Here is a 144,179-nt window from a genome sequence, read left to right as displayed (position 1 = left end):
TGATGAGCCACCAAGAGACGCTCCAGTGCGTCCTTGTGAATGGCCTTCTGAGAACTTTATGGATCGAGCGGGAATTAAAGAAGAATTTAACGCATATTTGCGTAACGCTGATCTTGTGAGCTTCGAGGAAGAGAAGTGCAGCCAATATCACAATCTCACTAGTTCCTTTGTGAGGAGGTTTGAATTTTCATCTTCACGTAATTCTCCAACTGTCCTATTTGATCTTTATGATAATTCTTACACTATGGACTTAGAGGACTTTACCACTGCTTGCAAACTTCCACAATGGGGTAGTATAAGGGACCCTCACAAATCTGAATTTAGAGATTTTCTTGCTAGTATAACTGTGGGAGAATCTAGAGATATAACACAAGCTACCATAGGGAGCATTCACTTTTCTGCTATACATTATTTTGCTCTCTTCATAGGTAGATGCATTAATGGTAAAGATGAGGCATGCCACATATGTGTCCCTGACCTCAGTATTCTTAGGAGTGCTGTGTTAGAAGACAAATCTTATAATTTGGGAGCCATTGTTGCACGTAGGTTGCATCTTAATAGATTTAATGGAGATTTCTTTGGTGGAATTTATGCAACCCGCATAGCTAATTTTCTTGGTGTAGCCATACACGAAGATGATATTGAATTACCCCCTGCTTACCTAGACTTTAATGCTATGGTTCACCACCAGTTTGTCGAGAGGAATGAATCACCTCTCTAGTATCGTTTAATCTTTGACAGACGTTGTGTTGTCCATATTACTCTCCCTGCTCCTGCCTTCTTTGATTATCAGGCAAAAGGAAGATATGTTATTACCAGAGAGGAGGCAGATGAGTACGAGAGGAGAGCGGAGGCCGCTCGTCGCCATGCTGCAGCTCAGGAGGCGATAGCCGCTGCATCGCAGTACGACCCCAACCATTATTAAGGATATCCGCCAGCCCAGCCGTGGCCATAGACCAACTTAGGCCAAAAGCCTAAGCTTGGGGGAGTACGTATCCCACCGACATTACATTCATGTTCACACACTCACTGCTAGATGACGGTGCTCATACTTTTTCATTGTATCATCCATGCTAGTTTATTTTCCTTTTTATGCTTTCTTCTTGTGTGTTTAGTAAACCTTAAGAAAAAAACCAAAAAAATTAGTTGTAGCTTTTAATTTGTTTACTTTCCATGCTTGTAGTAATAATTAAAAAGAAAACCCAAAAAGATTCATGTTCTTCTTTTGCTTATTGGGAGCTTTCCCGTGTAAATAGTTTTATTTCTTTTCTTTTCTTCGGGGGTCGATAGGAGAAGACCATAGTTAAATTGTTGATGTGGCTCTTATATGCATTATTGTTGATCTGACAAAAGATATTGCCTTGTCTTCTCCTGTTTACTGAATGCTTGCAGATTCCAGCTTAGTCCAATGCATGTGCACTATTATTATTATTATTATTCACACTATTCAGTCGTGCAAGTGAAAGGCAATTATGAAGATATATGATGGACTTGCTGAGATGAGAAAAGCTGGTATGAACTCGACCTCTTTTGTTTTTGTAAATATGATTAGTTCATCGTTCTTGATTCAGCCTATTATGGATAAACATGTTTGCAATGACAACTAGAGATCATAGCGCTTATGCCATGCTTGATTAGCTATGAGTTATAATGGTTTACCTTGCGTGCCAACAAGCTATTAAAATGGTTATGATGTGGTATGATAGGGTGGTATCCTCCTTTGAATGATCTAAGTGACTCGACTTGGCACATGTTTACGCATGTAGTTGAAACAAAATCAACATAGCCTTCATGATATTTATGTTCATGGTGGATTATATCCTACTCATGCTTGCATTCGGTGTTGATTAATTTTAATGCATGTTAATGATTGTTGTCGCTCTCTAGCTGGTCGCTTCCCAGTCTTTTGCTAGCCTTCACCTGTACTAAGCGGGAATACTGCTTGTGCATCCAACTCCATAAACCCCAAAGTTATTCTAAATGAGTCCACCATACCTACCTATATGCGATATCTATCTGCCCTTCCAAGTAAATTTGTGTGTGCCAAACTCTAAACCTTCAAATAAACATCTTGTTTTTTATGCTCAAATAGCTCATGTATCAACTAGGGCTGTCCGTATCTTCCATGTTAGGCGGGTTATTCTCAAGAGGAGTGGACTCCGTTGCTCACTCACGAGATAAATGGCTGGTCACCGGGATGCCCAGTCCCATGCTTTATGCAAACTAAATCAAAATAATTGCAAACAAAACTCCCCCTGGGACTCTTGTTAGTTGGAGGCACTCGTTGTTTCGAGCAAGCCATGGATTGATGCTTGTTTGTGGAAGGGGGAGTATAAACTTTACCATTATGTTTGGGAACCACCTATAATGTGTGTAGCATGGAAGATATTGCCATCTCTTGGTTGTTATGTTAACAATGAAAGTATACCGCTCAAAATATTATTCACCTCTGTTTCAAAACCGAGCTCTAGCACCTCTACAAATCCCTGCTTCCCTCTGCGAAGGGCCTATCTATTTACTTTCATGTTGAGTCATCATCTTCTTATTAAAAAGCACCAGTTGGAGAGCACCACTATCATTTGCATTCATTACTGTTAGTTTACATTGAGTATGACTTGACTGGATCTCTTTTACCATGAATTACAATGTCTAGTCAGTCCTTGGTCTTTAAAGGTGCTCTACATTTATGTTTTGCGGTCTCAGAAAGGGCTAGCGAGATACCATCTTGTTATATCATATTATGATTGTTTTGAGAAAGTGTTGTCATCCGAGATTTATTATTATGACTCGCTAGTTGATTATGCCATTGATATGAGTAAACTTGAGACCTAAGCATTATTGTGAATGTGGTTAGTTATAATCTTTGCTGAAAACTTGAATGCTGGCTTTACATATTTACAACAACAAGAGCAAATAGAGTTTGTAAAAGTTTTTCTTTATCACTTTCAGTTTATCAACTGAATTGCTTGAGGACAAGCAAAGGTTTAAGCTTGGGGGGAGTTGATACGTCTCCGTCTTATCTACTTTTCCAAACACTTTTGCCCTTGTTTTGGACTCTAACTTGCATGATTTGAATGGAACTAACCCGGACTGACGATGTTTTCAGCAGAATTACCATGGTGTTATTTATGTGCAGAAACAAACGTTCTCGGAATGACCTGAAACTTCACGGAGCAACTTTTTGGAAAATATAAAAAATACCTGCAAAAGATGAAGGCCAGGGGCCCCACCACCTGTCCACGAGGGTGGGGGCGTGCCTGCCCCCCTAGGGCGCGCCCCCTACCTCGTGGGCCCCCTGGTGCCTCTCCGACTCCAAGTCCAACTCTATATATTGTGTTTCGGGGAGAAAAAATCAGAGAGAAGGATTCATCGCGTTTTACGATATGGTGCCGCCGCCAAGCCCTAAAACCTCTCGAGAGGGCTGATCTGGAGTCCGTTCGGGGCTTCGGAGAGGGGAATCCATCGCCATCGTCATCATCAACCATCCTCCATCACCAATTTCATGATTCTCACCGCCGTGCGTGAGTAATTCCATCATATTCTTGCTGGACGGTGATGGGTTGGATGAGATTTATCATGTAATCGAGTTAGTTTTGTTAGGGTTTGATCCCTAGTATCCACTATGTTCTGAGATTGATGTTGCTATGACTTTGATATGCTTAATGCTTGTCACTAGGGCCCGAGTGCCATGATTTCAGATCTGAACCTATTATGTTTTCATCAATATATGAGAGTTCTTGATCCTATCTTGCAAGTCTATAGTCACCTATTATGTGTTATGATCCGTTAACCCCGAAGTGACAATAATCGGGATACTTATCGGTGATGACCGTAGTTTGAGGAGTTCATGTATTCACTATGTGTCAATGCTTTGTTCCGGTACTCTATTAAAAGGAGGCCTTAATATCCCTTAGTTTCCGTAAGGACCCTGCTGCCATGGGAGGGTAGGGCAAAACATGTCATGCAAGTTCTTTTCCATAAGCACGTATGAGTATATTCGGAATACATGCCTACATTACATTGATGAACTGGAGCTAGTTCTGTGTCACCCTAGGTTATGACTGTTACATGATGAACCGCATCCGGCATAATTCTCTATCACCGATCCATTGCCTACGAGCTTTCCATATATTGTTCTTCGCTTATTTACTTTTCCGTTGCTATTGCTATCATCACTACAAAATACCAAAAACATTACTTTTACTACTATTACTTTTTGCTACCGTTACCACTACTATCATATTACCTTGCTACTAAACACTTTGCTGCAGATATTAAGTTTCCAGGTGTGGTTGAATTGAAAATTCACCTGCTAATACTTGAGAATATTCTTTGGCTCCCCTTGTGTCGAATCAATAAATTTGGGTTGAATACTGTACCCTCGAAAACTGTTGCGATCCCCTATACTTGTGGGTTATCACCTCATTACGGGTATATGAAGCTCAAGATGCCGGGGCCCAATGGTATTAGCACTCTTGCTAGTGATCCGGACATAGCCCTTCGCGCCGAAAACAAAACAACATCCCTAGCCCTCGAGGCACTGTCTGAGGCCCTCGCGGCCGAAGAATTAACCGCACTTCGCTCTACGATGGATAGGGACGACGTAATCCTTGATAAGCCTCCCAAATACACCTCCTTCAAACCAGCAGACGAAATAGTCAAATTTCAAGTCCACCCGACGGACCCCACGAAGACAGCTTCCATCGGGGCACAACTGGACCCAACGGTTGACGCCACACTATGAATGTTCCTGCGCGAGAACTGGGATATATTCGCCTGGCACCCTTCTGATATGCCAGGAATCCCATGCAGGCTGGCTGAACACAACCTTAATATATTGAAGGGATATAAGCCGGTCAAGAAAACACTGCGGCGCTTTTCCGAACCTAAACGACAAGCCATGGGGGAGGAGCTAGCCAAGTTAATCGAGTCCGGATTCATCAGAGAAATAAAACACCCGGACTGGCTAGCAAACTTGGTGATGGTACCAAAGAAGGAAAAATCCTAGCGCCTGTGCGTCGATTTCAAAGACCTCAGTAAGGCTTGCCCTAAGGATCCCTTCCCCCTCCCCCGCATCGATCAGATTATCGATGCTACTGCAGGACACAACTCACTGTGTTTCCTCGACGCTTACTCCGAATACCCTGAAATTAAAATGAAGGAATCCGATCAAGCCACAACGATATTCATCACCCCATACGGGCCTTTATGCTTCACCACTATGCCCTTTGGGCTTAAAAATGCCGGTGCCACCTACCAACGCATGATTCAAACATGCCTGGAGAAGCAAATCGGCAAGACAATGGAAGCATATGTGGATGACATCGTCATCAAGACTAAGTGCGTTGAGTCGTTAATAGATGACCTGCATCTCACATTCGACAACCTCCAGACATATGACATTAAGCTTAATCCGGAAAAGTGTGTTTTCGGCGTTCCCACCGGAAAGCTACTGGGCTTCATCGTTTCCAATAGAGGAATTGAGGCAAATCCAACCAAAATCGGAGCTTTGTCACAATTGGCTACACCAACCAACCTTAAACAGGTCCAAAAGCTAGCCGGATGTGTGGTGGCTTTAAGCTACTTTATCTCCAGACTAGGAGAAAAAGCATTGCCACTTTATCGCCTTCTCCGACGTACCGACCACTTTGAGTGGACGGAAGCGGCAACGGCCTGACTGGAGGAAATAATGGCTCTTTTAGAGAGTAACCCAATCCTGGCCGTGCCAAACGTTGGTGAACCAATGTTATTATACATATCTGCAACACACCAGGTGGTGAGCGCAGTGCTCGTCATTGAGCGGGAGGAGGACTGACACAAGTTCCCACTGCAGAAACTGGTATACTACGTATCCACTGTCCTTACACCATGCAAAACCCGGTACCCTCATTACCAAAAGATAGCATATGAGGTATTCATGGCATCCCGGAAGCTACGACACTACTTCCAAGAGTGTTTGATGACAGTGGCTTCTGAAGTACCACTTAATGATATAATAAATAACCGTGACGCTACGGGTCGGATTGCCAAGTGGGCTATTGAGCTCTTACCATTTGACATAACGTGCAAACCATGCCGAGCCATTAAATCCCAAGTATTAGCCGACTTCGTCGCCGAATGGACAGAGGCCGATATCCCTAAAGAGTACGACACATATTCCAACCGGGTCATGTACTTCGATGGCTCTAAAATGTTGGCTGGTTTAGGAGCAGGCGTCATTTTAACGTCCACGGCTGGAGACACAGTCCAGTACGTACTCCAAATATTATACACAGACTCCAACAATGCAGCCGAATAAGAGGCCTTATTGCACGGTCTTCGGATGGCTACCTCCATGGGCATACAACGCCTGGAGGTGCACGGGGATTCAAACCTCGCAATATTCCAAATAAATGGAGACTTCGATGCCAAGGATCCAAAGATGGCGGCCTATCATAACGCCATACTCAAAATATCAGCGCGGTTCGAGGGACTCGAGTTCCATCATGTGGCTCGAGAAAGTAATCAAGCAGCGGACGTCCTCGCTCGCATGGGCGCCAAGCGTGACCCCGTCCCTCCTAGCATCTTTTTGGAAAGGTTCTTCAAGCCATCCATGGTGTGGAAGGATTAGAGCGGCAAGACTAGTCCGGATCCGACTATACCCCCAGATTCCGAACACAATACCGATATCATCGGGGGCTGAGCCAGTGAAATAACACCATCGGCCCATCTAACAATGGCAGTAATTGCCCCATGGACCGAACCGTTCTTGGCCTACCTTAATATGCGAGAGCTCCCTACGGACCAGAATGAGGCTCACTACATTGTTCGGCGCTTGAAAGCCTACAAGGTCCTTGACCGAGAGCTCTATAAGAAAAGTGCTACCGGTGTCCTTCAAAGATGTATCTCCGAAGAAGAAGGATGACAACTCCTAGCTGAAATCCATGCTGGCCTCGGCGGTCACCACGCTGCGGCTCGGGCCCTTGTAAGTAAGGCCTTCCGTACAGGTTTCTTCTGGCCGACGGCCCAAGCAGATGCATAGGACTTGGTCCAACGTTGTGTCAGATGCCAGCTCTTCGCCAATCAAAGCCATATGTCGCCTACTGCGCTACAAACAATCCCCATTACTTGGCCTTTGCGGTCTGGGGGCTTGATATGGTGGGACCCCTTAAAGGAGGGAGCCATAAGAAAAAATATCTGCTAGTCATGGTAGATAAATTCACCAAGTGGATAGAGGCCAAACCAGTGAAAACGGCCGAAGCTGGACCGGTGATAGACTTTATATCTGGTGTCGTGAGCCGTTATGTTGTCCCACACAGCATCATCACCGATAACGGCTCCAATTTCACAGCCGATGAAGTAAAATCTTGGTGTGCTAAATTGGGTATTAAACTCGATTACGCCTCGGTCTATCATCCACAAACAAACGGTTAAGTCAAACGAGCTAATGGTCTTATTATGAGCGGCATTAAGCCTAGACTAGTGCGGTCGTTGAAAGAATCAGACAAGCACTGGGTTGAGGAGCTCGACTCCGTCCTCTGGGGGCTGCGGACCATGCCCAATCGCACTACCGGATACACACCATTCTTCATGGTGTACGGCGCAGAGGCAGTTTTGCCCCGCGACATCATTCATGACTCACCTCGAGTGCGCATGTACGAAGAGAGAGAGAGAGAGGCCGAGCTCTATCGGCAGGACAGTGTGGATGCCCTCGAGGAGGAGCGTGACATTGCAAAAGCCTGCTCTGCATTCTATCAACAACAGGCTCGCAGATACCAAAGCAAAGAAGTGCGGGCCAAGACTTATAATGTTGTTTAACTCGTTCTACGCTTGCCAGAAAAGAAAAAGGACAAACTCAAGCCCAAGTGGGAGGTTCCCTTCATGACATATGAGGTTCTCACTAGAGGAACGTACCGCCTGCTGATGCATCTGACAACCACCTAGAGCCGAACCCGTGGAATGCCGCAAGACTCCGAAGATTCTACGCCTGGAGCCATACTCTGTGTTCGTCTTCTTCTCCCTTTGTTTTCATTTTTTACCCTCTTTGTTTTTTCTCTAGATCTTTAGCTCTTGTGCAGCCAAACCACACACCTATGATGTGCACATCCTTACATGTATACACTCATAATACCTGGGGGCTTCTTTTACAGAAGCTTATTATTATTTTCTGAGCATCAAGCTCAACACACATGTGTCCTCTTCCGCATATGTACCTTTTCTTCACCATTATATGCATCGTTATGACTTAAGTTTTTGGCAAGCTGGGTTGCCTGGCTCCTATGCTTATGCCCTACGTTCCCGTTTGTTCGGCTAGGGCATAAAGGGAGAACCTCTGCGATTGTTACAGCCGGGTCATCCAGACTTGTACCTCAGTCTGGGTGAAGCCGAAAGCTAGCATTCTTAAGGAAATATTCGGTCGGCGAACTAAAGATGTTTTACCTCCCTCACACCATGAACCCCTAGATGTTACGTATACTGTGATTTTTCAATCACAGTTCGGACATGCATACTAACGCATATCCGCCCAGGGAAAGGAACCCTTAACGGAACTATTCTCTGTGGAAGATGTTTCTTACAATCCACATGTAATATAACATAGCTAGCCGGATACAACTTGTCTATTCAAGCAACTATGACCCCTACACCTGGTTTCCAGCATGCCCCGGTTTATATTACTGAGCGGGTATTCAGAAGCACTCCAAGCCTTCGGGTCCAGAGGTGGAAGTGAAAAGGTCTGCCATGACAATCGTTTTACAATCCGGCTAGGGAAAAATTTGTCAATTGAAGTACGTAGTCACTTGGACTCAAAAACTTCTTCCTCTATGCCATCTAACATGTTATATAGCTTACAACCCCGTTGGGAATACTTGGCGGCTATCTTTACCTGGTCATACACTAGGATAACTAGAATTTATTTTCCATCTGACCCCCGAGGTCCGACCCGGGCCATATGATTCAGATCGAGCTTGGTGTACCATGTTTTTACCATGGCCCAGACTTCTCGCGCACCTTCTCGGCAGGCCGATATCTTCCATAATCAGAAGCGCCGCCGAGCTCCCTGGAATAGCTTCACAAGCTCCTCCATACTTCCTAGAGGAGAGGCGGACGGCCACAAAGCTTTGGCAATGCTCCGCATTGCTTGCCGAGCTTGCTCGTGCAATTGGGACAACTCTTGTAGAAGGTCGCCTTGAGAGCCGGACATTTCCTCTTCAGGACGGCTAGTCAGCATACCTGCACACATAAATCTGTCAGTTCATTTCTTTGCTAAAATGCATAAAGGTAAGGTCAAAAACATACTGAATATGCCGCCTTGTAGCCTCCTATTCTCCTTGATGGCGTCAGCTAGCTGGGCTCGCACATCTTTTAGTTCTTCACCCAGTAGGGTATTGGAATCCTGCAGCTTGTTCTTTTCATCCCTGACCCGCGTCAGCACATGTTTGCCTGCCGCATGTTGCCTTTTGGCCTCCTGTTCACCAGCCTGGGCGATTTTCAGTTTTTCCCTCAGTTGATCTACTGATCCTGTCAGCGGAAACACAACAGTATTAATATTACTAGCATATGATTATTTCTGACGAGGGAAATATTACCAGGCGGTGCCCCCTTGGATTTCTCCAATTCGGCGGTAGCCGTAGCTAGCTGGGTCTGACACTTTTCCAGCTCTTGAGACAACATGCTCTTCTTCTCCGTGAGTACCTAATTATACAATGATCCTTAAATCAGTTGTATCAACTGCTTCAAGTCTCGAGGGCTACTGGTATATGATTATGAAATCTACACTTACCCGCATATCTTTTAAATGTTGGTCCGTGGCTCTGGCAAGTCCATCCCGAGCAGCTCCGATGTATGCATCAACCGAGCTAAAGGCATTGAATGCCTCTTTTGAAAAGCTGGGGTCGCAGAGAGCGGCCCTCCGGCGCTGATGATTCATGGTGCTCTCCACTTCAGAGTTTGTGATGGACATATCATCCGAATCCTCTTTGGAAGGACAATCCGGCGTCACTCCCGTGTCAGCCCCCATCCTTAGGGCAGGTTTTGGAATCTGACTAGTGGAGGCGCGACCGGCAGGATCCCTGGACATAGTCCGGCGGATGCTCTTCCTGATAAAATGCAGCGGATAATGTCACAGTTTGATATGACGACCAGGAGGCATATTTAAAAAGAAAGCCATACCTCTTTGATGAAGGTTCAGCCGTGTTATCGTCGGCCTTCCTCTTTGACGACTTGTTTGGTGCGGGCGCCGCGTTCTTACGAAGCGCCTCTGGTGTAGCATGGCGTGCCGAGCACCTCCCCTATGAAGCATGAGACAATGCGGTGGGTGAGGTATAGTGAGGAAGCCCTTTCAGAGGAGATGTCTCCTGATTACTTACATGAGAGGCATGAAGGAGGCTGGGATAGTCGGCCATGATTGGCAGTACTGTGCCATCATAGCTTACCTGGTAGAATACCCCCTCCTCGAGCTTTATGAATATGTCCGGATCCTTTTCGTATCCGGGGTCAAGGTCCCGGTTACGGTTCTCCGGCTGTGGAGCGGGGCTATAGATCCCCGCTATAACCTTCCGCCAATCCTGTTACAAATGTAAGGGTTAATGCCAATTAAGTATGACCCAGGGAGAGGATTGAGTAGAGTGATGGGATTAAAACTCACCCAGTTAGGTGGATTGTACATAGAAAATCCTTCCCGAGGCATAAGATGAGTGAAATCCTCTTTCTCCCCTTTATACAGATCGGCCAGTATTGCGGCCAGGGCGGTAAGGGAATCCGGACCCTTTCATCCATAGCGCGAGGCGTCGTCTTCCCCATTGTAGTGCCACATGGGAAGCCCCCTGAATTGGAGCGGGTGGACACCTCGCACTATGGAAATGGCCATTACATCGGTTATTGATAATCCAGACTGTGCAAGTGTCCTTATCTTGCCCATTAACGGTTGGACTCCCGCACTACCTTCCTCATCGAGGCTCCGAGGGCGCCAGCTGTGGCGTTTCTTCAATGGAGCACTGGTAAATTCGGGAAGGCCCATTCAGACTGGGTCAGGGAGAGCGACATCCTCAATATAGAACCACTCTGAGGGCCACTCTTAGGACGCCTTCTTCGGCGTGCCGGATAAGTATCCGGTCTCGGCTATGCGCCATATTTCGGCGCCGCCCACCTCAAATATAGACCCCTTTTCGGAGCGAGGGACGATGCAGAATAATTTCATCCATAGTTCGAAATGGGCCTCGCAGCCCAGGAATAGCTCGCAAAGAGTGACATAGCCCGCGATGTGCAGAATGGAACCCGGCGTGAGATTGTGCAGTTGGAGGCCATAGTACTCCAGAAGACCTCGGAGGAAGGGGTGGATTGGAAACCCGACACCTCTTATTAAGAAGGATGTAAAGCACACTCGCTCTCCCCTAGCTGGATTGGGGAAATTTTCTACCAGGGCTTTGCCCGTAAAATAGGTCAATCCTGCTCGAACAGGGACTAAACCCGCGGGGGGATGAAATCCCTGTGTTTGAAGCTTAGCCAGCTGATCATGGGATACAGAAAATATCTCCCAATCGCCTTTTTCGGAGCCGTGGGGATGGGAGGAAGAACTGAGAACGCTAGCCATGTTGGAATGGTTTCTCCTAGCAAGCTTTAAGTATTTTTCGCTCGATGTGGAATGGGATCTGAGATCCAGTCCCTTTAAATAGGTGCCCTTCTTACATGGCCAGGGTGGTATGTGCAAAAAGTACTCTGACCTTTCATGTTCGCTTGACACGTGGAAGCCGAAGCGGTGGAGGCGCATAAGCCAATGGGTACGACATTAAATGGAAAGCGAAGTATGACTCTTAAGATCAAACGCCTTGAAGTGTTTAGAGGAAGAACCCGCCTTGCAATGCCGAAGACTATCAGCGCATCGGACACATCATCATTGAAGCCTGGTTCAGGGGCTACTGAGGGAGTCTTGGATTAAGGGGTCCTCAGGCGTCCGGTCTGTGTGACATGGGCCGGACTATTGGGACATGAAGATACATGATAGAAGACTTCCTCCCGTGTCCGGATGGGACTCTCCTTAACGTGGGAGGCAAGCTAGGCGTCCGGATGTATTATTTCCTTTCTCTGTAGCCGACTTTCTATAACCCTAGGCCCCCTCGATGTCTATATAAACTGAATGGTTTAGTCTATAGAGGCAATCACAATCATACAGGCTAGGCTTCTAGGGTTTTAGCCATTACGATCTCGTGGTAGATCAACTCTTGTAATCCTCATACTCATCAATATCAATCAAGCAGGACATAGGGTATTACCTCCATCAAGAGGGCCCAAACCTGGGTAAAACATCGTGTCCCCTGTCTCCTTTTACCATCAACCTTAGACGCACAGTTCGGGACACCCTACCTGAGATCCACCGGTTTTGACACCGACAGGGGGGGAAACCTACTCCTACTAGGAGTAGGACTCCCCCTTGGGCGCGCCATAGAGAGGGCCGGCCCTCCCCTCCTCCCCTCCTTTATATATGAGGGAGGGGGCAGCCCATAGACACACAAGTTGACAGTTGTCTTAGCCTTGTGCGGTGCCCCCTCACAGATTTCCACCTCAGTCATATCGTTGTAGTGCTTAGGCGAAGCCATGCGTCGGTAACTTCATTAACACAGTCATCACGCCGTCGTGCTGACGAAACTCTCCCTCGGCCTCAGCTGGATCAAGAGTATGAGGGACGTCTCCGAGCTGAACATGTGCAGATCACGGAGGTGCTGTGCGTTTGGTACTTTGATCGGTTGGATCGTGAAGACGTTCGACTACATCAACCACGTTACTAAACGCTTCCATTTTCGGTCTACGAGGGTACGTGGACTACGAGGGTCTTCTTCTTGGGGGTGGCATCAAGTGGGTGCTCGCCCTGGCTGTCGGGATCGTCGATTGCTGCAGCTTGGAAGGCACGCTCGAGGGAGCACACCTCGTCTCTTTCCTCGCACGGGACTGTGATGATTCCGCCGCTTCCCGAAATCTTGAGGACATTATAGCCGTGATGGGTCACCGCCATGAACTTGACCAGGGATGGATACCCGAGGATGGTGTTGTATGGCAGGCGGATGTAGGCGACGTCGAAGTCGATGAGTTCGTTGCGGTAGTTGTTGCATTCTCCGAAGGTCACAGGGAGGCAGATCTGCCCCAGGGAGCGGGCGGAGCCTCCGCCAACCCCCGAGAAGGGCTTGCTGTGGCGGAGCCACTCGAACGGTACATGAAGGAGGCTGAAGGCCTCGACGGAGAGCACATTGAGGCCGGCGCCACCGTCGACGAGCATCTTAGTGATGGATACGTGGTAGATGGTGGGTGCGCACAGCATCGGGAGCGCAGCTGAGCCGACGGTGGAAGCGGGATGATCCTTTGAGTCGAAGGTGAGATTGGCCTTAGGGGCGGCCCAGCCCAGCGGAGCCCCCGGGCGCCTGGAAGCGGTGCCGATCTGGCAAAAGTACGGCTTGACATGCCGATCTGAGGGTGGTGCTTGCGAACCGCCGAGAAGAGCTGTGACGATGGGGGCCGCCGGTTCCCCGAAGCGAGCGATGAAGAGGTTGCGCAGCTCCTCCCAGGTGGCGACAGAAGACTCCGGCAAATGGAGGAGCCAGGCATGCGGCACGCCTACAAGGGCCATTGGGAACCAGTTGGCCATGATCTTGCTGCCGCCCCCGGATTCCAGAACGGCCTCCTCGTACGCCAGCAGGAAAGACGACGGGTCCGCCGCGCCGTCGTAGCGCGGCGGCATCTCCATCTTGAACTTGGGTGGCCACTTCACCTGCCGCAAGGCAGGGGCAACGGCTCGGAGCCCCCGAGCGCTGCTGTGGGCACCGGTAGATCCGGCTGGAGGGGCGCCCACCATGGGGGGCGGGCGTGGAGATGGTGGAGCGCGAATCAACGGAAGAAAGACTTCGGCGCACCCCTACCTGGCGCGCCAAATGTCGGATCACGGGTTCCGGCAAAACCCTTAAGGTTCGAACTCTGGGGTCCGCACAAACATTTTCCCCCTACCGATCAATGTCCTAACTCGTCTAAGATATTACGAACTAACTCGACGAACTCACATCACAAGGGACACGAGATGCATACTGGCTCGGGGCACCGTTGTGGTGTAATACCCTACTCCATTGTGGTGGTGGTGGATTGCCTCTTGGGCTGATCATGAACAGTACGAAGGGAAGAACAGCCTCCTGAGGTTGAGGTGTTCTTGTGCTTGGCGAACTTGTGTGTGTGAGGATTCGATTAACACCCCCTCCTCTGCTGTGGTGGCTAGTCCTATTTATAGAGGCCCTGGTCCTCTCCTCAAATATTGAGCGGGAAGGGAGCCAACAACGACCAATTTAAAAGGGGATAGCTAGTACAACTTATCCTGACAAAAGTGGTCTTCGCCTGCAAAAGGCTCTGGTGGTGATGCCGCCTTGGGCTCCATGGTGACCTCCATCTTGCCGTCCTGCTGGTCTTGGTATCATTGCACCAATATGGAAACCTTTGCCTGATGCCTCGGTACTCTGCGCCTGCGCTTGCCCCCTTAGCACCAAAGAGGAAACAAGGATGCTACGCGTGCCGGCGCCCGCCTTTCTTTGGTCGTCATGGCTCACGTCACTAGAACCTCGTGAGGTTTGCTTGGCCTTGAACTCTCCACTCCTCGCGAGCCAGCCTGGTAAGGCCGCTCCTGAGGAGGTCTTGTGTCATCCACCTCGCGAGGGTCTTGAGTCTTTGCTGGTGAAGATGGGCCGTACAGGCCTGCTCGCAGAGCCACGCCGTGGGCCACAGGCAGGCAAGTCTGGGGACCCCCGTTCCCAGAACGCCAACATATGCAACTCATTTTTAATAAATCTATTAAGGAATGTAGTTTTGATATCCATTTGCCAGATTTCATAAAATGCGGGAGCTGCTAACATGATTCGGACAGACTTTTAAGCATCGATACGAGTGAGAAAATCTCATTGTAGTCAATACCTTGAACTTGTCGAAAACCTTTTGCGACAATTCGAGCTTTGTAGATAGTAACACTACTATCAACATCCATCTTCCTCTTGAATATCCATTTATTCTAAATGGCTCACCGATCATCGAGCAAGTCAATCAAAGTCCATACTTTGTTCTCATACATGGATCCCACCTCAGATTTCATGGCCTTAAGCCATTTCGCGGAATCTGGGCTCATCATCGCTTCCTCATAGTTCGTAGGTACGTCATGGTCTAGTAACATGACTTCCAGAACAGGATTACCATACAACTCTGGTGCGGAATGTACTCTGATTGACCTACGAGGTTCGGTAGTAACTTGATCTGAAGTTTCATGATCATCATCATCATTAACTTCCTCACTAATTGGAATAGGCATCACTGGAACTGATTTCAGTGATGAGCTACTTTCCAATTTGAGAGAAGGTACAATTACCTCATCAAGTTCTACTTTCCTCCCACTCACTTCTTTCAAGAGAAACTCCTTCTCTAGAAAGGACCCACTCTTAGCAACAAAGATCTTTCCTTCGGATCTATGATAGAAGGTGTACCCAACAGTTTCTTTTGGGTACCCTATTAAGACACACTTCTCCGATTTTGGTTTGAGCTTATCAGGTTGAAACTTTTTGACATAAGCCCGAGTAGAACACAAAGGAGTTGTGGGCGTGGGTATATACATATTGCTTGCCGTCATTAGTTGTTTCTTGATTCGGCGGTATTGTTGGATGAAGCGGCCCGGACCTACATTACATGACCGTGTTCATGAGACTGGTTCTACCAACGTGCTTCGCACATAGGTGGCTAGTGGGTGTCTGTTTCTCCAACTTTAGTTGAATCAGTTTCAATGAACAGGGTTCTTTTTGAAGATCAAAAAGCTATCACTATACTACATTGTGGTTTTGATGCGTAGGTAAGAACGGTTCCTGCTAGAAGCCCATAGCAGCCACGTAAAACTTGCAACAACAAAGTAGAGGACGTCTAACTTGTTTTTGCAGGGCATGTTGTGATGTGATATGGCCAAGACATGATTATGTTGTATGAGATGATCATGTTTTGTAACACAGTTATCAGCAACTGGCAGGAGCCATATGGTTGTCGCTTTATTGTATGAAATGCAATCACCATGTAATTGCTTTACTTTATCACTAAGCGGTAGCGATAGTCGTGGAAGCAATAGTTGGCGAGACGACAACGATGCTTCGATGGAGATCAAGATATCAAGCCAGTGACAATGGTGATCATGAGGATGCTTTGGATATGGAGATGAAAAGGCAGAAGATGATGATAATGGGGCTGGGATGCTTATGTGAAAAAGCATCAACCTGATAAGCTCGAACCCAAATCGGAAAAATGTGTCTTCATAGGATACCCAAAAGAGACTGTTGGGTACACCTTCTATCACAGATCCAAAGGCAAGATATTCGTTGCTAAGAATGGATCCTTTCTAGAGAAGGAGTTTCCCTCGAAAGAAGTGAGTGGGAGGAAAGTAGAACTTGATGAGGTAACTGTACCTACTCCCTTGTTGGAAAGTAGTTTATCACAAAAATCAGTTCCAGTGATTCCTACACCAGTAAGTGAGGAAGCTAATGATGATGATCATGAAACTTCTGATCAAGTTACTACCGAACCTCGTAGGTCAACAGAGTAAGATCCGCGCCAGTGTGGTACGATAATCCTATTCTGGAAGTCATGTTACTTGACCATGGCAAACCTACAAACTATGAGGAAGCGATGATGAGCCCAGATTCCGCAAAATGGCTTGAGGCCATGAAATCTGAGATGGGATCCATGTATGAGAACAAAGTGTGGACTTTGGTTGACATGCCCTATGATTGGCAAGCCATAGAGAATAAATGGATCTTCAAGAAGAAGACTGACAATGACGGTAATATTACTGTTTACAAAGCTCGACTTGTTGCGAAAGGTTTTCGACAAGTTCAAGGAGTTGACTACGATGAGACCTTCTCACCCGTAGCGATGCTTAAGTCCGTCCGAATCATGTTAGCAATTGCCACATTTTATGATTATGAAATTTGGCAAATGGAGGTCAAAATTGCATTCCTTAATGGATATCTTAAAGAAGAGTTGTATATGATGCAACTAGAAGGTTTTGTCGATCCAAAAGGTGCTAACAAAGTGTGCAAGCTCCAGCGATTCATTTATGGACTGGTGCAAGCCTCTCGGAGTTGGAATATATGCTTTGATAGTGTGATCAAAGCATATGGTTATACAGACTTTTGGAGAAGCCTGTATTTACAAGAAAGTGAGTGGGAGCTCTATAGCATTTCTGATATTATATGTGGATGACATATTGTTGATCAGAAATGATACTGAATTTCTGAATAGCATAAAAGGATACTTGAATAAGAATTTTTCAATGAAATACCTCGATGAAGCTGCTTATATATTAGGCATCAAGATCTATAGAGATAGATCAAGACGCTTAATTGGACTTTAACAAAGCACATACCTTGATAAAGTTTTGAAGAACTTCAAAATGGATCAAGCAAAGAAAGGGTTCTTTCCTGTGTTACAAGGTGTGAAGTTGAGCCAGACTCAATGCCCGACCACTTCAGAGGATAGAGAGAAAATGAAAGTCATTCCCTATGCTTCAGCCATAGGTTCTATCTTGTATGCAATGCTATGTACCAGACCTGATGTGTGCCTTGCTATTAGTTTAGCAGGGAGGTACCAAAGTAATCCAGGAGTGGATCACTCGACATCTGTCAAGAACATCCTAAAATACCTGAAAAGGACTAAGGATATGTTTCTCATTTATGGAGGTGACAAAGAGCTCGTCGTAAACAGCTACGGCGATGAAAGCTTTGACACTGATCCGGATGACTCTAAGTCACAAACCGGATACGTGTTTTTATTGAATGGTGGAGTTGTGACTTGGTGCAATTCCAAGCAGAGCGTCGTGGCGGGATCTACGTGTGAAGCGGAGTATATAGCTGCTTCGGAAGCAGCAAATGAAGGAGTCTGGATGAAGGAGTTCATATCTGATCTAGGTGTCATACCTAGTGCATCGGGTCCAATGAAAATATTTTGTGACAATACTGGTGCAATTGCCTTGGCAAAGGAATCCAGATTTGACAAGAGAACCAAGCACATCAAGAGATGCGTCAATTCCATCTGCGATCAAGTCTAGGAGGGAGATATAGAAATTTGCAAGATACATACGGATCTGAATGTTGCAGACCCGTTGACTAAGCCTCTCTCATGAGCAAAACATGATAAGCACCAAGACTCCATGGGTGTTAGAATCATTACAATGTAATCTAGATTATTGACTCTAGTGCAAGTGGGAGACTGAAGAAAATATGCCCTAGAGGCAATAATAAAGTTGTTATTTATATTTCCTTATATCATGATAAATGTTTATTATTCATGCTAGAATTGTATTAACCAGAAACTTAGTACATGTGTGAATACATAGACAAACAGAGTGTCACTACTATGCCTCTACTTGACTAGCTCGTTAATCAAAGATGGTTAAGTTTCCAACCATGGACAAGAGTCATCATTTGATGAACGGGATCACATCATTAGAGAATGATGTGATTGACTTGACCCATCGGTTAGCTTAGCACTATGATCGTTTAGTTTATTGCTATTGCTTTCTTCATAACTTATACATGTTCCTATGACTATGAGATTATGCAACTCCCGAATACCGGAGGAACACTTAGTGTGCTATCAAACGTCACAGCGTGACTGGGTGTTTATAACAATGATCTACAGGGTATCTCCGATGGTGTTTGTTGAGTTGGCATATATCGAGAATAGGATTTGTCACTCCGAATGTCGGAGAGGTATCTCTGGGCCCTCTCGGTAATGCACATCACTATAAGCCTTGCAAGCAATGTGACTAATGAGTCAGTTGCTGGATGATGCATTACAGAACGAGTAAAGAGACTTGCCGGTAATGAGATTGAACTAGGTATTGAGATACCTATGATCGAATCTCGGGCAAGTAACATACCGATGACAAAGGGAACAATGTATGTTATTATGCGGTTTGACCGATAAAGATCTTCGTAGAATATGTAGGAACCAATATGAGCATCCAGGTTCTGCTATTGGTTATTGATCGAAAGTGAGTCTCGGTCATGTCTACATAGTTCTCGAACACGTAGGGTCTGCATGCTTAACGTTCAATGATGATGGGTATTATGAGTTTATGTGTTTTGATGTACCAAATGTAGTTCGGAGTCCCGGATGTGATCACAGACATGACGAGGAGTCTCAAAATGGTCGAGACATAAAGATCGATATATTGGAAGCCTATGTTTGGACATTGGAATGGTTCCGGATGAGTTCAGGCATTCACCGGAGTACTGGGGGTTTAGCGGAACCCCCTGGGGAGTCAATGGGCCTTATTGGGCCTTAGTGGGAGAGAGGAGGAGGCGGCCAGGTGGAGGGCGCCCCCAAGCCCAATCCGAATTGGGTGGGGGGCCGGCCCCCCTTTCCTTCCCTCTCTCTCCCTCTTCCTTCTTCTCCAACTCCAACTAGGGAAAGGGGGGTGAGGGAGTCATGGATTAAGGGGTCCTCGGGCGTCCGGCCTGTGTGACATGGGCCGGACTATTGGGCCATGAAGATACAAGATAGAAGACTTCCTCCCGTGTCCGTATGGGACTCTCCTTTACATGGGAGGCAAGCTAGGCATCCGGATGTATTATTTCCTTTCTCTGTAACCGACTTTGTATAACCCTAGGCCCCCCGGTGTCTATATAAACCGGAGGGTTTAGTCCATAGAGGCAATCACAATCATACATGATAGACTTCTAGCGTTTTAGACATTACGATCTCGTGGTAGATCAACTCTTGTAATCCTCATACTCATCAATATCAATCAAGCAGGACGTAGGGTATTACCTCCATCAAGAGGGCCCGAACCTGGGTAAAACATCACGTCCCCTGTCTCTTGTTACCATCAACCTTAGATGCACAGTTCGGGACCCCCTACCCGTGATCTGCCGGTTTTGGCACCGACATTGGTGCTTTAATTGAGAGTTCCACTGTGACGTCGAAGACAGGATTGATGGGTCGCCTTGTTATCAAGGACAGTATCACCTCCAGAGGAGCCCTGGCCTCAGGCCAAACCCTACGGCTGGGCGGCTTTACCATGACCGCCCGTCCGGCCGTTAAGCCGACGATGACTTCTCGGGTCATCGAAAATTGCCTCCGTGTTGCCTCCGAATACTCCAAACGGATGGATCCGACGAAGTTGTCGTCTTTAAATGAACTCCTAGACCGCATCGCCTCCTTGGGGGTCGCTATAGACTACGATTGGATTGGGCTTAAACCCAATCAGAGAGAAATCAAATCTCTGCCGATCACCCATCAGATAGCGGTAGTAGAGGAGCAAATCAACAACTCTTCCTCTATATTGAGGATGAACTATGTTCGGATTTCCGAGCTCGAAGAGCCGGATACCTGTCCGCAGAACGACACGCCCTGTCCTCCAAACCTAGAATCGTACGGTGGGCCCGAGAAATCGGTTGACATCCCGGAGCCCGAACTATTAATCTCGGAAGTTTCTCAAACTCCGAAGCCCAAATTGGGTCGGGGTTCGGATTTAAATCCACCCACCCACCCAGATATACGCAGTCTCACGTACATACGACAACAGTCTCAGGAAACAATCCATCACTTCTGGCCCAGATTCCTCCTTGTCAAAGACAAGATTAAAGATTGCCGCGATGAAGACACGATCTCAGTATTCTGCAATAATTGCATGGACGAGGGAATCCTCAACACCATCAACCGCCGTCGTGTAGCACACTTCACTGACTTGGCAACCATAGTACAGAAGTACCGTGCAATCGAAAGCGCCTAGAAGACTCAAGCAGCTCGCTAGGAACCACCGGTTTCCACTCAACCCCTCATCCGGGCAAAAAGGATGCACCCTCAAAGGGCGCCCGACCCAATAGTAAAGAAATCCAAGCCCATTACGGGGCGCGGAACTATTCTGGAGGGATGGCTCAATGGGCCATGCAAAATACACACAACACCGGATACCATACCAACCCACAGCCTTAGAGCATGTTGGATACTCTGGCAAGTGGCCAAGAGCGGCGAGGATATCCTCACCAAAAACACTATGGAGCAACTCCCCCCGGAACACGACGACCATAGAGTATTGACAGTCTTCGAGACTTTCGCTTCAAATAATCGGCGCAAGAGGGCACTCCGCGACCTCGCTGAAGTCTGCCAAGTCGCAACAATAAATCCCTGGAACGACATGGCCATAACTTTCAATGCCAGTGACGAACCAAAAATCCGGTCAGTCCGGGCACCAGCCGCCCTGGTCTCAACCCAATTGTCGATGGCTTTCGTCTCACTAAAGTGCTCATGGATGGTGGCAGCGGACTAAACCTCATCTACGAGGACACACTGAATAAAATGGGAATAGAGAGGAGCAGCATCGAGCATAGTAATACAACCTTCCGAGGGATCATTCCCAGCCGGGAGCATGATGCACGGGGAAAATTACACTCGATGTGGTATTCGGCATGCCGGAGAACTATCAGTCCGAAGAGATAACCTTCCAAGTGGCCCCTTTCAACAGTGGATATCATGCACTGTTGGGGCGAGATGCATTCACACGCTTTCAAGTTGTACCTCATTACGGGTATATGAAGCTCAAGATGCCCGGGCCCAATGGTATTATCACTCTTGCTAGTGATCCGGACATAGCCCTCTGCGCCGAAAAAAAACAACATCCCTAGCCCTCGAGGCACTGTCTGAGGCCCTCGCAGCTGAAGAATAAACCGCACTACGCTCTACGGTGGATAGGGACGACGTAATCCTTGATAAGCCTCCCAAATCCACCTCCTTCAAACTAGCAGACGAAATAGTCAAATTTCAAGTCCACCCGACGGACCCCAAGAAGACGGCTTCCATCGGGGCACAACTGGACCTAATGGTTGATGCCACACTATGAACGTTCCTGCACGAGAACTGGGATATATTCGCCTGGCACCCCTCTGATATGCCAGGAATCCCATGCAGGCTAGCTGAACATAGCCTTAATATATTGAAGGGATATAAGCTGGTCAAGAAAACACTGCGACGCTTTTCCGAACCTAAACGACAAGCCATGGGGGAGGAGCTAGCCAAGTTAATTGAGTCCGGATTCATCAGAGAAATAAAACACCCGGACTAGCTAGCAAACTTGGTGATGGTACCAAAGAAGGACAAATCCTGGCGCCTGTGCGTCGATTTCAAAGACCTCAGTGAGGCTTGCCCTAAGGATCCCTCCCCCTCCCCCGCATCGATCATATTATCGATGCTACTGCAGGACACGACTCACTGTGTTTCCTCGATGCTTACTCCGGATACCATCAAATAAAAATGAAGGAATCCGATCAAGCCGCAACGGTATTCATCACCCCATACGGGCCTTTCTGCTTCAACACTATGCCCTTTGGGCTTAAAAACGCCGGCGCCACCTACCAACGCATGATTCAAACATGCCTGGAGAAGCAAATCGGCAAGACAATGGAAGCATATGTGGATGACATCGTCATCAAGACTAAGCGCGTCGAGTCGTTAATAGATGACTTGCGTCTCACATTCGACAACCTCCAGACATATGACAATTAAGCTTAATCCGGAAGAGTGCATTTTCGGCATTCCTGCCGGAAAGCTGCTGGGCTTCATCGTTTCCAATAGAGGAATTGAGGCAAATCCATCCAAAATCCGAGCTTTGTCACAATTGGCTACACCAACCAACCTTAAAAAGGTCCAAAAGCTAGCCGGATGTGTGGCGGCTTTAAGCTGCTTTATCTCCAGACTAGGAGAAAAAGCATTGCCACTTTATCGCCTTCTCCGACGTACCGACCACTTCGACTGGACGGAAGCGGCAACAGCCAGACTGGAGGAAATAAAGGCTCTTTTAGAGAGTAACCCAATCTTGGCCGCGCCAAACGTCAGCGAACCGATGCTATTATACATCTCTGCAACACACTAGGTGGTGAGCGCCGTGCTCGTCGTTGAGCGAGAGGAGGACGGACACAAGTTCCCACTCCAGAAACCGGTATACTACGTATCCACTGTCCGTACACCATACAAATCACGGTACCCTCATTACCAAAAGATAGCATATGAGGTATTCATGGCATCCCAGAAGCTACGACACTACTTCCAAGAGAGTTCGATGACAGTGGCTTCCGAAGTACCACTTAATGATATAATAAATATCCGCGACGCTACGGGTCAGATTGCCAAGTGGGCTATTGAGCTCCTACCATTTGACATAACATACAAACCACGCCGGGCCATTAAATCCCAAGTATTAGCCGACTTCGTCGCCGAATGGACAGAGGCCGAACTCCCTAATGAGTACGACACATATTCCAACTGGGTCATGTACTTCGATGGCTCTAAATGTTGGCTGGTTTAGGAGCAGGCGTCATTTTAATGTCCCCGGCTGGAGACACGGTCCACTACGTACTCCAAATATTATACACAGACTCCAACAATGCAGCCGAATATGAGGCCTTATTGCACGGTCTTCGGATGGCTACCTCCATGGGCATACAACGCCTGGAGGTGCACGGGGATTCAAACCTCGTAGTATTCCAAATAAATGGAGACTTTGATGCCAAGGATCCGAAGATGGCGGCCTATCGTAACACCGTACTCAAAATATCAGCGCAGTTCGAGGGACTCGAGTTCCATCATGTGGCTCGAGAAAGTAATCAGGCGGCGGACGTCCTCGCTCGCATGGGCGCCAAGCGCGACCCCGTCCCGCCAAACATCTTTTTGGAAAGGTTCTTCAAGCCATCCATGGTGTGGCAGGATGAGAGCGGCAAGACTAGTCCGGATCCGACTATACCCCCAGATTCCGAACACAATGCCGATATCATCGGGGGCTCAGCCACTGAAATAACACCATCGACCCATCTAACAATGGCAGTAATTGCCCCACGGACCGAACCGTTCCTGGCCTACCTTAATAGGCGAGAGCTCCCTGCGGACCAGATGAGGCTCGCTGCACTGTTCGGCGCTCGAAAGCCTACAAGGTCCATGACAGAGAGCTCTACAAGAAAAGTGCTACCGGAGTCCTTCAAAGATGTATCTCCGAAGAAGAAGGATGACAACTCCTGGCTGAAATCCACGCTGGCCTCGGCGGTCACCACGTCGCGGCTCGGGCCCTTGTAAGTAAGGCCTTCCATACAAGTTTCTTCTAGCTGACGGCCCAAGCAGATGCACAGGACTTGGTCCAACATTGTGTCGGATGCCAGCTCTTCGCCAATCAAAGCCATATGCCGCCTACTACGCTACAAACAATCCCCATTACTTGGCCTTTTGCGGTCTGGGGGCTTGATATGGTGGGACCCCTTAAAGGAGGGAGCCATAAGAAAAAAATATCTGGTAGTCATGGTAGATAAATTCACCAAGTGGATAGACGCCAAACCAGTGAAACGGACGAAGCTGGACCGGTGATAGACTTTATATCTGGTGTCGTGCACCGTTATGTTGTCCCACACAGCATCATCACCGATAACGACTCCTATTTCACAGCCGATGAAGTAAAATCTTGGTGTGCTAAATTGGGCATTAAACTCGATTACGCCTCGGTCTATCATCCACAAACAAATGTTTAAGTCGAAGGAGCTAATGGTCTTATTATGAGCGGCATTAAGCCTAGACTAGTGCGGTCGTTGAAAGAATCAGACAAGCACTGGGTTGAGGAGCTCGACTCTGTACTCTGGGGGCTGCGGACCATGCCCAATCGCACTACCGGATACACACCATTCTTCATGGTGTACGGCGCAGAGGCAGTTTTGCCCCGTGACATCATTCATGACTCACCTCGAGTGCGCATGTACGAAGAGAGAGAGAGGCCGAGCTCTATCGGTAGGACAGTGTGGATGCCCTGGAGGAGCGTGACATTGCAAAAGCCTGTTCTGCATTCTATCAACAACAGGCTCACAGATAACAAAGCAGAGAAGTGCGGGCCAAGACTTATAATGTTGCTGAACTCGTTCTACGCTTGCCAGAAAAGAAAAAGGACAAACTCAAGCCCGAGTGGGAGGGTCCCTTCATCACAGATGAGGTTCTCACTGGAGGAGTGTACCGCCTGCGTGATGCATCTAACAACCACCTAGAGCCGAACCCGTGGAATGCCGCAAGACTCCAAAGATTCTACGCCTAGAGCTGTACTTTGTGTTCGTCTTCTTCTCCCTTTGTTTTCATTTTTTACCCTCTTTGTTTTTTCTCTAGATCTTTAGCTCTTGTGCAGCCAAACCGCACACCTATGATGTGCACATCCTTACATGTATACACTCATAATACCTGGGGGCTTCTTTTACAGAAGCTTATTATTATTTTCCGAGCATCAAGCTCAACACATATGTGTCCTCTTCCGCATATGTACCTTTTCTTCACCATTATATGCATCGTTATGACTCAAGTTGGCAAGCTGGGTTGCCTGGCTCCTGTGCTTATGCCCTACGTTCCCGTTTGTTCGGCTAGGGCATAAAGGGTGCACCTCTGCGATTGTTACAGCCGGGTCACTCGGACTTGTACCTCAGTCTGGGTGAAGCCAAAAGCTAGCATTCTTAAGGGAATATTCGGTCGGCGAACTAAAGATGTTTTACCTCCCTCACACCATGAACCCCCAGATGTTACGTATACTATGATTTTTCAATCACAGTTCGGACATGCATACTAACGCATATCCGCCCAGGGAAAGGAACCCTTAACGGAACTATTCTCCATGGAAGATGTTTCTTACAATCAACGTGTAATATAACATAGCTAGCTGGATACAACTTGTCTGTTCAAGCAACTATGACCCCTATGCCTGGTTTCCATGCATGCCCCGGTTTATATTACTAAGCGGGTATTCAGAAGCACTCCAAGCCTTTGGGTCCAGAGGTCGAAGTGAAAAGGTCTGCCATGACAATCGTTTTACAATCCGGCTAGGGACAAATTTTTCAATTGAAGTACGTAGTCACTTGGACTCAAAAACTTCTTCCACTATGCCATCTAACAGGTTATATAGCTTACAATCCCGTTGGGAATACTTGGCGGCTATCTTTACCTGGTCATACACTAGGATAACTCAAATTTCTTTTCCATCTGACCCCCGAGGTCTGACCCGGGCCATATGATTCGGATCGAGCTTGGTGTACCATGTTTTTACCATGGCCCTGACTTCTCGCGCACCTTCTCGGCAGGCCGATATCTTCCATAATCGGAAGCGCCGCCGAGCTCCCTGGAATAGGTTCACAAGCTCCTCCATACTTCCTAGAGGAGAGGCGGACGGCCACAAAGCTTTGGCAATGCTCCGCATTGCTTTCCGATCTTGCTCGTGCAACTGGGATAGCTCTTGCAGAAGGTCGCCTTCAGAGCCAGACATTTCCTCTTCGGGACGGCCAGTCAGCATACCTACAGACATAAATCTGTCAGATCATTTCTTCGCTGAAATGCATAAATGTAAGGTCAAAAACATACTGAATATGCCTCCTTGTAGCCTCCTATTCTCCTTGATGGCATCAGCTAGCTGGCCTCGCACATCTTTTAGTTCTTCGCCTAGCAGGTTATTAGAACCCTGCAGCTTGTTCTTTTCATCCCTGACCCGCGTCAGCACATGTTTGCCTGCCGCATGTTGCCTTCTGGCCTCCTGTTCACCAGCCTGGCAATTTTCGGTTTTCCCTCAGTTGATCTACTGATCCTGTCAGTGGAAACTCAACAGTATTAATATTACTAGTATACGATTATTTCTGATGAGGGGAAATATTACCAGGCGGTGCCCCCTTGGATTTCTCCAATTCGGCGGTAGCCGTAGCTAGCTGGGTCTGACACTTTTCCAGCTCTTGAGACAACAGGCTATTCTTCTCCGTGAGTACCTAATTATACAATGATCCTTAAATCAGTTGTATCAACTACTTCAAGTCTCGAGGGCTACCGGTATATGATTATCAAATCTACACTTACCCGCATATCTTTTAAATGTTGGTTCGTGGCTCTGGCAAGTCCATCCCGAGCAGCTCGGATGTATGCATCAGCCGAGCTAAAGGCATTGAATGCCTCTTTTGAAAAGCTGGGGTCGTAGAGAGCGGCCCTCCAGCGCCGATGATTCATGGCGCTCTCCACTTCAGAGTTTGTGATGGACATATCATCTGAATCCTCTTTGGAAGGACAATTCGGCATCACTCCCGTGTCAGCCCCCGTCCTTAGGGCAGGGTCTGGAATCTGACTAGTGGAGGCGCAGCCGGCAGGATCCTCGGACATAGTCTGGCAGATGCTCTTCCTGATAAAATGCAGTGGATAATGTCACAGTTTGATGTGACGACCAGGAGGCATATTTAAAAAGAAAGCCATACCTCTTTGATGAAGGTTCGGCCGTGTTATCGTCGGCCTTCCTCTTCGACGACTTGTTTGGTGTGGGCGCCGCGTTCTTACGAAGCGCCTCCGGTGTAGCATGGCGCGCCGAGCGCCTCCCCTTTGAAGCACGAGACAGTGCGGTGGGTGAGGTACAGTGAGGAAGCTCCTTCAGAGGAGATGTCTCCTGATTACTTACATGAGAGGCAGGAAGGAGGCTGGGATAGTCGGCCACGATTGGCACTACTGTGTCATCATAGCTTGCCTGGTAGAATACCCCCTCCTCGAGCTCTATGAATATGTCCGGATCCTTTTCGTATCCGGGGTCAAGGTCCCGGTTACGGTTCTCTGGCTGTGGAGCGGGGCTATAGATCCCCGCTATAACCTTCCACCATTCCTGTTACAAATGTAAGGGTTAATGCCAATTAAGCATGACTCAGGGAGAGGATTGAGTAGAGTGATGGGATTAAAACTCACACAGCTAGGTGGATTGTACATAGAAAATCCTTCTCGAGGCGTAAGACAAGTGGAATCCTCTTTCTCCCCTTTATACAGATCGGCCAGTATTGCGGCCAGGGCGGTAAGGGAATCCGGACCCTTTCATCCATAGCGCGAGGCGTCGTCTTCCCCATTGTAGTGCCACATGGGAAGCCCCCTGAATTGGAGCGGGTGGACACCTCGCACTATGGAAATGGCCATTACATCGGTTATTGATAATCCAGACTGTGCAAGTGTCCTTATCTTGCCCATTAACTATTGGACTTCCACACTATCTTCCTCATCGAGGTTTCGAGGGCGCCAGCTGTGGCGTTTCTTCAAGGGAGCACTGGTAAATTCGGGAAGGCCCATTCGGACTGGGTCAGGGAGAGCGATGTCCTCAATATAGAACCACTCTGAGGGCCACTCTTAGGACACCTTCTTGGGTGTGCCGGATAAGTATCCGGTCTCGGCTATGCGCCATATTTTGGCGCCGCCCACCTCAAATATAGATCCCTTTTGGGAGCGAGGGACTAAATGGGCCTCGCAGCCCAGGAATAGCTCACAAAGAGCGACGTAGCCCACGATGTGCAGAATGGAACCCGGCGTGAGATTGTGCAGTTGGAGGCCATAATACTCCAGAAGACCTCGGAGGAAGGGGCTGGATTGGAAACCCGACACCTCTTATTAAGAAGGATGTAAAGCACACTCGCTCTCCCCTAGCTGGATTGGGGAAATTTTTTGCCAGGGCTTCGCCCGTAAAAGAGGTCAATCCTTCTCGAACAGGGACTAAATCCGCGGGGGGAAGAAATCCCTGCATTTGAAGCTTAGCCAGCTGATGATGGGATACAGAACATCTCTCCCAATCGCCTTTTACGGAGCCGTGGGGATGGGAGGAAGAACTGAGAATGCTAGCCATGTTGGAATGGTTTCTCCTAGCAAGCTCTAAGTATTTTCCGCTCGATGTGGAATGGGATCTGAGATCCAGTCCCTTTAAATAGGCGCCCTTCTTACATGGCCAGGGTGGTATGTGCAAAAAGTACTCTGACCTTTCATGTTCCCTTGACACGTGGAAGCCAAAGCGGTGGAGGCGCATAAGCCAATGGGTACGACATTAAATGGAAAGACAAGTATGACTCTTCGGATCAAACGCCTTGAAGTGTTCAGAGGAAGAACCCGCCTTGCAATGCCGAAGACTATCAGCGCACCAGACACATCGTCATTGAAGCTTGGTTCGGGGGCTACTGAGGGAGTCCTGGATTAAGGGGTCCTCTGGCATCCGGCCTGTGTGATATGGGCTGGACTATTGGGCCATGAAGATACAAGATAGAAGACTTCCTCCCGTGTCCGGATGGGACTCTCCTTAACGTGGGAGGCAAGCTAGGCATTCGAATGTATTATTTCCTTTCTCTGTAGCCGACTTTGTATAACCCTAGCCCCCCCGATGTCTATATAAACCGGAGGGTTTAGTCTATAGAGGCAATCACAATCATACAAGCTAGGCTTTTAGGATTTTAGCCATTACGATCTCGTGGTAGATCAACTCTTGTAATCCTCATACTCATTAATATCAATCAAGCAGGACGTAGGGTATTACCTCCATCAAGAGGGCCCGAACCTGGGTAAAACATCGTGTGCCCTGTCTCCTGTTACCATCAACCTTAGACACACAGTTAGGGACACCCTACCTGAGATCCGCCGGTTTTGACAGCGACAGGGGGGAAACCTACTCCTACTAGGAGTAGGACTCCCCCTTGGGCGCGCCATAGAGAGGGCCGGCCCTCCCCTCCTCCCCTCCTTTATATAAGGGGGAGGGGGGAACCCCATAGACACACAAGTTGACAGTTGTCTTAGCCTTGTGCGGTGCCCCCTGCACAGATTTCCACCTCAGTCATATCATTGTAGTGCTTAGGCGAAGCCATGCGTCGGCAACTTCATCATCACCGTCATCACGCCGTCGTGCTGACGAAACTCTCCCTTGGCCTCAGCTAGATCAAGAGTATGAGGGACTTCTCCGAGATGAACATGTGCAGATCACGGAGGTGCCATGCGTTTGGTACTTTGATCGGTTGGATCGTGAAGACGTTCGACTACATCAACCGCGTTACTAAACGCTTCCTCTTTCGGTCTACGAGGGTACGTGGACACACTCTCCCGCTCATTGCTATGCATCACCTAGATGGATCATGCATGTGCGTAGGATTTTTTTTGAAATTACTGCGTTCCCCAACATCATCCCACAACTAACTGATTAGTCACATTGCTTGCAAGGCTTATAGTGAAGATCATTACCGAGAGGGCCCAGAGATACCTCTCTGATACACTGAGTGACAAATCCCAATCTCGATCTATGCCAACTCAACAAACACCATCAGAGACACTTGTAGAGCATCTTTATAATCACCTAGTTACGTTGTGATGTTTGATAGCACACTAAGTGTTCCTCCGGTATACAGGAGTTGCGTAATCTCATAGTCATAGGAACATGTATAAGTAATGAAGAAAGTAATAGAAATAAACTAAACGATCATAGTGCTAAGCTAATGGATGGGTCTTGTCCATCACATTATTCTCTAATGATGTGATCCCGTTCATAAAATGACAACACATGTCCATGGCTAGGAAACTTAACCATCTTTGATTAACGAGCTAGTCAAGTAGAGGCACACTAGGAACTCTCTGTTTGTCTATGTATTCACACATGTACTAAGTTTCCGGTTAATACAATTCTAGCATGAATAATAAGCATTTATCATGATATAAGGAAATATAAATAACAACTTTATTATTGCCTCTTGGGAATATTTCCTTTAATCTCCCACTTGCACTAGAGTCAATAATCTAGTTCACATCGTCATGTGATTTAACACCAATAGTTCATATCGTCATGTGACCAATACCCAAAAGGTTTACTAGATTCAATAATCTAGTTCACATCGCTATGTGATTAACACCCAAAGAGTACTAAGGTGTGATCATGTTTTGCTTGTGAGAGAAGTATAGTTAATGGTTCTGTTACATTCGGAGCCATATGTATTTTGCAAATATTCTATGTCTACAATGCTCATGGAGCTACTCTACCTTATTGCTCCCACTTTCAATATGTATCCAGATCGAGACTTAGAGTCATCTGGACCGGTGTAAAAGCTTGCATCGACGTAACTCTTTGTGACAAACTCTTTATCACCTCCATAACCGAGAAATACTTCCTTAGTCCTCTTAGGTAACTAAGGATAACTTTGACTGTTGTCCAGTGATCCACTCCTGGATCACTATTGTACCCCCTTTCCAAACTCATGTCAAGGTACACAACACAACATGGCATACTTTATAGAACCTATGACTGAGGCATAGGGAACGAATTTCGTTCTCTCTCTATCTTCTGCCGTGGTCGGGTTTTGAGTCTTACTCAACTTCATACCTTAGAACTCAGGCAAGAACTCCTTTTTGACTGTTCCATTTTGAACTACTTCAAAAAACTTGTCAAGGTATGTACTCATTGAAAAAACTTATTAATCGTCTTGATCAATATATATAGATCTTGATGCTTAAATTGTAAGCAGCTTCACCAAGGTCTTTCTTTGAAAAACTCCTTTCAAACACTCCTTTATGCTTTCGACAAAATTCTACATCATTTCCGATCAACAATATGTCATTCACATATACTTATCAGAAAGGCTGTAGTGCTCCCACTCACTTTCTTGTAAATACAGGTTTCACTACAAGTCTGTATAAAACTATATGCTTTGATCACCTTATCAAAGCGTATATTCCAACTCCAGGATGCTTGCACCAGTCCATAGATGGATCACTGGAGTTTGCACACTTTTTTAGCAACTTTAGGATTGAAAAAACCTTCTTGTTGCATCATATACAACTCTTCTTTAGGAAATCCATTAAGGAATGTAGTTTTGACATCCATTTGCCAGATTTCATAAAATGTGGCAATTGCTAACATGATTCGGATAGACTTAAGCATCGCTACGAGCGATAAATTTTTATCGTAGTCAACGCCTTGAACTTGTCAAAAACTTTTTGCGACAATTCGAGCTTTGTAGATAGTAACACTACTATCAGCGTCCGTCTTCCTCTTGAAGATCCATTTATTCTCATTGGCTCGCCGATCAATGGAGCAAGCCCATATCTTATTGGAAATAATACATACCGATGTATGCGGTCCAATGAGTGTTGAGGCTCGCAGCGGGTATCATTATTTTCTGACCTTCATAGATAATTTGAGTAGATATGAGTATATCTACTTAATGAAACACAAGTCTGAAATGTTTGAAAAGTTAAAGAATTTCAGAGTGAAGTGGAGAATCATCGTAACAAAAAAAATAAAGTTTCTACGATCTGATCGCGGAGGTGAATATTTGAGTTACGAGTTTGGCCTTCATCTAAAACAATGTGGAATAATTTTCACAACTCATGCCACCTGGAACACCACAGCGTAATGAAATCACAAAGGAGTATAACACAAAGGAGTTGTGGGCATGGGTATATACATATTGCTTGTCGTCACTAGTTGATTCTTGATTCAGCGGTATTGTTGGATGAAGCGTCTCAGACCAACATTATGCGTACGCTTACTCGAGACTGGTTCTACCGACGTGCTTCACACACAGGTGGCTACTGGGTGTCTGTTTCTCAACTTTAGTTGAATCCGTTTCAATGAACAGGGTTCTTTCTGAAGATCAAAAAGCATTCACTATACTATGTCATGGTTTTGATGCGTAGGTAAGAACGGTTCTTGCTAGAAGCCCGTAGCAGCCACGTAAAACTTGCAACAACAAAGTAGAGGACATCTAACTTGTTTTTGCAGGGCTTGTTGTGATGTGATATGGTCAAGACGTGATGTTAGATAAATTGTCGTATGAGACGATCATGTTTTGTAACCGTTATCGGCAACTGGTAGGAGCCTTATGGTTGTCGCTTTATTGTCTGAAATGCAATCTCCATGTAATTGCTTTACTTTATCACTAAGCGGTAGCGATAGTCGTAGAAGCAATAGTTGGCGAGACGACAACGATGCTACGATGGAGATCAAGGTGTCAAGCCGGTGACGATAGTGATCATGACGGTGCTTTGGAGATGGAGATCAAAGGCACAAGATAATGATGGCCATGTCATATCACTTATATTGATTGCATGTGATGTTTATCCTTTATGCATCTTATTTTTCTTAGTACGGCGGTAGCATTATAAGATGACCCCTCACTAAATTTCAAGGTACAAGTGTTCTTCCTCAGTATATATGCACCGTTACTACAGTTCTTCGTGCCGAGACACCACATGATGATCGGGTGTGATAAGCTCTACATTCACATACAAGGGGTGCAAGCTAGTTTTGCACACGCAGAATACTCAAGATAAACTTGACGAGCCTAACATATGCAGATATGGCCTCGGAACACAGAGACTGAAAGGTCAAGCGTGAATCATATAGTAGATATGATCAACATAGTGATGTTCACCATTGAAAACTACTCCATCTCACGTGATGATCGGACATGGTTTGGTTGATATGGATCACGTGATCATTTAGATGACTAGAGGGATGTCTATCTAAGTGGAGTTCTTAGTAATATGATTAATTGAACTTTAATTTATCATGAATTTAGTCCTGTTAGTATTTGCAAATTATGTTGTAGATCAATAGCTCATGATCTAGCACCCCATTTATTATTGATATGTTCCTAGAGAAAACTAAGTTGAAAGATGATAGTAGCAATGATGCGGGCTGGGTCCGTCATCTGAGGATTATCCTCATTGCTGCACAGAAGAATTATGTCCTTGATGCACCGTTAGTTGACAGACCTATTGCAGGAGCAGATGCAGACGTTATGAACGTTTGGCAAGCTCGGTATGATGACTACTTGATAGTTTAGTGCGCCATGCTTTACGGCTTATAACAGAGACTTCAAAAAAGTTTTGAATGACAGGAAACATATAAGATGTTCCAAGAGCTGAAATTGGTATTTCAGACTCATGCCTGAGTCGAGAGGTATGATACCTCTAACAAGTATTTTTCCTACAAGATGGATGACAATAGCTCAACCAGTGAGCATGTGCTCAGAATGTCTGAGTACTACAATTGCTTGAATCGAGTGGAAGTTAATCTTCCAGATAAGATAGTGATTGATAGAGTTCTCTAGTCACTATCACCAAGTTACTGGAACTTCATGATGAACTACAATATGCAAGGGATGATGAAAACGATTCCTCGGGGTCTTCACGATGCTGAAATTGGCGAAGGTAGAAATCAAGAAAAGCATCAAGTGTTGATGGGTGACAAGACCACTAGTTTCAAGTAAAAGGGCAAGGGAAAGAAAGGGAACTTCAAGAAGAATGGCAGGCAAGTTGCTACTCCCATGAAGAAGCCCAAAGCTAGACCCAAGCCTCAAACTGAGTGCTTCTCCTGCAAAGAAATGGTCACTGGAAACGGAACTGCCCCAAATACTTGGCGGATAAGAAGGATGGCAAAGTGAACAAAAGTATATATGATATACATGTTATTGATGTGTACTTTACTAGTGTTCATAGTAGCCCCTGGGTATTTTATACTGGTTCAGTTGCTATGATTAGTAACTTGAAACAGGAGTTATAAAATGAACAGAGACTAGTTGAGGGCGAGGTGACGATGTGTGTTGGGAGTGATTCCAAGGTTGATAAGATCACCATCACACACTCCCTTTACCTTGGGATTAGTGTTGAACCTAAAATAAATGTTATTTGGTGTTTGCGTTGAGCATAATATGATTGGATCATTTTTATTGCAATACGGTTATTCATTTAAGTCGAAGAATAATTGTTATTATGTTTACATGAATAAAACCTTCTGTGGTCATACAACCAAGGTGAATGGTTTATTGAATCTCGATCGTAGTGATACACATATTCATAATATTGATGCTAAAAGATGCAAAGTTGATAATGATAGTGCAACATACTAGTGGCACTGCCATTTAGGTCATATGGCCGTAAAGCGCATGAAGAAGCTCCATGCGGATGGACTTTTGGAATCACTTGATTATGAATCATTTGATGCTTGCGAACCATTCCTCATGGGCAAGATGACTACGACTATGTTCTCTGGAACAATGGAGCGAGCCACTGACTTATTGGAAATAATACATACTGATGTATGTGGTCCGATGAGTGTTGAGGCTCGCGGCGGGTATCATTATTTTCTGACCTTCACAGATGATTTGATCAGATATGGGTATATCTACTTAATGAAACACAAGTCTGAAACATTTGAAAAGTTCAAAGAATTTCAGAGTGAAGTGGAAATCATCGTAATAAGAAAATAAAAATTTCTATGATCTGGTCGTGGAGGTGAATATTAAAGTTATGAGTTTGGCCTTCGTCTGAAATAATGTGGAATAAATTTCACAACTCATGCACCTGGAACACCACATCATAATGGTGTGTCCGAACGTCCTAATCGTACTTTATTGGATATGGTGCGATCTATGATGTCTCTTACAGATTTACCACTATCATTTTGGGGTTATGCATTAGAGACAGCTGCATTCACGTTAAATAGGGCACCATCTAAATCCATTGAGACAACACCATATGAACTGTGGTTTAGCAAGAAACCTAAGCTGTCGTTTCTTAAAGTTTGGGGTTGTGATGCTTATGTGAAAAAGTTTCAACCTGATAAGCTCGAACCCAATCGGAGAAATGCGTCTTCATAGGATACCCAAAGGAAACTGTTCGGTACACCTTCTATCACGGATCCGAAGACAAGATATTCGTTGCTAAGAATGGATCCTTTCTAGAGAAGAAGTTTCTCTTGAAAGAAGTTAGTGGGGGGAATGTAGAACTTGATGAGGTAATTGTACCTTCTCCAGAATTGGAAAGTAGTTCATCACAGAAATCAGTTGCAGTGATTCCTACACCAATTAGCAAGGACACTAATGATGATGATCATGAAACTTCAGATCAAGTTACTACCGAACCTCGTAGGTCAACCAGAGTACGGTCTGCACTAGAGTGGTACGGTAAACCTGTTCTGGAAGTCATGTTACTAAACCATGACGAACCTACAAACTATGAGGAAGCGATGATGAGCCCAGATTCCGTGAAATGGCTTGAGGCCATGAAATTTGATATGGGATCCATGTATGAGAAAAAGTATGGACTTTGATTGACTTGCCCGATGATCGGTGAGCCAATGATTATAAATGGATCTTCAAGAGGAAGACGGACACTGATAGTAGTGTTACTATCTACAAAGATTGAATTGTCGCAATTTTTTCCGAAAAGTTCAAGGTGTTGACTTCGATAAGATTTTATCACTCATAGCGATGCTTAAGTCTATCCGAATCATGTTAGCAATTGCCACATTTTATGAAATCTGGCAAATGGATGTCAAAACTACATTCCTTAATGGACTTCTTAAAGAAGAGTTGTATGTGATGCAACAAGAAGTTTTTGTCAATCCTAAAGGTGCTTACAAAGTGTGCTAGCTCCAGCGATCCATCTATGGACTAGTGCAAGCATCTCGGAGTTGGAATATACGCTTTGATAAGGTGATCAAAGCATATGGTTTTATACAGACTTTTGGTGAATCCTGTATTTACAAGAAAGTGAGTGGGAGCACTACAACCTTTTTGATAAGTATATGTGAATGACATATCGTTGATAAAAAATGATGTAGAATTTTTTGAAAAGCATAAAGGAGTGTTTGGAAGGAGTTTTTAAAAGAAAGACCTCGGTGAAGCTGCTTACATATTGAGCATCGAGATCTATAGATATAGATCAAGACGCTTGATAAGTTTTTTCAATGAGTACATACCTTGACAAGTTTTTGAAGTAGTTCAAAAATGGAACAGTCAAAGAAGGAGTTCTTGCCCGTGTTGCAAGGTGTAAAATTGAGTAAAGACTCGAAACCCGACCACGGCAGAAAATAGAAAGAGAATGAAAAGTCATTCCCTATGCCTTAGTCATAGATTCTATAAAGTATGCTATGCTGTGTACTAGACCTATTGTGTACTTCACCATGAGTTTGGCAAAAGGGTACAATAGTGATCCAGGAGTGGATCACTTGACAACGGTCAAAATTATCCTTAGTGGAATAAGGACATGTTTCTTGGTTATGGAGGTGACAAAAAGTTCGTCGTAAAGGGTTACGTCGATGCAAGCTTTGACACCGATCCGGATGACTCTAAGTCTCAATCTGGATACATACTGAAAGTGGGAGAATTTAGCTAGAGTAGCTCCATGCAGAGCATTGTAGACATAGAAAATTTGTAAAATACATACGGCTCTGAATATGGCAGACCCGTTGACTAACTTCTCTCACAAGCAAAACAAGATCACACCTTAATACTCTTTGGGTGTTAATCACATAGCGATGTGAACTAGATTATTGACTCTAGTAAACCCTTTGGGTGTTAGTCACATGGAGATGTGAACTAATCACATAAAGATGTGAACTATTGGTGTTGAATCACATCACGACGTGAACTAGATTATTGACTCTAGTGCAAGTGGGAGACTGAAGGAAATATGCCCTAGAGGCAATAATAAAGTTGTTATTTATATTTCCTTATATCATGATAAATGTTTATTATTCATGCTAGCATTGTATAAACTGGAAACTTAGTACATGTGCGGATACATAGACAAACAAAGTGTCCCTAGTATGCCTCTACTTGTGTAGCTCATTAATCAAAGATGGTTAAGTTTCCTAACCATAGACATGTGTTGTCATTTGATAAACGGGATTACAGCATTAGAGAATGATGTGATTTACAAGGCCCATCCGTTAGCTTAGCATAATGATCATATAGTTTTATTACTATTGCTTTATTCATGACTTATTCATATTCCTCTGACTATGAGATTATGCAACTCCCGAATACCGGAGGAACACTTTGTGTGCTAGCAAATGTCACAACATAACTGGGTGATTATAAAGATGCTCTACAGGTGTCTCCGGTGGTGTTAGTTGAGTTGGCATAGATCAAGATTAGGATTTGTCACTCCGTGTATCGGAGAGGTATCTCCGGGCCCTCTTGGTAATGCTCATCACTATAAGCCTTGCAAGCAATGTGACTAATGAGTTAGTTGCGGGGTGATGTATTACGGAACGAGTAAAGAGACTTGTCGGTAACGAGATTGAACTAGGTATGAGGATACCGACGATCGGGCAAGTAACATACCGATGACAAAGGGAATAACATATGTTGTCATCAGGTTTGACCGATAAAGATCTTCATAGAATATGTGGGAACCAATATACGCATCTAGGTTCCGCTATTGGTTATTAACCAGAGAGGTGTCTCAGTCATGTCTACATAGTTCTTGAACCCGTAGGGTCCGCACGCTTAACGTTCATTGACGATATAGTACTATACGAGTTATGTATGTTGGTGACCGAATGTTGTTCGGAGTCCTGGATGAGATCATGGACATGACGAGGAGCTCCGAAATGGTCTGGAGCTAAAGATTGATATATAGGATGATATGGTTCGGCCAAGGGGTGAAGCCCACGAGGCTTTAGGTCAGTGCAAAAGGAGTTTTGCGGAGGCTAGGGGGCCGAACGCCAGGGACCCTGGCGTCTGTCCCTAGGCCACATGCCGAGGCCCATGGCGTCTGGGCCAGACGCCAAGTACTGTGGCGTCTGGTCCTGGAAGTCCGAGTAGGACTCTCCCTTGCGGGCAAACCCGACTTTGAGGAGGCTTTTACTCCAAGTTTCAACCCCAGGGCTTAACATATAAATAGAGGGGCAGGGCTAGCACCTGGAACAGATCAAGAAACACCAAGCCGTGTGCCGGCAACCCCACCCCCTCTAGTTTATTCTCCGTCATAGTTTTCGTAGTGCTTAGGCAAAGCCCTACGGAGATTGTTCTTCACAAACACCGTCACCATGTCGTCGTGTTGCCGGAACTCATCTACTACTTGACCCCTCTTGCTGGATCAAGAAGGCGAGGACGTCATGGAGCTAAACGTGTGCTGAACGCGGAGGTGCCTTACGTTCGGTACTTGATTGGGACGGATCGTGAAGGTGTACGACTACATCAACCGCATTGATAAACGCTTCCACTTTCGGTCTACGAGGGTACATAGACACACTCTCCCCTCTCGTTGCTATGCATCTCCTAGATAGATCTTGCGTGATCGTAGGTTTACTGAATCTTGATCGTAGTGATACACATATTCATAATATTGATGCGAAAATATGCAAAGTTGATAATGATAGTGCAACATATTTGTGGCACTGTCGTTTAGGTCATATTGGCGTAAAGCGCATGAAGAAACTCCATGTTGATGGGCTTTTGAAATCACTTGATTATGAATCACTTGATGCATGCGAACCATGCCTCATGGGCAAGATGACTAAGACTCCGTTCTCCGGAACAATGGAGCGAGCAACTGACATATTGGAAATAATACATACTGATGTATGCGATCCGATGAGTGTTGAGGCTCGCGGCGGGTATCATTATTTTCTGACCTTCATAGATAATTTGAGCAGATATGGGTATATCTTTTTGGTGAAACACAAGTCTGAAACATTTGAAAAGTTCAAAGAATTTCAGAGTGAAGTGGAAAATCATCGTAACAAGAAAATAAAGTTTCTATGATCTGATCGTGGAGGAGAATATTTGAGTTATGAATTTGGTCTTCATTTGAAACAATGCGGAATAGTTTTGCAACTCACACCACCCGGAACACCACATCGTAATGGTGTGTCCGAACATCGTAACCGCACTTTATTAGATATGGTGCGATCTATGATGTCTCTTACTGATTTACCGCTATCGTTTTGGGGTTATGCTTTAGAGACGGCTGCATTGACGTTAAATAGGGAACCGTCGAAATCCATTGAGACGACACCTTATGAACTGTGGTTTGGCAAGAAACCCAAGTTGTCGTTTCTTAAAGTTTGGGGCTGCGATGCTTATGTGAAAAAGCTTCAACCTGATAAGCTCGAACCCAAATCGGAGAAATGTGTCTTCATAGGATACCCAAAAGAGACTGTTGGGTACACCTTCTATCACAGATCCGAAGACAAGATATTCGTTGCTAAGAATGGATCCTTTCTAGAGAAGGAGTTTCTCTCGAAGGAAGTGAGTGGGAGGAAAGTAGAACTTGATGAGGTAACTGTACCTACTCCCTTATTGGAATGTAGTTTATCACATAAATCAGTTCCATCGATTCCTACACCAGTAAGTGAGGAAGCTAATGATGATGATCATGAAACTTCTAATCAAGTGACTACCGAACCTCTAGGTCAACCAGAGTAAGATCCGCACCAGAGTGGTACAGTAATCCTATTCTGGAAGCCATGTTACTTGACCATGACGAATCTATGAACTATGAGGAAGCGATGATGAGCCCTGATTCCGCAAAATGTCTTGAGGCCATGAAATCTGAGATGGGATCCATGTATGAGAACAAAGTGTGGACTTTGGTTGACTTGCCCGATTTTCGGCAAGCCATAGAGAATAAATGGATCTTCAGGAAGAAGACCGACGCTGACGGTAATATTACTGTCTACAATGCTCGACTTGTTGCGAAAGGTTTTCGACAAGTTCAAGGAGTTCACTACGATGAGACCTTCTCACCCGTAGAGATGCTTAAGTCCGTTCGAATCATGTTAGCAATTGCCGCATTTTATGATTATGAAATTTGGCAAATGGATGTGAAAACTGCATTCCTTAATGGATATCTTAAAGAAGAGTTGTATATGATGCAACCGGAAGGTTTTGTCGATCCAAAAGGTGCTAACAAAGTGTGCAAGCTCCAGCGATTCATTTATGGACTGGTGCAAGCCTCTCGGAGTTGGAATATACACTTTGATAGTGTGATCAAAGCATATGGTTTTATACAAACTTTTGGAGAAGCCTGTATTTACAAGAAAGTGAGTGGGAGCTCTGTAGCATTTCTGATATTATATGTGGATGACATATTGTTGATCGAAAATGATACTGAATTTCTGAATAGCATAAAAGGATACTTGAATAAGAATTTTTCAATGAAAGACCTCGGTGAAGTTCTTATATATTAGGCATCAAGATCTATATAGATAGATCAAGACACTTAATTGGACTTTCACAAAGCACATACCTTGATCAAGTTTTGAAGAAGTTCAAAATGGATCAAGCAAAGAAAGGGTTCTTGCCTGTGTTACAAGGTGTGAAGTTGAGCCAAACTCATTGCCCGACCACTTCAAAAGATAAAGAGAAAATGAAAGTCATTAGCTATGCTTCAGCCATAGGTTCTCTCATGTATGCAATGCTGTGTACCAGACCTGATGTGTGCCTTGCTATTAGTTTAGCAGGGAGGTACCAAAGTAATGCAGGAGTGGATCACTGGACAGCGGTCAAGAACATCCTGAAATACCTAAAAAGGACTAAGGATATGTTTCTCGTTTATGGAGGTGCCAAAGAGCTCGACGTAAACGGTTACGTCGATGCAAGCTTTGACACTGATCTGGATGACTCTAAGTCACAAACCGGATACGTGTTTTTATTGAATGGTGGAGCTGTCAGTTGGTGCAGTTCCAAGCAGAGCGTCATGGCAGGATCTACGTGTGAAGCATTGTACATAGCTGCTTCAGAAGCAGCAAATGAAGGAGTTCATATCCAATCTAGGTGTCATACCTAGTGCATCTGGTCCAACGAAAATCTTTTGTGAAAATACTGGTGCAACTGCCTTGGCAAAGGAATCCAGATTTCACAAGAGAACCAAGCACATCAAGAGACGCTTCAATTCCATCCTCGATCAAGTCAAGCAGGGAGACATAGAAATTTGCAAGATACATACGGATCTGAATGTTGCACTGTTGACTAAACCTCTCTCACGAGCAAAACATGATCAGCGCCAAGACTCCATGGGTGTTAGAATCATTACAATGTAATCTAGATTATTGACTCTAGTGCAAGTGGGAGACTGAAGGAAATATGCCCTACAGGCAATAATAAAGTTGTTATTTATATTTCCTTATATCATGATAAATGTTTATTATTCATGCTAGAATTGTATTAACTGAAAACTTAGTACATGTGTGAATACATAGACAAACAGAGTGTCCCTAGTATGCCTCTACTTGACTACCTCGTTAATCAAAGATGGTCAAGTTTCCTAGCCATGGACAAGAGTTGTCATTTTATGAACGGGATCACATCATTAGAGAATGATGTTATTGACTCGACCCATCCGTTAGCTTAGCACTATGATCATTTAGTTTATTGTTATTGCTTCCTTCATAACTTATACATGTTCCTATGACTATGAGATTATGCAACTCCCGAATACCACAGGAACAGTTAGTGTGCTACGAAACGTCACAATGTAACTGGGTGATTATGAAGACGCTCCACAGGTGTCTCCAATGGTGTTTGTTGAGTTGGCATAGATCGAGATTAGGATTTGTCACTCCGATTGTCAAAGAGGTATCGCTGGGCCCTCTCGGTAATGCACATCACTATAAGCCTTGCAAGAAATGTGACTAATGAGTTAGTTGCGGGATGATGCATCATGGAACGAGTGAAGAGACCTGCTGGTAACGAGATTGAACTAGGTATTGAGATACCGATGATCGAATCTCGGGCAAGTAACATACCGATGACAAAGGGAACAACGTATGTTGTTATGCGGTTTGACCGATAAAGATCTTCATAGAATATGTAGGAACCAATATGAGCATCCAGGTTCCGCTATTGGTTATTGATCGGAAGTGAGTCTCGGTCATGTCTACATAGTTCTCGAACCCGCAGGGTCCGCACGCTTAACGTTCGTTGACGATCGGTATTATGAGTTTATGTGTTTTGATGTACCGAATGTAGTTCGTAGTCCCGGATGTGTTCACGAACATGACAAGGAGTATTGAAATGGCCGAGACATAAAGATCAATATTTTGGAAGGCTATGTTTGGACATCGGAATGGTTCCAGATGAGTTCTGGCATTTACCGGAGTACCGGGGGGTTACCGGAACCCCCCGGGGAGTCAATGGGCCTTAGTGGGAGAGAGGAGGAGGCGAGCAGGTGGAGGGTGCGCCCCCAAGCCCAATCCGAATTGGGTGAGGGGCCAGCCCCCCTTTCCTTCCCTCTCTCTCTCCCTCTTCCTTCTTCTCCTATGTGACGCTCGGATATTTAAGCTGCAATAAACCTCTATTAACGATGCCATGTCACCACGATTACTATTGTTAATCTTGCGATGATTCAAATCCCGTTCGAACTCAATTCAAAATCAAGTCAAACGATAAAAGTTTTCAAACATAAAAACTAAAATGTTCCAAAGGTGACAAATAACTCATAAGTAATAATGGTGGAGAAACCAACATTTCTTATAATATTTAAATGCACTAAAATAACCAAAACAGAGAGACAAAAAATTTCGTGATATTGAAAATAACCCTCAAATATTTTTTATGAAGAAATAAAATCAAATTGGAATTTCATGGCCCTAGCAATATTTTGGTGGACTAGCAACATTTAATTTGGTCATTTAAAATTCCAACAAGTAGTCTTTCCTTTCCCAAACCACTTGAAACTTTGGGTGCCTCTCCAAAACAATGATCAGTATTTATGTGACAAGTTTTTTTCTTGAACAAAACTCATTTGGTAATAAAATAACATGTGAATCTGTGATACAAATATAACAGAAAGCTAAAAACAAAAGAGAAAAGAGCAAAAAACTTCCGTGCTAGCGGGCTCTAATGCAACAGGGCACTAGGCCCAGCCCAACTGGGGTCATCCCCAACCTCTGCTACAGGGAGGCGGGGTTCGTGGCGACCATCCGCCGGCCGTGGCTGCGCCATGACGCGTGCCAGCCATCCCCCGGCCCCCGTGGAGTATAAGGCCGACGCCCCCACGCCCGTCGACCGAACCCTAGGGATATTTCCCTCTCCCCTTTCCTTGGTTTTGATCTGGAGCTCGTAACCGAGCTTGGCATCAATGCGCGGCCGTCGTTTCCATGCGCCGAGGACCCCCGTGCCGCCCCTTGATGTCCATGGCCCTTCCTACGCTCGTCCACGCCGTCCCTGCCCATCAGCTCGAGCCGCGGGGGTCTCCATCGCCGGATTGGGCACCTCCCTCCGCTTCGGCCGTCGCGGTCTCGCCATCACCATCGCCTGTCCGGTCCACCCCAACCCTTCCCGAGCGCGCCAATGATCTCGCGGTGAGCAACTCCTCCGGATCCCTCCGTCCAGCTGTTTGCCGTCTCCGAGCACATCCGAGCTCGCGTGTCCGCGTAAATACGTGTGTGCGTGAGCTACTGCTGCTTAACTGACATCTGCTGTTGTTGCATACTACTGCCAGCACACGCCCATCCCTGGCCTCGCCTCCGCCTGCAGCTGCTTGCCGGCCATCGCCTAGCGCCGCCCCTGCTGCCGCCCGCCGCCTAGCGCCGCCCCTGTTACTGCCTTCTATTTCTGCCGCTGCTTAGCTGCTGCCCTCTGTTGCTTAGCTGCTTAGCTTCTATCACTACTGCTATTGTTAGCTGCTGCCGCTGCTGTGCGCTACTTGCTCCTGCTAATGGCCACGGCGGCCTTGCTGTGTGCGTGGGTGAGCACAGCCACCAGTGGCCGGCTGTAGCGTGCATATTAGATTAGGGACTAATTTAATTGGTAGTACTAGTTAGGTTAGTTGCTACACTATGACATATGGGCCCTGTTGATTAAGTTAATTTTTTATTAGATTAGATATAGCTTTATGACAGGTGGGCCACCCTCTAATAAGCCTATTAGGAATTAACTAAACATTGTTAAAATATTACAGAGTATGACAACTGGGTCCCACAGGACATTTGACTGGTCAACCATGGACCGGTCAACCGCTGAGTCAGCAGTTGACTGGACCCACTGGCCAGCCTCACCGGTGCACCTTTGGTGCATTGCACCGGGTGCACCCAGTTTTTAACTGCTGATTTTTGAAATTAAAAATAAATAAGAAAATCTAGAAAATCATTTAAAACTTTGAAATATCTTAGAAAACAAACCGTAGCTCGGATGAAAAAGTTTTCTAAATGAAAGTTGATCAGAAAAACGAGACGAATCCGGATACCCAGCCCGTTCGTGCACCACGCATCCCTAGCATAGTGAACACGGAACTTCTCCCCTCCGATTCATCTGTCCGAAAACACGAAACACCGGGTATATTTTCCCGGATGTTTTCTCACTTCACAGGTATCACCTCATACCGCGTTAGGTCACCTCTAGCACCGCGTATTGTCTTGTTATGTTTTGTGATACTTTGATTGCTCTATTATTTATTGTATTCCCCCTCCGTTACTTTTTTCCGGTAGACCCGGAGACTGCCGGCGACCCCAGTTCGACTACGGTGTCAATGACCCTCTCTCTTGCCAGAGCAACCAGGCAAGCCCCCCTTGATCACCAGATATCGCCTACTCTTCTCTCTACTGCTTGCATTAGAGTAGTGTAGCATGTTACTGCTTTGCGTTATTCCTATTCTGATGCATAGCCTGCCATTGTTGCTACAACTGTTGATACCTTACCTGCAATCCTAAATGCTTAGTATAGGATGCTAGTTTACCATCAGTGGCCCTACATTCTTGTCCGTCTGCCATGCTATACTACTAGGCCGTGATCACTTCGGGAGGTGATCATGGGCATATGATATATACTTATACAGTTACATTACTTATGATACTTTTCGGAGATGGGGGCTGAAGGGGCAGGTGGATCCATCCAGGTAGTGGTGGACCTGAGTTCCCGACGGCCCCCGACTGTTACTTTGAGACGGAGCAACAGGGCAGGTTGTGACCACCTAGGAGAGAGGTGGGCCTGGCCGTGGTCGACGTTCGCGGATACTTAACACGCTTAACGAGATCTTGGTATTTGATCTGAGTCTAGCCATTGGCATATACGCACCAACCATCTACGCGGGGACAATTATGGTCACTCGACGTTGTGGTATCAGTCGAAGCCTTCGTGACGTCAGCGACTGAGCGGCGCGCGCCGGGTTGGACCGCGTAACGCAACTTCCTTTGTAATGGAGGTTGCTAGGTCTGCTCTCCGGCCGCCCTCGCAACGTGCAGGTGTGCAATGGGCGATCGGCCCAGACCCCTGCGCCATAGGATTTAGACCGGCGTGCTGACCTCTCTGTTGTGCCTAGGTAGGGCTGCGACGTGTTGATCTTACGAGGCCGGGCATGACCCAGGAAAGTGTGTACGGCCAAATGGGATCGAGCGTGTTGGGCTATGTGGTGCACCCCTGCAGGGAAGTTAATCTATTCGAATAGCCGTGATCTTCGGTAACAGGACGACTTGGAGTTGTACCTTGACCTTATGACAACTAAAACCGGATACTTAATAAAACACACCCTTCCAAGTGCCAGATATAACCCGGTGGTCGCTCTCTAGCAGTGCGACGAGGAGAGGATCGCCGGGTAGGATTATGCTATGTGATGCTACTTGGATGACTTCAGTCTACTCTCTTCTACATGCTGCAAGACGGAGGCTGCCAAAAGCGTAGTCTTCGACAGGATTAGTTATCCCCCTCTTATTCTGGCATTCTGTAGTTCAGTCCACCGATATGGCCCTTTACACATATACCCATGCATATGTAGTGTAGTTTCTTGCTTGCGAGTACTTTGGATGAGTACTCACGGTTGCTTTCTCCTTCTTTTCCCCCTATCCCTTCTACCTGGTTGTCGCAACCAGATGTTGGAGCCCAGGATCCAGACGCCATCGTTGACGACGACTCCTACTACACCGGAGGTGCCTATTACTACGTGCAGCCCACTGACAGCGACCAGGAGTAGTTTAGGAGGATCCCAGGCAGGAGGCCTGCGCCTCTTTCGATCTGTATCCCAGTTTGGGCTAGCCTTCTTAAGGCAAACTTGTTTAACTTATGTCTGTACTCAGATATTGTTGCTTCCACTGACTCATCTATGATCGAGCTTTTGTATTCGAGCCTTCGAGGCCCTTGGCTTGTAATATGATGCTTGTATGACTTATTTTATTTTAGAGTTGTGTTGTGATATCTTCCCGTGAGTCCATGATCTTGATCGTACACGTTTGCGTGTATGATTAGTGTACGATTGAATCGGGGGCGTCACAAGTTGGTATCAGGGCCGACTGCCTGTAGGAATCCCCCTTCCACACTCCTTGGCCGAAGTCGAGTCTAGACATTACAAAACTTTTACTAACATGGTTGTGTGCTTTATGGGCTCACGTCGCCATTTGGGTGGTATTAGGATCTTTTACTCCTCGATCCTTACTCTGGGACTCTGAACTCTCATCTACTCGGGTTAAATGATTTTTCTAAAATCTAACTTTAGGTTCTTGAAAATACTTCTCCCGGAGAGCCCCTTCACTCCAGATGATCGCCTGTTGCACCTGAAAATTTTGAAGATACTCTCCGATGTTTCCTCGAGACCCTTGTGCCCTTCGCCATTGTAATCCCATACCACCGGTAAATTCCTATGGGAAGCTACATACATTTGTCGGTCATAACTTCATCTCCAATTTGGTCTTGTTATTACAAGATACCCTGAAATACTTCGGATATTCCGAGAATCCCTTGTGTCTACTGCCCTGCAGTTCTTTGCCGCCTGAATGCCCCTATGGATAATTCCTCGCACTTACCGAGTATCCGCTCATCCCCAATTGATTCATGTATTTCATAAAAGTCTTCGAAATACCATTCGATCTTCCGAAAATCCTGAGCAGCCTATTAATCTTGAAATTCTTGCTTGCTTGCATTATGGCTAATCCCATAAGTCTCGTAATCTTATTGACATCCCTTGTCTTTATGATCTTAAGTCCGTTGATTCAATATGTTGAGGATGCTCCCATTCCTCAGTCGAATCCAAGAATTCATCCTTTTGGCTCAGACGTCATTTTAAACATGAGCTGGATCTCGACCAATCAAATTGTCGTTGATTGTACCCCTAAGGCTATTCAACTTACCCATCCCTAATCATAGCATTGCTTCTAATCCCTTGTCTTGGAATTCATAATTCCTTTGCATTTGAGCTTTGAGTTAGTCAATTGTTTCTATAATCTGATGCACTTGCATTCATTCTTCGTTTGATAGAGTACCTAAACTCACATCAGCTCCATTGTAGACCACCAGACCTCTTGTTGGATTATTATCCGACAGTGTCCTTCATATTCAATAACCTTGTGAGCCTTTCCATGGGTATATAATGCCTTTGGTAAATTGTATCCTCTGCTTTGTCAACCATGCTCTACTTTCGAGCTTGTATTATTTACCCATGAACTTTGTGGTATATGTTTCTAAGATGCCCCGATGAGTTGAACCAACGCCTTCCCTAATCTGTGTGAACCCGAAAGATTTCACGGGTCATACTTATCTGGTATTGCACCAAGTAAAACTTTCAACAACTAATGTCATTTTCGAAAAAATGAGAGGTGAATGGAAGGTTATACATTGAAGAAGTGGGAGTCGACCTTGAACTTTGTGTTCATGCCCATGGACACGATGTATATCCTATCATGGAAGCTTCTTGTATTAATAACTATTCCCTTGATATAATATCATTTGGTATCGGTGAATTGACCCTTTGCAATCGTGGTTCCGACCATATTTTCTCCTTGATTCCATATTCGGGGACAAGTTAAAGCACTTGTCTTTTGCAGATCAATACACCTCTGCAACCTCTATTATGATCTACCTCCGAGTATTACCCTCTGGTATCTTGATAATATCATCGAACCATGTTGCTTATTATGAGCCTTCATCGAGTATTATTCCTCACCGATTCCAATGTTTCCTGGTTCCGAGTTGTTAGTCACTCGAGGACATTGATAACTGAATCGAGTCCGCACTGCGATTCAACAAATCTTAGTAATCTTCAATGCTTATGAGTTTGTACTCGATAGTGTCATTCCCAGCTGATTGACTACATCATCGTCGTCAGGCTGACTGCTTGACCATTCTACCTATGTCCGTCATCCTCGTGCCACAATCCCGACAGTGCTCTAAGCTTACATCGAACCTTCACCATCATATTGTTTGTCTTGAGAGACAACTCTGAATTCTGAGATGGCATCTTATCTATGGTTATAATAACCTTTTGCTTCACCATTCCCTTGGCTTGATGTCATCGCCGAGCGATTGCATCCTCATGAAGCCTCTTGACAATATTTGTCGTGATCATCATCAACATTTTGACGCCTTTCGTGATATTAATTGAATTCATGATGAGAAGTACCCTACTTGCCCTCGATGATCTGTGTTATCATCGACCACTTTATTGCCTTCTGTTCAACACAAACTTGTTCGTGTCTCTAGCACCCTATTGCTTTCAAGTTAATGGTCGATATATCATTCTTAGACTATTGGTTGTTGAATCACCTTTCTAACATTGATCATGCTACCTAAGACCATATTTTGGGTGCACTTTTCAACCAATGCTTAATTGTGTATGTTTTCCTCGAGCATACATCCTTATATCATTTGATCCGACAAATGTTGACTCCTTGTTCACATAAGTGTGGAAATCCATCTTTTGAAAATCTCAATGAATTGTCGCCGAGTTCATCAGCCACCTCTTCATCCTCCCCTTGGTTTTAATGATGAACTCTTGTTTTGGAACTCGCTTCCATAGTACATTTCCCGAGAATCTTACATTGTCGTCTCGTCAATTGTGTTGCACCTTTTCTTCTCAGGCATCCTGAGTCTGAGGCATCCTGGCACCAATTAGATCTGAATCTCGGACAGATATGATGGTTGGAACATATTTCCAAGAGTTATTACATTGGTAAGGTGGGGTCATGCCTATCACACCTGGCCGGAGGACTTGTTGTTATAGATTCCTTTTCAGCAAGGTTATCCCTTCTTCCACGAGGGAATTGTAAGACCTATTCTTCAAGTTATTCCTGATGGATCCTTTGTGTCTCCAGAGTCTGATCTTCACCCGTTGACCATGTCAATGCTATCTCGAAGCATGTCTATGGTATTCCGATTTTCAACATGTACATTGAAGCTAATGCTAAATGTTTCCTGCTCAATTATCCAAACACCGTCGTATGGGTAATATCATGAGCTTCCCCCCGCTTCCCCCCCTTACTTAAGTGGTTTTCTATCTTCTATCTGGTCTTGGATATCATACTCTTCTTGTTCTTGGGAAGGATATACCCCTGCAATATGTGTTTAAACACATTTTCCTTCCCATTGATCTGTTTAATCTAATAATCATATTTTCCTTTCCATTGTTTTGTTTAACCTTCTTGAGGTTTATATGATCTAAGCAGTAATACGTCACTGCTTTTATAAGCACCTCAGTGTACAACTCTGTCAGTAAGACCCTGTTACTATTGTTGTTGACATTCTGGTAACCATCGATGAACAAGAACTTTGCCTATTGGTCCACCTTGTTCAACGAGCAGGAAGATGGTTCTCTTCGTCCCTCGCCCTTGGTACCGACGTTGTTGCCGACATAACTGACAGTCTACCCTTTGACATGCCTTCCTATCCTGACCGTGCAAGATGTCACCGCTCTTTCTACTTTGGACCCACATGTGGGCCCATAACCCATAGTTCCACAGGATCGAAACCTGACTCTCATGTACACCCTGTTGTCAAAGTTATTCCTCGTGCTTGACTTCATATGTAATTCATGGGCCACCTGCCAAGTGAACTATTCTGGTATCACATGCAATACTTATTCTCGTTGCTCTAAAACCCTTTCACACTTTGATTTAGGCAACGAACGATTGCTTATCCGCTTGAAATTTCTAATTGCGCCTTTTTACATTGCTCTTGATGACTTCTTGAATTTCAACTCAAGAGATGCCTCTATGCCTCGTTCACTAAGATAGCCCCCAGGTACCTAACATGTGTGGAGGTCCATCCTTCCCGAGTCTTCCCCCTTATCTTTTCCATAAGTACGATGGAGATCCTAAAGAAAGGATGCCGGCTTCATCATGATGACCTGAAGTAGAGAGATGAAGACATCAATGTAGTGGATCGACCTCTTCGAGAAGAGCAACCAAGATTGAGAAGATTCGTTAGAATTTCGAAACCAGACCTTTCCCCCCTTACTCTACCTCTTAAATCTCGGGACGAGATTTCTTTTAGTGGAGGAGAATTCTGACGCTCGGATATTTAAGCTACAGTAAACCTCTATTAACGATGCCATGTCACCACGATTACTATTGTTAATCTTGTGATGATTCAAATCCCGTTCGAACTCAATTCAAAATCAAGTCAAACGATAAAAGTTTTCAAACATAAAAACTAAAATGTTCCAAAGGTGACAAATAACTCATAAGTAATAATGGTGGAGAAACCAACATTTCTTATAATATTTAAATGCACCAAAATAACCAAAACAGAGAGACAAAAAATTTCGTGATATTGAAAATAACCCTCAAATAATTTTTATGAAGAAATAAAATCAAATTGGAATTTTATTTTGGCCCTAGAAATATTTTGGCGGACCAGCAACATTTAATTTGGTCATTTAAAATTCCAACAAGTAGTCTTACCTTTCCCAAACCACTTGAAACTTTGGGTGCCTCTCCAAAACAATGATCAGTATTTATGTGACAAGTTTTTTTCTTGAACAAAACTAATTGGGTAATAAAATAAAATGTGAATCTGTGATACAAATATAATAGAAAACTAAAAACAAAAGAGAAAAGAGCAAAAAACTTCTGTGCTAGCGGGCTCTAATGCAACAGGGCACTAGGCCCAGCCCAACTGGGGTCATCCCCAACCTCTGCTACAGGGAGGCGGGGTTCGTGGCGACCATCCGCCGGCCGTGGCTGCGCCATGACGCGTGCCAGCCATCCCCCGGCCCCCGTGGAGTATAAGGCCGACGCCCCCACGCCCGTCGACCAAACCCTAGGGATATTTCCATCTCCCCTTTCCTCGTTTTTGATCTGGAGCTCATAACCGAGCTTGGCATCGATGCACCACCGTCGTTTCCATGTGTCGAGGACCCCCGTGCCACCCCTTGATGTCCATGGCCCTCCCCGCGCTCGTCCACGCCGTCCCTGCCCACCAGCTCGAGCCACGGGGGTCTCCATCGCCGGATCGAGCACCTCCCTCCGCTTCGGCCGTCGCCGTCTCGCCATCACCATCGCCTGTCTGGTCCACCCCAACCCTTCCCGAGCGCGCCAATGATCTCGCGGTGAGCAACTCCTCTGGATCCCTCCGTCCCTTGCCTCGATTCGGTAGCTGTTTGCCGTCCCCGAGCACATCCGAGCTCGCGTGTCCGCATACATACGTGCGTGCGTGAGCTGCTGCTGCTTAACTGCCATCTGCTGTTGTTGCATACTGCTGCCAGCATGCGCCCATCCCTGGCCTCGCCTCCGCCTGCAGCTGCTTGCCGGCCATCGCCTAGCGCCGCCCCTGCTGCCGCCCGCCGCCTAGCGCCGCCCCTGTTACTGCCTTCTATTTCTGCCGCTGCTTAGCTGCTGCCCTCTGTTGCTTAGCTGCTTAGCTTCTATCACTACTGCTATTGTTAGCTGCTGCCGCTGCTGTGCGCTACTTGCTCCTGCTAATGGCCACGGCGGCCTTGCTGTGTGCGTGGGTGAGCACAGCCACCAGTGGCCGGCTGTAGCGTGCATATTAGATTAGGGACTAATTTAATTGGTAGTACTAGTTAGGTTAGTTGCTACACTATGACATATGGGCCCTGTTGATTAAGTTAATTTTTTATTAGATTAGATATAGCTTTATGACAGGTGGGCCACCCTCTAATAAGCCTATTAGGAATTAACTAAACATTGTTAAAATATTACAGAGTATGACAACTGGGTCCCACAGGACATTTGACTGGTCAACCATGGACCGGTCAACCGCTGAGTCAGCAGTTGACTGGACCCACTGGCCAGCCTCACTGGTGCACCTTTGGTGCACTGCACCGGGTGCACCCAGTTTTTAACTGCTGATTTTCGAAATTAAAAATAAATAAGAAAATCTAGAAAATCATTTAAAACTTTGAAATATCTTAGAAAACAAACCGTAGCTCGGATGAAAAAGTTTTCTACATGAAAGTTGATCAGAAAAACGAGACGAATCCGGATACCCAGCCCGTTTGTGCGCCACGCATCCCTAGCATAGTGAACACGGAACTTTTCCCCTCCGATTCATCTGTCCGAAAACACAAAACACCGGGGATATTTTCTCGGATGTTTTCCCACTTCACAGGTATCACCTCATACCGCGTTAGGTCACCTCTAGCACCGCGTATTGTCTTGTTATGTTTTGTGATACTTTGATTGCTCTATTATTTATTGTATTCCCCCTCCGTTACTCTTTTCCTGTAGACCCCGAGACTGCCGACGACCCTAGTTCGACTACGGTGTCAATGACCCCTCTCTCTTACCAGAGCAACCAGGCAAGCCCCCCCTTGATCACCAGATATCGCCTACTCTTCTCTCTACTGCTTGCATTAGAGTAGTGTAGCATGTTACTGCTTTAGGTTATTCCTATTCTGATGCATAGCCTGTCATTGTTGCTACAACTATTGATACCTTACCTGTAATCCTAAATGCTTAATATAGGATGCTAGTTTACCATCAGTGGCCCTACATTCTTGTCCGTCTGCCATGCTATACTACTGGGCCGTGATCACTTCGGGAGGTGATCACGGGCATATGATATATACTTATACTGTTACACTACTTATGATACTGTTCGGAGATGGGGGCTGAAGGGGCAGGTGGCTCCATCCAGGCAGTGGTGGGCCTGAGTTCCCGAAGGCCCCCGACTGTTACTTTGAGGCGGAGCGACATGGCAGGTTGTGACCTCCAAGGAGAGAGGTGGGCCTGGCCGTGGTCAACGTTCACGAATACTTAACACGCTTAACGAGATCTTGGTATTTGATCTGAGTCTGGCCATTGGCCTATACGCACTAACCATCTACGCGGGGACAGTTATGGGCACTCGACGTCATGGTATCAGCCGAAGGCTTCGTGACATCAGCGACTGAGCGGCGCGCGCCGGGTTGGACCGCGTAACGCAACTTCCTTTGTAATGGAGGTTGCTAGGTCTGCTCTCCGGCCGCCCTCGCAACGTGCAGGTGTGCAATGGGCGATGGGCCCAGACCCCTGCGCCATAGGATTTAGACCGGCGTGCTGACCTCTCTGTTGTGCCTAGGTAGGGCTGCGACGTGTTGATATTCCGAGGCCGGGCATGACCCAGGAAAGTGTGTCCGGCCAATTGGGATCGAGCGTGTTGGGTTATGTGGTGCACCCCTGCAGGGAAGTTAATCTATTCGAATAGCCGTGATCTTTGTTAACAGGACGACTTGGAGTTGTACCTTGACCTTATGACAACTAAAACCGGATACTTAATAAAACACACCCTTCCAAGTGCCAGATATAACCCGGTGGTTGCTCTCTAGCAGTGCGACGAGGAGAGGATCGCCGGGTAGGATTATGCTATGTGATGCTACTTGGATGACTTCAGTCTACTCTCTTCTACATGCTGCAAGACGGAGGCTGCCAGAAGCGTAGTCTTCGACAGGATTAGTTATCCCCCTCTTATTCTGGCATTCTGCAGTTCAGTCCACCGATATGGCCCTTTACACATATACCCATGCATATGTAGTGTAGTTCCTTGCTTGCAAGTATGCCCTCCGTTCGGAATTACTTATCGCATAAATGGATGTATCTAGATGTATTTTAGTTCTAGATACATCCATATTCGAGACAAGTAATTCCGAACGGAGGGAGTACTTTGGATGAGTACTCACGGTTGCTTTCTCCTTTTCCCCCTATCCCTTCTACCTGGTTATCGCAACCAGATGTTGGAGCCCAGGATCCAGACGCCACCGTTCACGACGACTCCTACTACACCGGAGGTGCCTACTACTCCGTGCAGCCACTGACGGCGACCAGGAGTAGTTTAGGAGGATCCCAGGCAGGAGGCCTGCGCCTCTTTCAATCTGTATCCCAGTTTGTGCTAGCCTTCTTAAGGAAAACTTGTTTAACTTATGTCTGTACTCAGATATTGTTGCTTCCGCGGACTCGTCTATGATCGAGCTCTTGTATTCGAGCCTTCAAGGCCCCTGGCTTGTAATGTGATGCTTGTATGACTTATTTTATTTTAGAGTTGTGTTGTGATATCTTCCTGTGAGTCCCTGATCTTGATCGTACACGTTTGCGTGTATGATTAATGTACGATTGAATCGGGGGCGTCACATCCTACTGCAACTAGGGAAAGGGGGAACCTACTCCTACTAGGAGTAGGACTCCCCCTTGGGCGCGCCATAGAGAGGGCCGGCCCTCCCCTCCTCCCCTCCTTTATATACGGGGGAGGGGGGCACCCCATAGACACACAAGTTGACAGTTGCCTTAGCCGTGTGCAGTGCCCCCTCCACAGATTTCCACCTCGGTCATATTGTTGTAGTGCTTAAGCGAAGCCCTGCGTCGGTAATTTCATCATCACCATCATCACGCCATTGTGCTGACGAAACTCTTCCTTGGCCTTAGCTAGATCAAGAGTACAAGGGATGTCACCGAGCTGAACGTGTGCAAATCACAGAGGTGTCGTGCGTTCGATACTTGGATCGGTTGGATCGCGAAGACGTTCGACTACATCAACCGTGTTACTAAACGCTTCTGCTTTCGGTCTACGAGGGTATGTGGACACACTCTCCCGCTCATTAGTATGCATCACCTAGATGGATCTTGCGTGTGCGTAGGATTTTTTTTGAAATTACCGTGTTCCCCAATAGTGGTATCAGAGCCAGGTCTATGCGTATATGTTATATGCACCAGTAGAACACAAAGGAGTTGTGGGCATGGGTATATACATATTGCTTGCCGTCACTAGTTGTTTCTTGATTCGACGGTATTGTTGGATGAAGCAGCCCGGATCGACATTACATGACCGTGTTCATGAGTCTGGTTCTACCGACGTGCATTGCACACAGGTGGCTGGCGGGTGTCAGTTTCTCCAACTTTAGTTGAATCAGATTCAATGAACCGGGTTCTTTTGAAGATCAAAAAGCAATCACTATACCACGTTGTGGTTTTGATGCGTAGGTAAGAACGGTTCTTGCTAGAAGCCCGTAGCAGCCACGTAAAACTTGCAACAACAAAGTACAGGATGTCTAACTTGTTTTTGCAGGGCATGTTGTGATGTGATATGGTCAAGACATGATTATATATATTATTGTATGAGATGATCATGTTTTGTAACACAGTTATCGGCAACTGGCAGGAGCCATATGGTTGTCGCTTTATTGTTCGAAATGCAATCGCCATGTAATTGCTTTACTTTATCACTAAGCGGTAGCCATAGTCGTAGAAGCAATAGTTGGCGAGACGACAACGATGTTGCGATGGAGATCAAGGTGTCAAGCCGGTGACGATGGTGATCATGACGGTGCTTTGGAGATGGAGATCAAAGGCACAAGATGATGATGGCCATATCATATCACTTATATTGATTGCATGTGATGTTTATCCTTTATGCATCTTATTTTTCTTAGTATGGCAGTAGCATTATAAGATGATCTCTCACTAAATTCCAAGGTATAAGTGTTCTCTCTGAGTATGCACCGTTGCTACAGTTCGTCATGCCGAGACACCACGTGATGATCGGGTGTGATAAGCTCTACGTTCACATACAACAGGTGCAAGCCAGTTTTGCACAAGCAGAATACTCGGGTTAAACTTGACGAGCCTAGCATATGCAGATATGGCCTTAGAACACTGAGACCGAAAGGTCTAGCGTGAATCATATAGTAGATATGATCAACATAGTGATGTTCACCATTGAAAACTTCTCCATCTCACGTGATGATCGAACATGGTTTAGTTGATATGGATCACGTGATCATTTAGATGACTAGAGGGATGTCTATCTAAGTGGGAGTTCTTAAGTAATATGATTAATTGACCTTAAATTTATCATGAACTTAGTCCTGATAGTATTTGCATATCTATATTGTAGATCAATTGCTCGCGTATAACTTCCCCGTTTTATTTATGATATGTTCCTAGGGAAAACTATGTTGAAAGATGTTAGTAGCAAAGATGCAGACTAGCTCCATGATCTGAGGATTATCCTCATTGCTGCACAGAAGAGTTATATCCTTGATGCACTGCTAGGTGATGGACCATTGCAGGAGCAGAGGGAGACGTTATGAACGATTGGCAAGCTTGGTATGTTGACTACTTGATAGTTTAGTGCGCCATGCTTTACGTCTTAGAACCGGGACTTCAAAAAAGTTTTGAACGCCACGGAGCATATAAGATGTTCCAAGAGTTGAAATTAGTATTTCAAACTCATGCCCGTGTCGAGAGGTATGAGACCTCTAACAGTACTTTGCCTAGAAGATGGAGGAGAATAGCTCAACCAGTGAGCATGTGCTCAGATTGTCTGGGTACTACAATTGCTTGAATCAAGTGGGAGTTAATCTTCCAGATAAGATAGTGATTGACAGAGTTCTCTAGTCACTATCACCAAGTTACTGGAACTTAGTGATGAACTATAATATGCAAGGTATGACGTAAAATGATTCCCGAGCTCTTGCCATGCTGAAATCGGCGAAGGTAGAAATCAAGAAAAGCATCAAGTGTCGATGGTTGACAAGACCACTAGTTTCAAGTAAAAGGGCAAGGGAAAGAAAGGGAACTTCAAGAAGAATGGTAAGCAAGTTGCCACTCCCATGAAGCAGCCCAAAGCTAGACCCAAGCCTGAAACTGAGTGCTTCTACTACAAAGGAAATGGTCACTGGAAGCGGAACTGCCCTAAATACTTGGAGGATAAGAAGGATGGCAAAGTGAACAAAAGTATATATGATATACATGTTATCGATGTGTACTTTACTAGTGTTCATAGTAGCCCCTGGGTATTTGATACTGGTTCAGTTGCTATGATTAGTAACTTGAAACATGAGTTACAAAATGAACAAACACTAGTTGAGGGCAAGGTGATGATGTGTGTTGGAAGTGATTCCAAGGTTGATAAGATCACCATCGCACACTCCCTTTACCTTCGGGATTAGTGATGAACCTAAAGTAAATGATATTTGGTGTTTGCGTTGAGCATAATATGATTGGATCATGTTTATTGCAATACAATAAGAGTGGATCCTTTCTAGAGAAGGAGTTTCTCTCGAAAGAGGTGAGTGGGAGGAAAGTAGAACTTGATGAGGTAATTGTACCTTCTCTCGAATTGGAAGGTAGCTCATCACTGAAATCAGTTCCAGTGATGCCGACAACAATTAGTGAGGAAGTTAATGATGATGATCTTGAAACTTCAGATCAAGTTACTACTGAACCTCGTAGGTCAACCTGAGTACATTCCGCACTATAGTTGTACGGTAATCCTGTTCTGGAAGTCATGTTACTAGACCATGACAAACCTATGAATGTAACATCCCAAAATTTCAATTTCGATGTGATAGAGGCGAGGGTGTCCCGATCTTTCGATGAGATGATAACTATCGACTTGGTGGAGATGACTTTGACGATCCGACTACAAACGTGCACGACGTTGCGCCTTAGCAATCGCTAAACCAATCTCCTGAGGTTACTGACGATGCCGGAAGCACGGTCAGCCTGACCACGAAGGTCTATTCCTGCAAGAAATCGAAGAACGAGCAAGAATATGATAAAGCAATCTGAATATTGCAAATATATATGAGGTATTGATAATGGTGGGGATCCGTAAGCGGTCTTTGTCTGGTCGTTGGACACAAACGAAGTACACGAAGTTGCAATGGCTAACTTTTAACTAAACAAATCCCAAGGAAAAAGCTACTAGATGGATCTACTTATATAGGAGCAAGGGGTGGAGGCCAAGGAGGTGGGAGGACGTCCCAAGGCAGCCTAAAACTAACCCTAGGTCGTACAAGGCTCATGGGCCCAAGTGGAGGTGATGCAACACCTTTGGGCTTGTAGTTTGACTCGGATTTGCTGCAACGTCAGATTGTTTCGTCCGTAACTCAACGCTCCGGATGAATTTGAAGGTGAATCCAATTGGGTTGGAAAGAGCACGAAATCTAGTTTCCAACAAAAAAAGAATCACCCAATTCGGAGTCCGTATGAAAAAGTTGTTGGCGTTTTGAGTCAGGTATGTCTGTGCAGTCCGAATCTGAATCCAGAACGTGAGAGACTTGGACTCTATCTTCTCTTGGCCCAAAAGTGACGTGAGAGGACTTTTTGAACACAACCTAAACTTCTCCTTTTCACTTATCTTCATATGTGGATTGTACAAATGTCCCATACACCTGCAATTAGACAAAACACAAAAGTGTGTGAAGTATTTTTGTTCTGGATAACATAAATAGATTATTGAATAGTTTGCACTAGAAATCACCTGACAAATATGCATGTATGCAATATTTTTGGTCGTATCCACGGTAGTCATGTCCTTATCACGATGTTATACAGAGGTCATCATATGCATACCATCTTTTATTTGCATTTTGGCTTTGATCCTAGAAATCTTAAGCAACTCAAGGACCCACTGAGAGAGTTGGGGATTTCATGATTTTCATATTTGAATTTTTCTCAATTTGAAAAGAGGATCATTTTGGTTTTAATATTTTCTCCCCGAATATTTCAAATGTCAAAATAGAAAAAGAGAAGATAATACGACTTATTCAAAAAGAGAGAAATACAGTAGGGAAAATTTTTAAATCAAATAAATATTTTATTTGGATTTTATTCAAGGTTTTATTTGAATTAGAGAAAAATATGCATTTTTCAAAATTGCATTCTTAGGCCAGAAAAATGTTCACTTTGTTCAAAATATTTTATTTAGACGGTGAAAATTGTTTTGGCATTTTTTTAGAATTTTTTATATATTGTTAGGATTTTTCTTCGGCGGAATTTATTTTAAAAAATAAAAATTCAAAAATTCCGGACCTACTGGGCCGAAGCCCAGACGGCCCACTCCCGCGCACCGCCGCCTTCCCCGCTGCCGTGACGCACACGGAAGCCGAGGGGAGTCCGAGCCAGACTCCTCCCTGGGCCGGCCCCCTCCCGAAGCAAGCCGCCACCCCGCCCCCTTTATATGCCACCGCCGGAGACCCCATATCTCCCCACTCCATCCCGCCGCCGCAAGCCCACAGCCGCTGCCCGCGCTAGCTGCCGCCGCCTGCCGCTGTCGCCGCCGCCGCCTGCTGCCGCACCGTCGTCGTCGTCGCCGCCGCCGTCGCCCGAAGCCCCGCGCCGATGCCGCCGCCCGCTGCCATCGCCGTTCGGATCCGCCGCCACCGACAGTTTTTTGTCCGGTTTTCTTCAGCTTATTTCGGTAAACCCTAGATCTAATTAGTTTTTTTAGATCGGTTTTCGCGGTTTTTTCTTTGATTCAGATCTATTCTGCGAACGTTTGTTCGTTTAGTTCTTATAACGAACGAATTCGTTCGTCTGTCTCTGTTAGCGGACGTTCGTCCGATAGATTTTTCTTTTTTTTTTGCTAGGGACCTATCCGCGATTATTTTTATCACAGATTAGCCCCTGATCCTCAAACCCTCGCAACTTTTTAACCGTTCGTCCAAATCCAGTGAAACCAATGCCAAAATCTTCGTCTCGAACCCCTCCTTGTTAAACAACTTGAACATCATTTTGACAATTTAAATTTTGGTTTCAAGCAGATTTGATTTCGAACTTCTTTTGATCGTAGTTCGAGTTTCGTAGCTCTGATTTGATTGATTCTTTGTGCAAATTGAAGCTCTTCAGTTGAACTTTCCGTTGGGATCTTTTCTTATTTAAGTTTTACACTTGCATCTATGATTGATTGTTTATGCATGTTATTGGTTGTTTGCGATAGAGTTTCCGGAGTGCGAAGCGTGCTACTACAAGTGTCTAGGGTTTGCAGATCGTCAGCAAGGCAAGTAACACTTTGATCATATCCCTTTAATACCCATTTTTGATGCATTAGTCCAATCCTCAAACATTGCATGAGTAGGACCTGATTAACATGTGGGTTTTGAGAAGTAGTTGATGAGGTAGAACCTATTGCCCTTTATATCAAAACCATATGAGTTACTTCTACGTTATGCTTATATTGCTATGCTAAGCTCGTAGACGTGGATTGGTTGAGTGTATTCCATAACAGATGTGAGAGTTATTAAATAATGGTTAACTTAAGGTGGCTACTTTAATACACATCTGGGTGGATTGGTTGAGGCACCCTGGAGCACCCAGTAGTTGTCTGGGCACCTAGAGCAATCCAGAGCTGTCCTGGGATATCCCGGAGTATCCGTGTTATCATCCTACGGGTTTCCACCCAAGCTCAAAGGGATCATAAGATTATTCATGCTGGAAACTTCCGTGTGCAGCCACAAGCCATTATGGGCTCTGGCATAGTTGAGTAAGTTGTGGGAATCCTTTCCATGATGGGCTAGTAGATGTAGGGGATTGTAGGTGTACCGGCCTATCTATCAGTTAAGGGGGCCTCTTCAGAAAGACTGTGTCTCGGTCATCCGTTTCTCAAACATCATGCAGTGCAAGAAATACAACGGAGGAGATCGAGTCTTGTGGGGAAAAGTGCGCAAACCTCTGCAGAGATTGTACAAACTAATCATGATTAGCCGTGTCCCCGGCTATGGACATCTTGAGTATCTGGTACCTGAATTATTGATTTAATCTCATCACTCTTAATTAATTTTGTTGGGCTGTTAACTACTTTTAATTGGGATTGAGTTGGAGGAACCTTCTCAATTTTTATCAACCAACTTGATAGTTAAATAAAATACATTCCTTTGTTGTAGGAAAAAATTGGCTTTTCGCAAGAACATAATAACCATAGAGCCTCCACCAGCCATATATGCATGTAGTGTTAGCCTTTATCTTGTTCTTTGCTCTAAAGTGTTATTTTACCAACATATTCCATGTGCTGACCCGTTTCGAGCTGCAATGTATTATGTTGCAGACTTTTCAGACGAAGAGGAAGGTGCGCTAGGTCATTGTCGTGCACTCAGCTATGTCGTTGGAGTTGATGGACTCACTTTATCTTCGAATCCTTCCACTGTTATCTTAATTAGATGTCCTTAAGCCATATTATTGTAATAAGTTCTCTTTTGAGACATTCAAGGTAATAAGTGTGTGATTGCACTCTGTTATAAATCCTTCAAGTACTGTGTGTGTCAGCATTACCGATCCAGGGATGACACTTATACACAGAGATCTGACCATCTGAGGTTGGATCGCTACAAGATGGTATCAAAGCACACGCTGATTGCAGGACGCCACCACTAAGATAAGCCATAGGTCACTCTTCTCTACTCATTTCTGACTCCTCTCCATTTTCCACTCTATAGATGGAGGACCGAAGGAATAAGTTTGCTCAACCGGATGAAGACACCCCAATTGGATGACACTTGAAGGAAGTCAGTAGGTACCTGAACATCGGAATACCAAGCTTCACCGGGGCCTACACCGCCACTTTACCCGAATAGGAGCGTTGGATGGTTCGAGTTCATGTTCCAGGAAGGACACTCATGCCAGTTATTGAGCCCATAGAGTTTTCCTTTGATGCACCAACCTGGAGTCTAGGAAAGAGCATGGCAGCACACATCGCCATGGGACGCATCAGTGAAGTTTATCACAAGGATCTTAAGGACACCATCTACCAGACATGTGGGCGCCGAGATGAGCAATGGGAGATGATCAGCACCAGGAGGAACAAGTCCATTGCAGCCTTTATCCAGGAATTAAACCAACACATTCGCCGCCAGGAGAACCAAATGTGCGCCAGCATGATAGATCTGAAGAAGGTGATGACTAGGAACATGTATCTTGAAGAGGAACTCAAGTCTACACGCGACGGATATGAGGAGGAAATTGCAGTGCTAGTAGAAAAGAATGATGACCTGACGAGGAAGCTAGGAGTATTCATGGGAGACCCCGCGCCAGGAGGAGATGACGACCATCCCGAAGACTACATCATCATCGACGACACAGATTCCGACCCCGACAGTAGTGATGATGATTACGAAGATGAAGCTAGAGTAGATATCATGGAGTCTTCCACCGATCAAAATTTCTAGATGACCACCATATTATCAGTAGTATTCCCCCATGTATATAGTAGTAGCCCGAGTTTTTGTAACGGTAGCTAGATCGATTGTATGCCCTTGTTTGAATTGAGTGGTGTGATATGAATGTGTTTGTCTCATGTGCATATGGGTAGTTTTTTCTCCTTAGACCTCATTCTATTCTAATCTCTCCCCTCTAAACCCATCAGATGCCTCTGAGACGTGACCCTAGATTTTTCTTCCCACCGAAGCTCACTCGGTTGATCCAACAGTAGAATGCCTTGATGCAACTACTAGTCCAGAACCAAGGCAACAACAACAACAACCCACCGCCACCACCTCAAGTTGACAACTTAGCCCGTTTTCTGAGGTTGAATCCGTTGGTGTTTTCTATTAGTACTGAGCCGATTGTTGCTGATGACTGACTACGCAGGATTGGAAGGGAGTTGACCACCGTAGGTTGCACAGATGCGGAGAAGGTGCATTTTTCCACACACCAACTGGATGGGCCCGCAGCCTCATGGTGGGAGAATTACACATCCACTTTCCCTATAGCCAATGTCACCTGGGATCAGTTTCAGCAAGCTTTTCGCACTGCACATGTCTCAACTGGATCTATGAGCACGAAGAAGCGTGAGTTGCGCAACATACGTCAGGGAAATCATACTATGGGGCAGTACGTGGATGAGTGTACTAAGTTAGCTCGTTATGCCCCGGATGATGTGGCCACAGATGCCGCGAAGCAGGAGAAGTTTATGGAAGGACTAAATGATGAGCTGAGCATGCAGTTGATGGTGGCAACATTTGCTAACTACCAGGAGTTGGTAGACAGTGCTCTTATGATTGAAGGGAAACAGCAGCAGATAGAGAGCCGCAAAAGGAAATATGGACAAGGGGAGTACAATTCAAGAGCTCAGCAAAGACCTCGTTTTACCCCGAACTTGGGAGGATACACCCACCACAACCATGGAGGCCACAGTCACAATGGAGGAAGTTCGCATAATCACAATGGCCCCAAGAATGGGAATGGGAATGGAGGAAGTAGCAGCCAGAACCGTCTCAACCCCACTACACCCACCAAGAAGGATCTAAGTCACATTACTTGTTTCAAGTGCGGGAAGACTGGACACTACGCCACATAGTGTTCTGAAGAAAAGAATGGAAATGGCAATGGAAGCTCTGGGAAGAAGCTCAACCCTTTCAACAGGGGACAGGTGAACCACATTAACCTGGAGGAGGTTGAAGAACAGCCAGATGCAGTTATAGGTAAGTGGTTGGTTAAGTCATTTACTGCAATCGTTCTTTTTGATACTGGTGCATCGCATTCATACATTTCGAGGGGATTTGTGGATAAGTATAAGTTGCCCACCAAAGTTCTTAAGACACCTATGCTAGTAAGCTCGCCAGGAGCGGAGTATATGGCAAGCAAAGGATGTTTTCAGATGCCATTGACCATAGGTAGGCATGTTTTCCCATCAGACCTAATAATTCTGTAGTCACAAGGATTGGATGTGATACTAGTCATGGATTGGCTATTGATGTATGGGGGAAACATCGATTGCAACAGTAAGTCAATTTTGCTCACCACCCCGGAGGGAAAAAGGATTAAGTATGTATATAGGCATGCGCCAAGGAAGACCCAAGTAAATTCCCTCTCAGGAGTTGTTCAGGAGGAAGTGCCTGTAGTGAAGGATTACCCGGATGTATTTCTAGAGGAACTACCAGGCATGCCGCTGGATAGAGACATAGAATTTTTGATAGAGCTGTTGCCAGGCACCGGACCAATATCGAAGAGGCCATACGGGATGCCCGAAAATGATCTGGAGGAAATTAAGAAGAAGATTAAAGAGTTATTGGAGAAAGGTTACATTCGACCAAGTTCGTCACCGTGGGGAGCCCCAGTGCTCTTATTTGAGAAGAAGGATGGATCTTTGAGAATGGTTGTTGATTATCACGCATTAAATGAAGTGACGATCAAGAATAAGTACCCCCTACGGATGATCAATGATTTGTTTGACCAGCTGCAAGGAGCTAAAGTATTTTCCAAGATTGATCTATGACCAGGGTACCATCAGCTGAAGATCCGAGAACATGATATACCTAAGACAACTTTTACCACAAGGTACGGGCTATATGAGTACACGGTAATGTCATTTGGATTGACTAATGCCCCTGCCTATTTCATGAGTATGATGAATAAGGTGTTCATGGAGTTCTTGGATAAGTTTGTCGTGGTATTCATTGATGATATTTTGGTATACTCGAAGAATGAAGAGGAGCACAAGGAGCATTTGTGCTTAGTTCTCGAGAAGCTCAGGGAACATCAGTTATATTCCAAGTTCAGCAAGTGTGAGTTTTGGTTGAAGGAAGTTGGATTTCTTGGACATGTTATATCAGGAGAAGGTATAGCAGTAGACCCTACCAAAGTTCAGTCAGTCACTGAGTGGTTGGCACCCACCTCAGTCGGAGGGATCCACATTTTTCTAGGACTCGCGAGATATTACCGGAGATTCATTGAGAATTTTTCCAATATTGCGAAGCCCATGATGGAGTTGTTGAAGAAGGACACTAAGTTTAAATGGATACATGAATGTGAGGCAAGTTTTCAGGAGTTGAAGAAACGTTTGGTTACAGCCCCAGTGCTGATTCTGCCGGATATACACAAGGATTTCCAAGTGTATTGCGATGCCTCTCGCTTAGGACTTGGAGGTGTACTTATGCAAGATGGAAGAGTTGTTTCATATACTTCATGTCATCTTCGACCGCATGAATTGAATTATGACACACATGATTTGGAGTTAGCAGCCGTAGTGCATGCGCTCAAGACCTGGAGACATTTTCTTATTGGAAATCACTGTGATGTGTACACAGATCACAAGAGTTTGAAGTACATTTTCACGCAGAAGGAGTTGAATCTCAGACAAAGGAGATGATTGGAGCTTATAAAGGATTATTATATGAAGCTACACTATCATCCAGGTAAAGCCAATGTAGTAGCAGACGCTTTGAGCCGGAAGAGTTATGTCAGTACCCTCGTAAGCGGAGGATTACCAAAGGAGGTAGCCAAATATCTCATGGAGATTCGTTTGGATACAGTTCCTAGAGGTTTTGTTGCAGCAATGGAGGTTCACCCAACATTATTGGGAAGGATTCGAGAACTCAGAAGGATGACAAGGAAGTTGCTGAGATAAAGGAGAATATGAGCAAAGGAAAAGGCAAAGGTTTTCGTGAGGATGAGCACGAACTTTATGGTTTGAGGACCGTGTTTATGTACCCAATAATGCGGAGATCAGGAAGTTGATACTTCATGAAGCTCATGACTCGCCATACTCGACACACCCTGAAAACACCAAAATGTATCTGAATTTGATGGAGCATTTCTGGTGGACTGGTATGAAGAAGGATATTGCCGAATATGTAGCCGTATGTGATGTATGTCAGAGAGTGAAGGCGGGACATCAGAAGCCAACATGATTACTGCAGCCTATGCCGATACCCAAATGGAAGTGGGACAAGCTTGGCATGGATTTCATCACCGGATTACCCAGGACCCGATTAGGGTATGATTCTATCTAGGTAGTAGTGGATCGTTTGACCAAAGTAGCTCACTTTATCGCAGTGAAAACCACCTATACGAGTGCGAAGTTGGCCAGGATCGTATGCCTGCATGGAGTTCCGAGGACCATCGTATCCAATAGGGGGACTCAGTTTACTTCGAAGTTTTGGAATCAGTTGCACCAGACCTTGGGTACCAGGCTAGAGTTCAGTACAACCTTTCATCCACAGACAGATGGATAGACCGAGATAGTCAATCAGATTCTGGAGGACATGTTGAGAGCTTGTGCGCTAGATTATGGATCTAGTTGGGATGAATTTGCCTTAGGCGGAGTTCTCATACACCAATATTTACCAAGCCAGTTTGAAGATGGCCCCTTTTGAAGCTTTATATGGGAGAAGGTGCAGGGCACCATTGATGTGGGATGAAGTTGGAGACCGTCAGTTGTTTGGACCAGATTTGATCAAAGAGTCTGAAGAGAAGGTTAAGTTGATTCGAGATAGAGTGAAGGTAGCTCAGTCTAGGCAGAAGAGTTATGCCAACTCAAAACGCAAGGAGGTGCCTATGAAATAGGAGACAGAGTGTATCTTCGGGTGTCACCTTTGCGAGGAGTGAAACGATTTGGAGATAGGGGAAAGTTAGCCCCGAGATTTGTAGGACCATACCGAGTTTTGGAACGTATGGGAGAATTAGCCTACAAGTTGGAGTTACCCGAAGGATTGTCAGGAGTTCATGATGTGTTTAACGTTTCCCAGTTGAAGAAGTGCCATGCAGAGATGGCCAATATTCCTCTGAGAGATACAGTGCCCCTGGAAGCAATTCAGTTGGACAGTGACCTAACCTACGAGGAGAAACCTGTCAAGATTTTTGAGTTTGCCAGCCGAGTTACACGCAGCAAGGTTATCAAGTTTTGGAAAGTTCAGTGGAGCCACCATACCGAGGATGAAGCCACTTGGGAACGAGAGGAAGACCTACGGAAAGACCACCCTCACCTATTTGCTAGCGAACCCGAATCTCAAGGGCGAGATTCATCTTAAGTGGGGTAGGTTCGTAACATCCCAAATTTCCAATTTGGATGCTATACATAGGTCATCATATGCATATCATATTTTATTTGTATTTCGGCTATGATCCTAGAAATCTTAAGAAACTCAAGGACCCATGAAGAGAGTTGGGGATTTCATGAATTTCATATTTGAATTTTCTCAAATTTGAAAAGAGGATCATTTTGGTTTTAATATTTTTCTCTCCGAATATGTCAAATATCAAAATAAAAAGAAAGAAGATAATATGACTTCTTCTAAAAGAGAGAAATACTGAAGGAAATTTTTTAAAATCAAATAAATATTTTATTTGCATTTTATTCGAGGTTTTATTTGAATTAGAAAAAATATGCATTTTTCAAAATTGCATTCTTAGGCTAGAAAAATGTTCACTTTGTTCTAAATATTGGATTTAGACGGTGAAAGTTGTTTTGGATTTTTTTAGAATTTTTAATATTTTATTAGGATTTTTCTTTGGTGGATTTTTTTTAAAAATAATTCCGGACCGACTGGGCCGCATGCCCAGCCGGCCCACTCCCGCGCGCAGCCGCCTTCCCCGTCGCCGTGCCATGCACGGATGCCGAGGGGAGTCCGAGCCGGACTCCTCCCCGAGCCGGCCCCCTCCCCAAGCAAGCCACCGCCGGAGCCCACTCGCGTCCCCACTCCGCCCTGCCGCCACAAGCCCGTAGCCGTCGCCCGCGCTAGCCTCCGCCGCCGCTCGCGCTGCGCGCCGCCGCTTGTTGCCGCACCGCCGCCGCGGCCTAGGCCGCCGTCGCCCGACGCCCCGCGCCGATGCCCCCGCCGCCCGTTGTCCTCGCCGGCCAGATCCACCGCCGCCACCGACTGGTTTTTGTCCAGTTTTTTTGGTTTATTGTGGTAAACCCTAGATCTAATTAGGTTTTTTAGATCAGTTTTCGTGGTTTTTTCTTCGGTTTAGATCTATTCTGCGAACGTTAGTTTTTTTAGTTCTTATAACGAATGAATTCATTCGTCTGTCTCTGTTAGCGGACGTTCGTGCGATAGATTTTTCTTTTTCTGTTTTTTAGTTAGGGATCTATCCGTGATTATTTTTATCAGAGATTAGCCCCTGATCTTCAAACCCTCGGAACTTTTTAACCATTCGTCCAAATCCAGTGAAACCAACACCAAAATCTTCGTCTCGAACCCCTATTTCCTACTAAACAACTTGAACCTGATTTTGACAATTTAAAATGTGGTTTCAAGCAGATTTTATTTCAAACTTCTTTTGATCGTAGTTTGAGTTTCGTAGCTCCGATTCGATTGATTCTTCTTGCAAATCGAAGCTCTTCAGTTGAACTTTCAGTCGGGATCATTTCTTAGTTGAGTTTTACCCTTGAATCTATGCTTGATTGCTTATGCACATTATTGTTTGTTTATGATAGAGTTTCCGGAGTGCGAAGCGTGCTACTATGAGTCTCTAGGGTTTGCAGATCGTCAGCAAGGCAAGTAACACTTTGATCATGTCCCTTTAATACCCAGTTTTTATGCATTAGTCAAATCCTCAAACATTGCATGAGTAGTATCTGATTAACATGTGGGTTTTGGGAAGTAGTTGATGAAGTAGAACCTATTGCCCTTTATATCAAAACCATAGGAGTTACTTCTACGTTATGCTTATATTGCTATGCTAAGCTCGTAGACGTGGATTGGTTGAGTGTATTCCATGACAGATGTGAGAGTTATTAAATAATGGTTAACTTAAGGTGGGTACTTTAATACACATCTGGGTGGATTGGTTGAGGCACCCTGGAGCACCCAGTGGTTGTCTGGGCACCTGGAGCAATCCAGAGCTGTCCTGGATATCCCGGAGTACCTGTGTGATCATCCTACGGTTTGCCACCCAAGCTCAAAGGGATCATAAGATTATTCAAGCTGGAAACTTCCGTGTGTAGCCACAAGCCATTATGGGCTCTGGCATACTTGAGTAAGTTGTGGGAATCCTTTCCATGACGGGCTAGCAGATGTAGGGGATTGTAGGTGTATCGGCCTATCTATTGGTTAAGGGGACCTCTTCGGAAAGACTGTGTCTCGGTCATCCGTTTCTAAAACATCATGAAGTGCGAGAAATACAACGGAGGCGATCAAGTCTTGTGGGGAAAAGTGAGCAAACCTCTGCAGAGAGTGTACAAACTAATCATGATTAGTCGTGTCCTCGGTTATGGATATCTTGAGTATCTGGTACCTGAATTACTGATTTGATCTCATCACTCTTAATTAATTTTGTTGGGCTGTTAATTACTTTTAATTGGGATTGAGTTGGAGGAACCTTCTCAATGTTTATCAACCAACTTGATAGTTAAATAAAATATATTCCTTTGTTGTAGGAAAAAATTGGCTTTTCGCAAAAACATAATAACCATAGAGCCTCCACCAGCCATATATGCATGTAGTGTTAGCCTTTATCTTGTTCTTTGCTCTAAAGTGTTATTTTGCCAACATATTCCATGTGTTGACCCGTTTCGGGCTGCAACGTATTGTGTGCAGACTTTTCAGACGAAGAGTAAGGTGCGCTAGGTCGTTGTCGTGCACTCAGCTATGCCGTTGGAGTTGATGGACTCACTTTATCTTCGAAGCCTTCCGCTGTTATCTTAATTAGATGGCCTGAAGCCATATTATTGTAATAAGTTCTCTTTTGAGACATTCGATGTAATAAGTGCTGTGATTGCACTCTGTTAAAATCCTTCAAGTACTTTGTGTGTCAGCATTACCGATCCAGAGATGACACTTATACACAGAGATCTGACCATCTAAGGTCGGATCGCTACAACGAACTATGAGGAAGCGATGATGAGCCCAGATTCAGCGAAATGGCTTAAGGCCATGAAATCTGAGATGGGATCCATGTATGAGAACAAAGTATACACTTTGATTGACTCGCCCCGTGATCAGTGAGCCATTCAGAATAAATGGATCTTCAAGAGGAAGACGGACGCTGATAGTAGTGTTACTATCTACAAAGCTCGAATTGTCGCAAAAGGTTTTTGACAAGTTCAAGGTATTGACTACGATGAGATTTTCTCACTTGTATCGATGCTTAAAAGCCTGTCCGAATCATGTTAGCAGTTGCCGCATTTTATGAAATCTGGCAAATGGATATCAAAACTACATTCCTTAATGGATTTATTAAAAAAGAGTTTTATATGATGCAACCAGAAGGTTTTTTCAATCCTAAAGGTGTTAACAAAGTGTGCAAGCTCCAGCGATCCATCTATGGACTGGTGCAAACATCTCGGAGTTGGAATATACACTTTGATGAGTTGATCAAAGCATATAGTTTTATACAGACTTGTGGTGTAGCCTATATTTACAAGAAAGTGAGTGGGAGCACTACAGCCTTTCTGATAAGTATATGTGAATGACATATTGTTGATGGGAAATGATGTAGAATTTTTTGGAAAGCATAAAGGAGAATTTGAAAGGAGTTTTTCAAAGAAAGAATTACCTGTAAAGCTACTTACATATTGGGCATCAAGATCTATAAAGATAGATCAAGATGCTTGATAAGACTTTCGATGAGGACATACCTTGATAAGATTTTGAGGGAGTTCAAAATGGATCAGTCAAAGAAGGAGTTCTTGCCTAAGTTGTAAGGTGTGAAATTGAGTAAAAACTCAAAACCCGACCACGACAAAAAATAGAAAGAGAATGAAAAGTCATTCCCTATGCCTTAGTCATAGGTTCTATAAAGTACGCTATGCTATGTACCAGACCTATTGTATACCTTAGCATGATTTTGGCAAGGGAGTACAATAGTGATCTAGGAGTAGATCACTGGACAACGGTCAAAATTATCCTTAGAGGACTAAGGAAATATTTCTCGGTTACGGAGGTGATAAAAGAGTTCGTCGTAAAGAGTTACGTCGATGCAAGCTTTTTACACCGATCTAGATGACAATAAGTCTCGATCTAGATACATATTGAAAGTGGGAGCAATGAGCTAGAGTAGCTCTGTGCAGAGTATTGTAGTCATAGAAATTTCCAAAATACATATGAATCTCAATGTTGCAGACCCGTAGACTAAACTTCTCTCACAAGCAAAACATGATCACTCTTTGGGTGTTAATCACATGGCGATGTGAACTAGATTATTGACTCTAGTAAACCCTTTGGGTATTAGTCACATGAAGATGTGAACTATTGGTGTGAAATCACATGACGATGTGAAATAGATTAATGAATCTAGTGCAAGTGGGAGACTGAAGGAAATATGCCCTAGAGGCAATAATAAAGTTGTTATTTATATTTCCTTATATCATGATAAATGTTTATTATTCATGCTCGAATTGTATTAACCGGAAACTTAGTACATGTGTGAATACATAGACAAACAGAGTGTCACTAGTATGCCTCTACTTGACTAGCTCGTTAATCAAAGATGGTTAAGTTTCCTAGGCATGGACATGAGTTGTCATTTGATGAACAGGATCACATCATTAGAGAATGATGTGATTGACATGACCCATCTGTTAGCTTAGCACTATGATCGTTTAGTTTATTGCTATTGCTTTCTTCATGACTTATACATGTTCCTATGACTATGAGATTATGAAACTCCTGAATACCGAAGGAAAACTTTGTGTGCTATCAAATGTCACAACGTAACTGGGTGTTTATAAAGATGCTCTACAGGTGTCTCCGATGGTGTTTGTTGAGTTGGCATAGATCGAGATTAGGATTCGTCACTCCGATTGTCGGAGAGGTATCTCTGGGCCCTCTCGGTAATGCACATCACTATAAGCCTCGCAAGGAATGTAACTAATGAGTTAGTTGTGGGATGATGCATTACGAAACGAGTAAACAGACTTCACGGTAACGAGATTGAATTAGGTATATGATACCGACGATCGAATCTCAGGCAAGTAACATACCGATGACAAAGGGAACTACGTATGTTGTTATGTGGTTTGACCGATAAAGATCATTGTAGAATATGTAGGAGCCAATATGGGCATCCAAGTTCCGCTATTGGTTATTGACTAGAGAGATGTCTCGGTCATGTCTACATAGTTCTTGAACCCGTAGGGTCCGCACGCTTAATGTTTGTTGACGATATAGTATTATATGAGTTATGTATGTTGGTCACCGAATGTTGTTCGGGGTCCCGAATGAGATCACGGTCATGACGAGGAGCTCCGGAATGGTCCGGAGGTAAAGATTGATATATAGGATGATATGGTTCGGCCAAGGGGTGAAGCCCACGACGCTTTAAGTCGGTGCAAAAGGAGTTTTGTGGAGGCCAGGGGGCCAAACGCCTGAGACCCTGGCGTCTGGCCTTGGGCAAGACGCTGAGGCCCATGGCGTCTGGACCAGACGCCAAGGATTGTGGCGTTTGGTCCTAGAGTCCGAGTGGGACTCTCGCCTTTCGGGCAAAACCGACTTTGAGGAGGCTTTTGCTCCAAGTTTCGACCCCAGGGCTCAACATATAAATAGAGGGGCACGGCTAGCACCAAATACACATCAAGAAACACCAAGCCTTGTGCCGTCAACCCCGTCCCCTCTAGTTTATCCTCCGTCATAGTTTTCGTGGTGCCGCCGAAACTCATCTACTACTTCGCCCGTCTTGCTGGATCAAGAAGAAGAGGACGTCATCGAGCTGAACATGTGCTGAACACAGAGGTGTCGTACATTCGGTACTTGATCGGGACGGATCGTGAATGTGTACGACTACATCAACCGCGTTGATAAACGCTTCCACTTTCGGAATACGAGGGTATGTAGACACATTCTCCCCTCTCGTTTCTATGCATCCCTAGATAGATCTTGCATTTAGTAATGAGGTTGATGTAGTCGAACGTCTTTGTGATCCAACCGATCCAAGTACCGAACGCACGGCACCTCCACGATCTGCACACGTTCATCTTGGTGATGTCCCTTGTACTCTTGATCCAGCTAAGGCAGAGGGAGAGCTTCGTCAGCATGACGGCGTGATGACGATGAGATGAAGTTACCGACGCAGGGCTTCGCCTAAGCACTACAACATTATGACGGAGGTGGAAATTTGTGGAGGAGGGCACCGCACACGGCTAAGACAACTGTCAACTTGTGTGTCTATGGGGTGCCCCCTCCCCTGTATATGAAGGAGGGGAGGAGGGGAGGGCCGACCCTCTCTATGGTGTGCCCAAGGGGGAGTCCTACTCCCAGTAGGAGTAGGTTTCCCCCTTTCCCTAGTTGGAGTAGTAGAAGAAGGAAGAGGGAGATAAAGGGAAGGAAAGGGGGGGGGCACACCCAATTCGGATTGGGCTTGGGGGGGGGGCGCCCTCCATCTTTGGTACCTCCGTTTTGGGTTCGAGCTTATCAGGTTGAAGCTTTTTCACATAAGCATCGCAGCGCCAGACTTTAAGAAACGACAACTTGGGTTTCTTGCCAAACCACAGTTCATAAGGTGTCATCTCAACGGATTTCGATGGTGCCCTATTTAACGTGAATGCAGCCATCTCTAAAGCATAATCCCAAAACGATTGCGGTAAATCAGTAAGAGACATCATAGATCGCACCATATCTCGGTTACGATAATCAGACACACCATTACGCTATGGTGTTCCAGGTGGCGTGAGTTGCAAAACTATTCCACACTGTTTCAAATGAAGACCAAACTCATAACTCAAATATTATCCTCCACGATCAGATAGTAGAAACTTTATTTTCTTGTTATGATGATTTTCCACTTCACTCTGAAATTCTTTGAACTTTTCAAATGTTTCCGACTTATGTTTCATCAAGTAGATATACCCATATCTTCTCAAATCATCTATGAAGGTCAGAAAATAACGATACCCACCGCGAGCATCAATACTCATCGGACCGCATAATCAGTATGTATTATTTCCAACAAGTCTGTTGCTCGCTCCATTGTTCCGGAGAACAGAGTCTTAGTCATCTTGCCCATGAGGCATGGTTCGCAAGCATCAAGTGATTCCAAAAGACCGTCAACATGGAGTTTCTTCATGCGCTTTACACCAATATGACCTAAATGGCAGTCCCACAAATAAGTTGCACTATCATTATTAAACTTATATCTTTTGGCTTCAATACTATGAACATGTGTATCACTACTATCAAGATTTAGTAAAAATAGACCACTCATCAAGGGTGCATGACCATAAAAGATATTATTCATATAAATAGAACAACCATTATTCTCTGATTTAAATGAATAAATGTCTCACATCAAACAAGATCCAGATATAATGTTCATGCTTAACGCTGGCACCAATTAACAATTACTCAGGTCTAAAACTAATCTTGAAGGTAGATGTAGAGGTAGCGTGCCGATGGTGATCACATCGACTTTGGAACCATTTCCCATGCGCATCGTCACCTCGTCCTTAGCCAATCTTCGCTTAATCTGTAGCCCCTGTTTTGAGTTACAAATATTAGCAATGGAACATGTCATGGAATTGTCACGGCAGATGTCCTAGTGTGAGGACTTAGTCGTGGAGCCATCGCGATGAGGTTCGCGGGTTAATCAGGACAAAGGACACGAGGAGTTATACTGGTTCGACACCTTATAGTGAAGGTAAAAGCCTAATCCAGTTGTGGGTGGTATTGCTAGGGTTACGATGAGCAGGGAGCGAATACGCTTGACCCGGCTCTCAATCTCTTCTCTTCTTATCCTAAGCCACCACTGGGTTGTCCCCTTATATACACGGGTTGACACCCTGCGGCCTACAGAGTCCCGGTCGGCTTATACAACGTATCCAGCTTGGTGACTTTTCTTTCCTACCTTACAAAACAAGTCTACATACATGGCGGCTTATATCCGTGGGCTTTAAGCCGCCTTCGGGTTTGGGCCCTCTATCAAGCCTATCTATGAACCGCCATATGCTCTTGGGCTTCATTGAGATGAATCATCATAGGGATGACCCGGCCCCTCCTGGGCGGGTCATACCTAATAGTTATATCCCCAACATTAGGCCCCAGGTTGATTTGAACTTGTTCATGTCAATCTTCAACACTTAGAAAAATCCTTCCTCCTCTTATTGTGAAGCATTGTAAGCCACCATGACGCCGCGTCTGAAAGTTACGATAATCCAACATGACATCACCTGCAATTAATGTTTATGTAGAATCCAAATCTTAATAAATATTTTTCTTTACTGATTCTCTGAAAATCGAGGCGCCCATGCCAACACATATCCATTTTACTGTTCCTTGATTCCCACGCCTGTCGTTTATACTTCCAGGCCTATAAATAGGGCCATGGATTCACCTTCCATTCTTCTCCTTTTCCTTCTCGCCTTCTTCCTCCTCACGGCGCATCGACTCGCATGAGCTCCACCGCCGTCAACCTTCGTCCTCGACCTCAACTCCGGCCACTTCATCACCCTGATCAAACCAGAGAACCGCGGTGCCACTCCGCTGCCCCGACAGCATCAGTAAGCCATTCCTTCTTTCACCATAGATCTGCCATTAGGTTTCCTTGGTGTTCGTCGATGTTCGTCGCCGCCGTTCTTTCTCTTTGTTTTAATCTACAGACTAAATTCAAGAACCACATGCATCTTTGTGCGGTAGTAGTTTTAGCACCCGTTTCTAATATTAGAATATATCCTCATCGCAACAGATCTCTTCTAGGGCACCTCTACCTTTTCGCTGTCGCCTTTGTAGGTTTCGAGTTTATTTTCTTTTTTGAACAACGGTAGATTTGAATTTCTAGCCTCAACCTGTGGAACCCGTTTTTCCTAACACTTAGCAAATTATAGCCTTGGTAGATCTTGAATGTCTTTAGTCATGGTGACTTATTCTGCCGTTTTATTGTTACTTCATATATCATTAGCCCTTGCTTAAGCCGCCATTCTGAACATGCACTGTACTTGTTAACTTGCAATTTTATCAATCATCTTGAGCCGGCAAATTCTTTCCTGTATTTTAGATTGTCGTTTCACCATGCCGCCCAAAACAATCACGACCTGCAACTGGGTTCCCTCCATAGTCACTGAGAGCACTTTGAAGGATTTTGTCACCGTTGGATATTTGCCAGATAAGAGTGTGATGCATTACCATGTTCCTGACCCGAGCGAAGAGAAACCTCAGCCTAAGGACGGCGAAGTTATCGTATTTACTAATCATATGAACCAGGGCTTCTCGCCACCCGGCTCTAAATTCTTCAGAGATATCCTACACTTCTTCAAACTCCATCCGCAAGACATTGGACCCAATTCCATATCAAACGTCTGTAACTTCCAAGTATTTTGTGAGGTATACCTTCCAGAAGAGCCTAGTGTTGAGCTTTTCAAAGAGTATTTCTACTTGAACCGGCAGAATGAGTTCACAAATGGGCCCAGCTTGGAACTTGGCGGGATTTCAATTCAACGCAGACGAGATGCCATCTTCCCTCAAGTAGCTCTGCCAAGCCATCCCAAAGATTGGAACCAAACATGGTTATACTGCAAAGATATCTCGCCGTCAGATGAAAATCCGTTGCTGGGTTATCGGCCTGAGCGTCTCGACTCAAAGTACCAACTCCCTAATAAACTTACCGTCGCCGAACACAAGAAACTTGTCCCTACAATCAGAAAAGTTCAAGCCTTGCTAGGAAATGGCTTAACTGGAGTCGACCTAATCCGTTGCTAGGTCGCATGGCGGATCATACCCTTAAGCCACTGATCTGGCTTGATGTGTACATATACCGGAGGAACAGATGATCCCTTACGCCATAGCTCTCTACGACTGACTGAAGAGGGCATCGTTGAGATGGCAACCACGCTTGTAAATAGCAAATATGAAGACTGCAGCAAAGTGGGTTTGAATCCTTTCTGCAAGCTTAACCCGGCGCCAGAGGTTAATCTTTTGATTTCTTTTTCCTTTGGCACTTAAACATTGCATGAACTTAAATATGTTATCCTTGCACAAGCTAAATCTGACTTCTGGAAGGCCAAATATGACCATGAGGCTGCCAAAAAGGCTAAAGTTGCTACGAGAGCCGCCAAAAAGACCAGCAGGAGGTCTAGAAAGAAACCAAGCGCCTCTGAATTGCTGAAGCTAGATGATGCCTCTGAGTTGGAGGTAGCCCTTGATTCTCTTGGCTTGTTTTTAACAACCTTATTGACACTAACTATTGCCAGGATGACACGGGAGCCAGCCAAGCAGTCGAAGAAGAGGTAACTACTATTTTCTCCGACTCAGAACCTTTACCAAGGCAGAAACTTCGGCGGGTAACCTGGGAAGTAAGGTTTTCACACCCCTTGGCTTATTTAGATCCTCATTTTATCTTAAAAAGACAGCAACATGAGAGCCGTCGCCAGACCCGGACCGATGGAGATGACGATTTATCCTCCAGCTTACCGAACACTCCTCGGAAACGCCAAAATGAGGTTCTTTTTAACCTTAAATCTTGTATTTACCAGTGAGTTACTTTCATTAATCACTCAATTTTGATTCCATCCTTGCAGGAGATTTCCCGTTCCTCCTCTGGCGACTCATCGCAAACTCAACTGCCGGCTTTCAAGACTGCCGCTGGGTAATAATAAATATCTTTCTTCTGTACCTTTATATCTTTATCATTATACTGACTTGTCCAAATTCTTTTTAGTGGTCAAGCAAAACCCAACAAGAAAGCACAAGCCACAAAGCTGGCCGAGGGTCCGAAAGCTACTGAACCAGAACAGCCAACCATTGCATTAGAACATCCCGAACAGCCAGAAGATCCTCCTCTCAACGCTCAACCTGAAATACCTGAGCCATCTGTTGACGAAACCATTATCGATCCGTCTAGTATTGAACAGTCAAGCTCAGTTAACCCGCCGGAGATTCATGTTGATGATGTTGTAATCACTGGCACCGCATTTACTGAGCCTGGGAATCCAACGATACTAGCGAGACATTCAGCCAAACAAGAAGTCATGGAAAGACGGAAAGTAAGGTTTGATGTCTCCCACTATGCTCAACTGAGTACTAGTGAAGTATTATCTGGCTCTGTCAGTCAAGTGTATTCCAGCCGTGACTTGGAGATTGAAATGTTTAAACAAATGCACCAAAAGTATGAGGTACGTCATTCGACTTATATATATATATATCCTGCCAGCCCCCAAGTCTTCTTATTATGAGAAACTTGAATAATATGTAGACTTGAAATATTTACAAGCTTCTGTTCTAGACTCCCTCCATGTCCGATTTAAAAACTTTAAACCGGATTCTGATGATAGCATAACTTTGCATCTGTAGTCCCCAAGGGCAGGCTTAATTAGTATGAATGAGCCGGTCCTATTAATCATTGTATAAAAGAACAGAACTTAACTGCATAGCCCCCATGAGTCAGCTGGGATTGCCAACAACACACCTGGATCATCCTTAGAAAGAAAACAAGCAATGTGCATTATTCCCCAAGTGCCAAGTGTTTTTGATTGCAAAGCACTTGGGACTTTAGAAAGAGCCGATTCTTTCAAAAAATTGTGTTGACAGACATTAGCCCCCAAGTGCCAAGTGTTGTTGCTTGCAAAGCAATTGGGACTTGTATTATTGTAATCCGCCATGAAACTTAATGAACTTGTGCTGTATGCAGGCTACTACCACATAATTGTCCGAAGCCAAAGCCCGGCTGGCGGCTCAGGAGACTGAGACAAAAATGGCTGAATCAAAATTTCAGTTTAGTGTGTCTGAAGCCGAAAAATTGAAGATCGGTTTTACTGCGGAAAAAGAAGCTTGGGCGAAGGAAAAGACTGCCCTGATTCAGCATGCTGAGAAAGCAGAGGCGGCTCTGGAAGAAGTTACCACTAAACTCACCGGTTTAAAGAACCGTTTGTCTCGGATGGTTTCTACAATCTTTGGTAAGTCACCTTGCTATTTATCTAGAGTAAGTATTTTTCATCGTACTGTAAGTCGCCACTCAACCATTCTTTGCACTTTTTGTTTCAGGTCCCAGGAGCAGCAACCTTAGGCGAGACACATTGGTGAAACTCAAGGCGGTTTATAGTTTGGTCAAGCAATTATACACCGGAGCTCAGCAGACGCTTGCTACTATTTCTCCAACAAATCAAGGACCAAATTTGTTAAGTGATGTCTTGAAGAAGCTGTCCATCTTACCCACCAGATTTCAAGAAATCAAGCGGTCTTGTGCTAGAGCCGGAGCTGTAATAGCCTTAAGTCGTGCCGAAGCCTGGGTACCAGAACTAGACCCGGCAGACGTAGCTAGTGGGTATCCTAGTCTCAAGGAAGATGGAACCTCTTTTGACCAACATGACTTTGCCGCCTGTGTCAAAGAGATTTGTCTGCATGCCACAATCATTGCTGAAGAGACCAACCTCACCAAGTACCATCCGGGTTATGATGCAGATAATCAGAAGATGCAGACTCCTTCATATAAAGTGATGGACTTAATTCCGCCCATTCGTAAGCACACTTTCGCCCCCGATATTGATCCGTCTGATCTGATTGATGATGAAGCTGAATTCGTTGCCTTGCATGGCTTTGACTGGTCCAAACCCAACCTCCAGACGGTGGAGGAGGAAGACGAACCGGCAAGGGATGAATCGCAACCTTCGAGTCAGCCAGGCCAAGAGTCATGAACTGGGGCCGGTTTATCATCTGCTGATTACAAGACTGAAAAACAATTATCCTTGTGGGCACCAAGCGCCTTGTAATAGGCTAGCTTCTAAACACTTATGCTGCTATGCCATCATGCATATTTTGTTGTTCATGATACTACTTATCCGTTATGCGAAAATATGCCATATATGCTTTATGATATTATCAATTTTGAGTCTGTTCCTGCATACAACAGATGAAAAGTGTCCTGGCGGTTTACCACTGGACGGGTTATAATGCCCCAATAAAAATTATCATAATTGATAACCAAGCCTGGACTGAATAATAACCACATATGATTAAAAATATGTCATACCTGTGATATTTAATCACACTTGTTGGTTTACCAAACCAGTGCAGTAAGGGCGATAACCCAAGATTTTGGACACTGGTAATTATCAGAGATTACCGGCTTATGAACAAAGCCAGACCGGGTTAATAAACACCGGATATTATCTTTATTTCATACTGGCGACTTATAGTCGAAGACCAGGCCGGGTTAATAAACACCGGATGTTATCTCATACTGGCGACTTATAGTCAAAAGCCAGACCGGGTTAAGAAACACCGGTGATTTACAATCAAGCTTTATAGATCTTGTCAAATAAACCTCAAAAGGAAAGAATTTGTTGAATAAAAAACAAATGAGAAGCGAGGCTTTTCATGGGTTGCCAGGCCACTGAGTTAAACCGTTTTACACAACTTATAAGATGGACCTCACATTAACCAATCGTTGTTTTAACTTTGACAAGTTCACGGTCTGCATAAGATTGACTTGTCAAACGTTCAGCGGGTCTTTCCAGGATTACCTGGGCAGAGTGGCTTACTTAAAAAGGCAGGATAACCGGGGTTTTAGGTGAATACACCTGGCTTCCAAGGCTGGCTTTTAAGCCTATTACAAGGGTTATAGCAACTCTTGTTCTTTAGAACAAAATAGCCCCCAAGCAATATTTTGAGCTGTGCTCAAGGGGCATCTTTGTTTGAGTTGTGCTTTTGCAACAGACTCTCTTTGGTCCCTTTAACCTGGGTAGCAAGCCCCCAAGTTTTTGTGTGTGGCCTATAAGCCGGATCAAAGGGTAATAATAACTTTGTTGTATAAAGCAGAAGCCCCCATGTGACCAAAAACTCATTATTTTAAAGAGAAACAACGACAGAGGCCTTGCTTTAACAGGGATGCCGGCTTTATTATATTGATCATAATATATACATTGTCAAAATATGTACATTGAAAGAGCCAGTGGCTTAAGTGTAGTAAGGCCAAAGATGAGAAATATTCCACGGCCGACGGGTCTCCTCCTCCGACGTGCGTGAGTCCTTATGGTCTCGAACACCGATAAGGTAATATGACCCATTGTTCAGATTCTTGCTGACCACAAAGGGTCCTTCCCAAGGTGGGGATAACTTGTGCATATCAGTCTGATCCTAGATAAGCCGGAGCACCAGATCGCCTTCTTGGAGAGTTCTGGTTTTAACCCGAGGGCTGTGGTAACGGCGCAGATCTTGCTGGTAAATCGCTGAACGAGCCGCCGCGATGTCACGCTCCTCATCCAATAGGTCAAGCGCTTCCTGGTATGCTTTTTCACTGTCAACTTCAACATAAGCCGCCACACGAGTTGAGTCATGACGGATGTCACTAGGGAGAACCACCTCCGCTCCGTAAACCATGAAGAAAGGCGTGTATCCCGTAGATCTGTTAGGGGTGGTATTTATGCTCCATAACATGGAAGGTAACTCGTCCACCCAACAACCCGGCATTCTTTGCAGTGGAACCATGAGCCGGGGCTTGATGCCTTTCAAGATCTCTTGATTGGCTCTCTCAGCTTGACCATTATATTGGGGGTGAGCCACTGACGACACATCAAGCCGGATGTGCTCACACTGACAAAATTCTTCCATAGCTCCTTTAGAGAGATTAGTGCCATTGTCTGTTATGATGCTATGTGGAAAGCCAAAATGGAAGATCACCTTCTTCATGAATTGAACCGTTGTGGCTGCATCACACTTACTGACTGGCTCTGCCTCTACCCACTTAGTGAACTTATCGACCGCCATCAAAAATTGGGTCTTCTTATCCTTGGATCTTTTGAAAGGTCCAACCATATCAAGCCCCCAAATTGCAAACGGCCAAGTAATTGGAATCATCCTCAATTCCTGAGCCGGCACATGAGCTCGTCGTGAAAATTTCTGACGTCCATCACACCTTCTGACTAGGTCCTCCGCATCATCATGAGCTGTTAGCCAATAAAATCCATGACGAAAAGCTTTAGCCACGAGAGATTTTGAACCGACATGATGACCACAGTATCCTTCATGAATCTCATGCAGGATCTCACAACCCTCCTCCGGAGAAACACAATGTTGAAATGCTTTGGTGACACTACGATGATGCAACTCTCCATTAACAATTGTCATTGACTTAGACCGCCGGGTTATCTGCCTGGCCAAGGTTTCATCCTCAGGTAACTCACCCCGGGTCATATAAGACAAATAAGGAACTGTCCAATCCGGAATTACATGAAGAGCCACCACCAACTGAGCCTCCGGGTCAGGGATAGCCAAATCCTCCTCTGTAGGTAACTTGACCGACGGGTTATGCAAAACATCAAGAAAAACATTAGGCGGCACCGGTTTACGTTGAGAACCCAACCGGCTTAAAGCATCCGCCGCTTCATTTTTCCTCCGATCAATGTGCTCAACTTGATAACCCTTGAAGTGACCAGCAATAACGTCCACCTCCCGTCGATAAGCCGCCATGAGTGGATCCTTAGAATCCCAAGTACCAGAGACTTGCTGAGCCACCAAGTCTGAGTCGCCAAAGCACCTAACCTGACTTCAATTCATCTCCTTAGACATCCGAACACCGTGGAGCAAGGCCTCATACTCAGCTGCATTGTTAGTGCAAGGAAACGTCAAACGGAGAACATAACCGAATTTATCACCTCGAGGGGAAGCAAGCACAACTCCATCCCCCGAGCCCTCCAACTGCCTGGACCCATCAAAGTGAATAGTCCAATACATGGTATCTGGCTTTTCCTCAGGCATCTGCAGCTCTGTCCAATCATTGATGAAATCCACCAGTGCCTGAGACTTGATGGCCATGCGAGGCACATATTTTAACCCGTGAGGTCCAAGCTCAATAGCCCACTTAGCAACCCGGCCAGTTGCTTCTCTATTTTGGATGATATATCCCAAAGGAGCAGAGCTAACCACAATGATGGGATGACCCAGAAAATAGTGTTTAAGCTTCCAGCTGGCCAAGAACACCCCATACACAAGCTTCTGCCAGTGCGGATATCTCTGCTTGGACTCAATAAGCACCTCACAGATATAGTAAACCGGCCTTTGAACCAGATATTCCTTGCCTGCCTCCTTCCTTTCGACCACAACGGCTACACTGACAGCCCGGCTATTAGCAGCCACATATAATAGCAAAGGTTCTTTATCAACAAGGGAGCAAGCATGGGCGGCTCAGCCAGGTGTTTCTTTAAGTCCTCAAATGCTGCATTAGCGGCATCACTCCAGACAAAATTATCTATCTTTTTCATCATCTGATACAGAGGGATGGCCTTCTCTCCTAACCGGCTTAAAGCCGCAATATGACCCGCCAAACGTTGCACATCATTGACACACACCGGCTTAGCCAGAGAAGTGATGGCTTTGATCTTCTCTGGATTAGCTTCAATGCCTCTGTTAGACACCAAAAAACCCAAGAGCTTGCCTGCTGGTACACCAAAAACAAACTTGGCCGGGTTAAGCATCATTTTATAAACCCGGAGATTATCAAAGGTTTCCTTCAAATCATCTATCAATGTCTCTTTCTCTCTGGATTTTACCACAATATCATCCACATAAGCATGAACATTACGCCCAATTTGATTATGAAGGCAATTTTGCACACATCTCTGATAAGTCGCCTGGGCACTCTTGAGCCCAAAAGGCATAGACACATAGCAGAAGGCTCCAAAAGGAGTTATGAAAGCTGTCTTCTCCTGGTACTTAACTGCCATCTTGATCTGATGATAACCAGAATAAGCATCCAAAAAACTCAAACGCTCACAACTCGCGTAGCATTAATAATCTGATCGATACGAGGGAGAGCAAAAGGATCAGCCAGACAAGCCTTGTTCAAATCCATGTAGTCCACACACATACGCCAAGTGCCGTTCTTCTTAAGTACCAGCACCGGGTTAGCCAACCACTCAGGATGGAAAACTTCAATGATAAACCCAGCTGCCAAGAGCCGGGCTACTTCCTCTCCGATGGCCTTCCGTCTCTCCTCATTAAAATGGCGAAGAAACTGTTTGACCGGCTTAAACTTTGGATCAATATTAAGAGTGTGCTCAACGAGTTCTCTCAGTACACCCGGCATGTCTGAAGGCTTCCATGCAAAGATGTCCCGGTTCTCACGGATGAACTCGATGAGAGCGCTTTCCTATTTCGGATCCAGATTAGCACTGATGCTGAACTGCTTGGATGAATCTCCAGGAACAAAATCAACCATCTTGGTATCATCTGCCAATTTAAACTTTAAAACTAGATCATGCTCTGTAATTGGCTTTTTCAAAGATGTCATATTTGCCGGATCAACATTGTCTTGTAAAATTTGAACTCCTCCGTTGCACAAACTGACTCAGCATAGGCCGCATCACCTTCTTCACATTCCAAAGCTATCTTGTGACTTCCATGCACTGTAATGGTTCCCTTGTGACCCAACATCTTGAGCTGCAGATACACATAACAAGGCCGCGCCATGAACTTGGCATAAGCCGGCCATCCAAACAGAGTGTGATATGGGATGTGGATCTTGACCACTTCAAAGGTCAATGTTTCTGACCTAGAGTCATGATCATCTCCAAAAACAACTTCTAGAGCTATCTTACCAACTAGGTATGCCGATTTACCAGGCACCACACTGTGGAAAACAGTGTTTGACAGCTTACGATTTTTATCAGCCAACCCCATGCGACGGAAGGTTTCATAATAGAGGATATTGATGCTGCTCCCACCATCCATGAGTACCATGGTAAACTTATACCCTCCAACCTGAGGTGCAACCACCAAAGCCAAGTGACCCGGATTATCAACCCGGGGTGGGTGATCATCCCGACTCCACACAATGGGCTGTTCAGACCAGCGCAAATAACGGGGAATCGCCGGCTCAACGGCATTAACTGCTCTCTTATGAAGCTTCTAGTCACGCTTACATAAGCTAGCGGTGAAGACATGATATTGTCCACTATTCAACTACTCTGGGTTGCTCTTATAACCAGACTGCTGCTGTTGGCCCCCGTGATTACTCTGTTGGTTGTAACCACCCTGGTTGCTATGTGTCGGTGTACAAAAGTAGGGGCTCTTCTTTTGACCCCTTTACTTGTGCACGGGCAGTCAGAGCCGCGCGCCATGGCCACACTTAGCAGGGCAGAGGAGGGAAGCTGGAGAGAAGTTGAAGCACGAGACAACCAAGGCAACGCCAAGACCAGAAGCGCAGGAGAGCAAGAGGGCGAGGTGAACTCCCTCGGGAAGATCCTTGCCGAGGCAGTCTCCGCAGCCCCGGCAAGAGCCTTGCTGGGGCAACTTGCCCGATGCCAGTGGAGCAAGCCACCCTTGAGCGCACAGGCTCCAACCCAACCAACTACATTGGAACCAAGGCTCGGGAGGTGCCTCTGTGGTGGCATGCAAATCTTCGTCAAGATCATAAACATGTGAGATCAGATGAGGACCAGAAGACGGCTACCCTCGGCGGGATCCTAGCCAAGGAAATCCACAAGACCCCCGGCAAGACCCTTGCCGGGGATGACTCTAATGCCATAGCAATACCCTTGCCGGGCCCCGGCAAGACCCTTGCCAAGGGCATCAGCAAGGCTACTGCCAGGCCCACGCCAGCCAAGACTCCACCACCGTCCCCAAGCAGCTGCTAGCTCAACCAGCTGGGCAGGCACATGCGTGGTGACGGGCGGCCTCTACACCGACTCAGCAAGCACCTGCGTGGCGGCATGCAACCCTTCATGAAGGCTCCACCACTGCGCCAGCCCAGCAGCCAGCTAACGTGGCACCGCGATGCCTCATCAGGTCGGACGTGTGTCGAGGCCAAGAGAGGCGGCGACGGCTGGGACGTGCTTCCCTGGCGTCCCCAATAAAGCAAGGGGGGCACGTCGGCAGCGCATTAAATGCGTTTGTCCGACAGTCCCAGAGGATAGGTTCATCGATTGTAGACCTTTCCACCTCCTGTGTGCCACTATGGCAACCCCTTTTTCTTATAAAAGGAGGCCCGAGGTGACCAGGAGGGGGATTCAGCTTTTTTGGGCAAGTTGCACCCCGTAGCTAGCTCAAGAACACAAGAACACACTCAAATACATCCACCAAAGCAAGACTAGGGTATTACTCATCTTCGTGGCCCGAACCTGGGTAAACGATCCGCGTGCTTCCTGCCAGACCCGCTCTTTGCACAACCTCATGCTCGCCAACCGTAGAAGGGATCCCAGTGACCCCATAGGTGTCATTCCCACCGACATCTCTGGCGCGCCAGGTAGGGGACGCGGTTGTGAGAATCTGGTCTGATCGGGGCAGTGGTTTCATCATGGCCATCGTTCCAAGGAAGAAGACGACTGAGCTTGGCGGCACCATCTGCGGATGCGGTGGACGCCCATGGAACGACAGAAAAGCTAAGTCGTGCGAAACTTTAAGCAATTTCTTTTTATATACAAGGTTATTGTCCTCCGAGGTCCTGTCCTCTGTACGGAAAACCTGCACGCAAAGGGGCCCTCCCGCTATTGGCAATGCTGTTGCTCTGTTTCGAGTCCGCTCAACAGCTCAAGCAGCCACGTCGAGATCGGCAGGGTAGCCTTCCATAATCGGCAACGCTCTCGATTCTGACTCAAGTCAAGCTCGACAGTTTGAGCGGCCGCGTTGAGAGCGGTAAGGTGGTTCGCCTGGCAGCAAGCATACCCGGCAGGCTATTGGGGATCCATCCTCAAGGCGCCGTGGCCTGGGTTACGCGCCGGCAAGCCTACCCGATTAACATAGGGTGGACATACAAAGGGGGATCAAATAGGACAATAACATGCATCATTTTCAAAAGTACTACAGAGCTATATTACATCAATTGTTACCGCGGTTCTAACTAAAGATATAAATTGTCTTGGCCATGAACCTGCAGCGGCAATGAGAAACGGGGTGCCTAATCCCGACGCTGGCCCTCCACCCTCTCAATTCCGCCGATGCGGCTGATGATGGGCTTGATACGCTCCTTGAGCGTCACGAGGTCTGCATCCTCCGGCAAGCTCTCCAGCACGGCGTCGAAGTCGAGGTTGGGGTTCCAGTGTGCCACCTTTGTGAGAACCTTGGTCATGGCACCCTGGCAAAGCATCCGGGCCTCATCGGCCAGGGAGGCCGCCCGATTGGAGTGTAGTTTCTCCAGGGCCCCGAGGACGCCCTCGAAGAAGATGGTCAGCTTGGCGTTGGGGCTCGCGTTACGCTCCGGGGTATACCTCACATTTGTCATCCCCATGGTAGCCAGCTGCGTGGTGATCCTGCCGGCGATGCCTTCGAGGCGCCCGATCCAGCGGTTCTCGCCTTCCACAAACTCCTTGTGGTTGGCAGCATTGTTCTTCCGCAGCTGCCTCTCAGTCTCCAGATCCTTGGCCAGGGTCTCCTCCCGGGCTTTGGCCTCTGAGAGCATCCCCATGAGACCCTCCAGCTTCAGCTTGAGGTCTTTGATGGAGTTGTTGGCCTCGGAAAGCTGCCCGGCCTTGTCGAGGACTACGCCCTGCGCCTCAACCAGGGCACCGTTGAGCATGTCCTTCTCCTTGGACAGCTTCATGACCTGATCCTTCAGCCCATCCCGCTCCACCTCCAGCTCCTTCACCTTGCCGGCGTGAACCAAAGCCTGGGTATTGACTGCGTCCCTATGCCTCTGCTCCAGCTCCCGGGTCCGCTGCATGACGAGTTTCTCCATATTATCCTTGCCGCGGAGCATTGTGGCAAGCTTCTCCGCACGCGCGGCAAGGTCCTCCTCCTGGGAGTTCAGCGCGGCCTGATGCTGGGCTCGAGCGGCCTTGGCTTTGGTGGCCAGGTTCTTCGCCGTCTCCTGGGCCTTCTCGATGTCGGCCCGCTTCATGGTGAGCTCCACCTTGTGCTTGGCCAGCTCGCCCTGGGCGGCCTTCAGCTCCTCGCAAGCTTGGCGGAACCAAGTTTGCGCCTCGGCGACACGTCCCTTGAGGTCCGCCTCCACCTTGTCCACCGTTGCCATCCTGGACTTGGCCTTGTCCAGGCGGGCACGGTGGAGCGCCTGGAGCTTCCGAAAGCTGGCGCCCGTGGCCTGGAGAAGCCGCTCCTCCTGAGAACCGTTGCCACCGACGCTTGGCTCGTCAACAACCTCGAGCCCGGAGGCGGCAAGCACCTCCTCGTCGAACACCTCTCCCTCGATGGGTGCCTTGGAGCTTGACGCCCCTGGAAGGTGGACGAAAAGGTCGTCGCTCACCTTCAGATACCTGGCGGAGCCAGAGGCATTGGAGGAGGAAGGTTGGTCATCATCCACCTCCTCCTCGGCAGCGGACTTGCCGGCCTCCCCAGCAGGTCCCTTGCCGGCCTCCTCGGCAGTAGCCTTGTTGGGCTCCTCGGCAGGCCCCTTGGCGGTGTCCTTAGCAATGTCCTTGGCGGCCTCCTCGGCGGCGATCTTCTCGGCCTCCGCCACTACGTCCTTGGCGACATCCTCGATGATGGTGTCTGCGTCCTCCCGATCCATCGAGAGAGGATCTGGATATCAAGAAGGGGATGGGGCGAAGCCAAGGCCAAGGTCCATAAAGAAGAGAAAAAGAAAAGGGATGGAAGGCGAGTGATTTACCCATGCCGGGGTAGGAAGAAGAGGCCCCCTCCCCGCCAACATCCGGTGCCGAGGTGTGGCCACCAATGCCCAAGCTTGCCTCCTCCTCCTCCATGTGCATGGTGATACGTCTCCGTCGTATCTACTTTTCAAAAGACTTTTACCCATGTTTTGGACTCTAACTTGCATGATTTGAATGGAACTAACCCGGATTGATGCTGTTTTCAGCAGAATTGCCATGGTGCTATTTATGTGCAGAAACAAAAGTTCTCGGAATGACCTGAAACTCCACGGAGCGTATTTTTGGAAATAATAAAAAATACTGGCAAAAGATCAGGGCCAGGGGGGCCACACCCTAGCCATGAGGGTGGGGGCGCGCCCCCTACCTCGTGGGCCCCCTAGAGCTCCTCCTACCTCAACTCCAACTCTATATATTCGTGTTCGGAGAGAAAAAAATCAAGGAGAAGGATTCATCGCGTTTTACAATACGGAGCCACGGCCAAGCCCTAAACTCTCTCGAGAGGGCTGATCTGGACTCTGTTCGGGGCTCCGGAGAGGGGAATCCGTCGCCATCATCATCATCAATCATCCTCCATCACCAATTTCATGATGCTCACCGCCGTGCGTGAGTAATTCCATCGTAGGCTTGCTGGATGGTGATGGGTTGGATGAGATTTATCATGTAATTGAGTTAGTTTTGTTAGGGTTTGATCCCTAGGATGCACTATGTTCTGAGATTGATGTTGCTATGACTTTGCTATGCTTAATGCTTGTCACTAGGGCCCGAGTGCCATGATTTCAGATCTGAACCTATTATGTTTTCATTAATATATGTGAGTTCTTGATCCTATCTTGCAAGTCTATAGTCACCTATTATGTGTTATGATCCGTTAACCCTGAAATGACAATAATCGGGATACTTACCGGTGATGACCGTAGTTTGAGGAGTTCATGTATTCACTATGTGTTAATGCTTTGGTCCGGTACTCTATTAAAAGGAGGCCTTAATATCCCTTATTTCCGCTAGGACCCCGCTGCCACGGGAGGGTAGGACAAAAGATGTCATGCAAGTTCTTTTCCATAAGCACGTATGACTATATTTGGAATATATGCCTACATTACATTGATGAACTGGAGCTAGTTCTGTGTCACCCTAGGTTATGACTGTTACATGATGAACCACATCCGGCTTAATTCTCTATCACTGATCCATTGACTATGAGCTTTCCATATATTGTTCTTCGCTTGTTTACTTTTCCGTTGCTATTGTTATCATCACTACAAAATACCAAAAACGTTACTTTTGCTATGTTACTTTTGCTATCGTTACCACTACTATCATATTACTTTGCTACTAAATACTTTGCTGCAGATATTAAGTTTCCAGGTTTGGTTGAATTGACAACTCAGCTGCTAATACTTGAGAATATTCTTTGGCTCCCCTTGTGTCGAATCAATAAATTTGGGTTGAATACTCTACCCTCGAAAACTGTTGCGATCCCCTATACTTGTGGGTTATCAAGACTATTTTCTGGAGCCGTTGCCGGGGAGCATAGCTCTATTCTTTGAGTCACTTGGGATTTATATCTGCTTATCATTATGAAGAACTTGAGAGATCCAAAAACCAAGATTTATCCCTCAACTACGAGGGGAGGTAAGGAACTGCCATCTAGCTCTGCACTTGATTCACCTTCTGTTTTGAGTAAGCTTGCGACACCTAAACCTGCTTCTGCTATTGATTTTGATATGTCGCATATTATTGATGATGCCACTTCTGCTATGCATGATACTTACGATGAAACTACTTCTATGCCTGATACTACTGTGCCACTTGGTGAATTTCTTGATGAACAACTTGCTAGGGCTAGAGAGAGTGAAATTATTGAAACTGATAATATTGATGAAAGTGATTATGAAGGCTCTCCTAATAAATATGAATTACCAGTTGTGCCTGAGGGCTATGTTATGGATGAAGAAACTAAAAGAGACTTTCTTGCTTGCAATGATAGAAGTGATCTTAAGAAGTTATTAGCTAAGCTTAAACAAAAAACTCCGAATGCTAGAATGAAATACGATCCTGCTTATGCTACTTCACCTATCTTTGTTACCGATAAGGATTATGAATTCTCTATTGATCCTGATATAATTACTTTGGTTGAATCTGATCCTTTTTATGGTTATGAATCTGAAACTATTGTGGCACATCTTACTAAATTAAATGATATAGCCACCCTGTTCACAAATGATGAGAGAACTTGCTACTTTTATATCCTTAAAATATTTCCGTTCTCATTAAAGGGTGATGCTAAGATATGGTTTAATTCTCTTGATCCTGGTTGTGTGGGTAGTCCCGAGGATATGATTTATTACTTCTCTGCTAAATATTTTCCTGCTCATAAGAAACAAGATGCCTTAAGGGATATATATAATTTTGTGCAAATTGAAGAAGAGAGTCTCCCACAAGCTTGGGGGAGGCTTCTCCAATTACTTCATGCTTTGCCTGATCATCCTCTTAAGAAAAATGAAATACTTGATATCTTTTATAATGGACTAACCGATGCTTCCAGAGATTACCTGGATAGTTGTGCTGGTTTTGTTTTCAGGGGAAGAACACCAGATGAAGCTGAAATTCTATTGAATAATATGTTGACAAATGAAAATAATTGGGCACTTCCTGAGCCAACTCCTGAGCCTATTCCTAAACCAACTCCGAAGAAAAGGGATGTTCTATTTCTCAGTCCTGAAGATATGCAAGAGGCAAAGAAATCCATGAAATAAAGGGGTATTAAAGCTGAAGATGTTAAGAATTTAACTCCTATTGAAGAAATACATGGTCTTAATTTACTGCGTGTTGAAGAAATATATGGTTTTAATCCATCACCTATTGAAGAAACACATGGTCTTGATAACCCGACACAGGTAGTAAAGGTAAATTCTCTCTATAGATATGATAAAGCTGAAATCCCATTTACTAAGTTTGCTAGCCCATGCTTAGATGAGTTTGATAAATTTATGGTTAAGCAAGAAGACTTCAATGCTTATTTTGGTAGAGAATTAAAACGCAGTGCTGATATGCTTGAACACTTGGGTGATTATATGGCTAATGTCAAAGGTGAACTTAAACTTATTAGTAAACATGCTTCTATGGTTACCACTCAAGTAGAACAAGCACTTAAGGCTCAAAATGATTTGCTCAATGAATTGAATATTAAGAATAAGGACTATGCTGCTAGAGTGGCTACTAGAACTGGTAAAATGACTCAGGAACCTTTGTATCCTGAAGGCCACCCTAAGAGAATTGAGCAAGATTCTCAGAGAAATAATATAGATGCACCTAGTCCTTCTAAAAAGAAGAAAAATAAAAATGATAGGACTTTGCATGCTTCTAGTGAACCTATTGCTGAAACACCTGAGAATCCAAATGATATTTCTATTTCTGATGCTGAAACACAATATGGTAATGAATCTGAAACTAGTGATAATGTTAATGATAATGTTCATGATGATGCTCAACCTAGCAATGATAATGATATAGAAATTGAACCTGCTGTTGATCTTGATAACCCACAATCAAAGAATCAACGTTATGATAAGAGAGACTTTGTTGCTAGGAAACATGGTAAAGAAAGAGAACCATGGGTTCAAAAACCCATGCCTTTTCCTCCCAAACCGTCCAAGAAAAAGGATGATGAGGATTTTGAGCGCTTTGCTGAAATGATTAGACCTATCTATTTGCGTATGCGATTAACTGATATGCTCAAAATGAATCCTTATGCTAAGTACATGAAAGAAATTTTTACTAATAAAAGAAAGATACTAGAAGCTGAAATTTCCACCATGCTTGCTAATTACACTTTTAAGGGTGGAATACCTAAGAAGTTAGGAGATCCAGGAGTACCCACTATACCATGCTCCATTAAAAGAAACTATGTTAAAACTACTTTATGTGATCTTGGAGCCGGTGTTAGTGTTATGCCTCTCTCTTTATATCGTAGACTTGATTTGAATAAGTTGACACCTACTGAAATATCTTTGCAAATGGGTGATAAATCAACTGCTATACCTGTCGGTATTTGTGAGGATGTGCCTGTTGTGGTTGCTAACGGTTACTATTTAAATGGACTTTGTTATTCTTGATATTCCCGAGGACGATAGTATGTCTATTATTCTTGGAAGACCCTTTTTGAATACTGCAGGGGCTGTTATTGATTGCACCAAAGGCAATGCCACTTTTCATGTTAATGGTAATGAGCATACGATACACTTTCCGAGGAAACAACCTCAAGTCCACAGTATCAATTCTATTGGAAAAATTCCATCGATTATTTTTTTGAGGTTTTGAATTTCCTCTTCCTACTGTCAAGAAGAAATATGATATTCTTATTGTTGGGGATGTGCATATCCCCGTTGAGGTAACCTAGTGTTATTCGAAAATTCTCCGGTTCCATGTTATTTGGAATGAGTTTGTTAACAAGACTTGATCAACCATGTTAATGGATTCCTTTTGATGATCATGAGATGGATGAATTTAGAAAACACAACTCTCTGTACGCTCTTTTTAATTTCTATTATTTATAGTAAATAAAATAAAAATAGTATTTTCTGTCTGTTATTTGAATTATCCACGCAATATAAAATTACCCCGAAAATAAAAGTTCTCCAAATGCTCTGAAATTTAAATATGATTTTTTCTGGAATATTAGAGAATATTTGGCACAGAGAACACAGCAAGGGGGGCATCCACCTGGCCACGAGGGTGGAGGACGCGCCCCTGCCTCGTGGGCCCACGGTGGCCCTCCTCCACTTATTCCTGCACCCACACACTCCTTCTTCCTCCCACAAACACTATTATCCAGCTCAAGCACGAGTTCTAGCTCATTTTGCTGCGATTTTCGATCTCCTTGCTCAAAGCACCTCTCACAAAACTGCTTTGGGGGATTGTTCCTTGGTATGTGACTCCTCCATTGGTCCAATTAGTTTTTGTTCTAGTGCTTTATTCATTGCAAATTTGTGCTACCTAGGTGACCATGTTCTTGAGCTTGCATGTAAAATTTATGTGGTTCCAAGTAGTTTTGATGCATGATATAGGCTCTAGGCACTTGTAGGAGTAGTTGCTATCAATTTTGTTGAGTTTGGTTCACTTTTATCTGAAGTTACTAAAAATTTCAGAAATTTTTCAGAGGAAGAAATATGTTTAGGGAAATGTACCAAGGTGGTTCTTCAAGGAAACAAGGACACATGCTTGCAATGCGTGATGCTGATGATGAGCCACCAAGGGACGCTCCAGTGCGGCCTTTTGAATGGCCTTCAGAGGACTTCATGGATCGAGAGGGAATTAAGGAACAATTTAATGCATATTTGCGTAACACTGATCTTGTGAGCTTTGAGGAAGAAAAATGCCGTCGGTACTTCTATCTCACTAGTTCCTTTGTGAGGAGGTTTGAATTTTCATCTTCACGCAATTCTCAGACTGTCCTGTTTGATCTCTATGAAAATTCTTATACTATGGACTTAGAGGATTTTACCACTACTTGCAAACTTTCACAATGGTGTAGTGCTAGTGAACCTTGCAAATCTGAATTTAGAGATTTTCTTGCTAATATAACTGTGGGGGAATCTAGAGATATAGCACAAGCTACCATAGGGAGCATTCACTTTCCTGCTATACATTATTTTGCTCTCTTCATAGGTAGATGCATTAACGGTAAAGATGAAGCATGTCACATGTGTGTCCCTGACCTCAGTATTCTTAGGAGTGCTGTGTTAGGAGATAAATCTTATAATTTGGGAGCCATTGTTGCATGTAGGTTGCATCTTAATAGATTTAATGGAGATTTCTTCGGTGGAATTTATGCAACCCGCGTAGCTAATTTTCTTGGTATAACCATACGTGAGGATGATATTGAGTTGCCTCCTGCTTATTTAGATTATGAGCCTATGGTTCGTCATCAGTTTGTTGAGAGGAACGATCAGTTCCTCCAGTACCGACTAATCTTTGACAGACGACGCACCTATCACGTCGCTCTCCCTGCTTCTACTTTCTTTGATTCTCAGGCAAAAGGGAGATATTTTATAACCAGAGAGGAGGCGGAAGAGTATAAGAGGAGAGCTGGGATAGCTCGCCTCCAAGCTGCAGCCCACGATGTAATGGCTGTTGCATCTCAGTACGACCCCAACTACAACTTTGGATATCCGCTAGGCCATCCATGGCATTAGACCAACTTAGGGCGGGAGTACGTATTTCTCACCGACATTACATTTATGTTCACACACTCATTGCTAGATGTCGGTGCTCATACTTTTTCATTGTATCATCCATGTTAGTTTATTTTCTCTTCTTATGCTTTCTTCTTGTGTGTTTAATAAACCTTGAGAAAAACAAAAAAAAATTAGTTGTAGCTGTTAATTAGTTTACTTTCCATGCTTGTAGTAGTAATTAAAAACAAAACCCAAAAAGATTTCTTGTTCTTCTTTTTGCTTGTTGGGAGCTTTCCCGTGTATATAGTTTTATTTCTTTTCTTCTCTTTGGTGGTCGATAGGAGAAGACCATGATTAAATTGTTGAAGTGGCTCTTATATGCATTATTGTTAATCTGACAAAAGAGCCCATATTGCCTTGTCTTCTCCTGTTTATTGAATGCTTGCAGATTCCAGCTTAGTCCAATGCACGTGCACTGTTATTATTATCCACATCGTTCGGTCGTGCAAGTGAAAGGCAATTATGATGATATATGATGAAATGATTGAGGTGGGAGAAGCTGGTATGAACTTGACCTCTCTTCTTTTTGTAAATATGATTAGTTCATCATTCCCGATTCAGCCTATTATGAATAAACATGTTTGCGATGACAATTAGAGATCATAATTTCTTATGCCATGCTTAATTCATTAGGAGCTTATAATGGTTTACCTTGCGTGCCAACATGCTATTAAAATGGTTGTGATGTGGTATGATAGGGTGGTATCCTATTTTGAACGGTTCGAGTGGCTTGACTTGGCACATGTTCACGCATGTAGTTGAAACAAAATCAACATAGCCTCTACGATATTTATGTTCATGGTGCATTATATCCTACTCATGCTTGCATTCGGTGTTGATTAATTTTAATGCATGTTCATGACTGTTGTCGCTCTCTAGCTGGTCGCTTCCCAGTCTTTTTCTAGCCTTCACCTGTACTAAGCGGGAATACTGCTTGTGCATCCAATCCCGTAAACCCCAAAGTTATTCCATATGAGTCCACCATACCTAACTATATACGGTATCTACCTGCCGTTCCATGTAAATTTGTATGTGCCAAACTCTAAACCTTCAAATAAATATCCTGTTTTGTATGCTCGAATAGCTCATGTATCAACTAGGGCTATCCGTATCTTCCATGTTAGGCGGGTTATTCTCAAGAGGAGTGGACTCCGCCCCTCATTCACAAGAAAGTGGCTGGTCACCGGGATGCCCAGTCCCATGCTTTGTGCAAATCAAATCAAAATACTTGCAAAGAAAAATCCCCCTGTGACTCTTGTTAGTTGGAGGCACTCGTTTTTTCGAGCAAGCCATGGATTAATGCTTGTTGGTGGAGGGGGAGTATAAACTTTACCATTCTGTTTGGGAACCGCCTATAATGTGTGTAGCATGGAAGATATCGCCATCTCTTGGTTGTTATGTTGACAATCAAAGTATACCGCTCAAAATATTATTCACCTCTATTTCAAAATCGAGCTCTGGCACCTCTACAAATCCCTACTTCCCTCTGCGAAGGGCCTATCTATTTAGTTTTATGTTGAGTCATCATCCTCTTATTAAAAAGCACCAGTTGGAGAGCATCGCTGTCATTTGCATTCATTACTGTTAGTTTACATTGAGTATGACTTGACTAGATGTCTTTTACCATGAATTACAATGTCTAGTCAGTCCTTGATCTTTAAATGTGCTCTGCATTTATGTTTTTCGGTCTCAGAAAGGGCTAGCGAGATACCATCTTGTCATATCATATTATGATTGTTTTGAGAAAGTGTTGTCATCCGAGATTTATTATTATTGCTCGCTAGTTGATTATGCCATTGATATGAGTAAACATGAGACCTAAGCATTATTGTGAATATTGTTAGTTTATAATCTTTGCTGAAAACTTGAATGCTAGCTTTACATATTTACAACAACAAGAGCAAACAGAGTTTGTAAATTTTTTTCTTTATCACTTTCAATTTGTCAACTGAATTGCTTGAGGACAAGCAAAGGTTTATGCTTCGGGGAGTTGATACGTCTCTGTCGTATCTACTTTTCCAAACACTTTTGCCCTTGTTTTGGACTCTAACTTGCATGATTTGAATGGAACTAACTCGGACTGACGTTGTTTTCAGCAAAATTGCCATGGTGTTATTTATGTGCAGAAACAAAAGTTCTCGGAATGACCTGAAACTCCACAGAGCGTATTTTTGGAAATAATAAAAAAAATACTGGCAAAAGATCAAGGCCAGGGGGCCCACACCCTAGCCATGAGGGTGGAGGGGGGGCGCCTGCCCCCCTGGGCGCCCCCCCTACCACGTGGGCCCCATGGAGCTCCTCCGACCTCAACTCCAACTCTATATATTCATGTTCGGAGAGAAAAAATCAAGGAGAAGGATTCATCGCGTTTTACGATACGGAGCCGCGGCCAAGCCCTAAACTCTCTCGGGAGGGCTGATCCGGAGTCCGTTCGGGGCTCCGGAGAAGGGAATCCATCGCCATCGTCATCATGAATCATCCTCCATCACCAATTTCATGATGTTCACTGCCGTGCGTGAGTAATTCCATCGTAGGCTTGCTGGACGGTGATGGGTTGGATGAGATTTATCATGTAATCGAGTTAGTTTTGTTAGGGTTTGATCCCTAGTATCCACTGTGTTCTAAGATTGATGTTGCTATGACTTTGCTATGCTTAATGCTTGTCACTAGTGCCCGAGTGCCATGATTTAAGATCTGAACCTATTATGTTTTCATTAATATATGTGATTTCTTGATCCTATCTTGCAATTCTATAGTCACCTATTATGTGTTATGATCCGTTAACCCCGGAGTGACAATAATCGGGATACTTACCGGTGATGACCGTAGTTTGAGGAGTTCATGTATTTACTATGTGTTAATGCTTTGGTCCGGTACTCTATTAAAAGGATGCCTTAATATCCCTTAGTTTCGGCTAGGACCCCGCTGCAACGGGAGGGTGGGACAAAAGATGTCATGCAAGTTCTTTTCCATAAGCATGTATGACTATATTCGGAATACATGCCTACATTACATTGATGAACTGGAGCTAGTTCTGTGTCACCCTAGGTTACGATTGTTACATGATGAACCACATCCGGCATAATTCTCTATCACCGATCCATTGCCTACGAGCTTTCCATATATTGTTCTTCGCTTGTTTACTTTTCCGTTGCTATTGTTATCATCACTAGAAAATACCAAAAACATTACTTTTGCTACCGTTACTTTTGCTATCGTTACCACTACTATCATATTACTTTGCTACTAAATACTTTGCTGTAGATATTAAGTTTCCAGGTATGGTTGAATTGACAACTCAACTGCTAATACTTGAGAATATTCTTTGGCTCCCCTTGTGTCGAATCAATAAATTTCGGTTGAATACTCTACCCTCGAAAACTGTTGCAATCCCCTATACTTGTGGGTTATCACATGGGCTCGGTGCTTGGAGCCCTTGCCGGGGACACCCCTCGGGGTGGCATGGTTGATGGAGGCAGTGTGTTGGGGGTAGCCCTCAGTGGCTCCTCCTACTGTTGTCCTCCTCCTACGATCACGACAAAGTCAGTACCAAGGATCGTACCCCCGACACACGTTGACGAGTGGCGGGTGATGAGCTTACGACGGGGGCTGCAGTCCGGGCTACTCACCACCACCAGTGGCGCCCTTGAAGTGCCTGCCGGGGGCTGGCCGCCCGCCGAAGACCTGGCCCTCTTCACCCTCTGGGCCAGTGTCTCTGCATCCCTGCCAAGATGAAGACAAGTCAAGAAAAGAAGCATGGTCCAAAGGGACGGAGATGACAAAAGTCGAGGCACTTACTCATCCTCCGCTTCTTCTTCCGCTGCTTTCCTCTTCCTCCTCGGGCTAAGAGACCCGAGGTCGAAGAAGACCTCCATGTCATCACCTGTCGGAGGAGGGGAAGCAGGTGGAGTTGGGGAACGCTTGGACGAAGAAGAGACAGATGCTTTCTTCTTCGCCACCACGGCCTTCACCAATTTCTTCGTCGTCGCGGCCCTCGTTTGCCGCGCGGACGTCTCCTGGGAACGCCGGGGGTGCACGGCCCTGCCGGGCCGAATCGGCTTGCCGGAGCTGGCCCGCCGCAGGACTCGCCCTCTCCCCGTGGCAGGAGGGTCAACGGCCTCGGCCTCCTCCTCCTCTTCGTCCTCCTCCTCCGACAACTCGCCGACCACGTCTTCAATAAGAGGGGCCCCGGTGCCGGCGCTGTTGGCCTCCCCAGCGGACTCCGCCCACTGGGTGAGCTCCCTCTCCTCTGCGACCGCCGCGGCCTTGTCCTCCACACCGCTGGCGCTGCCGGCCCTCCCTGGCGAGCTCCGCCTCCGCCGCCCAGGCGGCGATGTAGTCCAGCTCCGCCTGGGTGGTGTCCTGACGAGCCGCGGGTCGTCACGGACGTACTTCTCCTCCAGGGTGTCAAAGAACTCCTGTACTTGATCCTCCAGTGGCTTGGCCCAATTTGGGATGAGGCCGTGCGTGTTGAACGCCGGCATCGTGGCGATGATGTCGCTTCGGCACGAGTTATTGCTCGGCGGGACCACCCCCACCGGCAACCCAAACAAGGGCCCCTTGGCGACCTTGCCGGCCTTCGCGGCCTTGCCGGACCTCTCGGCTCTGCCATCGTGGCTCACGTCGAGCTGAAAAAGCCGCTGGTAGAAGTGAGCATGCGCCAACACCGTGAAGTTGTGGTTCAGGCTAGGGCGGATCCGCATGATACCCGCCGCGTTGCTGAAGAGCCAGGCCGGCCTCCCCTTGTTATGCAGCGGAGCGATTCGGCGGTGGATGAAATCCGCCCCGATCATCTCAAGGGTGAGCCCGTCCTCGGTGAGGCGAAGAATCCTGGTGGTGGCGACCGTGAGCTTCGCGCCGTCGGCATCGACATTGCTCCAGTCGTTTCTGTGAACCGGCGGTGCCTGGCGAGCCCGGCAGAATTCTTGTGGATCCTCCTCCTCAATCCAGCACCACTGGCCCCGCCACTCCTCCCACCTCTCCTTCTGAGCACCCTACGGGTATGTCCCCTTGGACCTTGGGATCCAGGCGACACAACCGGAGATGGCGCCTCCCTTTTGGATGTGAGGGAAGAAGGAGTGGCGAAAGAGCGCCGTGTTGGGATGCACTCCGGCGAAGCCCTCACAGAGATGGGCGAAAAGAGCCATGCACGCCACAGCATTTCGGGTGAAATCCAGGAGGTGGAAGCCGAAGGTATGCATGATATCATTGAAGAAATCGGAGAAGGGGGGGCAGAGGCCGCAGGAAAAGTAATCGACGAAGAACGGATACCGATTCGGGGCGGCTTCGCCGTAGTTGGCGGGGATGACACACGTGGCAGTGTGCCCTATCGTTTCACCCCCCGTCTTGACCCCCCATAGCGGCTTGAAGTTGTCTCGGAGGTGGGCCACGTCGACCATCGAGGGAAAGTAGGAGAGCTGCATCCGCAACGCCGCCGACTCATTCTCCGGTGGCTCCGCCCCTCCGGCGTCCTTGGCCGCTCCCTTACCCTTGCTAGTCTTGGGTGTTATGGCGGCTGCGAAAGGTGGAAGGGAAAGAGCAGCGAAAACACAGCAACGACAAGCAAAAGGGGGGGCTTGAGGAGGAAGAAGAAAGGGACGGCGGTTCCGAGATTGGAGAAGACACAGGGGGTAAATGAGTAGCGCACCCGCGGCCGTTCCTTTTTATGGGGAAGGCACGAGCCGCCTCTTTACCATGATGTGACGCATGCTTGCGGAAACCGCCCCACGCATGACCCCCACGTCACGCACGACCATCCACGACGCGCGTTCAACGCAAGTCATGGGGAAGCGCAGCAGGTGAGAAGTTACTACGGTAAAATCCGCCCACCTGCCCGCGCACCGTTCTGGGCCTAGCCCAACAACACGGCAACCTTATGTGTGGCCCAGGCCCGGGGGCTCCTGTCGGTGTACAAAAGTAGGGGCTCTTCTTTTGACCCCTTTACTTATGCACGGGCAGTCAGAGCCATGCGCCATGGCCACACTTAGCAGGGCAGAGGAGGGAAGCCGGAGAGAAGCCAAAGCATGAGACAACCAAGGCAACGCCAAGACCAGAAGCGCGGGAGAGCAAGAGGGCGAGGTGAACTCCCTCGGCAAGATCCTTGCCAAGGCAGCCTCCGCAGCCCTGGCAAGAGCCTTGCCGGGGCAACTTGCCCGATGCCAGCGGAGCAAGCCACCCTTGAGCACACATGCTCCATCCCAACCAACTACATTGGAACCAAGGCTCGGGAGGCGCCTCTGTGGTGGCATGCAGATCTTCGTCAAGATCATAAACATGTGAGATCAGATGAGGACCAGAAGACGGCGACCCTCGGCGGGATCCTAGCCGAGGAAATCCACGAGACCCTCGGCAAGACCCTTGCCGGGGACGACTATAACGCCACAGTAATACCCTTGCCGGGCCCCCACAAGACCGTTGCCGAGGGCATCAGCAGGGCCACTGCCAGGCCCGCGCCAGCCAAGACTTCACCACCGTCCCCAAGCAACTGCTAGCTCAACCAGCTGGGCCGGCACCTGCATGGCGACGATCGGCCTCTACACCGACTCAGCAAGCACCTGCATGGCAGCATGCGACCCTTCATGAAGGCTCCACCACCCCGCCAGCCCAACAGCTAGCTAACGTGGCGCCGCGATGCCTCATCAGCTCGGACGCATGTCGAGGCCAGGAGAGGCGGCGACGGCTGGGACGTGCTTCCCTGGCATCCCCGATAAAGCAAGGGGGGCACGTCGGCAGCGCATTAAATGCATTTGCCCGACGGTCCCAGAGGATAGGCTCATCGACTGCAGACCTTTCCACCTCCTGTGTGCCACTATGGCAACCCCTTTTTCTTATAAAAGGAGGCCCGAGGCGACCAGGAGGGGATTCGGCTTTTTTGGGCAAGTTGCACCCCGTAGCTAGCTCAAGAACACACGAACACACTCAAATACATCCACCAAAGCAGGACTAGGGTATTACACATCTTCGCGGCCCGAACCTGGGTAAACGATCTGTGTGCTTCCTGTCAGACCTGCTCTTTGCACAACCTCGCACTCGCCAACCATAGAAGGGATCCCAGTGACCCCATAGGTGTCATTGCCACCGACACTGTGGTTACCTTGATTTCCTTGGAATCCAGAGTTAGAACCGCCACCGCCATAACCTGGACCGTGAGAGGCGGATCTAGAACCGCCACCTGGCTCATGACTGTCATGAAAAAGCCACAGCCCCGCGCCCGCCAATCGTAGAAGGAATTCCCTGTGATCCCACAGGTGTCGTTCTCACTGACACGATATTAGGATTTGTCACTCCGATTGTCGAAGAGGTATCTCTAGGCCCTCTCGGTAATGCACATCACTGTAAGCCTTGCAAGCAATGTAACTAATGAGTTAGTTGCGAGATGATGCATTACGGAACGAGTAAAGAGACTTGCCGGTAATGAGATTGAACTAGGTGTGATGATACCCACGATCGAATCTCGGGCAAGTAACATAGCGATGACAAAGAGAACTACATATGTTGTTATGCAGTTCGACCGATACAGATCTTCGTAGAATATGTAGGAGCCAATATGGGCATCCAGGTTCCGCTATTGGGTATTGACCAGAGAGATGTCTCGGTCATGTCTACATAGTTCTCGAACCCGTAGGGTCCGCACGCTTAATGTTCGTTGACGATATAGTATTATATGAGTTATGTATGTTGGTGACCGAATGTTGTTCGGTGTCCCGGATGAGATCGCGGACATGATGAGGAGCTCCAGAATGGTCCGGAGGTAAAGATTGATATATAGGATGATATAGTTCGGCCAAGGGGTGAAGCCCACGAGGCTTTAAGTCGGTGCAAAAGGAGTTTTACGGAGGCTAGGGGGCCAAACACCAGAGACCATAGCGTCTGGCCCTGGGCCAGACGCCGAGGCCCATGGCGTCTAGGCCTGAAGCCAAGGATTGTGGCGTCTGGTCCTAGAGTCTGAGTGGGACTCTTGCCTTACAGGCAAAACCGACTTTGAGGAGGCTTTTCGTCCAAGTTTCTACCCCAGGGCTCAACATATAAATAGAGGGACAGGGCTAGCACCAAAGACCCATCAAGAAACACCAAGCCGTGTGCCAGCAACCCCGTCCATCTAGTTTATCCTCTGTCATAGTTTTCGCAGTGCTTAGGCGAAGCCCTGCGGAGATTGTTTTCTTCACCAACGCCGTCACCACGCCGTCGTGCTGTCGGAACTCATCTACTACTTTGCCCGTCTTGCTGGGTCCAGAAGGCGAGGACGCCATCGAGCTGAACGTGTGCGGAAGACGGAGGTGCCGTATGTTTGGTACTTGATCGGTACAGATAGTGAAGGTCTACATTAACCGCGTTGATAAACGCTTCCGCTTTCGGTCTACGAGGGTACGTAGACACACTCTCCCCTCTCGTTGCTATGGATCCCTAGATAGATCTTGCGTGATCGTAGGAAAATTTTGAAATACTCCGTTCCCCTACAGCACACGCAAGATCCATCTAGGTGATGCATAGCAACGAGCAGGAGATTGTGTCCACGTACTCTCGTAGACCGAAAGCATGTAACATCCCAATTTTCAGTTTGGATGTTATACATAAGACATCATATGCATATCATTTTTTTATTTGCATTTGGTTGTGATCCTACAAATCTTAAGCAACTCAAGGACCCAAGGAGAGAGTTGGAGGTTTCACAAATATTCATATGTGAATTTTTTCAAATTTGAAAACAGGATCAATTTGGTTTTAATATTTTTCTCTCCAAATTATTTCCAATAACAAAAATAAAAGAGAGAAGATAACATGACTTCTTCAACAAAAGAGAAATATTGGAGAAAGAAATTTTAAAGTCAAATTATTATTTTATTTGCTATTTTATTTGAATTAGAGAAAAAACTAGCATTTTTGAAAATTGCATTTTTAGGCCAGAAAAATGTTCATCTTGTCCTAAATATTAGGTTTGGATGGTGAAAATTGTTTTTGGTATTTTTAGATTTTTTTAATATTTTATTAGGATTTTATTCACGGCGGAATTTATTTTTATTTTTATTAAGAAAAAACTTTCTCCGCCGAACTGGGCCGGCCTAGCTCCTAGCCAGGCCGCGGCCCAGCCCAGCCGCCTCGCCCTGACGGACTCCGGGCGGAGTCTGGCCGGCGTACACGCCACCGCCGCCGAGTCCCGGGAGGACTCTGCCTCCCGGCCACCTCTTCTCCAAGCCGACCCGCGCTGCCCCCCGGCCCTCTTTGTAAGGCGAGCCACCCCGCCGCCTCCTCCTCATCGCTCGCCGCCGCCAGCCACCGCCGCCGTCGCGGCCTGCTGCCGCTGCTGCTTCCGCCCGCCGCCCGCTGCCGCCGCCGCCACCCGCTGCCTTGCGTAGCCGGAGCCGCTGCGCTGCTCGCTGTTGACCGCTGCCGGCCGAAGATGTTTAACCGGTAAAAACCGTCCCGATTCGCCGGTTCTCTTTTCGGTTTTTTCTGGTTTGTCGGTTTTGTTTTAGATCGGTTTTTCGTTTTCGTTTTAGTTTATTTAGCAAACATTCAACTGATTAGTTCTTTTAACGAATGAATTCCTTCGTTAGTTTCTGTTAGAAAACATTCGTTCGTTAGGTTTTTCTTTTTATTTTAATTTTCAGCTAGGGACCTATCCGTGAATACTTTTATCACAGACTAGTCCCTCAACTTCAAACCCTCCTTACTTTTTACTCATTTATCCAAATCCAGTGAAACCAGTGCCAAAATTTTCGTGTTGTTCCCCTCTTTCTAGATAATCAACTTGAACATGGTTTTGACAATTTAAAATTTGGTTTCAAGCAGATTTGATTTCGAACTTCTTTTGACTGTAGTTTGGGTTTCATAACTCCGATTCGATTGATTCTTTTTGCAAATCGAAGCCTTTTCTTGAAATTTCAGCTTAGATCTTTTCTCTTGGGTTTTACCTTTGCATCTTATGCTTGAGTGCTAATGTATGCTATTGTTTGTTCATGATAGAGTTTTCGGAGTGCGAGGCTTGTTACTATGAATCTCTAGGGTTTTCAGATCATCAGTAAGGCAAGTAACACTTTGATCATATTCCCTTTTTACCCAGTTTTTATGCATTAGTTTCAACCCTCAAACATTGTATGAGTAGGTTTGATTAACATGTGGGTATGGGGAAGTAGTTGATGAGGTAGGACCTATTGTCTTATATCAAACCCTATGGTGTTACTATGTTGTGCTCGTAGACATGGTTTGGTTTGAGTGATTCATGATAGTGGTGAGTATTATTATGAACTAAGGGTTAACCCTGTGGTGCTACTTTATTACACATCTAGGTGGATTGGTTGTGGGCACCTGGGGAATCCAGTCTTGTCCAAGGAGATCCCGGGGTATCCGTGTGATTTTCCTATGGTTCGCCACCCGGGCTCAAAGGGATCATAAGATTGTTCTTGCTAGAAACTTCCATCTGCAGCCACAAGCCATTATGGGCTCTGCCATAGTTGAGTAAGTTTTGGGAAACCTTTCCATGATGGGCTAGAAGATGTAGGGGATTGTAGGTGTATCGGCCTATCTATCGGTTAAGGGGACCTCTTCGGAAAGACTATCTCGATCATCCGTTTCTCAAACATCATGCAGTGCGAGAAATTCAACGGAGGAGATCGAGTCTTGTGGGGAAAAGTGCGCAAACCTCTGTAGAGTGTACAAACTAATCATGATTAGCCGTGTCCCCGGTTATGGAGATCTTGAGTATATGGTACTTGAATTATTATGTTGATCTCATCACTTTACTTAATTAAATTGTTGGGTTGTTAACTTTTATTTTGGGATTGAGATGGGGTTACCATTATCAATATTTGAACAAACTTTGTAGTTAAAAAATATATCCCTTTGTTGTAGGGAAAAACTAGCTTTATGCAAATGATAACCGTAGAGCCTACACCAGCCATATATGCATGTGGTGATAGCTGTTATTTGTTCATTGCTCTATAGTGTTATCTTGCCAGCATATTCCATGTGCTGACCTACACAGGCTACAACGTATTATGCTGCAGAGTTTTCAGACAAAGAGTAAGGTGCGCTAGGTCATTATCATGCACTCAGTTTTGCCGTGGAGTTGGATGGACTCTTCTACCTTTGAAGCTTCCGCTATTATCTTATTTAGATGGTCTTCAGCCATATTATTTGTAATAAGTTCTCTTTTGAGACATTTGATTTAATAAGTGTGTGACCGAACTTTGTTATAAATCCTCGAGTATTGTGTGTGTCAGCAATACCGATCCAGGGATGACACTTAAACACAGATACTTGATCGTCTGAGGTCGGGTCGCTAAAAGATGGTATCAGAGCACACGCTGACTGTAGGACGCGACCACTAAGATAAACAATAGGATACTCTTCTCTACTCATTTTTGACTCTTCTCCATTTTCTACTCTATAGATGTTGGACCCAAGGAAGAAGCTTGCTCAAATGGATGATGACACCCCTTTTGGACGACACTTGAAGGAAGCCACTAGGTACCCGAGCATCGGAATACCAAGCTTCATCGGGACCTACACCGCCACTCTACCTAAAGAAGAGCACTGGACGATTCGAGTACATGTTCCAGGCAGGACATTCACACCAGTTACTGAGCCCATAGAGTTTTCCTTTGACGCACCAACCTGGAGTTTAGGAAAGAGCATGGCAGCCCACATCGCCATGGGACGCATCGGCGAGGTATACCCCAAGGATCTTAAGGACACCATCTACCAGATATGTGGACGTCGAGATGAGCAATGGGAGATGATTTGCACCAGAAGGGACAAGCCATTGCAGCCTACATCTAGGAGTTCAACAAACACATTCGTCGTCAGGAGAACTAGATGTGCGCCAGCATGATAGACATGAAGAAGGTGATGACCAGGAACATGGAGCTAGAAGAGGAACTCAAGTCTACATGTGATGTATATGAAGAAGAAATTGCAGTACTACTGGAGACGAATGAAGACCTAAAGAAGAATCTAGGGATATTCATGGGAGATCTCGCACCTGAGGAGGACAACCACCCCGAAGATTACATCATAATCGACGACACCGACCCAGATAGTGATGATGATTACGAAGACGAAGCTGGAGCAGATATCATGGAGTCTTCCATCGATCAAAATTTCTAGTCGGCCACCATATTATTAGTAGTATTTCCCCCATGTATATAGTAATAGTCCGAGTATTTTGTAATGGTAGATTAGATCGATTGTATGATCTTGTTTGAATCGAATGTTGTGAAATGAATGTGTTTGTCTCATGTGCATATGGGTAGTGATTTCTCTCTAGACCTCACTCTATTCTGTTCTCACCCCTCTAAACCTATCAGATGCCTCCAAGACGTGACCCCGGATTTGTCTTCCCACTGGAGCTCACTCAGTTGATTCAACAGCAGAATGCCTTGATGCAGTTGCTAGTCCAGAACCAAGGCAACAACAACAACCCACCGCCACCACTTCCAGTTGACAACTTGGCCCATTTTCTGAGGTTGAATCCGCCGGTGTTCTCTAGTAGCATCGAGCCGATTGTTGCTAATGATTGGCTCCACGTGATTGGAAAGGAGCTGACCACCGCAGGTTGCACAGATGTTGAGAAGGTGCACTTTATCGCACACCAACTAGATGGACCCGCAGCCTCATGGTGGGAGAATTACATAGTGTCGGTGGGAACGACACCTATGGGATCACTGGAATCCCTTCTACGGTCAGTGGGCATAGGGTCGTGAGAAGAGCATGTTTAGGAGCTAGCACACGGATCGTTTACCCAGGTTCAGGCCGCGAGGATGCGTAAAACCCTAGTCCTGCCTTGGTGGATGTATTGAGTGTTCTTGAGCTTTTTGAACTAGCTACGGTGGCTGTGCCATTCCAAAAAGACGAATCCCTCTCCTGGTCGCCTCAGGGCTCCTTTTATAGGAAAAAGGGTTGCCAAAGTGGCACACAGGAGGTGGAAAGGCCTACAGTGCGCGAGCTTATCGCACGGCATTACAGGACAAAGTGCATTAAATGCGCTACGTAGGTGTCCATTAGCTTTATCGGGGACGGGAACGAGGCCCGTCGCGTCCGTCGCTGCTACGCCTAGCATCGACACGCGCCCAGGCTAGCGATGCATACAGCGCCATGTAGGCGGACAAGCAGCCGAGGTGGCGCGGTGGTAGGGCCTTCATGAAGAGCTGCATGCCGCCATGCAGGTGCTTGCTAATTTAGCCTGGAAGCTGCATGTTGCCACGCAGGTTCCTGCCTGGCTGGTTGGGCTGGCAGCTGCATGTGAATGGCGGCGGAGTCTTGGCTGGCCCAGGCCTAGCAGTGGCCCTGCTGATGCCCTCGGTAAGGGTCTTGCCGGGTGCCCGGCAAGGGTCTTGCCGTGGCGTTGCTGTCATCCCTGGCAAGGGTCTTGCCGGGGGTCTTGTGGATTTCCTCAGCTAGGATCCTGCCGAGGGTCGCCGTCTTCTGGTCCTCATCTGAACTGATATGTTTATGATCTTGACGAAGATTTGCATGCCACCACAGAGGCGCCTCCCGAGCCTTGGTACCACGTAGTTGTTGACGGTGTTCGGAACCTTTGGGCTCAAGGGTGGCTCGCTCTGCTGGCGTTGGGCAAGTTGCCCCGGCAAGGCTCTTGCCGGGGCTGCGGGGGCCGCCTCAACAAGGATCTTTCCCAGGGAGTCCACCTCGCCCTCTTTCCCTCCTGCTCTTGTGGTCTTGGCGTCACCTTGGTTGTCTTGTGCTTCGGCTTCTCTTCGGCTTCCCTCCTCTGCCCTCCTAAATGTGGCCGTGGAGCGTGGCTCTGATGCACAAGTAAAGGGGTCAAAAGGAGAGCCCCTACTTTTGTACACCGACAGGAGCCCCTGGGCCTGGGCCACACATAAGCGCGACGCGTTGTTGGGCCAGGCCCAAAACGGTGTGCGGGCAGTCGGGGCGGGATTTTACCATAGTAATATTTTTTGTCCGCTGCGCTTCCCCATGACCCGCGTTGAACGCGCGACATGGAGGGTCGTGCGTGACGCGGGGGTCATGCATGGGGCGGTTCCCGCACACATGCGTCACATCATGGTTAATGGGAGAGGAGGCGGCCCGCGCCTTACCCATAAAAAGAGGAATAACTGCGGTCGCGCTGCTCACTTTACCCCCCTTCTGATATCCAGATCCTCTCCTGGCGGACCGAGAGGACCTGGACATCGTCATCGAGGATGTCGTCAAGAACGTTGAGGCGGAGGCCAAGAAGATCGCCGCCGAGGAGGCCACCAAGGGCGCTGCCGAGGACGCCACCAAGGGGCCTGCCGGGGAGCCCAGCATGCCTACTTCCGAGGAGGTGGCAAGGGACCTGCCGGGGAGGCCGGCGAGCCTGTTGCCGAGGAGGAGGTGGTTGATGACCAGCCTTCCTCCTCCGCTGCCTCTGGCTCTGGCAGGTACCTGAGGGTGAGTGACGACCTTTTCGTCCACCTCCCAGGGGCGTCAAGCTCCAGGGTGCCCATCGAGGGAGAGGTGTTCGACGAGGAGGTGCTCGCCGCCGCTGGGCTCGAGGTCGTTGACGAGCCAAGCACCAGCGGTGATGGTTCTCAGGAGGAGCGACTTCTCCAGGCCATGGGCACCAGCTTTCGGAAGCTCTAGGCGCTCCACCGCGCCCGCCTGGACAAGGCCAAGTCCATGATGGCAACGGTTGACAAGGCGGAGGCGGACCTGAAGGGATGCGTCACCGAGGCACAGACTTGGTACCGCCAAGCTTGTGAGGAGATGAATGCCGCCCAGGGCGAGCTGGCCAGGCGCGAGGTGGAGCTCGCCATGGAGCAGGCCGACATCGAGAAGGCCCAGGAGACGGTGAAGAACCTGGCCGCCACAGCCGAGGCCGATCGAGCCCAGCATCAGGCCGCGCTGAACTCCGAGGAGGAGGAACTTGCCTCGCGTGAGGAGAAGCTAGCCGCAACACTTTGCGGCAAGGACGAGGAGGTGGAAAAGCTTGTCGTGCAGCAGACCCAGGAGCTGGAGCAGAGGCACAAGGAGGCACTCGATGCCCAGGCTCTGGTTCACGCCGACAAGGTGAAGGAGCTGGAGGTGGAGCGGGACGGGCTCAAGGATCAGGTCCTGAAGCTGTCCAAGGAGAAGGACACGCTCAACGGTGCCCTAGTTGAGGCGCGGGCCGCAGTCCTCGACAAGGCCGGGCAGCTCTCCGAAGCCAACAACTCCATCAAAGACCTCAAGCTGAAGCTGGAGGGTCTCAAGGGGATGCTGTCGGAGGGCAAGGCCCGGGAGGAGGCCCTGGCCAAGGACCTGGATACCGAGAAGCATCTGCGGAAGAATGAAGCCGCCAACCACAAGGATTTTGTGGAAGGCGAGAACCACTGGATCGGGCGTCTCGAAGGCATTGCCGGCAGGATTACCACACAGCTGGCTACCATGGGGATGCCAAATGTGAGGTATACCGAGGAGCGCAATGCGAGCCCCAACGCCAGGCTGACCATCTTCTTCGAGGGCGTCCTCGAGGCCCTGGAGAAGGTCCACTCCAACCGGGCGGCCTCCCTGGCTGATGAGTCCGGAGGCTTTGCCGGGGTGCCATGACCAAGGTTCTCACCAAGGTGGCGCACTGGAACCCCAACCTCGACTTTGTCGCCACGCTAGAGAGCTTGCCGGAGGATGCAGACCTCACAACGCTCAAGGAGCATATCAAGCCCATCATCAGCCTCATCAACGGAATCAGGAGGGTGGAGGGCCAGCGCCGGGATTAGGCACCCCTTTTCTCGTTGTCTCTACGGGTTCATGGCCAAGACAATTTATATCTTTAGTTAGAACCACAACAACCACTGATGTAATATAACTCTGTAGTACTTTTGATACAATGCATGCTATTCTCCTGTCTGATCTTTCCTTGTATGTCCGTCCTACGTTAACCGGGTAGGCTCGTCGACGCGTAAACCTAGGGCGGCACCTTGGGGTCGGATCCCCAATAGCCTGCCGGGTGTGTGTGCTGCCCGGTGGGCCACCTTACCTCTCTCAACTCGGCCGCTCGAACTGTCGAGCTTGACTCGAGTCAAAATCGAGAGCGTTGCCAATTGCGGAAGACTACCCTGCCACTCTTGACGCGGCCGCTTGAGCTATTGAGCGGACTCGAAACAGAACAAGCGTGTTTCCAATTGCGGAAGGGTCCCTTTGCGTGCAGGCTTTCATACATAGGGCGGGACCTTCGAGGACAATGACCCGTATATAAAAAGGAAATTGCTTGAAGTTTTGTATGACTTAGCTTTCCTGTCGCCGCACCGGCATCCTTCGCGCTTGCAGGCGGCGTCGTTCTCTTGGTCGTCTTCTTCTCTGGAAGCCGTGGCCATGAGAAACTGCTAAGCCGGCCGCTAAACTAGATTATCACAATTGCGCTCCCCCTACCTAGCGCGCCAAAGATGTCAGTGGGAACGACACCTATGGGATCACTGGGATCCCTTCTATGGTCGGCGGGCACGAGGTCGTGAGAAGAGCAGGTTTAGGAGCTAGCACACGGATCATTTACCCAGGTTCGGGTTGCGAGGATGCGTAAAACCCTAGTCCTTCCTTGGTGGATGTATTGAGTTTTCTTGAGCTTTTTGAACTAGCTACGGTGGCTGTGCCATTCCAAAAAGCCGAATCCCTCTCCTGGTCGCCTCGGGCCACCTTTCATAGAAAAAAGGGGTTGCCACAGTGGCACACGGGAGGTGGAAAGACCTACAGTGCGCGAGCTTATCGCACGGCATTATGAGACAAAGTGCATTAAATGCTCTACGTAGGTGTCCATTAGCTTTATCGGGGACGGGAACGAGGCCCGTCCCATCCGTTGCCGCTCCGCCTCGCTTCAACACACGCCCAGGCTAGCGATGCATGCAGTGCCATGTAGGCAGGCAAGCAGCTGAGGTGGCGCGGTGGTAGGGCCTTCATGAAGATCTGCATGCCGCCACGCAGGTGCTTGCTGATTTGGCCTGGAAGCTGCATGTTGCCACACAGGTGCCTGCCCAGCTGGTTGGGCTGGCAGCTACATGCGAACGACAGCGGAGTCTTGGCTAGCGCAGACCTGGCAGTGGCCCTGCTGATGCCCTCGGCAAGGGTCTTGCCGGGGGCCCGGCAAGGGTCTTGCCGTGGCGTTGCTGTCATCCCGGGCAAGGGTCTCGCCGGGGGTCTTATGGATTTCCTGGGCTAGGATCCTGCCGAGGGTCGCCGTCTTCTGGTGCTCATATGAACTCATATGTTTATGATCTTGATGAAGATTTGCATGCCACCACAGAGGCGCCTCCCGAGCCTTGGTCCCACGTAGTTGTTGATGGCATTCGGAACCTTTGGGCTCAAGGGTGGCTCTCTCTGCTGGCGTTGGGCAAGTTGCCCCGGCAAGGCTCTTACCGGGGCTGCGGGGGGCCGCCTCGGCAAGGATCTTGCCGAGGGAGTCCACCTTGCCCTCTTGCCCTCCTGCGCTTCTAGTCTTGGCGTCACCTTAGTTTTCTTGTGCTTCGGCTTCTCTCCGGCTTCCCTCCTCTGCCCTACTAAGTGTGGCCACAGCACATGGCTCTGACTGCCCGTGCACAAGTAAAGGGGTCAAAAGGAGAGCCCCTACTTTTGTACACCGATACACAGCCACGTTCCCCATAGCTAATGTCACTTGGGACCAGTTTCAGCAAGCATTCCGCACTGCACATGTCTCAGCTGGAGCTATGTGTATGAAGAAGTGTGAGTTCCGCAACTTACGCCAGGGAAATCGTACTATGGGGCAGTACGTGAATGAGTTTAGTAAGTTAGCTTGCTATGCCCCAGATGATGTGGCCATAGATGCCGTGAAACAGGAGAAGTTTATGGAAGGGCTGAATGATGAGTTGAGTATGCAATTGATGGTGGCGACATTTGGCAACTACCAGGAGTTGGTAGACAGGGCTCTTATGATTGCGGGCAAGCAGCAGCAGATAGAGAACCGCAAAAGGAAGTATGGACAGGGGAAGTACAATTCTAGAGCTCAACAAAAGCCACATTTTACCCCAAACTCGGGAGGATACACCCATAACCATGGAGGCCATACTCACAATGGAGGAAGCTCACATAACCTTAGTGGGCCTAAGAATGGAAATGAGAATGGAGGAAACAACAACCAGAACCGTTCCAACCCAACAACAGCCGCTAAGAAGGATTTAAGGCATGTCACTTGTTACAAGTGCGGGAAAACTGGACACTACGCCAATGATTGTTATGAGTTGAAGAATGGCAATGGAAATGGAAGTTCTGGGAAGAATCCCAACCCTTTCACCAGAGGACAAGTGAACCACGTTAACATGGAGGAAGTTGAAGAACAGCCGGATGCAGTTATCGATAAGTTTTTGATTAAATCATTTACTGCTATTGTTCTTTTTGACACTGGTGCATCACATTCATACATATCAAGGGGATTTGTGGATAAGTATAAGTTGCCCACCAAAGCCCTTAAGACACCTATGTTAGTAAGCTCAACCGGAGCGGAGTATATGGCAAGCAGAGAATGTTTTCAGATGCCATTGATCATAGATAGGCATGTTTTCCCCTCAGACCTAGTAATTTTCGAGTCACAAGGATTGGATGTGATACTAGGCATGGGTTGGCTATCGATGTATGGTGGAAATATCAATTGTGCTAGTAAGTCAATTTTACTCACCACCCCAGAGGGTAAAAGGATCAAGTACGTATCCAGGCATGCGCCAAGGAGGACTCAAGTAAATTCACCCTCAGGAGTTGTTCAGGAGGAAGTGCCCATAGTGAAGGATTACCCAGATGTATTTCTAGAGGAATTACCAGGCATGCCACCAAATCGAGACATAGAATTTTTAATAGAGCTGTTGCCAGGCACCAGACCAATATCGAAGAGACCGTACCGGATGCCCGCAAATGATCTGGAGGAAATCAAGAAGCAGATTAAGGAGTTACTGGAGAAAGGTTATATCCGACCAAGTTCATCACCGTGGGGAGCCCCGGTGCTCTTAGTTGAGAAGAAGGATGGATCTTTGAGAATGGTTGTTGATTATCGTGCATTGAATGAGGTGACAATCAAGAACAAGTACCCACTACTGATGATCAATGATTTGTTTGACCAACTGCAGGGAGCCAAAGTATTCTCCAAGATCGATCTTTGATCAGGATACCACCAGTTGAAGATCTGAGAACAGGATATACCCAAAACAACCTTTACCACAAGGTATGGGCTATATGAGTACACAATCATGTCTTTTGGATTGACTAACGCCCCTGTCTATTTTATGAGTATGATGAATAAGGTGTTCATGGAGTTCTTGGATAAGTTTGTTGTGGTGTTCATTGATGATATTTTGGTATACTCAAAGAATGAAGAGGAACACAAGGAACATTTGCGATTAGTTCTCGAGAAGCTCAGGGAACATCAGTTATATGCCAAGTTCAGCAAATGTGAGTTTTGGTTGAAAGAAGTTGGATTTCATGGGCATGTTATACCAGGAGAAGGTATAGCAGTAGACCCTACCAAGGTTTAGTCTGTCACTGAGTAGTTGGCACACACCTCAGTTGGAGAGATCCACAGTTTTTTGGGATTCGCAGGATATTATAGGAGACTAATTGAGAATTTTTCCAAGATTGCGAAACCTATGACAGATTTGTTGAAGAAGGACACCAAGTTCAAATGGACCTAGGAATGTGAGGCCAGTTTACAGGAGTTGAAGAAATGTTTGGTTACAGCCCTAGTGCTGATTCTTTCGGATATACACAAGGATTTCCGAGTTTATTGCGACGCTTCTCGTCTGGGACTTGGAGGTGTACATATGCAAGATGGAAGAGTTGTTTCTTATGCCTCACGTCAGTTTTGACCTCATGAGTTGAATTATGCCATGCATGATTTGGGTTAGCAGCCGTAGTGCATGCGCTCAAGACTTGGAGACATTTTCTTATTGGAAACCGTTGAGATGTATACACGGACATAAGAGTTTGAAGTATATTTTCACACAGAAGGAGTTGAATCTCAGGCAAACGAGATGGTTGGGGCTAATAAAGGATTATGATATGAAGCTGCATTATCATCTAGGAAAGGCCAATGTCGTAGCAGATGCTTTGAGCCGCAAGAGTTATGTCAATACCCTTGTAAACGGAGGATTACCGCAGGAGTTAGTCGACGATCTTAAGGAACTCCGTTTGGAGATAGTCCCAAGAGGTTTTGTTGCATCACTAGACGTTCAGTCTACATTATTGGGAAAGATTCGAGAAGCCCAGAAGGATGACACGGAAATTGCTGAGATAAAGGAGAAGATGAGCAAAGGAAAGGCCAAAGGATTTCGTGAGGATGAGAACGAAACTTTATGGTTTGAGGATCGTATTTATGTGCCCAATGATGTGGAGATCAAGAAGTTAATACTTCAGGAGGCTCATGACTCGCCATACTCGATTCACCCCGGAAACACCAAGATGTATTTGGATTTGAAAGAACGTTTCTGGTGGACGGGTATGAAGAAGGATATTGCTGAGTATGTAGCAGTATGTGATGTATGTCAGAGAGTTAAGGCAGAACATCGGAAGCCAGCAGGTTTACTTCAGCCTATGCCGATACCCGAATGTAAGTGGGACAAACTTGGCATGGACTTTATCACCGGATTACCTAGGCCAGATTAGGATATGACTCCATCTGGGCAGTAGTAGATGGCTTGACCAATGTGGCTCACTTTATCCCCGTGAAAACCACTTATACGAGTGCGAAGTTGGCCAAGATATATATGACCAGGATCGTATGTCTGCATGGAGTTCCGAGGACCATCGTATTAGATAGAGGAACACAGTTTACTTCGAAGTTTTGGAATCAGTTGCACCAGACTTTGGGTACCAGGCTAGAGTTCAGTATAGCTTTTCATCCACAGACAGGTGGACAGACTGAGAGAGTCAATCAGATTCTGGAGGACATGTTGAGAGCTTGTGTGCTAGATTATGGATCTAGTTGGGATGATAATTTGCCTTACGCAGAGTTCTCATATAACAATAGCTACTAGGCTAGTTTGAAGATGGCCCCTTTCGAAGGTTTGTATGGAAGAATGTGGAGGACACCATTGATGTGGGATGAAGTAGAAGACCGTCAGTTGTTTGGATCAGATTTAATCAAGGAGTCTGAAGAGAAGGTTAAGTTGATTCGTGATAGACTTAAGGTAGCTCAGTCTAGGCAGAAGAGTTATGCAAGGAGGTAGTCTATGAAATTGGAGACATAGCGTATCTTCGTGTGTCACCGCTCCGAGGAGTTAAACGATTTGGAGTTAAGGGAAAGTTAGCCCCGAAATTTGTAGGACCATATCGAGTTTTGGAACGTATGGGAGAAGTGGCCTACAAGATGGAGTTACCCGAAGGACTGTCAGGAGTTCACGATGTATTTGACGTTTCCCAGTTGAAGTGCCATGCGGAGATGGCAGATATTCTCCTGGGAGATACTGTGCCCGTGGAAGCAATTCAATTGGAAAGTGACCTAACCTACAAGGAGAAACCCGTCAAGATTCTCGAGTTTGCCAGCCGAGTTACGTGCGGCAGGGTTATCAAGTTTTGCAAACTTCAGTGGAACCACCATACCGAGGAGGAAGCCACCTGGGAATGAGAAGAAGACCTATGGAAAGACCACCACACCTATTTTCTAGCCAACACGAATCTCGAGGACGAGATTCATCCTAAGGGGGGTAGGTTTGTAACATCCCAATTTTTAATTTGGATGTTATACATCGGACATCATATGCATATCATTTTTTTATTTGCATTTGGTTGTGATCCTACAAATCTTAAGCAACTCAAGGGCCTAAGGTGAGAGTTGGAGGTTTCACAAATTTTCATATTTGAATATTTTCAAATTTGAAAAGAGGATCAATTTGGTTTTAATATTTTTCTCTCCAAATTATTTCCAATAACAAAAATAAAATGAGAGAAGATAACATGACTTCTTCAATAGAAGAGAAATATTGGAGAAAGAAATTTTAAAATCAAATTATTATTTAATTTGCTATTTTATTTGAATTAGAGAAAAAACTTGCATTTTTGAAACTTGCATTTTTAGGCCAGAAAAATGTTCATCTTGTCCTAAATATTAGGTTTGGACGGTGAAAATTGTTTCTGGTATTTTCAGATTTTTTTTATATTTTATTAGGATTTTATTCGTGGCGGTTTTTTTTAAAAAAAACCTTTCTCCACCGAACTAGGCCGGCCCAGCTCCTAGCCAGGCCGCAACCCAGCCCAGGCGCCTCGCCCCGACCGACTCCGGGTGGAGTCCTGTCGGCGTACGCGCCACCGCCGCCGAGTCCGGGGAGGACTCTGCCTCCCGACCACCCCTACTCCAAGCCGACACGTGCTGCCGACCCGACCCTCTTTATAAGCCGAGCCACCCCGCCGCCTCCTCCTCATCGCTCGCCGCCGCCAGCCACCGCCGCTGCTCGCCGCCTGCTGCCTTGCGTCGCCGGAGCCGCCGTGCCGTTCGCCGTTGACCGCCGCCGACCGAGGCCGTTTAACCGGTAAAAACCATCTCGGTTCGCCGGTTCTCTTTTCGGTTTTTTCGGTTTGTCTGTTTTGTTTTAGATCGGTTTTTCGTTTTAGTTTTCATTTATTTAGTGAATGTTATCCCGATTAGTTCTTTTAACGAACGAATTCGTTCGTTAGTTTCTGTTAGCGAATGTTCGTTCGTTAGGTTTTTCTTTTTATTTTAATTTTCTGCCAGGGACCTATTCATGAATACTTTTATCATGTATTAGTCCCTGAACTTCAAACCCTCGTTAATTTTTACTCATTTATCCAAATCCAGTGAAACCAACGCCAAAATTTTCGTGTTGTTCCCCTCTTTCCAAATAATCAACTTGAACATGGTTTTGACAATTTAAAATTTGGTTTCAAGCAGATATGATTTCGAACTTCTTTTGATCGTAGTTTGAGTTTCGTAACTCTGATTCGATTGATTATTTTTGCAAATCGAAGCTCTTTTCTTGAACTTTCATCTTAGATCTTTTCTGAGTTTTACCTTTGCATATTATTCTTGAGTGATTATGTATGCTATTGTTTGTTCACGATAGAGTTTCTGGAGTGCGAGGCTTGCTACTACGAATCTCTAGCATTTTCAGATCGTCAGCAAGGCAAGTAACAGTTTGATCATATTCCCTTTATTACCCAGTTTTTATGCACTAGTTTCAACCCTCAACCATTGCATGAGTAGGTTTGATTAGCATGTGGGTATTGGGAAGTAGTTGATGAGGTAGGACCTATTGTCTTATATCAAACCCTGGGGAGCTACTACGTTATTCTTATACTGCTATGCTATGCTCGTAGATGTGGTTTGGTTTGAGTGATTCATGACAGTTGTGAGTATTATTATGAACTAAGGGTTAACTTAAGGTGGCTACTTTAATACACATCTAGGTGGATTGTTTGTGGGCACCTGGGGAATCTAGTCTTGTCCAAGGAGACCCCGGGGTATCCGTGTGATTTTCCTATGGTTCGCCACCTAGGCTCAAAGGGATCATAAGATTGTTCATGCTAGAAACTTCCATGTGCAGACACAAGCCATTATGGGCTCTATCATAGTTGAGTAAGTTGTGGGAAACCTTTCCATGACGGGCTAGCAGATTTAGGGGATTGTAGGTGTATCGGCCTATCTATCGGTTAAGGGGACCTCTTCGGAAAGACTGTGTCTCGATCATCCGTTTCTCAAACATCATTCATTGCGAGAAATTCAAAGGAGGAGATCGAGTCTTGTGGGGAAAAGTGTTCAAACCTCTGCAGAGTCTACAAACTAATCATGATTACCCGTGTCCCCGGTTATGGACATCTAGAGTATCTGGTACTTGAATTATTATGTTGATCTCATCACTTTAGCTAATTAAATTGTTGGCTTGTTAACTTTTATTTTGGGTTTGATATGGGGTTACCATTCTCAATATTTCAACAAACTTTGTAGTTAAATAAAATATATTCCTTTGCCATAGGGAAAAACTAGCTTTATGCAAATGATAACCATAGAGCCTCCACCAGCCATATATGCATGTAGTAATAGTTGTTATTTGTTCATTGCTCTATAGTGTTATCTTGCAAGCATATCCATGTGCTGACCTACACAGGCTGCAACGTATTATGTTGCATAGTTTTGAGACAAAGAGTAAGGTGCGCTAGGTCGTTGTCATGCACTTAGTTTTGCCATGGAGTTGGATGGACTCTTCTACCTTCGAAGCTTCCGTTGTTATCTTATTTAGATGGCCTTCAGCCGTATTATTTGTAATAAGTTCTCTTTTGAGACATTCGATGTAATAAGTGTGTGATTGAACTCTGTTATAAATCCTCGAGTACTGTGTGTGTCAGCAATACTGATCCAGGGATGACACTTAAACATAGAGACTTGACCGTCTGAGGTCGGGTCGCTATAAGAAGGAAGCGCTTAGTAACGTGGTTGATGTAGTTGAATGTATTCGCAATCCAACCGATCCAAGTACCGAACGCACGACACCTCCATGATCTAAACACATTTAGCTCGGTGACATCCCTCGTACTCTTGATCTAGCTGAGGATGAGGGAGAGTTTCTTCAGCACGATGGCATGATGACGGTGATGATGAAGTTACCGACGCAGGGCTTCGCCTAAGCACTACAATGATATGACCGAGGTGGAAATCTATGGAGGGGGCACCGCACACGGCTAAGACAACTATCAACTTGTGTGTCTATGGAGTGCCTCCTCCCCCGTATATAAAGGAGGGGAGGGGACGGTCGACCCTCTCTATGGCGCGCCCAAGGGGGAGTCCTACTCCCAGTAGGAGTAGGTTTCCCCCCTTTCCCTAGTTGGAGTAGGAGACGAAGGAAGAGGGATAGAGAGGGAAGGAAAGGGGGGCCGGCCCCCCACCCAATTCGGCAGAAAAGAAGGATGGCAAAGTGAAAGGTATATTTTGATATACATGTTATTGATGTGTACCTTACTAATCTCGTAGTAGTGCCTGGGTATTTGATACTGGTTCTATTGTTAATATTTGCAACTCAAAACAGGGGCTAAGGACGAGGTGACGATGCACGTGCGAAATGGTTCCGAAGTCGATGTGATCACCGTCGGCACGCTACCTCTACATCTATCTTCGGGATTAGTTTTAGACCTGAATAATTGTTATTTGGTGCCAGCGTTAAGCATGAACATTATATCTGGATCATGTTTGATGCGAGACGGTTATTCAATTAAATCGGAGAATAATGGTTGTTCTATTTATATGAATAATATCTTTTATGGACATGCACCCTTGATGAGTGGTCTATTTTTACTAAATCATGATAGTAGTGATACACATGTTCATAGTATTGAAGCCAAAAGATATAAGTTTAATAATGATAGTACAACTTATTTGTGGCACTGCCATTTAGGTCATATTGGTGTAAAGCGCATGAAGAAACTCCATGCTGATGGTATTTTGGAATCACTTGATTATGAATCACTTGATGCTTGCGAACCATGCCTCATGGGCAAGATGACTAAGACTCCATTCTCCGGAACAATGGAACAAGCAAGAGACTTGTTGGAAATAATACATACTGATGTATGTGGTCCGATGAGTGTTGCTGCTCGCGGCGGGTATCATTATTTTCTAACCTTCATAGATGATTTGAGCAGATATGGGTATATCTACTTGATGAAACATAAGTCTGAAACATTTGAAAAGTTCAAAGAATTTCAGAGTGAAGTGGAAAATCATCATAACAAGAAAATAAAGTTTCTACGATCTGATCGTGGGGGAGAATACTTGAGTTATGAGTTTCGCCTTCATTTGAAACAATGCGGGATAGTTTCTCAACTCACGCCACCTGGAACACCACAACATAATGGTGTGTCCGAATGTCGTAACCACACTTTATTAGATATCGTGCTATCTATGATATCTCTTACTGATTTAACGCTGTCGTTTTGGGGTTATGCTTTAGAGAAGGATGCATTCATGTTAAATAGGGCACCATCGAAATCCATTGAGACGACACCTTATGAACTGTGGTTTGGCAAGAAACCCAAGTTGTCATTTCTTAAAGTTTGGGGCTGCGATGCTTATGTGAAAAAGCTTCAACCTGATAAGCTCGAACCCAAATCGGAGAAATGTGTCTTCACAGGATACCCAAAAGAGACCGTTGGATACACCTTCTATCACAGATCTGAAGGCAAGATATTCGTTGCTAAGAATGGATCCTTTCTAGAGAAGGACTTTCTCTCAAAAGAAGTGAGTGGGAGGAAAGTAGAACTTGATGAGGTAACTGTACCTGCTCCCTTATTGGAAAGTAGTTTATCACAGAAATCAATTCCAGTGATTCCTACACCAGTAAGTGAGGAAGCTAATGATGATGATCATGAAACTTCTGATCAAGTTACTACCGAACCTTGTAGCTCAACCAAAGTAAGATCCGCACCAGAGTGGTACGGTAATCCTGTTCTAGAAGTCATGTTACTTGACCATGACTAACCTACGAACTATGAGGATGCGATGATGAGCCCAGATTCTGCAAAATGGCTTGAGGCCATGAAATCTGAGATGGGATCCATTTATGTGAACAAAGTGTGGACTTTGGTTGACTTGCTCGTTGATCGGCAAGCCATAGAGAATAAATGGATCTTCAAGAAGAAGACTGACGCTAAGGGTAATATTATTGTCTACAAAGCTCGACTTGTTGCGAAAGGTTTTCGACAAGTTCAAGGAGTTGCCTACGATGAGACCTTCTCACCCGTAGTGATGCTTAAGTCCATCTGAATCATGTTGGCAATTGCCGCATTTTATGATTATGAAATTTGGCAAATGGATGTCAAAACTGCATTCCATAATGGATATCTTAAAGAAGAGTTGAATATGACACAACTGGAAGGTTTTGTCGATCCAAAAGGTGCTAACAAAATGTGCAAGCTCCAGCGATACATTTATGGACTGGTGCAAGCCTCTCGGAGTTGGAATATACACTTTGATAGTGTGATAAAAGCATATGGTTTTATACAGACTTCTGATAGTGGGAACTCTATAGCATTTCTGATATTATATATGGATGACATATTGTTGATCGGAAATGATATTGAATTTCTGAATAGCATAAAAGGATACTTGAATAAGAATTTTTCAATGAAAGACCTCGATGAAGCTGCTTATATATTAGGCATCAAGATCTATAGAGATAGATCAAGACGCTTAATTGGACTTTCACAAAGCACATACCTTAATAAAGTTTTGAAGAAGTTCGAAATGGATCAAGGAAAGAAAGGGTTCTTGCCTGTGTTACAAGGTGTGAAGATGAGTCAGACTCAATGCCCGACCACTGCAGAAGATAGAGAGAAAATGAAAGTCATTCCCTATGCTTCAGCCATCGGTTCTATCATGTATGCAATGCCGTGTACCAGACCTGTTGTGTGCCTTGCTATTAGTTTAGCAGGGAGGTACCAAAGTAATCTAGGAGTAGATCACTAGACAACGATAAAGAACATCCTAAAATACCTGAAAACGACAAAGGATACGTTTCTCGTTTATGGAGGTGACAAAGAGCTCGTCCTAAACGGTTACGTCGATGCAAGCTTTGACACTAATCCAGATGAGTCTAAGTCACAAACTGAATACGTGTTTTTATTGAATGGTGGAGTTGTCGGTTGGTGGAGTTCCAAGCAAAGCGTCGTGGCGGGATCTACTTGTGAAGCGGAGTACATAGCTGCTTCGGAAGCAGCAAATGAAGGAGTCTGGATGAAGTAGTTCATTTCCAATCTAGGTGTCATACCTAGTGCATCGGGTCCAATGAAAGTCTTTTGTGACAATACTCGTGCAATTGCCTTGGCAAAGGAATCCAGATTTCACAAGAGAACCAAGCACATCAAGAGACGCTTCAATTCCATCCGCGATCAAGTCAAGGAGGGAGACATAGAAATTTGTAAGACACATACGGATCTCAATGTTGCAGACCCGTTGACCAAGCCTCTCTCACGAGCAAAACATGATCAGCACCAAGACTCCATGGGTGTTAGAATCATTACAATGTAATCTTGATTATTGACTCTAGTGCAAGTGGGAGACCGAAGGAAATATGCCCCAGAGGCAGTAATAAAGTTGTTATTTATATTTCCTTATATCATGATAAATGTTTATTATTCATGATAGAATTTTATTAGCTGGAAACTTAGTACATGTGTGAATACATAGACAAACAGAGTGTCACTAGTATGCCTCTACTTGACTAGCTCGTTAATCAAAGGGTTAAGTTTCCTAGCCATGGACAAGAGTTGTCATTTGATGAACGGGATCACATCATTAGAGAATGATGTGATTCACTTGACCCATCCGTTAGCTTAGCACTATGATCGTTTAGTTTATTGCTATTGCTTTCTTCATAGCATATACATGTTCCTATGATTATGAGATTATGCAACTCCGGAATACCGGAGGAACACTTAGTGTGCTATCAAACGTCACAACATAACTGGGTGATTACGAAGATGCTCTACTGGTGTCTCCGATAGTGTTTGTTGAGTTGGCATAGATCGAGATTAGGATTTGTCACTCCGATTGTCGGAGAGGTATCTCTGGGCGCTCTCGGTAATGCACACCACTATAAGCCTTGCAAGCAATGTAACTAATGAGTTAGTTGCGGGGGAGGGGGCGCGCCATAGAGAGGGCCGACCCTCCCCTCCTTTATATACGGGGAAGGGGGGCTGTAGCGATCCAACCTCAAACGATCAAATCTTTGTGTATAAGTGTCATCCCTGGATCGGTAATGCTGACACACACAGTACTTGATGATTTATAACAGATTTCAATCACACACTTATTACATCGAATGTCTCAAAAGAGAACTTATTACAATAATATGGCTGAAGGCCAACTAAATAAGATAACTGCGGAAGCTTCAAAGGTAAATGAGTCCATCAACTCCAATGGCATAGCTGAGTGCACGACAATGACCTAGCACACCTTACTCTTCATCTAAAAACTCTGCAGCATAATACGTTGCAGCCTGTGTAGGTCAGCACATGGAATATGCTGGCAAAATAACACTATAGAGCAATGAACATGTAACAGCTATAACTATATGCATATTTAGCTGGTGGAGGCTCTATGGTTATTTGTAAAGAAAGCTAGTTTTTCCCTACAACAAAGGAATAGATTTTATTTAACTACAAGGTTTGTTGAAAACATTGAGAAGGTTCCTCCAACTCAATCCCAAATTAATAAATCACCAACCCAACAAATTAATTAAGTAGAGTGATGAGATCAAATCAATAATTCAATTACCGGATACTCAAGATGTCCAAAACTGGGGACACGACTAACCATGATAGTTTATACACTTTGTGGAGGTTTGGGCACTTTTCCACACAAGACTCGATCTCCTCCGTTGGATTTCTCGCACTACATGGTGTTTGAGAAACAGATGACCGAGACACAGCCTTTCAGAAGCATTAACTCTTCACTCTGGGTAGACAGTACCACCTACATCCCCTACATCTGCTAACCTACCACTGAAAGAGGTCATGCAACATAGTCAACTATGCCAGAGCCCATAATGGCTTGTGGCTGCACACGGATGATGACACGGGTACTCCGGGATATCCCAGGACAACACTGGATTGCTCCAGGTGCCCAAACAAACACTGGGTGCTACAGGGTGCCTCAACCAGTCCACCCAGATGTGAATTAAAGTAGCCACCTTAAGTTTAACCATCAATTAAAACTCTCACATCTGTCATGGATCACTCAAACCCAAACCACGTCTACGAGCATAGAAGTAGTATAAGCATAACGTAGAAGTAACTCCTAGGGTTTGAAATAAAGACAATAGGTTCTACCTCATCAACTACTTCCCAATACCCACAAGTATTCAAGTCCTAATCATGCAGTGTTTGAGGATAGAAACTAATGCATAAAAACTGGCTAATAAGGGTATGATCAAAGTGTTACTTGCCTTGCTAATGACCTGAAAACCCTAGTGACTCGTAGTAGCATGCTTCGCACTCCAGAAACTCTATCGTCAACAAACAATAACATACATAAGCACTCAAGCATAGGACGCAAGGGTAAAACTCAAATGAAGAGATCCAAATTAAAAGTTCAACTGAAGATCTTCGATTTCCAAAAAGAATCAATCGAATCGGAGCTACGAAACTCACACTACAGTCAAAAGAAATTCAAATTCAAATCTGCTTGAAACCAAATTTTTAATTATCAAAATCATGTTCAAGTTGGTTATCTGGAAAGAGGGGAACAAGACGAAGATATTGGCGTTGGCTTCACTTGATTTGGACAAGCAAGCAAAAAGTTGCGAGGGTTTGAAGATCAGGGACTAATCTATGAGAAAAGTAATCGCAGATAGGTCCCTGGCTGAAAATAAAATAAAATAAAAACCCTAACTAATGAATGTTCGCTAACTGAACTAAACGAATGAATTCATTCATTAAAACGAACTAAATAGAGAGCGTTCGCTAATTAGAACAGATCAGAAAAACCAAGAAAAACCCCTAACCCTAAAAATAAACCGGGAGAAAACCGAGGGAACTGAAAAAAAAATTGAAAAGAACCGGCGAACCGGGATGGTTTTATACCGGTTAACGGCGGCGACGGGTCCGATGACTCCGGCGAGATGGCAGCGGCGGCTCGTGGTGGCGGGGTGGCGATGATGTGGCGCGGGCGCGGCGGCGTGCGGCGGTGAAGTGCGGCGGCAAGGCGGCGCGGCAGCGGCGAGGAGGCGGCTTGGGTTGAGGAGGAGGGGCGGCGGCGGCTCCCTTTTAAAGGCCGAGGGGGGCGCCAATGCTTGCGGAAGGGGGCGCCGGGTCGGCTTAGGAGTCGTGCCCCGGCCGGACTCGGATGGCGGCGGCTCGGGCCCCTCGCGCGGGAGGAAGGCGGTGGGCGACGCGGGCTGGCCTGCTCGGCTGGGCCTTCGGCCCAGTCGGGCAGGAAGTTTTTTGAAATAAAATTCACCCAAGGAAAATCCTAACAAAATATAAAAAAAATTCTAAAAATGCCAGAAACAATTTTCGCCGTCTAAACCTAACATTTAGAACAAAGTGATCATTTTTCTGGCCTAAAAACGCAATTTTCAAAAATGCATATTTTCTAATTCAAATAAATAGCAAATAAAATCCGAATAAGATATAAATTTGATTTTAAAATTTCTCCTCCAATGTTCCTCTCTTTTGAAGAAGTCATATTATCTTCACTCTTTTATTTTTAATATTCGAAATAATTGGAGAAAAAATATATTAAAAATCAAATTGGATCCTCGTTTCAAATTTGAAAAAATTCAAATATGAAAATTTGTGACACCTCCAACTCTCTCCTTGGGTCCTTGAGTTGCTTAAGATTTCTAGGATCACACCCAAATTGCAAATAAAACATGATATGCATACAATGACCTATGTATAACATCCTAACTAAAAATTGGGATGTTACAAATCTACCCCCCTTAAGATGAATCTCTCCCTTGAGATTCGGGTTGGCTAGAAAATAGGTGTGGGTGGTCTTTCTGTAGGTCTTCTTCTCGCTTCCAGGTGGCTTCATCCTCGGTATGGTGGCTCCACTAAGCTTTGCAAAACTTGATAACCTTGCTGCGTGTAACTCGGCAGGCAAACTCGAGAATCTTGACGGGTTTCTCCTCGTAGGTTAGATCACTCTCCAACTGAATTGCTTCCAGGGGCACTGTATCTCTTAGAGGAATATCGGCCATCTCAGCATGGCACTTCTTCAACTGGGAAACATGAAACACATCGTGAACTCCTGACAATCCTTCTGGTAATTCCTACTTGTAGGCCACCTCTCCCATACGTTCCAGAACTCGGTATGGTCCTACAAATCTCGAGGCTAACTTTCCCTTAACTCCAAATCGTTTAAATCCTTGGAGTGGTGACACACGAAGATATGCTCGATCTCCAATTTCATAGACTACCTCCTTGCGTTTTGTATCTACATAACTCTTTTGCCTGGACTGAGCTACCTCCAGTCTATCTCGAATCAACTTAACCTCCTCTTCAGATTCCTTGATTAAATCTGGTCCAAACAACTGACAGTCTCCGACTTCATCCCACATTAACGGTGTCCTGCACCTCCTTCCATACAAGGCTTCAAAAGGTGCCATCTTCAAACTAGCCTGATAACTGTTGTTGTAGGAGAACTCTGCGTAAGGCAAATTGTCATCCCAATTAGATCCATAATCTAGCACACAAGCTCTCAACATGTCCTCCAGAATCTGATTGACTCTCTTGGTCTGTCCATCTGTTTGCGGATTAAAGGCTATACTGAACTCTAGCCTATTACCCAATGTCTGGTGCAGCTGATTCCAAAACTTCGAGGTAAACTGTGTCACTCTATCTGATACGATGGTCCTCGGAACTCCATGCAGACATACGATCCTGGTCATATATATCTTGGCCAACTTCGCGCTTGTATATGTGGTTTTTACCAGGATAAAGTGAGCTACCTTGGTCAAGCGATCAACTACTACCCAGATTGAATCATATCCCGATCGTGTCTTGGGTAATCCGGTGATGAAATCCATGCCAAGCTTGTCCCACTTCCATTCTAGTATTGGCATAGGTTGTAGTAATCCGGATGGCTTTTGATGTTCTGCCTTCACTCTCTGACATACATCGCAGACTGCTACATACTCGGGAATATCCTTCTTCATCCCTGTCCACCAGAAACGTTCCTTCAAATCCAAATACATCTTGGTGTTTCTGGGGTAAATTGAGTATGGTGAGTCATGGGCTTCCTAAAGTATTAACTTCCTGATCTCCGCATTATTAGGCACATAAACACGATCCTCAAACCATAAGGTTTCGTGCTCATCCTCACGAAAACCCTTGGCTTGTCCTTTGCTCATTTTCTCCTTTATCTCAGCAATTTCCTTATCATCCTTCCGAGCTTCTTGAATCTTTCCCAATAACGTAGACCGAACCTCCATTGTTGCAATAAAACCTCTTGGAACTATCTCCAAACGAAGTTCCTTAAGATCATCGACTAACTCCTGCGGTAATCCTCCGCTTACGAGGGTATTGACATAACTCTTTCGGCTCAAAGTGTCTGCTACGACATTGGCCTTTGCTAGATGATAATGCAACTTCATATCATAATCCTTTATGAGCTCCAACCATCTCCTCTGCCTGAGATTCAACTCCGTCTATGTGAAAATGTACTTCAAACTCTTGTGGTCCATGTACACATCACATCGGTTGCCAATAAGAAAATGTCTCCAAGTCTTGAGCGCATGCACTACGGCTGCTAACTTCAAGTCATGCGTGGCGTAGTTCAACTCATGAGGTCGAAGCTGCTGTGAGGCATATGAAACAACTCTTCCGTATTGCATAAGTACACCTCCATGTCCCAAGAGAGAAGCGTCGCAAGAAACTTGGAAATCCTTGCGTAAATTCGGAAGAATCAGCACTGGGACTGTAACCAAACGTTTCTTCAACTCCTAAAAACTGGCTTCACAATCCTCGGTCCATTTGAACTTGGTATCCTTCTTCAACAACTCTGTCATGGGTTTCGCAATCTTGGAGAAATTCTCAATGGACCTCCTATAATATCCTGTGAGTCCTAGAAAACTGTGGATCTCTACAACTGAGGTGGGTGCCAACCACTCAATGATAGACTGAACCTTGGTAGGGTCTACGGCTATACCTTCTCCTGATATAACATGTCCACGAAATCCAACTTCCTTCAACCAAAACTCACACTTGCTGAACTTGGCATATAGTTGATGTTCCCTGAGCTTCTCGAGAACTAAGTGCAAGTGTTCCTTGTGTTCCTCTTCATTCTTCGAGTACACCAAAATATCATCAATGAACACCACAACAAACTTGTCCAAAAACTCCATGAACACCTTGTTCATCATATTCATAAAATAGGCAGGGGCATTAGTCAATCCAAAAGACATGACCGTGTACTCATATAGCCCGTACCTTGTGGTAAAAGTTGTCTTAGGTATGTCCTATTCTCGGATCTTCAACTCGTGGTATCCTGATCGAAGATCGATCTTGGAGAATACTTTAGCTCCTTGCAACTGGTCAAACAGATCATTGATCATCGATAGTGGGTACTTGTTCCTCGATCGTCACTTCGTTCAAAGCCTGATAATCAACAACCATTCTCAAAGATCCATCCTTGTTCTCAACTGAGAGCACTGGGGCTCCCCACGGTGATGAACTTGGTCGGATATAACCTTTCTACAGTAACTCCTTAATCCGCTTCTTAATTTCCTCAAGATCATTTGTGGGCATCCGATATGGTCTCTTCGATATTGGTCTGGTGCCTAGCAACAACTCTATCAAAAATTATATGTCTCGATCTGGCGGCATGCCTGGTAATTCCTTTGGAAATACCTCTGGGTAATACTTCATAGCATGCACTTCTTCCTGAACAACCCCCGAGAGAGAATTCGCTTGGGTCCTCCTTGTCGCATGCCTGGACACATACTTGATGTTTCCTCCGTACTTCGATAACCAATCCATGCCTAGTATTATATCCAATCCTTGTGACTCCAAAATCACTTGGTCTGAGGGGAAAATGTGGCTACCAATGGTTAGGGGTAACCGATCACACCATCGGCTAGCCATGTACTCTGCTCCTGGCGAGCTTACTAACATGGGTGACCTAAGGGCTAGGGTTGGTAACTTAAACTTGTCCACAAATCCCCTTGATATGTATGAATGCGATGCACCAGTGTCAAAAAGAACGAGAGCGGTAAATGACTTAATCAAAAACTTACCAATCACTGCGTCAGGCTGTTCTTCAACCTCCTTCACGTTGATGTGGTTCACCTGACCTCTGGTGAAAGGGTTTGGCTTCTTCCCTAAGCTTCCATTGCCATTTCCATTCTTTGCTACAGGGCATTCAGTGGCGTAGTGTCCAATCTTCCCGCACTTGAAACAAGTAATGTGACTTAGATCCTTCCTGGCGGGTGTTGCTGGGTTGGAACGGTTCTGTCCGTTGTTTCCTCCATTCCCATTCCCATTCTTAGGGCCATTGTGGTTATGCAAACTCCCTCCATTATGAGTATGGCCTCCATGGTTATGGGTGTGTCCTCCCGAGTTCGGGGTAAAACCAGGCTTCTGCTGAGCTCCTGAGCTGTACTTCCCCTGTCCGTACTTCCTTTTGCGACTCTCTATCTGTTGCTGCTTGCCTTCAATCATAAGGGCCCTGTCTACCAAATCCTGGTAGTTATTGAATGTTGCCACCATAAACTGCATACTCAGCTCATCATTCAGCCCTTCCATAAACTTCTCCTGCTTCACGATATCTGTGGCCACATCATCTAAGTTGCGAAACTCACGCTTCTTCATACTCATTGCGCCGGTTGAGACATGGGTTGTACGGAAAGCTTGCTCAAACTGATCCCATGTGACATTGGCTACGGGGAAAGTGGCGGTGTAAATTTTCCCACCATGAGGCTGCGGGTCCATCCAATTGATGTGCAGCAAAGCACACCTTCTCAGCATCTGTGCAACCTGCGGTGGTCAGCTCCCTTCCAATCCTGCGGAGCCAGTCATCAGCAACAATCAGCTCGGTGCTACTGGAAAACACCGGCGGATTCGACCATAGAAAACGGGCAAAGTTGTCTACTAGAGGTGGTGGCGGTGGGTTGTTGTTGTTGTTGTTGTTGCCTTGGTTCTGGACTAGCAACTTCATCAAGGCATTCTGCTGTTGGATCAACTGAGTGAGCTCCGGTGGGAAGACAAATCCGGGGTCACGTCTCGAAGGCATCTGATGGGTTTAGAGGGGAGAGATTAGAATAGAGTGAGGTCTAAAGAGAAAATCACTACCCATATGAATGCACATGAGACAAACACATTCATATCACACCACTTAATTCAAACAAGGGAATACAACTGATCTAACTACCGTTTCAAAATACTCGGACTACTACTATATACATGGGGGAAATACTACTAATAATATGGTGGTCGACTATAAATTTTGATCGAAGGAACACTCCATGATATCTGCTCCAGCTTCGTCTTCATAGTCATCATCACTGTCGGGGTCGGAGTCAGTGTCGTCGATGATGATGTAGTCTTCGGGATGGTTGTCCTCTCCTGGCGCGAGGTCTCCCAGGAATACTCCTAACTTCTTCTTCAGGTCTTCATTCTTCTCAAGTAGTACTACTATCTCCTCTTCATATCCATCGCGTATAGACTTGAGTTCCTCTTCCAGCTCCATGTTCCAGGTCATCACCTTCTTCTTGTCTATCATGTTGGCGCACATCTGGTTCTCCTAACGATGAATGTGTTGGTTCAACTCCTGGATGTAAGCTGCAATGGACTTGTCTCTCCTGGTGCAGATCATCTCCCATTGCTCATCTCGGCGTCCACATATCTAGTAGATGGTGTCCTTAAGATCCTTGTGGTAAAATTCTCCGATTTGTCCCATGGCGATCTGAGCTGCCATGCTCTTTCCTAGGCTCCAGGTTGGTGCGTCAAAGGAAAACTCTATGGGCTTCGTAACTGGTGTGAATGTCCTTCCTGGTACATGTACCTGAATCGTCCAGCGCTCTTCTTCCGGTAGAGTGGCGGTGTAGGTCCCCGTGAAGCTTGGTATTCCGATGCTCAGGTACTTAGTGGCTTCCTTCAGGTGTCGTCCAAAAGGGGTGTCTTCATCCGGTTGAGCAAACTTAGTGGTCGCGTGGATAAGAGTCAGAAATGAGTAAACAAGAGGGTCCCGTGGCTTATCTTAGTGGTCGCGTCCTACAGTCAGCAAGTGCTCTGATACCATCTTATAGTGATCCGACCTCAAACGGTCAAATCTCTGTATATAAGTGTCATCCCTAGATCGATAAGGCTGACACACAGTACTCGAGGATTTATAACAGAGTTCAATCACACACTTATTACATTGAATGTCTCAAAAGAGAACTTATTACAATAATATGGCTGAAGGCCAACTAAATAAGATAACTACGGAAGCTTCGAAGGTAAATGAGTCCATCAACTCCAATGGCATAGCCGAGTGCACGACAACGACCTAGTGCACCTTACTCTTCGTCTGAAAACTCTGCAACATAATACGTTGCAGCCTGTGTAGGTTAGCACATGGAATATGTTGGCAAAATAACACTATAGAGCAATGAACATGTAACAGCTATAACTATATGCATATTTGGCTGGTGGAGGCTCTATGGTTATTTGTAAAGAAAGCTAGTTTTTCCATACAACAAAGGAATAGATTTTATTTAACTACAAGGTTTATTGAAAACATTGAGAAGGTTCCTCCAACTCAATCCCAAATTAATAAATCATCAACCCAACAAATTAATTAAGTAGAGTGATGAGATCAAATCAATAATTTAAGTACCTTGAAATCAATCGCAATTAAACAATATTAATAACCCAACAAGTTAATTTAGAGTGATGAGATCAAAACAATAATTCAAGCACCAGATACTCAAGATGTCCATAACCGGGGACACGGCTAACCATGATTAGTTTATACACTCTGTAGATGTTTGCGCACTTTTCCCGACAAGACTTGATCTCCTTCGTTGGATTTCTCGCACTACATGGTGTTTGAGAAACGAATGACCGAGACACAGTCTTTCAGAAGCATTAACTCTTTACTCTGGGTAGACAGTACCACCTACATCCCCTACATCTGCTAGCCTACCACTGAATGAGGTCACGCAACATAGTCAACTATGCCAGAGCCCATAATGGCTTGTGTCTGCACACGGAAGTTTCCAGCATGAATAATCTTATGATCCCTTTGAGACTGGGTGGTAAACCATAGGATGATCACACGGGTACTCCGGGATATCCCAGGACAACACTGGATTGCTCCAGGTGCCCACACAACCACTGGGTGCTCCAGGGTGCCTCAACCAATACACCCAGATGTGTATTAAAGTAGCCACCTTAAGTTTAACCATTAATTAAAACTCTCACATATGTGATGGATCACTCAAACCCAAACCACGTCTACGAGCATAGCATAGCAGTATAAGCATAACGTAGAAGTAACTCCCAGGGTTTGAAATAAATACAATAAGTTCTACCTCATCAACTACTTCCCAATACCTACAAGTATTCAAGTCCTAACCTTGCAGTGTTTGAGTATAGAAACTAATGCATAGAAACTAGGTAATAAGGGTATGATCAAAGTGTTACTTGCCTTGCTGACGATCTGAAGACCCTAGTGACTCGTAGTAGCACGCTTCACACTTCGGAAACTCTATCGCGAACAAACAATAACATACATAAGCACTCAAGCATAGGACTCAAGGGTAAACCTCAAATGAAGAGATCCAAATTGAAAGTTCAACTGAAGAGCTTCGATTTGCAAAAAGAATCAATCGAATCGGAGCTATGAAACTCAAACTACGATCAAAAGAATTTCAAATTCAAATCTGCTTGAAACCAAATTTTAAATTATCAAAATCATGTTCAAGTTGGTTATCTGGAAAGAGGGGAACAAGACGAAGATTTTGGCATTGGTTTCACTGGATTTGGACAAGCGAGCAAAAATTTGTGAGGGTTTGAAGATCAGAGACTAATCTATGAGAAAAGTAATCGCGGATAGGTCCCTGGCCGAAAATAAAATAAAAGAAAACCCTAACGAATGAACCTTCGCTAACTGAACTAAACGAACGAATTCATTTGTTAAAATGAACTAAACAGAGAGCGTTCGCTAATTAGAACATATAAGACAAAACCAAGAGAAACCCCTAACCCTAAAAATAAACCGGGAGAAAACCGAGGGAACCGGAAAAAACCGGCGAACCGGGATGGTTTTATACCGGTCAATGACGGCGATGGGTTCGGCGACTCCGGTGAGACGACAACGGCGGCAGCAGCGGCTCGCGGCGGCGGGGTGGTGGTGCGGTGGCGCAGGCGCGACGGCGAAGTGCGGAGGCAAGGCGGCGTGGCAGCGGGTGGCGGCTTGCACCGGCGCGGCAGCGGCTGCGGCGGCTTGGGGTGAGGAGGAGGGGCGGCGGCGGCTCCCTTTGAAAGGCCGAGGGGGGCGATGCTTGGGAAAGAGGGCACCAGGTCAGCTCGGGAGTCGTGCCCCGGCCGGACTCGGACGGCGGCGGCGGCTCGGGCTCCTCGCGCGAGAGGAAGGCCTTCGGCCCAGTCGAGCGGGAAGTTTCTTAAATGAAATTCGCCCGAAGAAAATCCTAATAAAATATGAAAAAATTCTAAAAATGCCAGAAACACTTTTGACCGTCTAAGCCTAATATTTAGAACCAAGTGAACATTTTCCTTGCCTAAAAATGCAATTTTCAAATATGCATATTTTTCTAATTCAAATAAAATCCAAATAAGATATAAATTTGATTTTAAAATTTCTTCTCCAATATTCCTCTATTTTGAAGATGTCATATTATCTTCACTCTTTTATTTTTAATATTGGAAATAATTGGAGAGAAAAAATATTAAAAATCAAATTGGATCCTCTTTTCAAATTTGAAAAAATTCAAATATGAAAATTTGTGAAACCTCCAACTCTCTCCTTGGGTCCTCGAGTTGCTTAAGATTTCTAGGATCACACCCAAATTGCAAAAAAAAAACATGATATGCATATGATGACCTATGTATAACATCCTAACTGAAAATTGGGATGTTACACGGGCACCCCATAGACACACAAGTTGACAGTTGTCTTAGCCGTGTGCGGTGCCCCCCTCCACAGATTTCCACCTCGGTCATATCATTGTAGTGCTTAGGCGAAGCCCTGCGTCGGTAACTTCATCATCACCATCATCACGCCGTCGTGCCGACGAAAATCTCCCTCGGCCTTAGCTGGATCAAGAGTACGAGGGACGTCACCGAGCTGAATATGTGCAGATTGAGGGGGTGCCGTGCGTTCGGTACTTGGATCGGTTGGATCACGAAAAAGTTCGACTACATCAACCGCGTTACTAAACGCTTCCACTTTCAGTCTACGAGGGTACATGGACACACTCTCCCGCTCGTTGCTATGCATCACTTAGTGCATTCCGGCGACCAAATGAGCAGCGGAGGGCATCTACGCGTAGCTGGGAGCAAGCCGCAGCGTTTGGTGGTGGTGGTTGAGCTCGGGGTGACCGGAAACGTCGCCGGCGACGACCTTGGCGGTCGCCGGAGTCGGGTGAAGATGAGCCCGAGGCTACAGGGCACGGTGAGGTGCGTTGGGCTCCTGGGGATGCTGTGAGTGTGTTGGACACGGTGGTGTGGCCGGTGGTTGGCCGGAGACACGTCGTCGAGGAGCTCGGCGGTGGCACATGCGGTGAAGCTTTGTGCAGTTGCTACGGTGCACAAGAAGGCAAACGGAGAGGATGGGGAGGTAGCTGAGCTCACGGAGGTCACGTAGGAATGGACGGCGCGGTCAGGGATGAGCTGGTGCGGTGGCGACGTCGAAGGGGATCTCCGGCGATGGTGGAGTCGGGCGAGGTTGTTGCAGAGGCTGCGGGGCAAGCGAGCGCTCGGGGCTCGGCTTGCTCGAAGGAGGGGAGGGCGGCAGAGCTTCTGGACACGGTGGCTCGGCGCGGGGACGACGGAGGGCGCGACTACGGTGGCGGTGCGGCGGCAGGTGCGTCGGCCATGGTGCGGGAGAGCGAGGGAGAGAGGCAGGGGGCGAGTGAGGTGTCCACGGGGTCGGGGCGGCGACGTGGAGCCTATCCAGTGTCCAGGCGCGTGAAGCGGCAGCTGCTGGCACCGTGTCGAGCTCGCGCTCGCCGGCGTCAGCTCTCTGCCTGCCTGGCGGGGACGAAGCAGCTAGCTTGCATGGGCCAGCACAGCGCTGGGCCGCCAGGTGGGCCGGCTGATGGGCTGCGGCCAGGTAAGTTCTCTCCCTCTCTTTTAATTTATGTTTTATATTTTTCTGTAGTTTTGTGTCTTTATTAAAAATAGCTAGGCACTTCTAAAAATCCTAAAAATAATCAGAGGCTCTGTTTAGAATATTTCCAACAGCCCACACTTATCTTCAGAATTATTTGAGCATCTAAAATATTTACTAGCATTCAAATGCCCAAATGCAAATTACATATGATTTAATTCAATGACCTTTTGTTGACCTAGAAAATCGTGCACCAATTTTGCCAGAGGTTCTAACCCAAGACAAAGAGAGTGAACTTTTTAGAAGGGCATTTCAGGTTCATTGAAAATATTTTTAGTAAACCTTAGTTGATTCCAGAGGGGGGGCTGGGGGTTCTGTCTTCCCCAATTCAAGTTTCTGATGAAAGGTAGACATGATGCAACACTCTAATGCATGACTAGCTAGGATGTGATAGTCCAGCCATGTCAAGCCCCCAGACCGCGAAAGGCCAAGTGATAGGGATTGTTTGTAGAGCAGTGGGTGGCATATGGCTTTGGTTGGCGAAAAGCTGGCATCCGACACAATGTTGGACAAGGTCCTGTGCATCTGCTCGGGCCGTCGGCCAGTAGAAACCTGTACGGAAGGCCTTGATTACAAGGGCCCGAGCTGCGGCGTGGTGACCACCGGGACCGGCATGAATTTCAGCCAGGAGCTACCGCCCTCTTCCTCGTAGATACATCTTTGAAGTACTTCGGTAGCGCTTTTCTTGTAGAGTTCTCCTTCGTGGACCTTATAGGCTTTCGAACACCGAACAATGCAGCGAGCCTCATTCTGATCCTCAGGGAGCTCTAGCCTATTGAGGTAGGCCAAGAAGGGTTCGGTCCATGGGGCAATGACTGCCATGATAAGATGGGCCGACGGTTTTATTTTGGTGGCTGAGCCTCCGATGATATCGGTATGTTCAGAGTCTGGGGTTATGGTCGGATCTGGACTGACATTGCCGCTCTCCCCTTGCCAGGCCATGGATGGCTTGAAAAGCCTTTCCAAAAAGATGTTAGGTGGGACAGGATCGCGCTGTGGTGCCGATGCGAGCAAGGACATCCGCCGCTTGATTACTTTCTCGAGCCACATGGTGAAACTCGAGCCCCTCAAACCGAGCCGACATTTTGACAACGGCGTTACGGTAGGCCGCCATCTTCGGATCCTTGGCATCGAAATCTCCATTTATTTCAGATATCGCGAGGTTCGAATCCCCACACACTTCCAGGCATTGTATGCCCATGGAGACAACCATCCGAAGACCATGCAATAAGGCCTTGTATTCGGCTGCATTGTTGGAGTCTGTGTATAATATTTGGAGTACATACTGAACTGTATCTCCAGTGGGGGATGTTAAGACAATGCCCGCCCCTAAGCCCGCCAGCATTTTGGAACCATCGAAGTGCATGACCTAGTTGGAATATGTGCCGTACTCTTTAGGGAGTTCGGCTTCTGTCCATTCGGCGATGAAGTCTGCCAGTACTTGGGATTTGATGGCCCGGCATGGCTTATATGTTATATCGAATGGGAGAAGCTCAATGGCCCACTTGACAATCTGGCCCGTGGTGTCGTGATTGTTTATTATGTCGGTCAGTGGAACTTCGGAAACCACCATGATCGAGCACTCTTGGAAATAGTGTTGTAGCTTCTGGGATGCCATGAAGACCGCGTATGCTATCTTTTGATAATGAGGGTCCCGGGATTTGCATGGAGTTAGGACAGTGGATACGTAGTATACCGGCTTCTGCAGCGGGAATTTGTGTCCATCCTCCTCTCATTCGACGACGAGTACTGCGCTCACCACCTCGTGTGTTGCACATATGTATAATAACATTGGTTCGCTGACACTTGGCGCGGCTAGGATTGGGTTGCTTGCTAAAAGAGCCTTTATTTCTTCCAATCTGGCCGTTGCTGCATCTGTCCACTCGAAGTGATCGGTGCGTCGGAGAAGTCGATAAAGTGGCAATGCTTGTTCTCCTTGTCTGGAGATAAAGCGGCTTAAAGCTGCCACACATCCAGCTAGTTTTTGGACCCGTTTAAGGTCTGTTGGTGTAGCCAATTGTGATAAAGGTCAGATTTTGGCTGGATTTGCCTCGATTCCTCTACTGGAAACAATGAAGCCTAGTAGTTTTCCAGAGGGGACACCGAAAACACATTTTTCCGGATTGAGCTTAATGTCATATGTCCAGAGATTGTCGAATGTGAGACGTAAGTCATCTATCAATGACTCGACGCGCTTAGTCTTGATGACGACATCGTCCACATATGCTTCAACTGTCTTGTCGATTTGTTTCTCCAGGCATGTTTGAATCATGCGTTGGTAGGTGGCGCCGGCGTTTTTGAGCCCAAAGGGCATAGTGTTGAAGCAGAAAGGCCCGTATGGGATAATAAATGCCATTGCGGCTTGGTCGGATTCCTTCATTTTAATTTGATGGTATCTGGAGTACGCGTCGAGGAAACACAGTGAGTCGTGTCCTGCAGTGGCATCAATAATTTGATCAATGCGGGGGAGGGGGAATGGATCCTTAGGGCAAGCTTTGTTGAGGTCTTTGAAATTGACGCACAAGCGCCAGGATTTATCCTTCTTTGGCAACATCACCAGGTTTGCTAGCCAGTCTGGATGTTTTATTTCTCTGATGAATCCGGCCTCAATTAGCTTGGCTAGCTCCTCCCCCCATAGCTTTTCGTTTGGGTTCGGAAAAGCGCCGCAGTGTTTGCTTAACTGGGTAGTATCCCTTCAATATATTGAGGCTGGGCTCAGCCAACCTGCATGGGATTCCTGGCATATCGGAAGGGTGTCAGGCGAATATGTCCCAGTTATCGCGTAGGACGCTCGTAGTGTGACGTCCACCATCGGGTCCAGCTGTGCACCGATGGAGGCTGTCTTCTTTGGGTCCGTCGGGTGGACTTGAAATTTGACTATTTCATCTGCTAGTTTGAAGGAGGTGGATTTGGAGTGCTTGTCGAGGATTACGTCGTCCCTATCCACCGTTGAGTGGAGCGCAATTAACTCTTCAGCTTCAAGGGCCTCAGAGAGTGCCTCAAGGGCCAGGGAGGCTGTTTTGTTTTCGGCGTGGAGGGCTATATCCGGATCACTAGCGAGAGTGATAATACCGTTGGGACCGGGCATTTTGAGCTTCATATACCCGTAATGAGGTATGGCTTGAAAGCGTGTGAATGCATCTCGCCCCAACAGGGCGTGGTATCCACTGTTGAAAGGGGCCACTTGGAAGGTTATATTTTCGGACCGATAGTTCTCCAGCGTGCCGAATACCATGTCAAGTGTGATTTTTCCCGCGCATCGTGCCTCCTGACTAGGAATAATTCCTCGGAAGGTCATGCTACTTTGCTCGATACGGCTCCTGTCTATTTCCATTTTTCTGAGTGAATCCTCGTAGACGAGGTTTAATCCGCTGCCACCGTCCATGAGCACCTTGGTGAGTCGGAAGCCGTCCACAATTGGATTGAGGACCAAGGCGGCTGGTGCCCGGACTGACTGGGTTTTTGGTTCGTCATTGGCATTGAAAGTTATGTCCATGTCCTTCTAAGGATTTATTGTTGCGACTTGACAGACTTCGACGAGGTCGCGGAGTGCCCTTTTGCGCCAATTTTTTGAAGCGAAAGTCTCGAAGACCGGTAATACTCTGCGGTCGTCTTGTTCCGGGGGGAGTTGTTCCGAGGTATTTTTGGTGAGGATATCCTCGCCACTCTTGGCCACTTGCCGGAGTATCCAACAAGCTCTAAGGCTGTGGGTAGGTATGGTATCTGGTGTTGTGTGTATTTTGCACGGCCTATCGAGCCAGCCCTCCAGAACGGTTCCGCGCCCCGTAATGGGTTTGGATTTCTTTACTGCTATGTCGGGCGCCCCGTGAGGGTGCATCCTTTTTGTCTGGACGAAAGGTTGAGTGGGAGCTGGAGATTCCCAATGAGCTGCCTGAGTTTTCCAGGCGCTTTCCACCGCGCAGTGCTTCTGTACTATGGTTGCCAAGTCGGTGAAGTGTATTACGTGATGGCAGTTGATAGCGTTGAGGATTCCTTCATCCGTACAATTACTGCGGAATATTGAGATCACGTCTTTGTTGCGGCAATCGTTGATCTTGTTCTTGACAAGGAGGAATCTGGCCCAAAAGTGATGGACTGTTTCCTGAGACTATTGCCATAGGTATGTGAGATCGCGTATATCTGGGTGGGTGGGTGGATTTAAATACGAATCCTGACCCAATTTGGGATCCGAAGTTTGAGATATTTCCGAGCTTAATAGTTCGGGCTCCGGGAGATCGACCGATTTTTCAGGTCTACCGTCTGATTCCAAGTTCACAGGACAAGGCATGTTGTTCCGTGGATAGGTATCCGGCTCTTCGAGCTCGGAGATCCGAACATAGTTCGTCCTCAGTATAGAGGGAGAGTTGTTGTTTTGCTCCTCCACTACCGCTATCTGATGGGTGATCGATGGGGATTTGATTTCTCTCTGACCGGGTTTAAGCCCAATCCGACCGTAGTCTGTAGCGACCCCCAAGGCGGCAATGCAATCCAGGAGTTCGTTCAAGGAAGATAATTCCATTGGATCCATCTGTTTGGAGTATTCTAAGTCAATTCAGAGGCGATTCTCGATGACCCGAGAAGTCATCGTCGGCTCATCGGCCGAACGGGCCGTCATGATAAAGCCACCCAACCGGAGGGTTTGTCCTGAGGACAGGGCTCCATCGGCGGTGATGTTGTCCTTGATCACAAGGCGAGCCATCAACCCTGACTTTGACGTCACAAACTCTCAATGAAAGCACCAATGATGGTGTCAAAACCGGCGGATCTCTAGTAGGGGGTCCCGAACTGTGCGTCTGAGGTTGATGGTAACAGGAGACAGGGAACACAATGTTTACCCAGGTTCGGGCCCTCTTGATGGAGGTAAAACCCTACGTCCTGCTAGATTAATATTGATGAGTATGGGTTTACAAGAGTTGATCTACCACGAGATCATAATGGATAAAACCCTAGAAGTCTAGCCTATCTGATTATGATTGTCCCTACGGATTAAAGCCTCTGGTTTATATAGACACCAGAGGGAACTAGGGTTGTACAAAGTCGGTTACATAGAAAGGAAATAGTACATCCGGCCACCTAGCTTGCCATCTACGCAAAGGAGAGTCCTATCTGGACACGGGAGAAAGTCTTCTATCTTGTATCTTCATGGCCCAATAGTCCGGCCCATGTCCAACAGGCCGGCCGCCTGAGGACCCCTTAGTCTAGGACTCTCTCAGTAGCCCCCAAACCAGACTTCAATGACGAGGTGTCCGGCGCACAGATTGTCTTCAGCATTGCAAGGCGGGTTCCCCCTTCAATTACTTCAAAGTCCCTGACTTAAAGAGCGGTATTCGGCTTTTCCATTTAATGTCGCGCCCATCGGCTTCCACGCCTTCCTGACTTCAGCTTCCACGTGGCAAGAGAATACGAGAGGTCGGGGTATTTTTGCACATACCACCCTCACCATACAAGAGAGGTGCCTATTTAAAGAGAATACATCTCAGATCCATTCCACACCCTGCGAAAAAAATCCTTAGAGCTCGCTAGGAGGAACCACTCCAACATGGCTAGCGCTCCCAGCTCTTCCTCTCGTCCCCGCGGCTCCTAAAAAGGTGATTGGGAGAGATGTTCCGTATCTCACGGTTAGCTGACGAAGCTGCAAAACAGGGCTTCCTTCCTCCCGCGGATCTAGTCCCCGTCCGAGCAGGATTGATGTCCTTCAATGGTGGGGTTCAGGCGGAGAATTTCCCAATCCGTCCAGGGGGAACGAGTATGCTTCGTTCCCTTCTTGCTAAGAGGCGTCGGATTTCCAATCCAGCCCTTCCTCCGAGGACTTCTGAAGTATTATGGCCTCCAACTGCACAGTTTCACTCCCGCCTCCATCCTGCACATTGCAGGTTACGTTGCTCTATGCGAGCTATTCCTGGGCTATGAGGCCCATTTTGAATTATGGAGAAAACTGTTCTGCCTCGTCCCTCGTAATCAAGGGGGATCAATATTCGAAGTGGGAGGAATCAAGGTATGGCACATCACCGGGACTGGATACCTATCCGGCACGCCGAAGAAGCCTTCCGACGAGTGGTTCCAGTGATCCACTCCTGGATTACTTTGGTACCTCCCTACTAAACTAATAGCAAGTCACACATCAGGTCTGGTACACAACATTTCATAAATGATAGAACCTATGGCTGAAGCATAGGGAATGATTTTCATTTTCTCTCTATCTTCTGCAGTGGTCGGGCATTGAGTCCGACTCAACTTCACACCTTGTAACACAGGCAAGAACCCGTTCTTTGCTTGATCCATTTTGAACTTCTTCAAAACTTTATCAAGGTATGTGCTTTGGAAAGTCCAATTAAGCGTCTTGATCTATCTCTATATATCTTGATGCCTAATATCTAAGCAGCTTCACCGAGGTCTTTCATTGAAAAATTATTATTCAAGTATCCTTTTATGCTATTCAGAAATTCAGTATCATTTCCGATCAACAATATGTCATCCACATATAATATCAGAAATGCTACAGAGCTCCCACTCACTTTCTTGTAAATACATGCTTCTACAAAAGTCTGTATAAAACCATATGCTTTGATCACACTATCAAATCGTATATTCCAACTCCGAGAGGCTTACACCAGTCCTTAAATGGATCGCTGGAGCTTGCACACTTTGTTAGCACCTTTTGGATCGACAAAACCTTCCGGTTGCGTCATATACAACTCTTCTTTAAGATATCCATTAAGGAATGCACTTTTGACATCCATTTACCAAATTTCATAATCATAAAATTCGGCAATTGCTAACATGATTTGGACGGACATAAGCATTGCTACGAGTGAGAAGGTCTCATCGTAGTCCACTCCTTGAACTTGTCGAAAACCTTTCGCAACAAGTCGAGCTTTGTAGACAGTAATATTACTGTGAGCGTCAGTATTCTTCTTGCAGATCCATTTATTCTCTAATGCTTGCCGATCGTCGGCCAAGTCGACCAAAGTCCACACTTTGTTCTCATACATGGATCCCATCTCAGATTTCATGGCCTCAAGCCATTTTGTGGAATCTGGGCTCATCATCCCTTCCTCATAGTTCGTAGGTTTGTCATGGTCAAGTAACATGACTTCTAGAACAGGATTACCATACCACTCTGGTCCGGATCTTACTCTGGCTAACCTATGAGGTTCGGTAGTAACTTGATCAGAAGTTTCATGATCATCATCATTAGCTTCCTCACTTACTGGTGTAGGAATCACTGGAACTGATTTCTGTGATAAACTACTTTCCAATAAGGGAGCAGGTACTGTTACATCATCAAGTTCTACTTTCCTCCCACTCACTTCTTTCGGGAGAAACTCCTTCTCTAGAAAGGATCCATTCTTAGCAACGAATATCTTGCCTTCGGATCTATGATAGAAGGTGTACCCAACAGTCTTTTGGGTTTCCTATGAAGACACATTTTTCCCATTTGGGTTCGAGCTTATCAGGTTGAGCTTTTTCACATAAGCATCGCAGCCCCAAACTTTAAGAAACGACAACTTGGGTTTCTTGCCAAACCACTGTTCATAAGGTGTCGTCTCAACGGACATCGATGGTGCCCTATTTAACTTGAATGTAGCCGTCTCTAAAGCATAACCAAAAAAGATAGCGGTAAATCAGTAGGAGACATCATAGATCGCACCATATCTAATAAAGTGCGGTTACGACGTTCGTACACACCATTACGCTGTGGTGTTCCAGGTGGCGTGAGTTGCGAAACTATTTCGCATTGTTTCAAATGAAGATCCAGATATAATGTTCATGCTTAACGCTGGCTCCAAATAACAATTATTCAGGTCTAAAACTAATCCCGAAGGTAGATGTAGAGGTAGCATGCCGACGGCGATCACATCGACTTTGGAACCATTTCCCACGCGCATCGTCACCTTGTCCTTAGCCAATCTTCGCTTAATCTGTAGCCCCTGTTTTGAGTTGCAAATATTAGCAACAGAACCAGTATCAAATACCCAGGCGGTATTGCGAGCATTAGGAAGGTACACATCAATAACATGTATATCAAATATACCTTTCACTTTGTCATCCTTCTTATCCTCCAAATACTTGGGGCAGTTTCGCTTCCAGTGACCAGTCCCTTTGAAGTAGAAGCACTCAGTATCGGGCTTAGATTTAGACTTGGGCTTCTTCACTTGAGCAGCAACTTGTTTGCCGTTCTTCTTGAAGTTCCCCTTCTTCCCTTTACCCTTTTTCTTGAAACTGGTGGTCTGTTGACCATCAACACTTGATGCTCCTTCTTGATTTCTACCTCCGCAGCCTTTAGTATTTTGAAGAGCTCAGGAATTGTCTTATCCATCCCTTGCATATTATAGTTCATCACGAAGCTCTTGTAGCTTGGTGGCAGTGATTGAAGAACTCTGTCAATGACACTATCAACTGGAAGATTAACTCCCAGATGAGTCAAGTGATTGTGGTACCCAGACATTCTGAGTATATGCTCTCTAACAAAACTATTCTCCTCCATTTTGCAGCAATAGAACTTATTGGAGACTTCATATCTCTCAATATGAGCATTTGCTTGAAATATTAACTTCAACTCCT

This window comes from Triticum urartu, chromosome 2A, assembly GCF_056163025.1.
Source record: "Triticum urartu cultivar PI428250 chromosome 2A, HENAU_Tu73, whole genome shotgun sequence".
NCBI lineage: Eukaryota > Viridiplantae > Streptophyta > Magnoliopsida > Poales > Poaceae > Triticum > Triticum urartu.
Note: the sequence above shows the minus strand (reverse complement) of the source record.